Here is a 113,030-nt window from a genome sequence, read left to right on the forward strand (position 1 = left end):
AATCATATGAAAAACTGCTCCAAGTCACAAATAGTAAGCAATATGCAAATCAAAAAAACTTTGAACTTTCACTTCATAACAAGCATATGGACAAAGATAACCCCACTACCACCACAAAAATGGAAATTTTTTTTCAATACTGCAAGAAAAAAAATTCTAGAAACCAAATTAGAATTATGCCCATACTCTAATGTAGAGATTCCACTGCTATGCATATGGCAAGGAGAGATCTAAAGCAGAAAGACTGTGTATTAAATATCATATATTTAATGTTAAATATATTAAATAATCACATGAGCATTTTTTGTTAGGAGCAAAATACTGAAAATAGAAGTGACTTGATTAGACACTGGTTAACCAACCTGTGGTGATTCTGAATTTTAGATTTACTCCATCCTGCTTAGTCTTTAGAATTCTAGCAACCAGGAACGTATATACCCCCCACTTAAGGATTAACTGTGGGAGAGGATGGTCAGTGACCCACATGTGCTAGCAAGTGACAAATCAGAAACACCTGACTGACTTCCTGGGCTGTCCTAAGCCAAGTTTAAGTCACCATTGGTACATGTGAGACACAGGAAGTGATGTAAAGAAGTGCCTTTATATTTTGCATCACTTCCTATGAGGGGAGCTTTTGCAACTTTTGCAGATTTGGGCAGTGGAATTTGACTTGGAGGAGCTCTGAAGCATAGGTGTAGGTAGGACTGCTTTCCTTGGTTGACCATGTGGTGAGTGTTAAGGCTGAATCCTCTTTCCCTGGCTTTCTGAAGGCACCAACCTCCAAGGAAGCCCCTCATCTTGAAGGAGGCCTTGTGGCTGGAAGCCGAGCTAGATTTAATCTTCTGGGAAGGCCCCTTGGCTGAGGTCTCTGAACTCCCCCTGCCTCAGGTCAAACTAGAGTAGATCTTCTACCCTTTTCCCTCTTTCTCCCTCATTATTAATTTCTTTCTTCTATTGTAAATAAACCACCATAAAATCCCATTCTGACTTGAGTATTTCATTGGGATTTAGAATTTAAATCCCTGGCATAATATATTCATTCTCAACCCTAAATTTTACCCTTAACATATGTGAGTAGGAAGAAATATTACTTTACCCAAGATACCACAATATGGAGAATTCAAAAAAACATGGAAAGGCTTATATGAGCTGTTGCACAATGAAGTAAGCAGAGCCAGGAAAACAATAAGCGCAATTACTATTAAATGTAACAACTGCTTGATTACATGGGTAGATAGGGATATGATTGGGCATGTAGACTCTAAATGATCACCCTAGTGCAAATATCAATAATATGGAAATAGGTCTTGATCAATGACACATGTAAAACCCAGTAATTGCATGCCAGCTAGGGGAGGGGGTTAGAGGGAGGGGAGGGAAAGAACATGAATCTTGTAACCATGGAAAAATTTTCTAAAATCAACCAATTAAATAAAAAAAATTTTAAAGGAAAATAAAATAAATAAATGGATGAATGAATGAAAATAAAATAAAATAAAAAACATTTAAATGAAGTTTTTTTCCAAAGAAAATAAATAAAAATTAATATGAAAAAAATGTAATTAGGACAATAAAGCAAAACTGAATTGTGTTATTATGACCAAAGCCTGAAAAGGACTGAAGGAAATGTGCTTCCTCCCTTTTGGTGCAGAATAGGGGATTGGGGGCTTAGGTGGGAGTTGCTATGGAAGTTCTATATTGCATATATTATCAGACATAGTCAATGATCTTGATTGATTTAGGTAAACTTTTTTTTTCTTTTAAAATCTGCATTATGGGATATGGCTTGATTCAGGTGGAGAGGAAGGGTAACTGGCAGAGAATATTTAATTTAAAATGTTCAACTTTTTACATTTATCATTTACTATACCTGAAAGTCAGAAGAATTATTTCATTAATAAAAACATACCAAACCCTTAAATAAAAGCAGTAAATATGCAAGTATTTAGAGGCAGTCTGGTAAAGTAGATAGAAAGTCAGCCTTGGAGTCAGAAAGACTTGAATTCAAGTTTTGCTCCTGACAAATGCAATTTTAACCTCTGGGAGCCTCAGGTCCTAAATCCCTTAAGATGAATACTCCTTAGGAGAAAAAACACTATTCATAAGCAGAGGACAAACTGTGGGAGTAGAAACACCGAGGAAAAGCAACTGCCTGACTACAGCGGTTGAGGGGACATGACAGAGCAGAGGAGAGACTCTAAACGAACACTCTAATGCAAATACTAACAGCATGACAATGGGTTCGAATCAAGAACACATGTGATACCCAGTGGAATCACACAGCTATGGGGGGTGGGGGGGAGGAAAAGAAAATGATCTTTGTCTTTAATGAATAATGCTTGGAAATGATCAAATAAAATATCATTTAAAAAAAACTGTTTGTACATGTAAAAAATCAATATAAAAAACAATTCTGGTTCAACTCCCAAAAAAAAAAAAAGATGAATACTCCAGAACATTAGAAGTCCTGATCTGGTGTAGCTAGTTTCTTCACTGGGAGTTCCCTGTAGCAATGAAATCACAGCCACGAATATTAACATTCTAGCACATTCCATAGAGAAAGCTGATCTGGGAATCAAGAAGACAGATACATATGTAGTAGTCCCTCGGTAACCAAGGATGACGATTGACTTTGTGCGTTTTTGTGCACAAAGACACTTGTGCATGAAGATTTAAGTGGAAAAGTTGATGCACAGAGACAGTCCCACTTGTAAAAAATAGACTCGAATACAGGACTACAATCCCCACAAGCCTTTGCTCCACTTCCCCAAAATGCTTTGTAATCTCACAGGAATTCTGAGGTGGGCCGAGATCGAGGAAGGATTTAAGCTGGTGGCAAAGGTTTGGGGACCTTTTTTGGACTTCTGTTTTGGAGCAGAGGCGTCTCTTCCATCATGTGAGGTTATTTTGTCTAGGCCTCTGGTCTAGGCACATGTTTCTTACTTGTATATTCTTTAATCCTTAATCCTTAATAAACCTCTAAAAAATATGATACTCCTTGCAGAGAGAAACTAATTTCTACCTGCCTCAATCTCCCCATATTCCCAAATTTTAACTGTTATACACTCTCTCGGCGTTGGAAGCCTGGGTCCAGTGGCACAAAAAGTCGTTACACCTGGAGACTTCCTCAGCTGCATTGGATGGCCGTGTTGTCCTTTGTGCTCCAACACGCCCTAAGCACTCCACAGTGCTTTGCTGCGTTGCCATCTCAGCCGTTGAACCTTCTTGTTGGTTTCTTCCGCCTGTTCTGCCGAAACAGATTCATATCCCATCTTGCATACACCCCAGCTGCATGACCTTGAGCTCCCTCTCATTGCTCTTTGAGAATTTGCTTAAATTGGAGTTGGAGAGTCATTGTGGATTTGCTCCAGGGTAAGGAGCTTCCTCACAAGGGGTTCTTTGCACCAATAAAAAGCACTGGTCCAATTTTGAAAAATATATATTAATATTCACATATACAAACACAAAATTCCAACTTCAAATATTACTACCTAATATCTTTGACTTGTCTGGGTTTATGTCCCAACACTAGATTAGAGAGACAATAATCAGGTATGAATACAAATGCCAGTGACAAATTGGGGGGGGTGGCGCAATATTCTGCAGAAGACAGATTGGTCAGTGGTGGCTGAGCTGGGAAAAGAGAGCAGCCCATGTACCAAAGAGTCCTGTTCCAATCTCCATTGTATGGCCAACTTCTGATCCTAGCTCCACAAATCACAGAGGAGGAGGGGTGGACAGGGTTACAACAATGGCTTTAGGGAAAGCTGGGAGAATCTTGGTGATCACTTTCTAAGCATGAAAGCAACAGGAAAGACTGAAGCAAGACGGCAGTGTCCTGGGGCAAAGTCCCAACTATCTTGCTGGTAGGTTCATATTTCAGCCCTCTGTGTTAAAATAATATTTTGACTACTTGACCACTGACCACTACCACCACCCCTTCTACTCAATATAGGAAGTAAGTTTATAAGTAGTCAATCAGGGAAGGCATCTTGGCGCTTGGTCCTATCATATGTAAATCTCAAACAAATTTCTGATCTCCACAATAAAGACCAACAAGATCATCAAATGGTCCTGAAAATTTTGGAGACATGTTTACTTTAGTAAACTTTAAGTAAAATTTGATTTGGTTAGGTTAATGAACTAACCCAAGGTGGCATCGATAAGAGTCAGTCTATTCCTCTAAAATGGTATAAAAATGTGACCTCAAACTCCCATTCTCTATGCTCCCCGCAGAACTCTTCCATCTCCATCAGGTCCACGTTGCCCTGTGCTCCTGACTCTCCCTACCTCAATCCCTCCCCATCTTTTTTTTTTAACTCTTACCTTCCACCTCAGAATCAATACTACGTATTGGTTCCAAGGCAAAAGAGGGATAAGGGCTGGACAATGGGGATGAAGTGACTTGCCCAGGATCACATAGCTAGGAAGTGTCTGAGGCCATATTTGAACCCAGGACCTTCCATCTCTGGGCCTGGCTCTTCATCTACTGAGCCACCCAGCTGTCCCCTCTCCATCCTCTTCTACATGCTGCCTGCCTTCCTCCACCATCCCATCCCTACACAGTCTGCCCTTCAAGGCCTATCACTGCTTGCCTATATTTTCCATGTTTGTTCCCCCATACACCCTCTGCACCTTATTAAAGTGTGATTGCCACCCTGTTTCCCACCATGGCCTCATGATCTTTCCCCTAGAGGACCCCAAATCTGCACCAATTTCGTAGTTTCATAAATGTGCTGTCAATTTGCTTTTCCACCCATTCATATAAACATGATATAACAGCAATGTCCATTTACAAGAATAAATGGCTTTTATTTATCCATTTAAAGATTTCCTCACTGGTTATCCTTCAGACTCCTAGAGGACCAGCATGGAGCCCCAGGACTGCAGTGAAGCAGAGCTCTTCCAGAGTAATCAGCGTCTAAAGACAGGACAAGAGTCAAAGCGACTGGTGAGGATGCGTGATGCCGGATGAACTTTGCCTCTTCGATGTCCGACCAAGCTGGAAGTGCTCCGGGTGCCTGCCTCTGCCACCTTCGTGGCCTTTGGAGCAAACTGTGCCTGTACCTGGGCTAGACACTCCCTCCCTCTGTTCTGGGTGGTTTCTCTCAGCCTCTTTTAGCCCATGTGCCAAGACGGTTTTCCTAGGGTGTGGGCCCCAGCTACGCCAGGGAGAAGGGGTGGCAGAGGGCAGGGAAGGAAGAAAGGAGCAAGGAGAACACCCTGACCATTTAAAGATTATGTTTTACTGCCTGATCACATGGGTTGATGGGGATATGATTGGGGATATAGACTCTAAAAGATCATCCTCGTGCAAATATCAATAATATGGAAATAGGTCTGGATCAATGACACATGTAGTGTGTAATTGCTCCTGGGGGGAGTTGGGGAGGAGAGGGAAAGAACATGAATCTTGTAACCATGGAAAAAAATATTCTAAATTAACTAAATAAATTTAAAAAATTAAGCCTAAAAAAAATTAAAAAGGCAAAAATTTAAAAAAAAATAAAAGATAACAGTTGAGGGTGCCACAGAACTATTGTGTTTACATTTCGTAAATGATTTCCATCCTCTTGAATGACAGCAAGTCCCAATGGTTCCTGCTATCACTTGGTTCCTGTTATAAACCTTCCATCAGAAACAGCAGGGCAGCTGGGTAGCGTAAGAAGTTGAAGGCAGGCTGAATTTGAGTGGATTTCAATGTAAAAGCAGGGTCAATGACAAAAGCAACTTATAATGAAGACTTAAAAGTTATTAAACTTTGACCCAGCAGTATCATGCCTGGGCCCATCTGGCAAAGGGATCTTATTACCTTTTTAGTCACCAAACCCCAGGAGCTCTCTATGGCCGACAGGATCAGATATAAAATCCTCTATTTGACTTTTTTAAAATTATTTTTAGTCTTAAATTTTTATTTAATTAATTTAGTATTTGGCTTTGTAAAACCCTTCATAGGAACACCTAAGTGGCTCAGTGCATACAGAGCCAGGCCTGGGAAAGGAAGGTCCTGGGTTCAAATTTCACCTCAGACATTTCCTGGTTGAATGACCATAGGAAAGTCCCTGGATGCCAGGAACCATCAAATTCACGCTGTCTGACATGGTCACAGGTAGAACCCGAGGACTGCAGGGAGGCCCCCCAGGAAGGATGGAAACACCCACTCAGACTCCCCTGGGTGACTTCTCTCTTACTAACACCACCTAACATTGGAATTGTTATGATTACTATTCTCACTCAGCTCCAGGAAAATCCCACTCTTATATGTAATGATACAAAAATTCTCCTTAGAATATTGCCAAGAGATTCTACTTATAAAATCAGACTTAAGAACTTGGATGTTCCCATTTAGATAAGGGATCATAGATGGAACTCCCAACAAAACTGTACTGTATATTAATTGCCTTTCATTGAAAAAGCTAGTACGTTCCACCCCACTGTATTGTTTTAACTATAGGCTAGGCAATATGTCTTAGATACCTTAGTAAAACATTAGAGAATGAAAGCTTGATATTGGAATAATACTTAATTATGTTGATTGTACCCTTTAACCCCCCCCCCACAAACTAGGCAACAATGTTGTGTATCCTTTGAAGTCTGATTGATTATGTAATTGGTTAGTGTTAATGAATAATTATTCTTAGCTTAATCACATGTCTGGTACCTCACAGTTTAATGAGGATGTGGCCTCTATGTGTGCTACCCATGATAAGAACACATATATCTTCTAAGCTTTGAGTTTGTTGTTAAAATCTATGGAAACAAAAAGTATAGGATAATTATAGAATGTCAAACAATTTAGTAAAAGTTAATGTATGACCTATTCTATTACTTGTAAGGAAGCTTACAAATGAAACTGTATGACAAGTAGATGTGTACTCCTTGATAATAAGGAAAAAGATTTGTACAAGAATATTCATAGCTATACTCTTTGTGGTGGCAAAAAATTGGAAAATAAGGGAATGCCCTCCAATTGGGGAATGGCTGAACAAATTGTGGTATGTGTTGGTGATGGAATACTATTGTGCCCAAAGGAATAATGAACTGGAGGAATTCCATGTGAACTGGAACGACCTCCAGGAATGGATGCAGAGTGAGAGGAACAGAACCAGGAGAACATTATATACAGGGACTGAAACACTATGGTACAATCGAATGTAATGGACTTCTACCTTGGTGGCAATGCAGTAATCCAGAACAACTCAGACAGATTTATGAGAAAGAACTCTATCCACATTCAGAGGAAAAATTGCGGGAGTAGAAACACCGAAGAAAAACAACTGCTCAATTACATGGGTTGATGGGGATGTGATCTGGGATGTAGACTCTAAATGATCATCCTAGTGCAAACATCAACAACATGGAAATAGGTTTTGATCAAGGACACATGTAAAACCCAGTGCAATTGTGCGTCGGTTATGGGAAAGGGGTGGTGGGAGGGGAAGGAAAGAATATGATTCTTGTAACCCAGGAAAAATGTTCTAAATTGACTAATTAAATAAAATTTTCAAAATTAAAAAAAAAAAGATATGTACTCCTTGAGTGTATAAAAATAAAGTCAGCCTGAGCCTGAGCAGAGCAGTTTTTGTGATGCCTGGCTCCAGGTGAAACTTTAACTGTCTCTCATCTCTTCTTCATTGCCTCCACCATCCCACCAAGGTCCCCCAAACCCTGTGAGGGCTGGTCCCCCACAGCACCTAGACCCTAATTACCTAGGTGCTGGGAACCATCAGGCCACGATGCCTTGACAGAGTCATGTGTGGTAGCTAAGGAGACCACAGAGTGGCCCTTGGCAAAATGTGATTGCCCACTCAGTCCCCCTTACATGACCTCTCTCATCATGATCTCAATCAATATCCCTTACCTATGAAATTGACATGATTATTATTCCCCCTAGTCTCAAAAGGAGTAATGCAAGAGCAAAATACCTGTACCCTAATTCTCTAAAACATAACCAAAAGATCAGACCCTCAAACCCAATCCCAAAAGACTACCATGGGTTAACTTTTACTTAGGTACATAATTATCAGTAAAACTGTAGTCCAGAACTTTCCCACTCACAGAAACTTATTCTCATGAAGCCAGCATACAAATCAGTCATAAAGGCCCATACAAAACGTGCAGGTACACTAAGCTTCATCATGTCTCAGTGACTTGACTTCACAAACCAGTAACTTGCCAGTGGGAAACTCCCTAGTAACCCTGAAAAATGACCAGTCTAATATTAAATCTGAATTGTGTTCCCAGTACCCCTCAACCTCAATGATATGATTATTGAATTGTCTTTTAAGAACTTCTGATTAATCATTCCATTTTATTAAAAGTAAAATTTCCTTGATTGTTTAGAAGCTCAAAACTCCTCACAGGGTAGTGAGAAAATTAAGCCACCTGTGACAAAATCATTTATCTTGTATGAAACCTTTATTCTGATTCTGTCAAGGATCTGCAATCACAATACAAGACTATAGAATGTTAATCAAGTGATTGGTTAAAATTTGATGTATCACTTCCAATTATCTCTCTTTGGACATGTGTTTTGGGTAATGTATCTGTGTGCCAAGAAAAAAGGTATAAAAATAAACCAGGCCTGGGGATGGCAGAGCAGCTATCAGCTGCAAAACAGTCCTGTGGCCGTAATGATTAAGCTGTCTCCCGTTAGCTATTTTTTTGACTGATCGTTCACCACCTATCAGGAACCCCTGGAGTCGCAAGTGAGGGTGGACCTCACCCATGGCACTCTTCTTACCACTCTTCTGCATTGGAACCAATACTTAATATTAATTCTAAGATAGAAGGTAAAGGTTTAAAAAATAATATGCTTCTTGCCTGACATCTGTGAAAAAGTTTGACACAGTAATGATTGTATAATTCAGTGTGGTTCATTTTTATTAAAACTAAATGGTAGTGGGCAGCTAGGTGGCTCAATGGATAGAAAGCCAGGCTTTGAGACTGGGTTCAAATCTGACCTCAGATACTTCCTAGCTGAGTGACCCTGGGCAAGTCACTTCATGCCCATTGCCTAGTCATTACTACTCTTCTGCCTTGGAACCAGTACACAGTATTGATTCCAAGATGGAAAGGAAGGGTTTAAAAAAAACCAACTAGATGGTAGATGAACATGATACACAATGCACTTCACCAGCCCAACATTTGAATACTCAACACATTTATTTCTACTGAGAGATATATATTACAATGCATAATGACAGAATTTTGCACCAAAATAATGCTGAGTCAAGAGTCATTCATTATAACTATGCCCGTCCTGGAAGATTTTCACAAATGAAAGAACAAACACTTTTAGTAAAAATTTCTTTAAAAAAATAAGTAATTTTCATCATGGCACCAAATAGCAGCCATAAGTTCATAAAATAACTGTATACACCAGATAACAATTACATTGTAGATAAAGACATATCTTTACAAAAAAAATATATTTTCCCAGAAAAAAATTATCGCACATTTTTGTTGGATTATAAAATACAAGATCTTGAACAGATAGTCCATTGGCCTAGATATGAAGCATCTTCTGCCAACATTTGAACCTATGCTTCCACCCTATTCAGAAGAATATGACAAATTAGAGAATTATTTCTATAACTTTCCATCACGAATCAAGGCTGGAAGAGGTATTTCAGTCAGTCCAATTATGAAAGCATGAGTGATCTAAACAATTGGAAAAAATTAATTGATCCTACCTAAATTAATTTACTTATTCAGTACCATACCTATCAAACTACCAAAAAACTTTTTTATAGAATTAGAAAAAATTGTAACAAAGTTCATCTGGAAGAACAAAAGATCAAGAATATCCAGGGAACTAATGAAAAAAAAATGTGAAGGATGGGGGCCTAGCAGTACCAGATCTTAAATTGTACTATAAAGCAGTGGTCATCAAAACAATATGGTACTGGCAAAGAGACAGAAAGGTGGATCAAGGGAATAGACTTGGGGTAAATGACCTCAACAATCTAGTGTTTGATAAACCTAAAGATAATTGGAAAATAGTATGGGAAAAATAGGTTTAGATCAGTGGTTCTCAACCTTTCTAATGCCGTGACCCCGCAATACAGTTCCTCATGTTGCAGTGACCCCAAACCAAAAAATTATTTTGGTGGCTACTTCAAAACTGTAATTTTGCTACAGTTATGATTTGGAATGTAAATACCTGATATGCATTATCTATTCTCATTGCTACAAATTGAGAGGTTGAGAATCACTGGTTTAGATCAACATCTCACACCCTATACCAAGATAAATCAAAAATGGGTAAATGACCTCAATCTAAAGAGGGAAATTATAAGTAATTTAGGGGAATATAGAATAGTATACCTATCAGATCTATGGGAAAGGAAAGAATTTAAGACAAAGAAAGAGATAGAGAACATTACAAAATATAAAATGAATAATTTTTATTATATTAAATTTAAAAGTTTTTGTACAAACAAAACCAATGGAACCAAAATTAGAAGGAAACAACAAACTGGGGGGGGGGGGTATAACAAAAATCTCTAACAGAGGTCTAATTTCTCAAATGTATAAGCAACTAAGTGAAATGTACAAGAAATCAAGCCATTCCCCAATTGACAAATGGTCAAGGGAAATGGATAGGCAGTTTTCAGATGAAGAAATCAAAACTATCAATAATCACATGAAAAAATGTTCTAAATCCTTCCTTATTAGAGAAATGCAAATCAAAACAATTCTAATGTACCACCTCACACCTAGCAGATTGACCAATATGACAGTAAAAGAAAATAATAAATGTTGGAGGGTTATGGCAAAATTGGGACACTAATATATTCCTGGTGGAGTTGTGAATTGATCCAACCATTCCAGAAGGTAATTTGGAATTATGTCCAAAGGGCTTTAAAAGAATGCCTGCCCTCTGATCCAGTCATACCACTGCTAGTTTTGTATCCCAAAGAGATAATAATAAAAAATGGTCTTACAAAAATATTTAAAGTTGCACTCTTTGTGGTGGCCAAAAATTGGAAAATGAGGGGGTATCCCTTGATTGAGGAATGGTTGAACAAATTATGGCATATGATATTGATGGAATACTATTGTGCCGTAAGGAATGTTGAACTGCTTGATTTCTATATGAACTGGGAAGACCTCAGTGAACTGATGCAGAGTGAAATGAGCAGAACCAGGAGAACATTGTACACAGTAAATGAAACATTGTGAGACAATCAAATGTAGTAGACTTTGCTACTAATAGCAATGCAACAATCCAGGACAATTCCCAGGGACTTATGAGGAAGAATGCTATGCACATCGAAAGAACTGTGGGAGTAGAAACACAGAAGAAAAACCTGATCACTTGTTTACATGGCTTTAGGATTGGGGGTGTTGATTTTAAAAGATTACTCCATTACAAAAATGTATAATGAAAAAAAGGATGCGTGGCATCTTTGCATTACTTCTAAATTCTAAATTCTGTAAATCTCCCCTGAGATGTCCATTGAACATGAGTGTACCTGAGCTTATGAACAGCTCTTACTACTCTACTCTGAGCACCACAGTTCCAGCAACCAGACACTTCAATGGGAAAGTATATCTGATATTGAGTAAGAAACAAAGTAAAATTTAGTATGGAGCCCTTTTTGCAATGACGTCTCTTATATTACATATATAAGGATGGGGTTGGAACTTCTCCATTTTAGCTCTGAAATCTTAAGTAGGTAAGAGTATTTTTTGATTGGATTAGATCATCTGAATAGCACCCATCAGCTTTCTTGAATCAATCAAAGTCATTGTGTGACAGATTGAGTCATGGTCCAAAGCGATTTGTATGAATTTTGGGGGCAACTAGGTGACCCTTGCATAAGAATCCCATTCAGAATGGCTGGACAAAGCTGGTCATGCCCCAGTGTTTATCTGTAAATTATCAAACTGGTGTGGAACCTAAGTCATTCAAGAGATTGTAGTAAGCCTGGCATTCCAGTAAAATCCCTGAGGAAGAACTGAAGTGGAGAACAGGGGCAGGAAAGGAGATGCCCAGGCTTCAGCCTTGGCTAGTTCTCCTCCCCACCCCATCGTTTGGCTGTATGAGGGTCTTTGGAAGCAAGCTGGCTATCCATTTGGGGACTAGCCTAATCCCTGGGTCAGCTGGCAGCAGTGTCTGCATTGGTGGACAAGGACAGAATGAACATAGATCGATGGCCCCAAAAGGACCCTAGTGGAGGAACTACATCATCCCTAAGGAGAACTTCTTGAGTACCCCGCAAACTCGGGAAGAGGACTCCTAGCCAGGAGACCCCTTTGCCACAGGTGTTTTCTAACCTTGAGCCCACTTTCTTTTGGATTCTAAATATACTGATGGTGCAGAATGACACTTTGGGGTAGGATGTTCTATACCAATTATTTCTCTTTACTCCTCCTTCATCAGTATCTTCTCCTAAAAGGTACCTGGGCATCAGTGACACAATGGATGGAGCACTGGACCTGGAGTCAGGAAGACTCATTTTCCCGAGTTCAAATCCAGCCTCAGACATTTTCTAACTATGTGACCCTGGACAAGTGACTTCACCCTGTTTGTCTCAGAGTCCTCATCTGTAAAATAAGGTAGAGAAGGAAATGGCAAACCCCTCCTGCCTTTCTGCCAAAAATAACACAAATGGGGTCACTAAGAGTTGGACACAACTGAAACAACTCGACAATGACAACAAACAAAAAGCTACGTAAAAGTTACTAAAATTATTTTCATCTCATAATTTTGAGGCAGAGTTGGTGGAAAAAAGCATTCTTCTGGGAATCTGGGTTGATGGCATTAAAGACTCACCCCAATTTATTAAGCAGGATCACCCCCCTGAGCAGGAAAGATAGTCTTCCTCTGCATTCTGAGGCTCCTCTGGGAGAGTAAAAGTTGGGATAAAGATCATCAGAGCTGGGGCAGCTAAGTGGTTCAGTGGACAGAGTACCAGCCTAGAGTCAGGAGGTTTGGGGTTCAAATCTGACCTCAGACACTTCCTAGCTGTATTACCCAGAGCAAGTCATTTAACCCCAATTGCCTAGCCCTTACCACTCTTTTGCCCTGAAACCCATACTTAGTGTCAATTCTAAGATACAAGGTAAGGATTTTTTTAAAAAATCATCAGAGATCATATGAGCTATACACACCTCACATGTACACACACACACACACACACACACACACACACACACACATACACACACACACACACACACACACACACACACACATACACACACTGTTTAACCCCCAAGGGACTCTTAGAAGGGAAAGTACTAACTGCTTGGGAGATCAGGAAAGACTTCCTTCAGAGGGTGATGCTGAAGCTATCTTGAAGGACCCCAGGGAGGAGAGGGTTGTTCCAGGCAAGAGGGATAGCCAGTGTAAAGGTGTGGAGTCACAAAGTCAAGTGTCCTTTGGTCATGTAGAGTCATGCACAATGGCACGCTCACATGTATATTCATAAACATATTTCGATTCAGAAGCATCAGCTGACCATAGCTGTTTTCTTGCATTTGTTTGCCAAGCTTTAGGGCATCCCAAGAGGAGAGAGAAGACCCAATGACAGATTTCTCTGATCTTGCTCAGACAGTACAGGAAGGTAGCCCATCACGTTCATGCTATCTCTACAAATATTCTGTAATCGGACCACATCGTTATAAGGTAAGGACCAACGCCAGGCCTGGGAAACGTTTTGGGCATTCCTGGAGTTTGTTTGGAAGGCATGTCCCCCCATGCCCTTGCCCTGTGTGATGTTCTGCACCCAGGTTTGGAGGTGAGGCAGGAAGGGTAACCCTACAAATTCATACAATTTGGAGGTCTGGCTAAGTGGGTCGTGCACCAAGTCCTCATAGCGTATTAGCAGGTAGCGTTCTCTTAGGGAGTCTGGTAGCAACTTGGCTGCCTTATAGATTTCCTTTTGGCTTTGGCAAATAACCTTCATCAAGTGATACGGCCGGTTCTCATTCTTTAGTCTATTCCATTGGCTACCCATGACAACACGGTTGTCGTGTCCCAGCTCTGATCCTGTGCGTTGCCGAGAGCGGAACACAGCCCTGGGGTCCCGTATGAGGTGAATGATGTGCAAGTTGAGGGAAGGGTCCCTCAGCAATGAGTAGAGGGCTTTCAGATTGAAGAAACGCACCTCCTTGATCGCCACATGACTGTAGGACTTACAGGTTTCTTCCATTATGTTGAAGGGCTGCTTGGCACATACAGTCCTGCAGTTATCATGGGAGATGATGGCCTCCCTCTTAAAGAGGGGGCATGAGGGTGGGGAACACAGTGCTCTACTAGTCTCCCATTGGAAGACTTTGGACAGTGTTCTTGGACCCTGATCCATATAGGCATCAAAGACAGTCATGTCACAGAGGAAGACTGAATGAATCAGGTCTCTCACAGCCATCTGCAACTGCTCAGCATTGCCAGAGGAAAGGGTCACCCACACGTGCCAGGCTGGCTCCATCAGGTAAAAGACATCTGGGTGCTGGCTGAAAAGCTGGCCCACAAAGGAAGAACCTGAGCGCCAAGAGGACAAGATCAGCACATGCACAGGACCTGATTTCTCTGCTCTACCAGGGCAGTAACTGGGGCCATACAAATACTGGAAGAAGAGGAGGAGAGCAACAGCTTGGAGCATCAGAAGGACTAACAGTCTCATTTTCTTTACCCAGAACATTGTGCAGGAAGTAAGTAGTGAGCCTGGTGGGGACAAGAAAAACAGATTGTATGAGACCATTGGGTATCCATCCATCTGCCTGCACATCCCCATTCCAGTCAACCTAACCTCCCTCTCTCCAACCCCTACTTTGCCATGGCTCAGCCCCACAATGTCTGAACACAGCTCTACCTTACCACCTTTCCCATCACCTCCTATCTCCTACAAGATGTGAATATGTCCTGGTGCCAGTTCCTTTCACCTCATCACTTAAACTCATACAGCGAAGTGAGCCCTAACCCCATTTTCCACTCGAATTTTTGGTTATTATTATAGCAGTCATTCAACTAGCATTTTTTAAAGTCACTACTACGTGCTAGGCAATCTGCTAAGTGCTAGAGATTGAAAGGCATAAAACAAGAAAGTACCCCTGCTCCCAAGGAGCCCACAGTCTCATGGGGCAGGTAACATGCCAAGGATTATGTACAAGCAATACAGGATACATTGGAGATAATCTCAGAAGACAGGCATTAAGATTAAGCAGGATTACCAGGGGTAACAGTTTCAGAGTTTTAGATATTATCCCTTCAGTAGCTATTTCCTATGGCGTAAAGAAACAAATAGGAACAAGACCCCTTCTTTCACAGCATTCAATACACAGTCTGGTTATTCAGTAAATATTTAAGTACCTACCATGTACCAAGCACTATGCTAAGTGCTGGGGACTGGTAGAAAATCAAGCTTAGCTTTGTCTCAAGTTTAGTGTTCCCTAAGAGAGACACAGAAAGGTACTCAGCATGCCATATATAGGACAGCTATTTACTCTCAGTGTGGAAAAAAATTCTTAAAGTACAAAACACAAGTGAGCATTAACAAAGACAAACATAAAGCCCTGACTTATAACTATTATTATACTCTCCCAGAAATTTGATACCTATAACATCAAAACATGAAAACATTCACCCCAGCCAAGCCTCTCCTATATTGAATACACCTTCTATGTAGAGTTGGTACTGATTACAGGAACCAGGAGCTCTGGAAAGAATAATTTCCTAAAAGTCCATTTCTGGATTGCTGCTCAGACATCTAGGCTCAGGAGAAAAAAAAAACAAGCAGAAGAGGAGACTAGAGGTTTAAGGACCCAACTGAAAGTCCCCCAAAAGAATAGTTGCTCTTCCTTCACTAAAAGTCCCACAGAGGACTCCCCATTGCTGGAAGAAGTCTAGATCTGGTCATTTCTTTTTCTCATAAAATGAATTAAGAATTTAATAATCTAGGCGGTGCAGGGGATAGAGCACCAGACCTAGAGGCAAGAAGAGTAGAGTTCAAATCCAGCCCCAGATACTTACTAACTTCCAACTTCACCTCTGTCTATTTCAGTTTCCTCATCTGCTATAAAATAAAGATAATAGCAGCACCTACCTCCCAGAGTTGTTGTGATGATCAAAGTAGATAATGTTGGAAAAGTACTTAGAACATAGCAAGGGCTATATATAAATGTTTGTTCCTTCCCTCTCTCCTCCCCTAAACAAATAAACGAAATGTGGCATAAAATTCCAAAGAAAACCTTTAAATTCAAATAATTAAAAAAAATAGTAATAATGACATAAGAATATTTACAATATATTTGCTGTGTCCTCTTCCAAATCTTTTTGCATACTGATTCTTTGTTATCACTTAAAATAGTGTTTGAGTATTTACTCTTATTCTATTGACTTCACTTTATAATCACATCATACATCTTTCCATATTTCTTTATATTACTTATATTTGTTTTTCATTTATTTCCTATTTATTCTGTATACAACTTGCTCGGTATATATTTGTATTCATGTTGTCTCCTCCATTAGACTGTGACTTCCTTGAGGACAGAAACTGTCTTTTGCCTCCTTTTGTATCCACTGGGCTCCACATAGTGTGGAGCATATAGTAGGCATATTAATAAATACTTATGGATTGATCAATTTCTGTGATTGAGGGGAGGAATGATGTCCAGTGGGTCTAGTCCTCTTAGGATGTTCAGGGACTCTGCCTGATGCCAGTTCACTGGGGAAGGTAGAAAGGTGTGGTGTTGTGTAATGGAAGAACCCTATCTCTGATTCAGAGCATAGTCTGGTATTCTATAACTGTGTACTTTGGATTTACTATGTGGTGAAGGAAAACCTTTTAACTGGCTGATGAGCTAAGGGTAAAAGTACACATAAAAGGATCCACAGGAAAAACTTAATCTACTCCTTTCCTGGTAGAGATTGAGGGGTGAAACTCCTGTAAGGCTCCTGGTGGAAGTTCCAGATTCGCTCCACCTAGGCAGAGATATGACATTGAACACATGACTCAGCTGTTCCTTCAGTCCATGTTGTGTTTCCTATTTCCCATTCTTCAATCAATGAATGTCAGAGATAGAATGACCAAAAAGAGCAAACTTGTAAGCTTTGAAAATTTGGAAAAGCCATCAGAGGTCCATCAGCTAAGCCTAGGAAGAAGCCAGGCCTAGGGAGCAACATCTATCACCCAACCCAATAGTGAATCAACTGGGAAGCTTAGATACCTTGCCCTGCAAACAAGAGAGTAATTTGTCCTTTGGCTACAGTGTATTTGGAAGTCAGATTTGTGAAAAGAATGTCTAAGACTACTCCTTTAAGTTTGAGCCTACTATCCTCATGGACTGGGGTGTAAAAGACAGAGTACAGGGGACATCTTTGTATTTCAGGTCTTTATCTTGTTTTGCTAAAGCTAATTGGTATTGACTAGTTAATCAATATTAAAAAAAAAGAAAAGAAAATGGAAAGCCAAGATGATAAGAGTTGTTAAATTTTTATTGTGGTTGAGACTGAAATATATTAATTAGATGGTCACCAGGGATTTAATTTCTAAATCCCAAAATGAATTACTAAGTTAAATGGAATTTATGGTAGTTTATTTACAACAGAGGGAAGATATTAAGGAAGAGAGAAAAGGGGAGAGAGAGAGAGAAAGAGATAGATGTCTGGCTTCTTCTGATATCAGTTAGAATTTCTAAGCCCCAGCCAAGGGAAAAAGTCTCAAGACAATGGGCCTGTTCTCAGAGGAAAAGGTAGGGTCACTAAATCAGCTTTTTACTCACCAACAGTGACCCTCTAAAATGGAAAAGCAATCTAAGGTCTCCTACATGAGCTCCAGGGGTCCAGTTCCTCTAGTCCAACTCCAAGTCAGAGAATCTTCCATCCAACTAGAATCTCAGATCAAATATATCTTCTTCTGGCCTCTGGTCCTCTTTTTAAAGATCTTTTTCTATTGTGTCACCTCCCCTAAATTTCACATCTACCAATGACAGTAGACACTCTTCTCCAGGACTGCCCACTCTTTAGTTCACACCTTCTTTGGTTAGATTATATTGTTACTTAACACCTTTTTTGGTTAGTTCACCTTTCATAGTTACTTAAAACCTTTTTGTAGTTAAAATGGGTAGATCTACTTAAAATACTGATTTATCACCTGTTGGGGATTAAAATATAAAAATAGATTGTGGATTACAATTCAATCTTCCCAATAATAAAGGAAGAGCTAAGTACCTTGTTGTTACAATCAGGGGATTACAATTTAATCTTCACAATAAAGGAAGAGCTAAGTATCTTCATTGTTACAATCAGGAGACTGTAGCTAAATTCAATCTTCACAGGGTAAAGAAGTACTACAGACAAGCTCTCCCTCCAAACAATTTTAAAATAATACCTCAAAAAAAGGACCAATTTACGTAAAAATATTTATAGAAGCTCCATTTGTAGTGGCAAAAAAAATGGAAACAGAGGAACTATACATCAATTGGAAAATGACTGAACAAGTTGTGGTATATGAGTGTGATGGAATACTATTGTGCTATAAGAAATGACAAGCAGAATGCTTTCATAAAAACTTAGGATGACTTATTTGAAATGAAGAAAAATAAAGTAAGTAGAACCAAGAGACGATTGTACATTGTAACAGCAATATTATAAGGATGTTCAACTGTGAAAGACTTAGCTGCTCTGATCAAGACAATGACCCAAGGTCCCATGATGAAAAATGCTATCCATCTCCAGTGAGAAAACTGAGTGAAGATTAAAACATACTTCTTTAACTTCATGTTTCATGTTTGGTGGATATGTGTGGTTTTTTTTGCAAATGACTAATATGGAAATATGTTTTATATGACTTCATGTATATAATCAATATATTGCTTGCTTTCTCAAGGGTTGGGGAGAGAGGAAAGAGAGAATTTGGGTCTCAACATTTTTTAATAAATGTTTAAAAATTTTTTGTATATAATTCAGAAATATTTAATGAAATAATTTTAAATGCCTCAAATAAATTTCTATAGCAGCAGAACCAACAAAAGGTTGAGGTGAGACATTTTTCCTACTTAAAACAACTTAGGACATTAGAAGAAGAGTTGGCTGGCTTGCCAAATATACTAAGGTATATTGACCTTTATTGTTATTTGTTGGTATTTGTATTTACCAATGATTGTTAGGGATATGGGAAGGCTCTTGAGTTTATGTAATACTGAGTTTGGCAGTTGGAAAAAGATGGCTATTCTATACAGGTGAAAAAAAAAATCCTGCTCAGACTAGTTATATAAAACCCTATTTATTATAACTTTTAAAATGGTAAGAAAAGGGAAAGGAAAAGGAAACAAGAAGATAATTATAGTAAAATATTACCTAATAGTAATAAAATCTAATCTATATTCCCTCCCAAATCTGTCTCGCAAGAGATGGCTTCTTGATTACCAAAAGGCAATCTTCCTTATTCTACACTGTCTAACTAAATTCCCCAATTAGCTATCTTTCTATCCTAAATCTAAATATAATTTTATAAACAGTAATAGATTAAAACTGGATTTCTTCCTTCAGCTCAGATACAACTTGGGTTGTCATAATTTTCAGATACCACCACTCAACTACTGCTCTCTCTCTCCTTCCACCTAGTGGTGAAACATAGGAACTGCAACACTACTCTTCTTGTCTGCTAGGATGTTTTCAAGAAATAAATTCACCAGATTTTCTCCAACTCACAGAGCAAACTCCTTGAACAACCTTCCTTATTCAGGAAAATCCAAAGAGTGATCATTGGTTCAACTTTCCTTCTCAAGGCTCCTTAGGACAGTTCTCTTCCCATCATCCTTTTAAGATTCCACTTTAACTTAAAGAAATCCAGCTCTCAAACTCAGCTCTCCATCCACCTATACCTAGCCTATCAATAATTTTTTATTGCTTACTTAATTAACAAATATTCATAACAAATGGCAATGGAATAGAGGCTGGCCCAGGGCCCATGTGGCAGCAACACCAGCTGTGGGCCTTGGAGGTGCAAATAGCAAAAGCATTAGCTTTGGAAAATAATCCGGAGATAGTAAATAGATTGGATGCCTGGTCAGAAAAAGATTGCTTGGAACCTCTGTGCTGTCACTGGAAACAGAATTCATTGTTGTTTGGCAACTCCACTGCCTTCTTCCAGTTCTTCCACTACTTCTGGAATGAAGTTCCAAGAAGGATGCTTTTCATCACAAGGGAATAAGGCCCCTGAAGAACAGTATTACTTATACTTACAATGAAGCAGAGAACCTTCCTAGGTAAGGACTGGAGCACAGACCAGAAGAGCAGGGACCACATCTATCCCTGGATCACACCATTGGGAGTGCCAAAAACTTCCAAACTCCCAGAACTATTTCTGAAAACAGCAGTGTGGAAAAAGGCCTACAGCTTGGGGCATTGCCTCCTCCCAATCTAAAAGTAATACTCATCCTCAGAACAGAGCCCAACTTTAATATAAAGTCCAAAGGCAAGATATAAGCTGGGAAAATTAGCAATAACCGCAACAAAAGAATCTGACCATAGGAGGCTACTGTGATGAAAGGAAAGATCAAGAAACAAACTTAGAAGAAGACAGTAATGCCAAAATAGCCACAAGCAAAGCCTCAAAAGAAAAATCCTATGAACTAGGTATAAGCCCAATAAGAATTGCTGGAAGAGCTAAAAAAAATGGTTTTAAAAATCAAATAAGAGTGGTAGAAAAAAATCAGAAAAATAAATTAGAGCAATGTAGGAAAATGGTGAAAAGACAATTTACAGCTTGGTAAAAAAAAAAAGAGAGACACACAAAAAAAACCTGAAGAACATGACACCTTTGAAAATAGGACTGTGTGGGACAGTTAGGTGGCTTAATGGATACAGAGCCAGGCATGAAGTCAGGAGAACCTGAGTTCAAATCTGGCATCAGATACTTTCAAGCTTTGTGACCCTGGGCAAGTCACTTAGCTCCAGTTGCCTAACCCTTATCACTTTCCTGCCTTGGAACCAATACTTAGTATCAATTCAAAGACAAAAGGCAAGAGTTTAAAAAAACAACAACCAGAATTAGTCAAAGAGATATAAAACATCACTGATGAAAATAACTCTTTAAAGAGCAGACAAAAAGTAATATTCTTTTCTATTACCATTCACTTTTCTCCAGATGTCTATTATATCTAACTTTTCTAAAATTCTAGCCATCTCCTTAACTTCTTTCTTATTTATTTTGTAGGTGGATATATCTAGTTCTAAGAAGGGAAAGTTAAGGTCCACCACTAGTATTGGGCAAAAGGAAATTAGGGTCTTGTCCAAAGAATTTCCAGCTCAGACTGACTCCATGCAGAGGGAGGAAGCTTTATTATAAGAGAATCTAATAATAAAATAACTAGTAAAAGAAGAAACAAGTAAGGAAGGTAAGATAAGGTAATCAAAGGGAGGTATGTAGGAGTTTTAAGGAGTTCTTTTTATCTTGATGGGTTACTAAGAAAAGGGTCATTTGTTTGGGTGGTTGTTGCCCTGTCATTTCCAAGGAATTGATGTCACTTTATCCATGGTTCACTTTGACTTTACCCATGATTCACTATTACAAATCACAACTTTCGATCAAATTTTGTTCTTTTATGCACAGGTTTGAAGGAAGTCAGTGATTGTGGAAATTGAGCATTGTTTGAACCCAGTCCTGTGTGACTGGGAATCTGAACTCCTTAATCAAAGACTTGGGTTCCGTGATATAAGGAGTTTTCTTATAATTGTAAATCTAAGCAACCCATATATCTCATCTGAAAGGTGACCTAACCTCATACTCATCGAATAGTTACTATTTCCATGTTCCTTTGATGGATTACAGCTACTTGGCAGGGTTTGTAGGACATTTTGGCCTGTATAAGTATAGTTTTATTTTCTATTTCTTCTTGTAACTCATTTAACTTTTCCTTTAGGAATTTGGTACCTATATGTAGGGATAGTACTTCACTATCTGTAGTGCTTTTTAACAAGACGTGGACATGAGGGGTAGGTGGTACAGTAGATACCATGCTGGGTCTGAAGTCATGAAAACTCATCTTCCTAAGTTTAAATTTGGTCTCAGACACTTGCTAGCTATGTGACCCTGGTCAAGTCACTTCACCCTATTTTCCTCAGTCTCCTTATATATAAAATGAGCTGGAGAAGGAAATGGCAAATCATTCCAATATCTTTGGGAAGAAAATCCTACATGGAGTCACAAAGAGTTAGACATGACTGAGATATATAGAAATGCTGATGACTTATGTGGGTTTATTTTGTATCCTGTTACTTTGCTAAAGTTGTTGATTATTTCCACTAGCTTTTTAGTTGGTTCTCTAGGATTTTTCAAGTAGATATGTCATATCATATCATATCATCATATCATCCGCAAAGAGTGATAGCTTGGTCTCCTCATTGCCAATTTTAATACCCTCAATTTCTTTTTCTTCTCTAATTGCTACTGCTAGTGTTTCTAGTACAATGTCAAATAATAGAGGTGATAATGGGCATCCTCGTTTCACTCCTGATCTTACTGGGAAGGCTTCTAGTTTAACCCCATTGCAGATGATGTTTGCTGATGGTTTTAAGTATGTACTGTTTATTATTTTTAGGAAAGACCCTTCTATTCCTATGCTTTCTAGTGTTTTTAATAGGAATGTGTGTTGTATTTTATCAAGGGCTTTTTTTTTTATCATTTTATCATTTACCATTTTATCTTAGAGAAACTGGTCTCTTAAAAAAAAAAACAACGACCTTAATGTTATTAAAATCAAATTGTTTGCTTTTGTCATGGGGGGAGAGAGGGAAAAGGGGAGGACGAGGGGAAGGATGGGGAGAATTTTGAACTCAAAAACATTTTTAATGATTTAAAAAAGGTACATGTCATTGGGAAATAACTACCAAAGTAAATTAAAATAATTTTTTCCAAAAAAAAAGAAAGTAAAACATAACAACAACAAAAAAAAGAAGTGGGGATATAAACTCATTTCTCTCCCAAGAGTGAGAGTGAAGCAAAAGATGAGAAAGAAAAAATCTCCAATTCTTTTCTTAGCAGAGTGAGTAGTTCCAACTATTCATATCTTCTATATGATTCATCATATATTGCCCTACTCCATATAATGCCTTTATCTCAATTCCTCGGGTTTTGCTTTTGCTAGAAATGGTGGCAATAATGGCAATGGCAGGGGCAGCTCCACCTGGACCACTAGCCTGTTTACACCCATTTAATAGTTTTCCTCTTGTTCCATTCTCTTTTCTCATGCCCTTTCTCCTCTTTCCTCTCCCTTAGGAATGGGAAGTACTAGGTTATCAGTCACAGAGTCCCAAGAGCTTGGATTTGTAGGACTAAGTAGAAGAAAACTGGAGAATTTCCTAACTGACAGCAGGTATCCATTCTGTTATACTTTCTAATTACTCTTCTCCCTCTCTTTTTTTTTTTAAATAAACCCTTACCTTCCATATTGGAGTCAATACTGTGTATTGGCTCCAAGGCAGAAGAGTGGTAAGGGCTAGGCAATGGGGGTCAAGTGACTTGCCCAGGGTCACACAGTTCTCCCTCTCTTAATAGAACTCTCCCTTAAGAAAAAGTTTAGTTATGCAAAAAACAAACATTGGCAGTACCTGAAATATTATGATTTGTTTTCTTATAGTCCACTAGCTCTGCCAAAATGAAGAATGAATGTTTCCCCATCAGTTTTATTAGTACAAAAAACTAATAAATTAATTTAGATAAGGTCAACATTTTTATTATCCCAACCAGGAACAATGAATATTTCTTCAATCATTTGTCCTCTATTTCTGTAAAGGGTATTATGGTTGTATTTGTATTGAGTGTTAACTGTATTATCTTGATAGATAAGACCTATTTTTTGTCACTGGTTCCTAAGAAACATGCTGGTTCTGTATTAATATTACACGATAAGGCTTTTCTTAGCCAAAATCCTGTGACAAAAAAACTAGCTTTACTCCAAATCTTTCAACCATCCATTATCAAGATAAAAGGAAAAGGCTCAGTGGCCCTATCTTAAATGAAGACATACTGCAGCCAGCACATACAAACTAACTGTTAAATTTTCTCTGTAAACATTTACACATTACAAATTGACAAACATTATAAAGCAAAGCTTAATCTACTGTTTTATTAATTACCTAGGCTGAAGAAAGTGATGGAGAAAATTATAATAGTGTAGATTAAACTTAAAAGTAGGTCCTGTAGTTTTGTTTCTTTAATACAGTATTTTTTTTCCCAACTACATGTAAGACAATTTTTAACATTCATTAAAAAAAATGTTGATATCCACAAGCAGAGGACAAACAGTGGGAACAAAAACACCGAAGAAAGGCAACTGCTTGACTACAGGGGCTGAGGGGATATGATTGGGGATGTAGACTCTAAATGAACATCCTAGCACAAATACCAACAACATGGAAATAGGTTTGGATCAAGGACACATGTGATACCCAGTGGAATCATGTGTCGGTTATGGGAGGGGTAGCAGGGGAGGGGGAGGGAGGAAAAGAAAATGATTTTTGTATTCAATGAATAATGTTTGAAATTAACCAAATAAAAATAATGTTTAAAATTTAAAAAAAATGTTGAGTTCCAAATTCTCTTCTTTCTTCTCTCTCCTCTCCCTCATCAAGAAGGCAAGCAATTTGATGTAGCATATAGATACTGATATAGCTATGCATGTGCAGTCATGCAAAAGATATTTCTATATTAGTGATGTTGCAGAAGAAAACAGACTTAAAAAACAAGAAAAAGTCAAAAAGTTTTTAAAAAGATACTTCGATTTGCAATCAGACTCCATCAGTTCATTCTCTGAAGATGGATAACATTTTTCATCATTAATCCTCTGTAACTGTCTTAGATGATTATATGGCTGAGAAGAGCTATGATTCACAGTTGAGTCATTGTACAATACTGCTTTTTACTGTATACAATGTTTTCATGGACAATTACTTCATTTTGCATTTGTTTATGTAAGTCTTTCCAGGTTTTTCTGGAAAGCATCCTACTCATCACTTCTTATATAGCACAATAATGTTCCATCCCAATCATATATCAAAACTTATTCAGCCCTTCCCCAGATGATAGACATCCATTATTTTCCAATTATTTGCCACCACAAAAAGAGCTGCCAGCCACATTTTTGTGTCCAAATGCCATTTTCCTTTTTTTTTTTATCTCTTTGGGATATAAATCTAGTAGTGGTATTGCTGAGTCAAAGAGTTCTATATAAATGGTTCTATAGTCCTTTCAGCATAGTTTCAAGTTTCTCTCCTGAATAGCTGGATAAGTTCACAATTCTACCAACAATGCTTTATTGTTCCAATTTTTCCACATACCCTCCAACATTTTCCTTTTTTTGTAATATTAGATAATCTGATAGATATGAAGTGGTATCTCAGATTTGTTTTAATTAGCATCTCTCTAGAGAATCGATAGTGATTTAGAACATTTTTTTCACATGACTATAGATAGTTTTGATCAGTTTGTCTGAAAGGTACCTGTTCAAATCCTTTGGCCATTTATCAACTGAGAAATGACTTATATTCTTATAAGTTTGACCTCATTCTTTATGTTTTTAAGAAATTAAGAAACTTTAAGAAAAGTTTATCAGAAAAACTTGCTAAAAACAATTTTTAACATTTATGATTACCATGTATTTTCCCCCTGTTTATCCTTTTATCTCTCTTCTTTTACCCTAATCATTCCTTAAAGTGCATTCTTCTGATCACTGCTTCTATCATCTATCAGCTCCCCACTTCTTTTGTCCCCTTCCTCTTCTATTTCCTTGTAGGGTAAGATAGATTTCTACACTCAAACAAATTTGTATGTTATTTCCTCTTTGAGTCAATTCTGATGAAAGTAAGGTTCAACCATTGTCAGCAAACCTTTCCCATCTTCCCCTTCACTGTAAAAAATTTTTCCTGATTCTTTTATTTAAGTAATTTACCCTATTCTACCTCTCTCTTTCCCCTTCTCCTAGTGCATCCTTCTTCTCATTCCTTAATTTTATTTTTTTAGATACAATCCCATCATATTTGACTCAGACCCATGCCCTCTATTTAGGTATATTCCTTCTGACTGGTCTAATAATAATAAACTTCTTAAAAGCTTTAAGTATTATCTTCCTTTATAGGAGTATAAACAGTTTAACCTCATTGAATATTTATGATTTCTCTTTCTTGTTTACTTTTTTAGGTCTCACTTAAGTCTTGTATTTGAAAATCAGATTTTTCAATTCATCTCTGGTTATTTCATCATGAATGCTTGAAAGTCCTCTATTTCATTGAATATAAATTTTTCTCCTCCCTGAAAGATATACTCAGTTATGCTGAATAGGTGATTCTTGATTATAATCCTAGATCCTTTGTTCTCTAGCATATCCAATATCAAACCGTTTAATCATTTAATGTAGACACTACTAAATCTAATTATTCCTTTTTTAAAAAAACCTTACCTTTCATTGTAGAATCAATACTGTGTATTGGTTCTAAGGCAGAAGAGTGGTAAGGGCTAGGCAATGGGGGTCAAGTGACGTGCCCAGGGTCACATAGCTAGGAAGTGTCTGAGGCAAGGTTTGAACCCATTGACCTCCCATCTCTGGGTCTGGCTCTCAATCCACTGAGCCACCCAGCTGCCCTCGAAATCGGATTATTCTGACTGCGGCTCTACTATATTCAAATTGCTTCTTAGGGATAGACTAGGTGATTGAGAGCCAGGTCTAGAGCCAAGAGGTCCTGGGTTCAAATCTGGTCTCAAATACTTCCTAGGTGGGTGACCATTGGCAAGTCACTCAACCCCCATTGCTACTTTTCTGCCTTGAAACCAAAACACAATATTGATTCCAAGACAGAAGGTATGGGTTATTAAAATAAAAAAAAAGAGAGAATTGCTTCTTTCTGGGTAGTTGAAGTATTTGCTTTTTGACCTGATTTGGAATTTGGCTACAATAGTTCTGGGAGTTTTCATTCGGGGATCTCTTTCAGGAAGTAAATCCTTTACATTTCTATTTTACCCTCTGCTTCTAGGAAATAATGGCAGTTTTTTTTTTCTTAATTTCCTAAAATATGATGTCTGGGCTATTTTAAAAATTATTTTAATTTGGTCAATTCTACTTTTTTACAAAGTTCTTCTCTTCAGTGAATTTTTGTACATCTTTTCCACTTGGCCAATTCTGCTTTTAGGAAGTTCTTCTTTTCAATGGATTTTTCTGCCTCTTTTACCATTTGACCTGTTCTATTTTTCTTCAGTATTTTTTTGCGCTTCTTTACCAAGCAGTTGACTCTTTTTTTTTTCATTATTTTCTTCAATTACTCTCATATCTTTTCCTAATTTTTCCTCTACCTCTCTTATTTGATTTTTTAAAATTCTTTTTGATCTCTTCCAGGAATTCTTTTGGGATCCAAGACCAATTTAGATTTTTCTGTGAAACTTTGGATATAGCCATTTTGACTTTGTTATCATCTTCTGAGTTTGTGTTTTGATCTTCTCTGTCACCATAGTAATTTTCTATGGTCAGGTTCCTTTTTTTGTAATTTGTTCATTTTCCCAGCCTTTTCTTGACTTTTAACTTCATGTTAACAGTGGGCTCTGCTCCCAAGATGGAGGGAACACTGTCCTAAGCTTCAGATTTTTCATGCAGTTTTTTTTAGAGCTAGTTCTAAAGGTCTATAGTTTTTTAGTTCTTCCAAGATGATATGATCTAAAAAGAGGTGTGGTCACTGGTTTCCTGGCTTGTACTCTGGTCTATGAGCAACCACAGTCACTCTTTTCTGCCCTGGAACTATGACCAGGGTCCTCACTCCCTTGCAGCCACACATTCTTAGTGTGCTAGTACTCCTTCTTGCCCTGGGACTGTGGCCCAGAATCATATGTGGGCAATGCAACAAGTCATACACCTAATATCAACAAGGGGTCTCCTGTCATCTCTTTCTGACCAATCTTATGACCCCCTAACTGTTCATGGGCAGAGGTGCCACCACCTCTGATTCAGGCATTACCAAAGCCTGCTGCTGATTTTCTAGGATGTTATTGCTCTGGTTCAGCCTATGCTGGACTGAGCTCTCTCTCCCCCAGTGAAAAAGACCTTTTCACTTGACCTTCTAACTTATTTAGGATTAGAAAATTGTTTAATCCATCCTTTTTTTGGTTCTGCTGCTCAAGAATTCATTTTGAGGTGTTATTTTAAAGATGTTTGGAGGGGAATTTGGGAGACCTCATGTGAGTCCCTCACTTTAATCCACCATCTTCAATCCATCCTCTTTGTGTCTTACATTTCTGGAGAGTTGCCTGTTACATTTGTCATCACATCTCTGCCTAAATAGCTAGAGAAGAACACTATGTTAGAAGTCAAGGACTCCAAGTAGCATTTCTCCATGAAAAGATTAGAGAACATAAGAAAAAACAGGGAATATCTTGGCTTGGATATTAGATTGATGTTAAATTACTTTTGATGGATTTGTGCCTAAAACATAGCAGGATATTAATATTTTTTCTTCAACAGTTAAAAATGGTTTAATGTAAGCCCACTGTTCCCAAGACTTTGGTGATAGATCAGAGAGTGTGAAACCTACCATCATCACTAACATCACTAATTCAGGGTGGTGGTAAGGTTAAAAATGCTTTATAATTTCTGTTCTTCCTATAGCTTTGCAGTCAACATTGGGGAAATGCTATCAGATAGGGGCTCAAACAGACAGGGAAAAAAATTTTATAACTAAACTCTCTGACAAAGGTTTAACTTCCCAAATATATAAGGAAATAAGTCAAATTTACAAAAAATTAAGACATTCCCAAATTGACAAATGGTTAAAGGCTATGAATAGGCAGTTTTGAGATTAAGAAATCAAAACTATCAATAAGCACATGAAAAAGTGTTCTAAATCTCATAATCAGAGAGATGCAAATCAAAACAACTCTGAGGTACCACCTCACACCTAGCAGATTGGCCAATATAACAGTAAAGGAAAATATTGGAGGAGATGTGGCAAAATTGGGACATAGATGCATTGCTGGTGGAATTGTGAATTGATCCAACTATTTTGAAAAGCAATTTGGAATTATACCCAAAGGGCGCTAAAAGAATGCCTGCCTTTGATCCAGCCATACCACTGGGGGGGGCGGTGTCTATACCTCAAAGAGATAATAAGAAAGAAGACTTGTACAAGAATATTCATAGCTGCACTCATTGTGGTAGCAAAAAGAAAAAAATGGAAAAGGAGGGGATGTCCATCAACTGGAGAATGGCTGAACAAATTGTGGTATCTGATGGTGATGGAATACTGTTGTGTTCAAAGGAATAATGACCTGGAGGAATTCTATATGAACTGGAAAGACCTCCATGAACTGAGCAGAGTGAAATGAGCAGAAGCAGGAGAACATTGTACATTGAAACTGAAACCTTGTGGAACAATCAAATGTAATAAACTTTGCTACTAGTAGCAATGCAATGATCCAGGACAACACAGAGGAACTTATGAGAAAGATGCTATACATATTGAGAGAAAGAACTGTGCAAGTAGAAACACAGAAGAAAAAATTATGATTGATCACATGGTTTGATGGGGATATGATTGGGGTTTTGGCTTTAAAAGATCACTCTACTGCAAATATAAATAATATGAGGGGAGGGGGCAGTTGGGTGGCTCAGTGGATTGAGAGCCAGTCCTAGAGATGGGAGGTCCTGGGTTCAAATCTGACCTCAGACACTTCCCAGCTGTGTGACCCTGGGCAAGTCACTTAACCCCCATTGCCTAGCACTTACCACTCTTCTGCCTTGGAGCCAATACGTAGTATTGACTCCAAGACAGAAGGTAAGGGTTTTAAAATATATATATATGTATAAGTATACATATATATATAATATGAATATAGGTTTTGAACAATGATACATGTATAACCCAGTGGAATTGCTTCTCAGCTCTAGGAAGGGGGAGGGAAAGAACATGAATCATGTAACCATGGAAAAATAATCTAAATAAACAAATAATTTTTTTAATTAAAAAAATAGGAGCTCAAGCTAAAAACACTGGAGAAAAACCTCCCTACCCCCCTTATTTTGGTGTAATCTCACCAGTGTTAACTGCCAGTGATTAGCATCCCAATTTCATTTAGCCAATTAATATCCATTAAGTGTTTGTTTGTTTGTTTATTTGTTTACACCCTTACTTTCAGTCTTGGAATTAATACTTAGCATTGGTTCCAAGGCAGAAGAGTGGTAAAGGCTAGGCACCTGGGATTCAGTGACTTGCCCAGGGTCACACAGCTAATCACTGTCTGAAGCCACATTTGAACCTAGGACCTCCCATCTCCAGATCTGGCTCCCAATTCATTGAGCCACCTCCTTGTCCCAACATCCATTAGTTTTTACAAAGGGTTATTTATTGTAAAGATACTGGTTAGTGGGTCAGAACCAGTTATAGAACATCTGCACTTGACCATAAAGACAGACTGGGCTTGTCTAGACTCCATCACATAAAATTTGTTTAAGGAAACCTTCTGTAACCTGGACTTATCCCTTCTTCTCGGTCATTATCATAAAAACCTAAGAAACGTTGGGCTGGGGGCAGACACTTTCACAGATGCACTTCTACAAAGAAGCCAAGAGAACAGTCAAGGAAGAAGAATGGGGAAGGAGCTGGGCTTGGCATCATGTTCTTCTGTTACAGCCCCTCCCAAAGTGGAAGGGAGGATGTCTGAGCAAGGTGGAGCTGGGGGTGAGTCTGGAAGGATGTCCAGACCAGATCAAATGACAGGCAGAGAGGAATGAGCCCAGGACCAGTAGACTGGAGAGTGGGAGAGAGGAATACCAGCTCGATTAACTATACCTTTCTTTCCTACATCAGGGAAACTTCTTGTTTATCAATGTGTCGCTTACTGCCTTCATTTCCCCTCCTTGGCTGTCAGACTAAGCATCTAGCAGGAAGAAGCTATTTCCCCAACAATTTCATTTCTATGCTATTTGTGGTTTTATGCCATTTGAGAGTGAGAGAGAAAACCATTCCTTAAAGGGAAGAGATTTTTTTTCTCTAAGGAGAGGCTCTGGGCAGGTGCTGGTACCAATTAGAGAATAAGAGAAAGCCTATGTGATTTATCAGCAATATAGTAAATAATTACTCAGGCTCAAGACTTAGTTTCTCTGAATTTGATGTGAGACTAGGAGAAGACCCAGAGAAGCTCAGTGCCCAGGTGGTCAGGTGCAGTCACTTTTGGCCTGAAGGCACTTAGAGCTCAGGCTCAGTTTCCCCAGCCACTCAACTGTCTATGGAGAAGGGGAAACAATCAGGCATGATAAAATGGCCCTAGAAGCCTTCCAGCCTCACTCACATGCTTTCCTGCAGTCATTAAAAGGATTCTTACAATGGACATAAGAAAGCAATCTTTTCCTGCTTTCATCAATCACCTCTTGGTTACCTTTGCAGTCTTTTATGAAATTCTATATCCTACCTTTCTATATGGACCTGAGTTCAAATCCAGCTTCAGACCCTTCCTAGCTGTGTGACTTAAGCAAATCTCTTAATTTCTATCTGTCTCAGTTTCCTCAATTATAAAATGGGATAATAGCATCTTCCTCCCAAGGTGCTATTATCCCAAGAATCAAATGAGATATTTATAAAGGACTTAGCACAATGCCTAGCAGCACATAGTAGGTGTTTAATAACTACTTATTATCCTCCTACCTATAGCTTCCTGCATCTTGCTCCAATACTCTAACTTTATTTAAAATGTAGATGTGACAGATTAATGGTAAAAGGTTGGAGCAGAATTTGTTATGCATCACCTAAAGTAAAAAAGGAATAGCAATCATGATATCAAACAAAGCTAAAATAAAACTTATCTGATTAAAAGAGATAGGAAGGAAATTACATCTTCCTAAAAGATACTATAAACAATGAAGTAACATCAATATAATGCTAATGTGATAGCAAATGGAATATATGACTAATTAAAAAAAGAGAGAGAAAGGCCTCTTTTATTACAAATATTCAAGGAAGACTCACATTTTTGCTTGAATTTTAGGGACAGTGGTAGTCTCTCAGTGACCGAGAATGACAATTGTCTTTGTGCATTATCATCTATTTATGTACCCTCATGTGGCTTTGAAGTCCAAAGACTGAGGCACAGAGTTTGTGGCACATGGGGCATGGGACACCAGTTGTTACGGGAGGTGCGGTTGTGGCCTGGTGTTGGAGTTCACGCACAGCGGCAAGACATTTAGGGACAAGTAGCCACAGAAAGATAGGAAGGTATTCTGGATTCTGATGCATATCAACCAGAAAAAGGAACTCTTTTCTAGTTTCTTTGCTCCACAATGAACCAAGAATGTGCCTAATCTATGCCTGATAAGATTTAGCTCAATCATCTGTAATATAATACAAGATAAACATCATCTGACTTCTTGATCTGTAATAGAAGAATATAAAGATGAAGAGCATCCTATCATTCACTGATAGAGTTCACAGAATGCTGAACTTGGAGTCTGGAGAGATGAAGGGTTTTCTTTTTTTTTTTATAGATTTTCCCAGATTACATGTTCAATTGTAATAATCATTTTCTGACATTTTGTGATCCATGTTCTCTCCTTCTTCCCCCTGTTTCTGGAGACAGCAGGTAATATATGTCATTCATGTGTTATCATATAGTACCTATTTCCATATTTATCATCTTGGGAAGGAAGGGAAAAAAAGGAAGGAAAGAAGGAAGGAAGGAAGGAAGGAAGGAAGGAAGGAAGGAAGGAAGGAAGGAAGGAAGGAAGGAAGGAAGGAAGGAAGGAAGGAAGGAAGGAAGGAAGCAAGGAAGAAAGGAAGAAAGGAAGGAAGGAAGGAAGCAAGGAAGCAAGCAAGCAAGCAAGCAAGCAAGCAAGCAAGCAAGAAAGCAAGCAAGAAAGGAAGCAAGCAAGGAAGCAAGCAAGCAAGCAAGCAAGGAAGCAAGCAAGCAAGGAAGCAAGCAAGCAAGCAAGGAAGCAAGCAAGCAAGGAAGCAAGCAAGCAAGGAAGGAAGATGGATAGATGGATAGATGGATGGATAGATAAGGACTGGGGTCCTCTATCTCCTCAGAAGGAAAGATATCACTGGCTTCCATTTCATTTCAACTCATTCATATCTTATGAGTAGCCAAGTAGTCCTGGCAAAAAGAGGAAGGGGAAAAGATAGTAAGTAACTCCGGTAGTGGAGTTCTTAATGCCCATGTATCACGAATAGGTTCTGGGATGGCCAGGACAGAGAAAGAGGGCAAGTAAGAAATTAAAGTGATATACTTAAAAGGAAAGGCAAACTGTGCATGATCGATATTCACGGTTTCATATGTAGTTCACTTGTTCTGTTCCATTCTGTATAAGGAAATGTTCATTTTATCTAGTTTTTATTAAGTTCAGAATAAAAAATAAATAAAAATCTATTTTTTAAAAACCTTTTGTCACATCTACATCTTCCAGAGGCACCAAATTAGGATTTTCATGTAGTATATTTATCTATCAGTAACTAAATAAATCTTGAATATAATCCAGTATAGAAAATACTATGAGAGTTCAAGGGTCAAGTTCTAAATGAGCTGGAGCAAATATTCTTTTATAGTTCAAATAGCAGCCTAAGGTGATTAAAGGAACATAATATCTACTCTCAGGATTGCCACCAATTGTATTAAAAGAAAAAAAAACTTATGGTTGCATTTCCTCATCTACTCCTCCTAGTCTCTTTGTAACTTCTAACCCAATTAACCTTACTTTGGGAAAAAAAAGAAAATTTTCTTTTGTTTTCAAACAAATCTTCTCTCTGACTCTTGTCATTTTATCCCTCCTTCAGATGGAAAATGACATGATTTGAAGAGTAATGGGATGATGCATTTTTTAGAGACTAAAAGGCAAGTCTTATTGAAAGTATGTTGGATTTGGAATCAGAAGACATGAGTTTAAAACCTGACTTTGCTATTTACTAATATTTGTGTGACCTTGGACAATTAATTTCTGCAGGCTTCAGTTTCATCATCTATAATATGAAGGGAATACGGGATATATTTAAAAGGAAAGGCTATGTATCAGGCACAATACTTGAGTGCTTTAAAGATCTCACTTCATTTAATCCTTACAACAACTTTGGCAGGTATGGGCTATTATTACCCCCATTTTATCATTAAAGGAACTGTGGCAGATAGATATTAAATGATTTTTCCAGGGTCATACAGTTAGTTAAGTATATATGGACACATTTGAACTCAGGTCCCCCATGACTCCATATCCAGCACCCTATCCTGAGCACTGCTGTCCCTTCTAGCTCTAAATTTACACTTCTTTTAAATGACTGGATTCCAAAGCTCAAGGAATGGAGGAAGCAGAGTTCCTATGAGAATGTGCAGAAGAAAACCAAAGCCACCAAGGAACAAGAGTTTATCCTCCTCTAACATCTCCTCGATGGAGTTAGACTATATGTTTAATTCTAACTAGCCCAAATGACAAATATGTGTCCTTGGTCCCTGAGGGTCCAGGGCAAGAGAGTTAATGACTCATTCAACTGGCCATCCCTTCTAAAAAAATCATCAATGGACCAGTGGGGTCATCCCTGCATGCAAAAGACAGTCCACTATGAAACTTGCTTTTGAACACTTGGGTTTTAGCTAATCCATCTTAGATGAAACAACCAAAGGAATTCACATGAAGGATGAGAAGAAAAACAATCCCATGTGACCCAGTAACCTGCTCACTCAATAACCTTCCCTTCCTAACATGTGCTCACCCAAAGAAATCTGTACCATTCCTTAGTGGTATTTATAGTAAAAAGTGATATCATCCTCCTCTGAATTCCCAAGAGAAAGATCATAATTGACTTTGTTTTGTTGTAAGGATTATGGTTGCCTCACAACCTTATAAGGTAAGTGCTACACATAATATTTTTTCTACTTTGCAGATGAGGAAACTGAGGCTAACAATAATAATAGCTAGCAAATATATAGTGCTTTAAAGTGGGCAAAGCACTTGCCAAGTTTTATCTCATTCGATTCTGATAGCAACCCAGTGAGATAGGTGCTGTTATTAGACCCATTTTACAGATGAGAAAATGGAGGATGAGGAGGTAAAACAGAATTAGAACTCGGGTCTTCCTGATTCAAGTCCTGCATTTTTTAGCTAACTTGGTGAGAAGGGTCAAATGAGTAACTTGGCCAGTATCACACAATTTAAAAGTGTCTGAGGTGGGATTTGAGTCCAGATCCATTTGACTCCAAGTTATTTGGCTTACAGCTCTAGTATAGACTTCTTTTTTTCCAATTTGAATAGCTCTTTGTAAAGTAGAGAAAGAGCTGGCATAATTCATAATCAGCTTAAGAACTTTAGCTCTTGGCAGAACCAGGAGAACATTGTACAAATAACAGCAATATTGTACAATGATCAACTGTGAATGACTTAACTATTCTCAGCAATACAATGACCTAAGACAGTTCCAAAGAGCTCCTGATGAAAAATGCTGTCCACTTCCAGAGAAAGAACTGGTGGAATCTGAATGTAGATTGAACCATACTAATTTCACTTTATTTTTTCCTTGGGGTGGGGTGGGGTCTAGGTTTTCTTTCAAAACATGATGAATACGGAAAGGAGTTTTGCATGATGGCACAGGTATAATCTATAGAGAGGAAGGGAATCTGGAACTCAAAATTTGAAGGAACAAAATGTTAAGAATTATGTGGACCTGTAATCAGGGAAAATAGTGGGTTGTTTTTTGTTTGTTTGTTTGTTTGTTTTTAAAGAACCCTGGCTCTTGGACCCACAGGAATATTACAGCCAATTATTGGCAGACCCGCCCTTGGGATTACCATCAAAACCAGAAATTCCATGTCTTTTGCTAGGAACGATGGCAAAGGGTGGTACGTTATGTAACGCTACCAGAATGATTGCGGGAAGGAGGCAGAGATACTTATCATCATGGATGGACAAAGTGTCACTGCGCCATTCATGGTAGGAGACAAACAATTAGGAAACCCCGATAGCAATGCCTGACATTGATATGGCATTTCTCACACGTTGCCTGTTCATACAAATGACGCTCCCAAGTAGATAGGGCAGAGATTGTTCCGTTTAGGGTACAGCGCGTGTGATTTCACTGGACTAGGAAACTCTTGTTGAGGTAACTCCATCTAGCATCGCAATTTGACACCTGTACCATTCACGGCCAGAGTTATCGGAGAGCAAAAAGAGTTTAAAGGACTGGCATGGAGTCACGAAGCCTTTAACGGAGGGGCTCTCCCCCAACGCCAAGGCCAGCTCTCTAGCCACTTTTCTATTCTGACTTTCATTTTAGAAATTTAAAAATTATTCTCAATTTGCAAAAGAGAAACAGAGAAATTAAAACACTTGGAATTATAGAACTTTAGAAACTCAGAGGGCTCTTATCTCTCTAATCTGGCCCCACTTTCTTATTTACAGATGGAAATCGAGGTCCAAAGTGCCTCCACAGTAGACCCTGACAAGGTCTCCTGCTGTGGCCATGGGAGCCTCTTCACTTGTGCGTCTCAGTTTCCTCATCTGTAAAGGATCCCAGCCAGCTCTGAAAAGCTATTATTCCGGGATTCCAAGAGCTCTCCTTGCTGTGTTTGGAAATAGCTTGCTAAAAACTCAAACAACACTCCTTTCTCTCCCCTCACCTCCATCCCACTCCTCCACGCCCTGCCCCCGGGCACAAGGGAAGCTCTAACTGCCCCGGGGGACTGCCTTGCAGGCGATGGACACAGAGGAGTTGTGTTCTTACCCTCTTCCCCCGGGCTGCTGCTGGCTAGTGCTGGCAGCGGTCTTCCTCTGACTCAGGACCTCCTCTCCTTCACCTTCCAGCCTCCTGCTACATTTTGCATAGCTGTTCCTCAGCGAGCCTCTTTTCTAGGCGCACTTTTTGTACCTTCTGGCAGCCCAGCAATGGCCCCGCCTCCTCAGGCTGCTGCGGGACAGACGGCAGAGCCTGTCAGTGAGCGGTGCTGGGGACCGCTCTGAGAGCCACATGCCAAGCGGGGTGAGCAGTGCGGCCACAAGGCTAGCTAAAGCCGGGGGGAAGTTTCCAGCGCGGAAGCTTCCCTGCTACTGGGCAGGGAGGAGCAAAGGGGGAGGAGGAAGCATTTACTCTCCTGGGCAGAAGGGTGACTAGACTCCTCCTGGGGCAGGAGCTTTCCCTGCTTCGGGAATGGGTGAGAACAGAAGGAACGTGGGCAGACTGGGGGAATGAGGCCAGCGAGAGGGAAAGCCACAGACCCACCCAGGACCATTAGGATGCCCCAAGCTCCATCCTACACTGATCATAGAGAGCTCTTCTCTCCCTGAGATCTTCCCAGAGAAACAGAAAAGGGGAGAGCAGGTCTACGATCACTGAAGTCTGAGGTGTATGTATGGGGGCGGCGGCACCATGGGAAGAAGAGTTTCTGCCTTCTTCCTAGTAGAAAGGGCACTAACTTCCTGGGATAGAGACATAATGGGGGTATTTTTGAGGTTGAAGTGAAAGAAACACTTTAGCTTTTCTCATTCTTTTTTCTGCTGCTATTAGCTGATGTCATCAGACCTCATAATGAATTCAAACAATCAATAAACATTGATTAAGTGCCACTCTGTCCCAGGCACTGTGCTAAGGGTTAGGAATACCAAAAGAGGCAAAAGACAGTCTCTGCCCTCAAGGAGTTTACAATCTGTATTTAATATCTCGTTCCTTTATCAGGCTTCTGGATTTTCTGGGTCTTGAAGGAGCTAGACTGAGCAGGAAAGTGGACTAAGTCTAGGGTACCCTTTTTGCAAGTTTCTATCAGTGAAGAGCTCACCCAATCAAACAGCATGGTCACTTACACCTAAAAGACGATGTGGTTATTACTCCCTCAGATCACAATCAGCCTATTTGTCTAAATTGTGTTAATTTTGTGTCTCCCTCTCTAATTTCCCAATTGCTGAATTCTCTCTAGGTCTCTTCTCTCCTTCAAATTCCCTAAACTGTACATTTAACTCAACAAATATTTTATTAAATGCTTACAAAGTATAAATTACTCTAATCTGCCATAGTGAGATATAAGATGACATCCAACAAGTAGCTAGAAGGAGCAGTGGATCTGATAGGATTCAATGTTCCCCTAATTTACTTATAACTTCCCTCTTTATATTGAGGTAATTTACCCATTTTGAATTTATCTTGGTATAGGGTGTGAGATGTTGATCTAAACCTAATTTTCCCCATACTGTTCTACAATTTTCCGAACAGTTTTTTTTGACAAATGAGTTCTTATCCAAAAGCTGGGATCTTTGGGTTTATCAAACACTAGATTGCTGAGTTCATTTACCCCAAGCCTATTCCATTGATCCACCCTTTTATCACTCAGCCATATTGTTTTCTAATTCCATTAAAAAAAAATTTGTTAGGTTGATAGATATGGCACTGAATAAGCAAATTAATTTGGGAAGGATTGTCATTTTTATGATGTTAGCTCATTCTACCCACAAACAATTAATGTTTTTCCAATTGTTTAGAACTAGTTTTATTTGTGTGAAAAGTTTTTTGTAGTTGTGTTCATATAATTCCTGAATTTGTCTTGGCAAATAGATTCCCAAATATTTTATATTGTCTAGAGTGATTTTAAATGGAGTTTCTCTTTTTAACTCTTGCTGCTGAGTTTTGTTGGAAATATATAGAAATACTGATTACTTATGTGGGTTTATTTTGTACCCTACAGCTTTGCTAAAGTTATTAATTATTTCCAATAGCTTTTTAGTTTATTTTTCTCAGATTCTCTAAGTATATCATCATATCATTTGCAAAGAGTGATAGTTTAGTTTGCTCATTGCCTACTTTAATCCCTTCAATTTCTTTTTCTTCTCTAATTGCTACTGCTAGCATTTCTAGTACAATATTAAATAGTAGGAGTGATAAGGGTCATCCTTGTTTCACTCCTGATCTTCTTGGGAAAGTTTCTTAATTGTCCCCATTGCAGATGATGCCTGTTGATTGTTTTAAATAAATACTCATTATTTTTAGGAAAGGCCCTTTTATTCCCTATACTTTCTGGTGTTTTCAATAGGAATATGTGTTGTTTTTGTCAAAGGCTTTTTCTGCATCTATTGAGATAATCATGTGATTTCTATTAGTTTTGTAACATTCCAAGCATATTCACATCTATGAAATATAAATGATTGTATGATTACTGTGTCTTCAGACACAAGGTAATACTCTGATATTTGTGAATGAAATCTTGACCTGGCCATGCCGGCCAGTTGCCTAAGGCAAACTCATTAACCCTTGGTGCAGAGTCCCATACTGTGGGAAAAGCACGGGTTGAAATCTACCCGACCAAAAGGTGTCACCTTCACCTTGCCACCCAATCTTAATTGTCTATGCTTTGTAACGTGATTGCTATGTGCTTGAGAGTACCTTCCTAATCACACGGGAATAAAAACAGAGGGCCCCATGATTCTTCTCTTGGATCTTCGCTCTACTCTAGGAACCTCTCTCTCTCCCTCTATCTCTAGTAAACCTTCTCCTCTCCCGGGCTCTAGCCTAGCCCCTCTCAGCTTTGCATTCTCTAACTTAATCTCCTCCTCTACCTCATGCTCCATTGGCTCTCATATTTTCCTTCCAAGGAGAATATCATAGGGGTTTGCCTGACCTATTTAAACACTGATTTGTCTGTGTCTGTCATTCTTCACCCTGGTTCTCAGATTCCCTGCCTCTCCTCTGGTCCCTACCACAAAGGAGAACCCCTTCTCTTGTGGGCCCTGCAGGTCAGGGACTCCACAAGTTTGGTTGCTAATATGGTCAATTATGTGAATGGTTTTCCTAATACTGAACTAGCTTTACATTCCTGGTATAAATGTCACCTGGTCATTGTGATAATTTGTTGTAATCTTTTTACTAGTATTTTATTTAAGATTTTTGCATCTATGTTCATTAATGAGATTGGTCTATAGTTTTTTTCTTCTTCTTCTTCTTTTTTTTTTTTTTTTGGTCTTCCTGACTTGGGAATCAGGACCATGTTTGTATCACAAAAATAATTTAGTTAAGACTCCTTCTTTGCTTATTTTGTCAAAGAGTTTGTAGAGTGGGATTAGTTGTTCTTTAAATGTTTGATAGAATTCACTTGTGAATCCATCTGGCCCTGGGGATTTTTTCTTAGGGAGTTCCTTGATGGCTTGTTCAATTTCTTTTTTCTAAAATGGGATTATTTACATATTCTATTTCCTCTTTTGTTAATCTAGGCAATTTATATTTTTGTAAATATCCATCCATTTCACCTAGATTGTCATATTTATTGTCATATAACTGGGCAAAATAGCTCTTAATAATTGCCTAATAATTTCCTCCTCATTAGAGATGAATATCCCTTTTCATTCATGATTGTTAATTTGATTCTCTTCTTTCTTTTTTAAGTTAGATTAACCAAAACTTTATCTATTTTATTTGTTTTTTCAAAATGCCAGCTCCTAGTCTTATTTATTTGTTCAATGATTCTTCTACTTTCAATTTTATTAATTTTTCCTCTGATTTTTAGGATTTCCAATTTGGTCTTTATCTGAAGATTTTTAATTTGTTCTTTTTTTAGTTTTTTTAGTTGCATGACCAATTTGTTTATCTCCTCTTTCCCTTTTTTGTTGTTATAGGCACTCAGGGATATAAATTTTCCCCTGAGTACTGTTTTGGCTATATCCCATAAATTATCATATGTTGTCTCCTCATTGTCATTCACTTCAATGAAATCAGTAATTGTTTCTATGATTTGTTCTTTAACCTACAAGTTTTGAAGAATTAGATTATTTAATTTCCAATTAATTTTTAATTTCCCTCTCCATAAACATTTACTAATTATAATTTTATCACATTATGATATGAAATAGTTGCATTTGTTATTTCTACTTTTATGTATTTGTTTGCAATGTTTTTATGCCCTAGTACATGGTCAATCTATGTATTTATACCATGTGCTACTGAAAAGAAGGTATATTCCTTTTTATCCCTATTCACTTTTCTCCAGATCTCTATTAACTTGAATATTTCTAAAATCATTCATTTCTCTTACTTCTTTCTTAATTATTTTTTGTTTGATTTATCTAGATCTGATGGGAAAAGGTTGAGTTCCCCCATTAGTATAATTTTACTGTCAATTTTCTTCTTAAGCTCCAATAGTTTCTCCTTTAAAAGCCTGGATGCTATATCATTTGATGCATATATGTTGAGCATATATTTCTTCATTGTCTACACTGCCTTTTATCAGGGTGTAATTACCTTCCTTATCGATTTTAAAATCAGATCTATTTTTTTGCTTTAGCTTTGTTAAAGATCATCATTTCTACACCTGTCTTCTTTTTCTCAGTTGATGTCCTATAAATTCTGCTCTAACCTCTTACCTTTACCCTGTGTGTGTCTACCTGCCTCATGTGTATTTCTTGTAAACAACATAAGGTGGGATTTTGGTTTTTAATCTATTCTGCTATCTGCTTCCATTGTATGGGTGAATTCATCCCATTCACATTCACAGTTATGATTAGCATCTGTGTTTTCCTCATCATTTTGGTTTCCTCTTTTAATCCTTCCCTTTATCCTTTTACTCTTTCCTTTCACAATAGTGTTTTGCTTTTAACCACTCCCTTTCCCCTTCCCTCAATTTACTCTCCTTCCCACCACCTTCCTTCTTATTCCCTTCCTACTTCTCTTTTAATCATCCCCCAAATTTCCCCTCTTTTATATTACTCCCATCCCCACACATCCCCTTCCTTATTTCCCTTCTACTTCTCTATAGGGTAAGATAGGATTCTATACCCCCAATAAATCAGGCTCTTTTTCCCTTTCTGAACCAATTCCAATGAGAGAAAGGTTTAACATACTCGCCTTCTTGTAATAGTATCCTCTCCCACCTCAAACACTTCTTTGCGTGGTATAATTTACCCCCATTTTACCTCTTCCTTTGTATTTCTCTTAATACAATCTTCTTTTTTCCCTAATTTTTTTTACATATAATCCTAAACTGCTTAATACCACACCCTCTGCCTATGTATATTTCTTCTATCTACCATGATAATGATAACAATTTTTAAGAATTACAGATATCATTTTTCCATATAGGAATATAATCAATTTGACCTTGTCAAAGCTCTTAATTTTTTTTCTTTCTTCTTTATTTTTTTTATGGCTCTCTTGAATTTTGTATTTGGACATCAAATTTTCTGTTTAGTTCTGATCTTTTCTTCAGGAATGCTTGGAAATCTTCTATTTTATTAAATGTTCATACTTTCCCCTGAAAGTATGTAGTCAGTTCTGATGGATAGGTAATTCTTGGTAGTAGACCCAGTTCTCTTGCCTTCCAGTGTGGTCCTTCAGTGTGAAAACTGCCAGATCCTGTGTAATCCTGATTTGAGCTCCATGATATCTGAATTCTTTCTTTCTGGCCACTTGCAGTATTTTCTCCTTATCCTGAGAGCATTTGAACTTGGCTATAGCATTCCTGGGAGTTGTCATTTGGGGATTTATTGCAGGAGGTGATCTGTGGATTCTTTTAACATTTATGTTTCCCTCTTATTCAAGAATATCAGGATAGTTTTCTTGGATAATTTCTTGTATATGATGTCTAGGCTTTCTTTCTTTATCCTGACTTTCAGGTAGTACAATAATTCTCAAATTGTCTCTCCTGGATCCATTTTCTAAGTCAATAAGAAATTTTACTTTTTTTTCCTATTTTTTCATTCTTTTTATTTTATTATTTCTTGATGTCTCATGAAATCATTAGCTTCTACTTGCCCAATTCTAGTCTTTAAAGACTAGTTTTCATTCATGATCTTTTGATTCTCCTTTTCCATCTGGTTAATTCTACTTTTCATGGCACTCTTTTCATCATTGAACTTTTTGCCTATTCTAGCAGGTCAATTCTGGATCTGCTTGTTACTTCATTTGATTCTTAAGTCTCTCTTTCCATTTGACCAATTTTGCCTTTTAAGATTTTACTTTCTTTTTACATTACTTTCATTTCTTTTTCCCACTTTTCTTCCCATTTTTATTCTATCCATCTTACTTGGTTCTTGAACTCCTTTTTTAATTCATCCAGAGCCTGTGAGCAGTTTCCATTTTTTTGGAGAGCTTGCATTTGTTTTCTTCTTTCTTACTCTCTCCTGTTGTTTCTGGTTTTTGCTCTTTTTCTCCATAGAAATTTTCCAGTGTCAAAAGCTTTTTTTTGTTTCTGTTTACTCATTTTCCTACTCAAGGACTAGTTGTCTTGCAAGTTGATGGTAATTTTAATCTTAGCTTCTGGCTCACAGGGTTTTGCCTTGGGGCTATCTTCACTTCCCAGTCAGAGGAGGGCCTGGAGCCTCCAGGAATAGGTCTGAGGTGCTTTTTTGTTAGTGTAGCCTACCTCCTAGAATCCTGAGGTTGCCTAGGTCCTGGCTCTCATCTGGCACAGTGGGGGGGTGGGGGTAGGAGGAGGTCAGCCTGCTCTTTTTCTTGTGCAGTTTTGCCCCCTTAAATCATGGAAATCCACTCTCTCTTATCTATGTTTCATGTTCTGTTTAGTTAGATAGTCCCTTCACTCATCCTGCTTTGACATCTGTCCTTTGGAAACATTTTTTAAGGATCATTTTGGAAGGATATTCAGAGCAATTTCAGAATTTCCCTGCTACTATGCCTCCATCTTGCCTCTGCCCCCACCCCTATAAAATACATTTATGACAATACCACTCCCTATTCAACAAATGACAATGCCTCTTTATGACTCCTAGGAGTAAATATAAACTCCCCTGTGCGATATTTAGAGCACTTTGCCTCCTGTCTCTGACCTACCATTCTGGCTTCATAAATATTACTTCTATTTATTCCTCAGATCTAATAAAACTTGCCTTCTTCCTGTTTTTCAACCATGTGCAGAATGCATTCCCTTATCTTCTACTTCAAATTTCCAGGTTCTTTCAAGATACAATTACAGAACCACTTTCTACATAAAGGCTTTCCTGACACTCTTAGCTGCTAGTACTTCCCCCTCAAATTGTTTCATATCTGTTTTATACAGGCCCATATAGAATATGTCTCCTCCTAGACAAACTATAAGTTTCCAGAGGGAAAGATCTTTATATCCCTAGGACTTGGCACAGTGCCTGTTCAGCATAGTAGGAACTATTTAATGATTATTGATTGATTGAATGATTTGCCTCTGCAGAATCTTCAATAACACTTCCATTCCATATTAAGGTATCAAAGCAGGAAATTATAATAGATTACATTCCATATAAATATATATACATATATATATTACCAATTGGAAGACTGATATTGAACATATTCTCATCTCCCCATGTACTAGAATTAAGCTGGTTTTTTGACATCTCTCAAATTAACCTGAACCAAAATATTCCTTTCTTCACCCAACAAACCTCTTCTAAGCACCTACTATGAGCAAGATATGTAATATAGGTCAATTTAGGCAATTTATAGAAGTATTTAATAGATTTAAGGTACTACTCTAGACAAAGGGGATACAAAACTGAACAATAATAAGGCTAGCTAGAGCTTATTGTACCCCCACATAATCTTATATAGAGTACCTTTCAGTATGTTCTTAGAATGTAGAATTCCTAATTTTGTATAATTGGTCTTTTTTTCTTTTGTCTATAAAATTATAAAAAACATCCTGTGTTCTCAGAGAATACAACTGGACTTGAGATACAAAGACAGTCAGAAATAAGGCTAGAAAGGTAGGTTGGAACTACACTGGTCAGCTCTTTACCAAGTTGAAGAAAATGAGAAGGCACTGAAGGTTTTTGAGAAAAGGGATTAAAAGCTTGTCAGGCTGCTTCAAGGATGAACTGAAGAGGCCTAGAAAAGTCAGCTGGTAAGTTCCTGTAGTGTTCCAGGTTTACAGGATGAAGGGGATAGTTACTGGAAATGTTGGGCACCTGACCATCAACACCAACTCACTTCTACTCTTAAGGTTTCCCCAAAGAATCTGCCATAATTTCCCTTGACAATGGTTCCAGTGTTTCTGCACAGAATACAATTAAATACCTTGCTTCTTTCAGGGATGTGCATTTGCCCTCCAGCATCATAATTCATATCATTCAACTAATAACTGAAACATACAACCTTTCCAGGAAAGTAGTTAGTGTTGGTATTAGTATTATTAATCAACAAATATTTGTTGAACCCCTATTATGTGTATAGTGCAGTTTTACTGCTTTTGGTGCTTATGGGGATGAGTCCTTCCCAAACCCTCACTGTGCCCCATTTTTTCTGCTGGAGAGGTTCTTCCTCAGGTCTGAGTGGTGCTTCTCCTTCTCCTTGCTACATTCTCCTCTTTATATATTGGAAAGGAGCCCGACTAAGATGGCCAGCAGCTTTCCTTTGGCCTGATCAAAGGTCCAGCTGGTACAGGGAGAGGAAAAAGGATATAGTAGATTAATGAAGCATAGCCAGAAACACAGTAGGGTGAAAATAAGAGGCTAGGAATAAAAACAAAGAGGAGAGGGTGTGTTTCTTTCTCGCAGGGAATATTCTCTAAACTTATTTTCCATTGTCAAAAGACAGTCATGCTACAGAAATAACAGATTTTGAAGACCAAACATGTATGAGCAAAGCTTTCATTAGCATCAAAGGGTCCCTTTCCTACCCTGTCCTCAGTTTTTTCACCTATAAAATGAGGGATTTCAACCAGGTGGCCTCTAAGATCCTTTCCACTTCTAAAGCTATGAATTTTTATGGTCTGTTCAAGTTTTTCAAAGCTGAGAGGTAAACCTATTGATCTAGTGAGGATCCCTCCAAAATAAGAGTAGAGCTGAAATAGCTTCCCCATTCCAGAATCCAGGGTCTCACCCCTGGATAGGCCTGTGAAACAGAAATAACTTGAGTCTAGGATCACCTAGCCAGGGGGCAACAATTTTTTAGGAAGGACAGAGAAAAGTTGGGGAACAAACAAAGAAGGTCAACCAGAATGGAAAAGGACTTTGAATCTATGCCATCTGATGACTGCTTGAATGAATTACAAATGTTTAGAGAAGAGAGGGCTCAAGGGGAACATCATAATTATTTTCAAGTATCCAAAGTGAGCTGTCATTTGGCAGGATTAGACTTGCTCTGTTTGGCTGAAGAGGGCAGATTGCACCTACCATGTACTAAGCATTTAGGACACAAAGACAAAAAAAGAAACAGTTCTTGACCTCAAGGAGTTTACATTCTACTGGGGAACAACTCACACATATATGAATAAATATAAGATAGAGAAATAAAGAGCAAGATGAAGTAATTTCAGCAAGAAAATGGGAATAGAATGTTGGGGAAGTACTCCAGAAAAGGCATCCCAGATAAGTTTTGAAGGGAAATAAGGATTCTTGAAGGCAAAGATAAACAGAGGAAGCATTGGAAGAGAAATGTACTAAATTAGAAACAAGGGGGTTTGCCTAGATCATACAGTGTAGGCCTCAAACATGTCAGTGAGTTGGGGGTTGTCTACCCCAAGCATGAGAAGACTTCTTCTGGTGGAATGGGCCAATGAGAACAATTTGTTCCAATGGCTATGAAGGTAGTTGAAGAAGACCCTTTGGAGCACTTAGAACTTGGTTAGCCAAGTGGGCAGCTGGGTAGTTCAGTGGATTGAGAGCCAGGCCTAGAGATGGGAGGTCCTGGGTTCAAATATGACCTCAGACACTTACCAGCTGTGTGACCCTGGGCAAGTCACTTGACCCCATTGCCTCACCCTTACCAATCTAATACCCTGGAATCAATCCAAGACAAAAGGTAAGGGTTTAAAAAAAAAAAAAAGAACTTGGTTAGCCAAGAAAGAAGCCAAGGTCCTCTACTACATCTCAGGCCAGCACCAGTCATTTTGATTTGTGTTCTACCAAATAAACTCATTTGCCATGCCAGCTTTGCCATTTATAACTTTGGACATATCACTTAATCTCTCTGTCTTAGTTTTCCCATATATAAGATGATAAAATTAGATTAGATGAACTCCAAGATCTCTTCTAACTCTAAATCTGTGGACCTGTTGCAAGATGCTCAGAATGGCTTGATTTAAAGGTTGTGAATTTCAAAACTACTCCACCCTGTTCAGACCATTCTTTGGAGGATGGGATTTAGCTATTTCCTGATCAATGATAATTGGGGTGTATGGGGTGTTCAGGGAGGGGTAGTATCTCTGGTATGGAGGGCTTGTTGTGCCCTCCTAGGGCAGCTCTCCAGCCTCTGACCCCCACCTGACCCCCAGCTCTCACTTGTGGCTCCCAGTAGCTGCTAGCATGTGGCAGCGGCCACACCCCAGGCAACGGCTTCGACAGGCCGGCTAAACCTTGTGAGGGTAGCCATCGGGCCGTCGACCCCTGGTGAACCAGGGCTTTGCTCAATGTGAAGACTGCTTCGGCAGAACAGGCGGAAGAAACCAAGAAGAAGGTTCAACAGCTAAGATGGCGACGCAGCAAAGCACTGTGGAGTGCCTAGGGCGTGTTGGAGCACAAAAGACAACACGGCCATCCCATGCAGCTGAGGAAGTCTCCAGGTGTAATGGCTTTTCGTGCCACTGGACCCAGGCTTCCAACGCCAAGAGAGGGGGACTGTCTCTGTGCACTGACTTTTCCACTTAAATCTTCATGCACAAGTGTCTTTGTACACAAAAATGCACAAAGACAATAGTCATCCTCAGTTACCGAGAGACAACTACTAGACTACTAGATCAATGACAATGAAGATACTTGGAGTAACAGAGTCAGGTCTTGGAAACTGCAGTCTCCACCCTACTCAGGTAGAGATTAGGAAGGGCTGCAGCAAAACTCAAGATTTAGGGGGCAGCTGGGTAGCTCAGTGGATTGAGTGTCAGGCCTAGAGACGGGAGGTCCTAGGTTCAAGTCTGGCCTCAGATACTTCCCAGCTGTGTGACCCTGGGCAAGTCACTTGACCCCCATTGCCTAGCCCTTACCACTCTTTCTGCCTTGGAGCCAATACACAGTATTGACTCCAAGACAGAAGGTAAGGGTTTTTAAAAAATAAAAATTAAAAAAAAAATTAAAAAAAAAACTCAAGATTTAATTATTTGAGAATATGGCCCTCAACAGACATGTGCAAAAAATGGGCAGACCTCTGGGCGGTCCTAGGTCAAGCTAGAGCCACCATTGGAACTTGTGAGGCACGGGAAGTGAGGTAGGGAACAGCCTCTAGAATTTGCTGACTTCCTGTGGAGGGAGCGAGAGGGAGTTCGTACTAGGAGCTTGAGCAAGGCAGAGGCCCCCAGACAGCTTCCCTTCAGATCGGTCAGGTGAGTCAAGGACTGATTCCTTCTCTACCTTGGCCCTTTGGGCCTAAACTCCCTCTGGCTCTCTGCCAGAGATTGAATAACCCCTTTCCCTTTTTCTCCTCTCTCCTTCTCTCCCTCTCCCTTTTCTTACTCCCATTGTGATTAAACCACCATAAATTCCATTCTGACTTGAGTGTTTCATTTTAGGAATTTCATAAGTAAGTTCCTTGGCGGCCATAGTTTTAATATTATCACAACCTGTAAAGGTGATTTTCACCTTTACAAGGTTACTCAGAAAGCTTCCTCCACCCTTTACATATATCCCAACTGCTGCTAGAAATTTTACTGTTCAAAATGTGAGCCAACAAACATTCTCTTCTAAAATGCAAACAGCATGGGACTTACTACACCACAATGTGTGGTGCAAATGGCTCAGTTCACTGTGAATTCATTTAATTGAACAACCTTCCTAAGTGCTAACAGAAATCTGCTACATGGGGAGAGGCAGGAGATGAACGTAGGATAATACCCAAAGAACTAAACTGGATGGAGCAGTTGGAGCACCAGTTAGTGAGGAAGCAAGGAAGAAGGGATCCTATGAGGTAAGAGATAGAAAGAAAGGTAGAAGGCTGCTGAGAAGATTTAATAACTGGCCAATTAATTTATTGGTTATTGATAGCCTGGCTAATAAATTTATTTTCTTACCTGAAACTCAGTCTCTTAGAATTTTCAATCATTACACTGCCAAATAAAAACTTATCTTCCTTTAAAATGTGGTATGTGAAAAAATAAAATAAAATAAAATAAAATAAAATAAAATGTGGTATGTGATGTTAAACTCAGTGTAATTGCACGTCTGATGGGAAGGGGATGGAGGGAGGGGAGGGAAAGAACATGCATCTTGTAACCATGGAAAAATAGTCTAAATCATCTAGTTAAATAAAATGTAAAAATAAAATAAAATGTAGTATGTGGATATGACAATAAAGGAAAATTATAAATGTTGGAGAGAATGTGGCAAAATTGGGACACTAATGCATTGCTAGTGGAGTTGTGAATTGATTCAACCATTCTGGAATGCAATTTGGAATTATGCACAAAGGGCTATAAAAGAATGCATACTTTTTGATCCAGCAATGTCACTACTAGGTCTCCTATCCCAAAGAGATAAAAAGAAAATGGGAAAAGACCTGTTTGTACAAAAATATTTATAGTAGCATGAATTTTTGTGACAATAAAGAATTAGAAACTAAAGGGATGTCCCTCAATGGGGAATGGTTGAACAAATTGTGGTATATGATTGTGATGGAATACTATTGTGCTATAAGGAATGTGTGGTGTAAAGAACTGTAAAGACCTACATGAACTGATGCAGAATGAAATAAGCAGAACCAGGAGAACATTATATACAGTAACTGAAAGATTGTGGGATGATCAAATGTAATAGACTTTGCTACTCACAGGGATACAATGATCCAGGACAATTCCAAGGGATTTATGAATGCTATCCACCTCTAGAGAAAGAACTGTTGGAGTAGAAATGCAGATGGAAACATATTATTTATCACTTGCTTATTTGGGTATATGATTTGGGGTTTTGGTTTTATAAGATTATTCACTTACAAAAATGAATGATTTGGAAATGTGTTTTGTGTGATAATACATGTACAACCCAGATTGAATTGCTTGTCAACTCCAGGAGAGGGGAAGGAAGAAAGGAGGGAGAAAACATGAATCATATAACATGTGGAAATTAAATTAAAAAAAATAAAGATAAGATATTTTTAATTTTTTATCATTATCATGATAGTTAGAAGAAGTATACATAGGCAAAGGGTATGGTAGTAAGCTATTTAGGCTGATATGCAAAAAAAAATAATAAATGGATGAAAAAACAGTATTCCACTGAAAGAAATGAAAAGAGAGCAGTAAAATAGGACAAATTATATCACATAAAGAAGGGGAGGGGCTGTTACATTGTAAGAGAAGATGAGGGTGGTAACAGGAAATATTTAGACTTTACTCTCATTGGAATTGGCTCAGAGAGGGAATAATTGCCAGATTCTTTGGGGAACAGAATCCTATATTGCCCTATAGAGAAGTAGAAAGGGATTAAGAAAAGTGGTGGTGGGGAGGAGAGTAACATAACAGAGAGGGAATGAGGAAAGTGATTGAAAGCAAAACACGTGTGTGAAGGAATAGTGTAAAAAGAGAGAGTAAAGAATTTAAAGGGGAAAACTAGAAAGGAATACATAGATGATATTATAATTGTGAATGTAAATAAGATGAACTCACCCATAAAATGAAGCAAATAGCAGAGTGGATTAAAAACTAGAATCCTACCATATGATACTTACAAGAAACACATTTGAGGCAAGTAGACATGCAGAGAGTTAAAGTAAGAGGATGGAGCATAATCTATTGGGCTTCAATTGAGATTGTTTAAAAATCAGGAGTAGAAATTATGATCTCAGACAAAGCTAAAGTGAAAAAAGATCCGATTAAAAGAAATAAGGAAGGTAATTACATATTAATAAAAGATAGTATAGACAATTAAGTAATAGAAGTACTTAATATATATACACCAAATTTTAACGGAGAAACTAAAGGAGCTTAAGGAGGAAATAGATAGTAAAACTATACTAGTGGGGGACCTCAACCTTCCCCTATCAGATCTAGATAAATCAAACCAAAAAATAAACAAGAAAAAAGTAAAGGAAGTTGATTAAATTTTGGAAAAGTTAAATTTAATAGCTATCTGGAGAAAATTAAATGGGGATAAAAAGGAATCAATGAATTGGGCATACAATTAAAAAAACTAGGAAAATAACAAATTAAAAATCCCTAATTAAAGACTACATTGGAAATCTTAAAAATCAAAGGAGAAATTAATAAAATTGAAAGTAAAAGGACTATTAAACTAATAAATAAAACTATGAGTTGATTCTATTTTAAAAAGACAAATAAAATAGATAATTGGTTAATTTAATTTTAAAAAAGAAAGAAGAGAATCAAATTATCAATGTTATAGGATTTTAATAATAATCAAAAGAGAAGGAAAAGAAAAAGAGTTCTTTCAGAGAAGTAAGCAGAGCAAAGTGAGCCAGAGACTCATACCTGCAGCACTTTACCAAAAGCACAAGCTTCAAAAAAAGAGCCCTGTAGTGTGGGTCTCAGCCAAATTTATCTCCCAAGCATCCTTACATAAAATGAGAACGGAACTTAAAAGGATGCTGGGAATGTAGCTCAGGTGTGGCAAATTTTCCATCTGCACAGTATCAAAAATGAAAATGGTGAATTCACCTTCAATGAAAAGAAAATTAAAGCAATCATTGGGAGCTATTTTGCCCAATGACAACAAATTTGATTATCTAGATAAAAATGGATGAGTATTTACAAAAACAAAAACTGCCCAGATTAGTAAAAGACAAAATAGAAAACTTTAATAATCCCATGTCAGAAAAAGAAATTGAACAAGTCATCAATGAACTCCCTAAGGAAAAAATCCCCAGGATCAGATGGATTCTGTAACAAGGGAATCACTTTAAAAGACTGATATATATTAATTTAAGGTCGCCAAGGAATCAGCTATGTAATTCCTAAATGAAAAACTCAAGTCAGCCGTCAGCCTTTTTTGGAGTTTAATTACAATAGGAGTAAGAAAGGAATTAGAGATATAGAGAGAGAGAGAAAGGGGAGAGAAGGGAATAGGGCTTAAATACCCCTTCTGTTTAGGCTGGGCCAAAAGGCCCAAGCCCTTAGATAGCTGGGGCAAAGAAAAAAGATCAGTCCCTATTACTCACGTGTCCAAAATGGAGAAACAGTCTCAGAGGCCCCCACCTTCAGCTTCCTTCAGAGCAAGCTTCCTCAGAGCCCAGGAACCACACCGACCAAAAAACTCAACCCCCCCCCCTCGAGTCTCCAGACCCTCCTATCTTTAAGGAAACCCTCCAAGTTGCCTCCCCTCAGTCCTCACATCTACCAATCACTCTTCATCAATTTCCCTGTCAATGGAGGCTCTCGCTTAACCCAGGACCGCCCAGAGGTTTCTGGCTTTTGCACATGTCTGTTGAAGGTCATATTTTTCAAATGATTAAATCTTTACTCCTTTGTTACAGCCCTTTCTAAATCCTGTTAACTTGAGTATGGTAGAGATTGGAATAATTAAATTTTGATCTAGGCTGCAGCCCTTACTCAATCCTATTAGGACTGAATAGGGTGGAGATTTATTCCAAGTATCTCCATTCTATCAATTCTAAAATCAATCAAGACTCAAAGAAATTCCTGTTCTATGCTTAAGCATAAGTCAAAGTCCTTTCCATTGTTCAGCAAAGGGTTTCTGTCCTAAAGTAATCTTAAGAAGGGAAGAGAAGGAACCTCCCATGCCAATGGGGTTCCCATTCCAATAGACTATCAGTAAGAAATTTTCCAAGTATGAAATATCCCAATGGTGAAATTACCAACATTTATAAGTCTAAGGAAATTTGAGGTTTACAATCCCCCCTGATGATCATTGGGAGACTAGTCTCCCCATTGATCATTTAACCTAATAATTTTGTAGTTCTAAATTCACTTCTATCTAAAGATATACACAATATTCAATTTTCTAGGAGAAATTAGAATAGTGAGAGAGGAAATAGAAAAGAAAAGAAAGCAAAACCAATGTTTGCTAGGCGCATTGACAGAAAGCCAAATTAGGGGCAGTCCCTTTTGGCATAAATGTTACAATAAATGTTCAATCAAAAGTTCAGTCCAATCAATCACATCCAAAGTTCATTCTTGATCTTCTTGATGAAGTGTAGGTTTTTGGCATCTTTCTGCAACAGTTCATTCTCTGGATATAAAAGTTTCAAGCTTCTTTCTTGAAGATCTTTTCTCGAACAAAATCAAAATCTTTGAAAATTTTATAAAAGTAAAATCTTAAACAAAAGTCTTGGATTTTTATAAAAATACAATCTCAAGCAAAAAAAATTCAAAAATTCTTAGATTTTAAATTAAAATACAATCCCCCCTGAAGTAAGTATTAAAAAAAATATATCAAGTTAAGCTCAGAATGCAATGTTCAGGTATGGGGTTGTATGTGTCAATTATCAAAAGAATAGAAAAATAATCAAAAACATAAGAAAAATTCAAAATAGACCTTGTATAGGTCCAGTTTAAAGTAATTTCTATCCCACAAGTATGTAGGACAGAATGCAGTAATATTTCACTTAGCCATTTGTAGCCAAGACTACAGGAAGTTGCCATAATATAAGAAGGAAAGAATTAGAATTCTATTTTGATGGGGAAATGTCATTCCCTTGTCTGATTTTTTCCTCAGGGATATAGGGAGCCAGCATGATAGTCAAGCTTTGTACTTGTTTGAGTACTTCGAAAAGAGTGTAGATACAAGGAAGTCCTACGACTTAAACATAAGTTAAGCGTCGCAACCTCGAGTCTCACTTTAATATTTCTAGTGTGCTCTATTGGCACTATTCAGGTTTAGTCTGTGCTCCTTGTTTTTATCCCTTTTCCTGGAATCAGACACAAACATTAATCACAGTCCTATAATATTTTATCAATAAATGGCAGGTTCCCATAGTTTAAAGCTTTTAGGCATATATTGATATTATAGCAAGAGTATATATATTAACTTGTATTACTGCAGGGAAAAATAATATTAATATTAATTATGTGTACCTTCAGTACAAAAATGAGAAAAAAAATCAAATATTCTGGTAAAAAAATAAAAGAAAAGAAATAAGAAAAAATAAGAAAAAAATCAGTAATTCAATATATTCTTGAAAGAAAAACAGCATCCATTTGTCTATGGATTATTATCTCCAATTCTTATGATAAGATAGAGTCACAATTTATATGATAGGATAGAGTCAATCAGTCTCAGCAGAAGATGCTTTCTTCACATGTGAGCAGTGAATCCAAGAGTCTCTTTCTCCAATCTTTATAGATGTTGGAGTAGTTAATAATATTTGGAATGGTCCTTCCCAGGAAGGTTCAGTTGCTCCAGTTCGCTTGAAATTCTTGATATAAACTTTATCTCCTGGGTTCAGGTCATGCAGAGAAAAGTCTAATGGTCCAGCTTGTACTGCAGCTCCGGATTCATGAAGTTCACGTAGTTTGTGCTGTAACTCCTGTATATAGGAAGCAATAGTAATATCTCCCCCTAATAGCGATGTATAAGCCGGGGAGAAAGGCTTAGCCTGTATAGGCGGATGTCCAAAAAGCATCTCAAATGGTGAAATATGTAAGTCTCCTCTAGGCCTGCTTCTAAGATAAAATAGGGCCAGAGGGAGAATTTCAGGCCATTTTAAATGGGTCTCAGTGCATAATTTGCCAATCATAGTCTTAAGTTCTTTATTCATCCTCTCCACTTGGCCTGAGCTCTGGGGGTGATATGGAACATGGAATTTTGGAGTTATCCCCAAGCAAGAATATATTTGATTTAAGACAGAATCGGTAAAATGACTCCCTCTATCGGAGTCAATGCGTGCTGGTAGGCCAAAACGAGGAATAATTTCTTTTAAAAGTATCTTTGCAACAAAATCTGCTGTGGCTCGGGTCGTAGGAAATGCTTCCGGCCATCTGGTTAGTTGATCTACAATTACTAGACAAAATTTATAACGTCCAGCCTTTGGCATTGTTATGAAATCTATCTGTAGGTGTTCAAAAGGTGTGTAAGCCAGAGGACGTCCCCCAAAGGCTTTTCCACGATATGCATGTTGGTTATATGCCTGGCAAATAGGGCAGGCTGAACATACTTTAGAGGCTACAGTAGTTATACCAGGGGCTATCCATACTCTCTTGACAGAGTCCACGATGCCCTGGGTGCCAAAATGACCATTTTTATGAATAGATTGGCAAATTTGGTTATAGAAACTTCTAGGGAGCAGGGGTTTTCCTTCAGGTGACACCCATACTCCATTAATTTGTTTTGCTTTAAATTTTTGTTTCCATTTTTCCACTTCCTTTTCATTATAGGAGAGTGATAAATTTAAATTATCAGTGGTTGTTAATGTTAAAATTAATCCAGGTCCTTCTATGGCTGCTAGTTTTGCAGCGGCATCTGCTCGGTCATTTCCTCTAGAGACAGGGTCAGAGCCACCTGTATGGGCAGAGCAATGAACTACAGCTAGGGCTTTAGGCAGTTTGAGAGCAGAAAGAACTTCATTAATAATTTCTGCATTAGCTATGGATTTTCCAGCTGAGGTTAAAAATCCTCTTTGGAGTCATAGCATCCCGACTGAGTGACAAATGCCAAAAGCATATCTAGAATCCGTATAAATTGTTGCCTTTTTATCCTTGGCAATTATACAAGCTTGTTTTAGAGCTATGAGTTCTGCTCCTTGAGCGCTAATGTTAGAAGGTAGTGAAGCTGACCATTCAGTGGCAAATTCTGAGACTACGGCAGCTCCAGTGTAACGTATGCCATCCCTCATAAAAGAGGAACCATCGGTAAATAAAATCAGATCTGCATTGTCTAAGGGAGTGTCCAAGAGATTATCCATGGACACTAATGTTCCTTTTTCAGATCTGTTAGAGCTGACAAGTGTTCAGGCTCTAATTTGAGGGGTTCAGGAACCGAATCCTTTGTTAATGCTATAAGGGGTTTAGTGATTTCCCCATAGCAAGGAATCCATTGTCTACAAAACCCTGTTGCTCCTAAAATTGCTCTCAGCTGTTTCTTAGTGGTAGGAGCACTCAATTTTTGAATGTTCTCAATTCGTTTTGGAGAAATATAACGAGCACCCGCAGTCAAGATGAATCCCAAATATTCTACTTTTTGGAGACACCATTGAACTTTATCCTTAGAGATTTTATGTCCTCTTTTGTGCAATTCCAAAAGAAGGTGTTTGCTATCTTCTTGACATGTTTTTGCATCTGTTGAAGCCAAGAGTAGATCATCTACATATTTGATTAATTTGCTATTTTTAAATGTTATATTGTCTGTGTCTTGGCTCAAAATTTGCTCAAATAAGCTCGGACTTTCGACATAACCCTGTGGCAGCCGACACCAGGTATATTGTGAGCCCTTCCAGGTGAAAGCAAAAATATGCCTGGAGTTTTCATGTATTGGTATGGAAAAGAAAGCTGAACACAAGTCTACTACTGTAAAGTATGTAGCTGTGCTAGGAATAGATGAAATAATAGTATGTATGTTAGAAACTACGGAGTGTCTCTTTATAACGTGATTATTCACTGCCCTTAGATCCTGTACGAATCTATAGATGTGCTTGCCATCGGGCCCTTTTTTTGGTTTTTTAATTGGCAGGATGGGCGTGTTGTATTCAGATTTGCAAGGGATTATTATTCCCTGTTCTATTAATGAGTTAATAACTGGTGTAATACCCTCAATTGCCTCCTTTGAGAGGGGATACTGAGGGATAGAAGGAGGTGGGCTAGATTTAGTTTTTATCTGCACAGGAACAGCAGATTTAAGTAAGCCTACATCAGAAGAAGATGTGGCCCAAAGAGACTCCGGTATATCTTTAGGTATTTCAAAAATGGAAGGTTCTTTTGCCTCCTGGTTTTCCGAGAGAAGTACAGGGAGTAAATTTAAAGATTCCTCTGGTACTTCTAATGATAATGAGCCATCTGGGGAGCAGGTTATTGTGGCTCTGAGTTTGCATAGAAGGTCCCTCCCCAGCAAATTTAAAGGGGAGTCAGGCATCAAAAGGAAGGAGTGTTGTACCTCTAGGGGTCCTACAGACACCATTCTAGGAGGAAGTCTTTTAACTCTTTGGGTTATTCCTGATACTCCCATTACATTCTCTGAGCCAATAGAATAACATTGTAAATCAGGTGTTCTCTTTAATACAGACCAGGAAGCTCCGGTGTCTAATAGACAATCATAATAGGTGTTACCCACCTTTAAGGTAACATGGGGTTCATTAGTATGGGGAGGGCAGTGGATAGGGACAACGGGTAGTAGGACATCAGGGTCTGGGAAATCAAAGGTTGTATCCTCTGATTCCTGTGCCCCAGCCCCACCCCGGGCACCATCATTGTGTTTGGGATATTCCTTGGGCACCCCCCTGAAGGGCACCTCTCTGAGGGTCATTAGTACCTCGAGTAATTTTTGGACGAGCGCCATTTCTCATATATTGTTGAGTATTATCATTAACATTTTCTTCAATTTGAGCATTGTCATTAAATTCCCAATTCCTATTTCTATAATTCTGGTTTCTAAAGTTCTTATTTCTATATTCATTATAGTTATTTCCATAGTCATTATTATAATTTCTAGAATTCTGATTTCTATAACCATTATCATCATTTCTATAGTTATTATTTCTAAAACTATTATTAAACTGTGTATTCCTTCCAAACATCTTAAGAAAGGTTCTACATTCCATCATTTTGTGGCCCTTCTTCTCACAGAAGTGGCAAGTAATGGATTGATAATTGGATTTCTGGAGAGGGGCAATTGTCGTTGGTTCATTATCATGCCCACTTTCTAATTTAGTTATCCTATCTATTACACATCTCATTTTTTTCTTCATTTCCTCCATGTCATCATTATTTTCTTTCTCCTTTTCTTCGTTTCCCTTAAAAACATATATAGCTGTTTTTCGCAATTCTTCAAGGTCCATATCTGACCATCTTGGGCATTGTGTTTTAAAATAATTTTTAATTACTTTGCAAGAATTGTTTACAAAGATTCTTCTAACTTGTCTTAAACTATTCTCTTTATTTAAGTCCCAATCTAAGTATCTGTCCCCAAACTCGATAATTCTGTCCATAAATCTGGAGGGTGTTTCGTTTTCCTTTTGCTTAATTTTTTCCAGTTCCATCCACTTATCTGTACTGTCCGCACATTCCTTCATGGCCGTGAGGATGGCCTCTCTACAACGGTATAGTTGTAGATAGTCCTCAGGATTATTATAGTCCCATTCGGGATCCTGAGATGGCCAATGTGCTGCATTACGCCCCCGGGTTTTGTTGACATGAGCAATTATTTTATTTTTTTCACGTTCACTTAAAAAAGCCTGTAGTAAGCTCTCAACGTCCTTGTAAGATGGATTATACTGAAAAAATATGTCTCCCATCTTTTTTGTTACTAGAAAAGGATCTTGTTCATATGTGGGGATATTTCGTGTAAATTCATTTATTTCTTGGGGAGTAAACGGTATCCTATGTCTTAAAGTCACCACATCCCCATTTCGTCCTATTTCAGGTACTTCTCTTAGAGGAAACAGGCCTCTAGTTGAATTTTGCACCTGTGGGTCAGTTTGACAAGGACAGGTTTCTCTAGGAGGACAAGATCTCCCTTGCATTGGAATTTGGTTTTCTGTAGGAGAAGGAACATGAGAAGCTGGGATTGCAGGGGAAGGGTTTTGGGGATTAAATTCAGACAAGATTTGCACTACACGAGAGAAGCAGTCTGTTAACTGGGCTATAGGGAAGGTGTTTTCCATCTCTATTTCAGGGAAGGAAATTTCCTCATTCAAAGGTTCAGAAACAGGTCTGTTTCTGGTAGAGTGGGTGTTTGCCCATTGATCCTGTAAGAAACATTTTAGATCTTCTAATTGGGCTTGCATTTTATCCTCAATTTTTCCTATTTTATTCTCAATATTTCCTATTTTATCCTCAAGTTTTTCTATTTTATTCTCAATATTTCCTATTTTATCCTCAAGTTTTTCTATTGTATCCTCAATTTTTTCTATTTTATCCTCAATTTTTTCTATTTTATCCTCAATATTTTCTATTTTATCCTCAATATTTTCTATTTTATCCTCATTTTTTTCTATTTTATCCTCAACATTTTCTATTTTATCCTCAATATTTTCTATTTTATCCTCATTTTGTTTTATTTTATCCTCAATATTTTTTTTTCATCTCTAAATATAGTATTGAGGAGTACAAAAATGACAGTACCTATTAATATAAAAATTTGGAGGTATCCTTCATTCCTCAATGCCCCTACTTCTTCAGCTGCCATATAATTGTCAAAGAATGTAGTACTCATTTTTATATGTATATTTTGTAATTTCACAAAACACGTGGGGAGCAGGGCAAAGCAACAAACTTTCCACAGGGTTTTTTTTTTTTTAATCCAGGAAGTTGTTCCTTAAGGGAAAGGATATTTAGAAACAGTTCTTCCAGCCAGGACTTTAGAGTCCTGTTGCTGAGATTTAAAACAGCTGTTTTCTGTCTATCAGAGTCACACAGCTGGGAAGTATCTGAGGTCCGATTTGAACCCAGGACCTTCTGTCTCTAGGCCTGGCTCTCAATCCGCTGAGCTACCCAGCTGTCCCTTAAGATTAAAGGGAAGAAAAAGAAAAAACTGCTGATTCCAATTTAACTTAAGGAGAAAAGAGAAAAAGTTTTTTATACTCACGTGTTCTAGCAGCTGTGTCTTTAAGCTGAGTTTTTTGTTAAAAAAAAAAAGGACTAAGTGGTGAAACAGTATAGTAAAAAGGCAAGGAAAAAGTTTTATTGAGAGGATTCTTTAGACTCCCGTGTGGTCAGCCACAATGTAACAAGGGAATCACTTTAAAAGACTGATATATATTAATTTAAGGTCGCCAAGGAATCAGCTATGTAATTCCTAAATGAAAAACTCAAGTCAGCCGTCAGCCTTTTTTGGAGTTTAATTACAATAGGAGTAAGAAAGGAATTAGAGATATAGAGAGAGAGAGAAAGGGGAGAGAAGGGAATAGGGCTTAAATACCCCTTCTGTTTAGGCTGGGCCAAAAGGCCCAAGCCCTTAGATAGCTGGGGCAAAGAAAAAAGATCAGTCCCTATTACTCACGTGTCCAAAATGGAGAAACAGTCTCAGAGGCCCCCACCTTCAGCTTCCTTCAGAGCAAGCTTCCTCAGAGCCCAGGAACCACACCGACCAAAAAACTCAACCCCCCCCTTGAGTCTCCAGACCCTCCTATCTTTAAGGAAACCCTCCAAGTTGCCTCCCCTCAGTCCTCACATCTACCAATCACTCTTCATCAATTTCCCTGTCAATGGAGGCTCTCGCTTAACCCAGGACCGCCCAGAGGTTTCTGGCTTTTGCACATGTCTGTTGAAGGTCATATTTTTCAAATGATTAAATCTTTACTCCTTTGTTACAGCCCTTTCTAAATCCTGTTAACTTGAGTATGGTAGAGATTGGAATAATTAAATTTTGATCTAGGCTGCAGCCCTTACTCAATCCTATTAGGACTGAATAGGGTGGAGATTTATTCCAAGTATCTCCATTCTATCAATTCTAAAATCAATCAAGACTCAAAGAAATTCCTGTTCTATGCTTAAGCATAGGTCAAAGTCCTTTCCATTGTTCAGCAAAGGGTTTCTGTCCTAAAGTAATCTTAAGAAGGGAAGAGAAGGAACCTCCCATGCCAATGGGGTTCCCATTCCAATAGACTATCAGTAAGAAATTTTCCAAGTATGAAATATCCCAATGGTGAAATTACCAACATTTATAAGTCTAAGGAAATTTGAGGTTTACAATTCACAAGTAAATTCTATTAAACCTTTAAAGAACAATTAATTCCAATACTATATAAACTATTTGGCAACATAAGCGAAGAAGGAATCCTACCACTTTCTTTTTATGACACAAATATGATACTACTTAATCCAAGAAAGCCAAAAACAGAGAAAGAGAATTACAGACAAATTTTCTTAATGAATATTGATTCAAAAATCTTAAATAAAATTCTAGCAAAGAGACTACAGTAACATATCACAAGTATTATTCACTATGACCAGGTGGGATTTATGCCAAGAATGCAAGACTGGTTTAATATTAGAAAGCGACAAACATAATTGACCCATATCAAATAACCAAACTAACAGAATTTACAAAATTATTTCAATAAATGCAGAAAATGCCTTCAACAAAATACAATGCTCATTCCTATTTTTTAAAAAACACTATAAAGCATAGGAATAAAAAGATCTTTCCTTAAAATAAGTAGTTACCTATCTAAAAACATCAGCAAGTTTCATCTGCAATGGGGATGTTAGAAGCCTTCCCAATAAGATCAGGAGTGAAACAAGGATGCCCATTATCACCACTATTATTTAATACTGTAGTAGAAATGTTAACTTTAGCAATTAATAAGAGAAGAAAAAGAAATTGAATGAATTAAAGTCAGCAATGAGGAAACTAAACTATCACTCTCTGTGGATGAGATAATGGTATACTTAGAAAATAAGTTTAAAAACTAGTGGAAATAAGTAATAACTTTAGTAAAGTTGCAGGATACAAAATAAACCCACATAAATCATCAGCATTTCTATATATTTCCAACAAAGTCCAGCAGCAAGAGTTAGAAAAAGAAATTCCATTTAAAATCACTTGGCAATATAAAATACTTGGGAATCTACTTGCCAAGACAAATACAGGAATTACAAAACACTTTTCACAAAAATAAAGTTGGATTTAAACAACTGGAAAACATTAATTGCTCATGGGTAGGCTGAGCTAATATAATAAAAATTACAGTCCTACCTAAATTAATTTACTTATTCAGAGCCATACCAAACAAACTACCCAAAAAACTATTCTATAGAAACAGGAAAAATAACAACAAAATTCATCTGAAAGAGCAAAAAAGGTCAAGAATATTAAGGGAACTAATGAAAAAAAAATGTGAAGGATTGTGATCTAGTGGTACTGGATCTTAAACAGTACTATAAAGCAAAACAATCTGATACTGGCTAAGAGACAGAAACGTGGATCAATGAACTAGAGTAGGAATAAATGACTTCCCCAATCTAGTGTTTGATAAACCCAAAGATCCCAGCTTTTGGATAAGAACTCATTATTTGATGAAAACGGTATGGGAAAAATTAGGTTTAGATCATCGCATACCTTATCCTGAGATATGGTCAAAATGAATATATGATTTAGACATAAATGATGGCATTATAAGTAAATTAGAGGAACATAGACTAGTTTACCTGTCAGATCTATGGAGAAGGGAAGAATTTATGACTAAGAATTTATGAGAATTTTCTAAGATAGAGAACACTATAAGATATAAAATGAAAAATGTTTATTACATTAAATTAAAAAGTTTTAGCACGAACATAACTAATGAAACCAAGATTAGAAGGGAAACAACAAACCAGAAAAAAAAATTTATAACAAATTCTCTGATAAATGTCTCATTTCTCAACTATATAAAGAAATTTCCCCAAATCTAGGGTGTTTGAAGGGAGGTGGTATGAGCCCTCTGATATGAATTGTAAATGTTATCTTGAATGAAGGGTAATCCAACTCGTTCCCTGTCCATCCCTCTGCTTCAAAGACTTGTTGCTTGAGTTCCCTCCAGAAATTTCCCCTCCGCCATGAGTGTCCTGATGAGAGTCTCATGGGATTAGATGTTTTAGGGCAATGGATTCCAAACCTTGACTTTACAGATGAGGAAACAGGCTACTAGAGATTAAGTGATTTGCCATGGGTCACACATCTAGTGTCTGAGGCTGTATTCAAAATCAAATCTTCCAGACTCCAAGGATTCCAGGAATGGAGTCAATTCAAATCAATTAAACAAAGGGTAGGGAGGTGCCATTGCTCTCCTTAATTCTTGACTACTCACCTACTCAATAAATTATGCAAAAAGCCCCAGTAGGCTCTTTAAAATTGACTCTGGGTCTTGTGTATGAAAAGGTGCAAAGTATAGTTTCCTGAGGTCATTCTGTGCAGGTCTTGGCAATACATGCAAATTATTAACCCTTTATTTCACAGAAGAGTGCTGAGCTAAAAAGAGGATGCCACCATGAAAGTCAATAATAGTTAACATGCTATAGTATAACACAGGGTCCCAATGAAGAATCTAATCTAATCATTAAACCCCAATTTTCTTTCTTAGAAAAAGGACCCACAAATATGCTTTCCTCAGGGAAAGAGAAGAAAATAGAGCATCCTTTACAGCTCTAATATTCCAGAATTCTACACTATACCTAACAGTCTGGTGTTATGGAAAGAACAAATCTGGAATCAGAGAACCTGGTTTTGAATCCTGGTTCTTCTACTTCCTATGAGACCTTGGACAAGTCCCTTAAGTTCTGGACCTCAGTTTCCTCATCTGTAAAAAGACAGAGTTGAATAAGAAGTACCTCAAGTCCTTTTCAGTTCTAAATCTATGATCCCTTATGTTCCTTTAAGTCATGCTTCTGTTTTAGTTAATGATTATTATTGTGGAGGCCTTCTCATGGACTATTCCTAGAGTTGTCCTTCCAATGAGAAAGAAGTGGAGGGAGAGAGAAATTTGGAACTTGGAAAAAAAACTTTAATTTAAAAAAATTTAATGTGGAAATAAGTTTTATATAACTTTATATGAATGACCAATATCAAATTTTTGGCCTTCTCAATTTGTGGAAGAAGAGCTGGAAAAAGGAAAAGAATCTGTAACTGAAAATAAAAATAGATTTTAAAAATAGAGTAGCCCTTCCTGGTGCTAGTTGAACCCACTGCTTCCCACTATTTGGTGACTTTCTCAGTGCCTAAAAGACTTGACTTTTTTCATGACATGGTAAAACCTGAGTTGTCCATTGGTCTTCCCCACATCCATAACAGAATTAGAGAGGCAAGATGCTGGGTCAACTAAAAGAAGAAATCGTTTTTAGCTCTTCTCTTTAATCTATAACCTAACAGGTTGCGTCCTATAACTCTGAGACTTCCAATAAGAGCTAGGGAGTCAGTCTCCCAACTGACTGTAATAGTAGTTGATCGTTGATAATGTTTCTAGTTATAAATTTGTTTGTGTCCAACGCACATCTTCTATATAGCAATGCTGTCAAACTGAAGTAGCATCTGGGTGCTAAAGCCATACAGAAGGATCCCTATGAGTTGCATATTGACTTAGAAAATCATAAAGGAACAATATCTTTGTTTTATTGTATTTTTATTTTGTTAAATACTTTCCAATTAATTTTCATCTGATACTAACCTCACTCACATATTTTACACTTCTGGCATATAGCACTTCTTTTGTGTATTGAAATAAATTACTTGCCCCAAATTTAACTCATATTGTATGTTGAGAAGCTTTCCACTACTCCTTCTTTGGGAAACTCTAGATTTGAGCTGAAACTGGAAATTATTGGCCCTGTGGTGTTGAGATGAGGGGGAGGAGAAGGGTTAATGAGCCCAACTAGTGAGTACAAGTTGTCTAGCCTTCTGTTTGAGACCTGGACCGAACCCACTTCAAATCACATACCTTAATACAGAACAGGAAATGAACATAATACGCCTTCCCCTGGGGTCCAGGCCCCAATTCCTCAAGGTAAGATTTGCATATCCAATTACCAAGATTAGCCAAATTTCTCTAAGAATTACTGAAGGGCTTTTTTCTAGGCTGAAATACATATCAAAGTCTCCTGCCAATTTTTCTATTTCCTATTTTTTTAATGTCTGAAAAAGTGGAGAATTAATTTTCCCCCTTCAAATATTATTCCTATCGAAGTTATAGAGTAGATTCTAGGTGTGCTATAGAGTTTCTCTTAATTTTTAAAATTATGCTCTTTTTTTCTTTATTTTCTTGCGATAGATAAATAATGCTAAGCAATTGGAATCAGAATACTTTAACAAGTAATTTTTTCCCCTAGCTATCAATAACCGATGAAACTCTGGAGTCTGTTGACAATTATGTAAAATTGACAGAAAAATATAGCTCCTTACCCACACATATGCATCAATGTAGGAAACCATTAAGCCACATGATCCAGACACAGCATGGCCACCTAGAGCCTGACTTCTGGAATGGGCTGGCAGGTGACTTGCCTGAGGTCAGAATTCATGACCCAGACTGTCCAATCAGAGGACCCCAATAGGAATGACATCATTAGCTTTATAAGGCGGGGGAGGGAGAGGCGGCCCTTGTCCAGAGAATTGGGCAATGTGTTTTTTTTTTTTTGTTCGTTTGTTTGTTCGTTTGTTTGTTCCTTTATTTTTAAACCCTTAACTTCCTTCTTGGAGTCAATGCTGTGTATTGGCTCCAAGGCAGAAGAGTGGTAAGGGCTAGGCAATGGGGGTCAAGTGACTTGCCCTGGGTCACACAGCTAGGAAGTGGCTGAGGCCACATTTGAACCTAGGACCTGGGCAACGTGTTTTTGGAGACTTTAAGTAGTTAGACTGAGTGGACGTTATTTCTTTCTCCCATTCTGTCTCTCTGTCTTGCTTTTCTTCCGGGACCGAGCTTCTCTCCTGGCTTATTTCATCTGGCTTAATGATCTTTTCCCAACGGAAGCCAAAGAAGCCAAGCGCAGCTCGACTGGGTTCTGGCTTTGGCCCATCTTGCGGAAGGATCTCTAAGAAGCGGCGGCCTGGCCAGCTGGGACCCAATAGCTGGGACCCGGCCACTGGAAGCTGAAGGCAGAGAGGCCCGGCACAGTTTAAAGACTTTTAATTTGACTGCTTTTGCTTTCTCTCTCACTTTCAATATCAATTCAATTCAATTCAATAGAGAGTCTCCAAGATTGATTTTAATCATTATACAATGTAGCTAAGTGAGTCAGATATGATGTTACTCCCTGAGGGCATCTTATGAATTTAATCAACCTGTATTGTGTTCCTTGTCTTTCTGGTTCTGAGAAATTTTCTTGAATATTACCTGGAAAATAATGACTACGATTTTTTTTCTTTTTTTAATCCTATTTTATGTCTTATATACTCATACAAGTGTCAGTTCCAGGGCAGAAGAGCAGTAAAAGCTAGGCGATTGGGGTTAAATGACTTGCTCAGGGTCACATAGCAGGGCAGGGTCTGAGGCCACATTTGAACCTAGAACCTCCTCTCCAGGCCTGATTCTCTATCCACTGAGACATCTAGCTGCTCCTTGATTGAGATTTTCTTCCAAAAATATTTCCTTGATCACATAGTTCGGTGGGCATATGATGAGGGATGTAGACTCTAAATGATCACTCTATTGCAAATATTAATAATATGGAAATAGGTCTTGATCAGTGATACGTGTAAAAACTCTTTGTAAAAACCCAGTAGAGTTCGTTGGCTATGGGAGGAGGGAGGGAAAGAAGGTGAATCATGTAACCATGGAAAAATATTCTAAATGAATTAAATAAATAAATTTAATTTTTTTTCTTTCTTAAGGTAACCAATTATTGTTCATAAAGTTTCTAATCTCTTTTGCAGTTATTATCCCTGAACTTTATTTTACCACCTTTTCTCTCTTTTAACTGATTGACCTTCTGGCCTTTCCTATTGATTTCCTGCTCAGATGCAAGTCTTCTTTTCCTCCTATTAAACAAAAATTTGCTAAGAGATTACTACACACCAAGAACTGATAAGGTCCAGAGACATGGGACTAGAATAAAGAAATAAATAGATCATGTAGCAAAATTTAAGAATGACAGATGGACAGCTAAGACACTTGTTGATACCAATGCAATATAAAAAGAGAAGGAAAGAAGAAAGGGAGGAAGGAAGGAAAGAAAGAAAACTCATTTGACCCTCACAACCCTCCAGGGGGGGTGAATGTTATTTTTTTCCCCACTTTACAGTTGAGAAAACTGAGGCAGACAAGTTAAATTAATTGCCTAGGGTAACACAACTAGAAAGCATTTGAGGCTGGACTGACTCCAAGTCCAATGCTTTAACCACTGTACCACTAATACAATGGGCCCTATGGGAGATTTATGGGAAAATGTGGTTGAAGGTCCCTACAGCTGTGTTGGTGAATGTATGGCACCTGTGCTAGAGGGGGCTGCTCCCTTCCCCCTCCCCACACATCCCTGTGGCTATTTCTCACATCACCCATCCCTCTGTACAGCAGCCCAATGAGAGAGCTTCCTCCTCCCCTGTCTGGGGTAAGGGGATGGGGGGATTCCCATGCAGCATGAGGGTTGCAGTTTGGACACTCAGTCTCTAAAAGTTTCACCATCCCTGTCCTACAGGATGAAAAAGTATTAATGAGCTGCTATTTGTACCAATGGACGGAGTATTCACATTGATGATGAGATTATATATCCATTGAAGTATTGATGTATACAAGTATGGATCAATTTTTAAAAACCAATAAATATAAATAGTCACACAGTTTTCTCCATGTTTGTTAGTAATATGTATTGCTGCATTTTTCCTGGTGATTTATTTCTCATCACAGAAGCCTGTTTTTTTTTTTAATCATAATCTTTAGGGATATCAGATCCTACTTCATGTTTTTTACAATGATTATTATCCAGTTTAATGTGTTTCATATTTATGGTCCAACTTTATTTCTTATACCATTGTTGAGTTAACTTTTTTTCTTCCTAGTGTCTTCTCTTCCATTTCTTTTCAATTCTGAACATTTGTTTGTGGCATTTCTCCCCACATTCTTTTTTTTTTATTTTTTACAAAATGCTTTACAAATATTATTTCCTTTTATCCTCACAACAATGGGATGGGGGTGGGGGCTATTATTATCCCATTTGACATATGAAGAAACTGAGGAATGCAGCAGCTAAATGACTTGCCCTGTGTCACACATATTAAGATGGAAATTCTCTAGAGATTATTTCTTAAATTATTTATTAAATTGATTAAAAGAGAAGATAAGAGAAAGAAAAGGCAACAGTCACATATGGGCAACTGTTCCCCTCACAAACCTCCTTCTCTAGCCAATGCTTGCCAGAGTTTGCCCACTCCTGGCCATCTTCCCCACACTTACTATATGGTGCCACTATGGGCAAGCCAAGGCTCACTAGCCCCCTCTCCCAATGTGAATCCATGGCAAAAGAAGCTATTTCCTTTCTGGCTTTGTGAAGATTGAATTTAGCTATTTCCTGTTTGTAACAATGAAGATACTTAGTTTAACAAAATCAAGAATGTCTTGGGAACTCTAAATTACTCCACCCTACTTAGTCATACCTTAGGGGAAGATAAAGTTGTAATCTCCTGATTGAACAATGAAGGTACTTAGTTCTCACCTTATAGTGAAGCTAGAACTTTAAGCTAAGTCTATTTTTAGATCTTAATGCAAAAAGGTGTGTTAAGTAACTATAAATGTTAAATTAATCACAAAAAGGTCAAGTAACTCACAACAGATTAATTTAACAAAGAAGTGTTAAGTAACTCTACAGATATAATCCAATCAAAGAAGATGAGAACTAAAAGTATGGGCAGTCCTGGAGAAAAGCCTTTGATATTATTGGTAGACATGAAAATTTAGAGGAGGAGATACAAGGGTGAAAGGTCTATATATTTGGGATTTTTGCTCTCTCTGACACCTTATTGGCAATGGAGAGTTAGCTGAGAGCAGCGTGTTGAACCTTCCAGCATCTTAGCATTGCTACAAGCTATTTGTGCAGTTTGGTGGTGAGTTTCTGGCTGTTTCCCCCTTTACTTTTCCAACTTTATCCCCTTAGAAGCCTCTAATCTTCTTCAGAGACCTAGAGGCAGGAATTTTAAACTCCTCCTGGCACAGGCCAGGCAGGAGGAATCCTATATCCTCTTCCCTCTTTCTCCTTAAATTCCTTCCCTCTATATTAATTAAATTACCATAAATTTCCAGACTGACTTGGGTATTTTATTTGGGATTTTCCCCGGCAACCAATTAAATCTAGATTTTAAGTCACAACCCTAAAATTACCTTGACAGCTTCCATCTTCTATCTTTCAGTGATGTCACTTTTTCAAATCCCTCTGATTTGATGGACTTGACCTCAGTCCAGATCAGAGGATGGTACTTCAGATGCCAGGAGCCACATAGTACAAGAAGTCTTTCCATGACTCCCTGGCATCCTCCCAGAGTGCACATGTGTCCCCTTTATTCAGATAAGCCTCGGACTTTGTTCTGAATTAGATCAAAGGGTGGGGTGGAATTGTAACCTCAGAGAATGGGCTTTTTTCAAACTCATTATGAAATTTTACTCTTTAAAACCCAAGATTGATATTAGGGTATCAAAAAAAAAAGAAGAGAGGTGCAGACTAGTGTTAAATTTTCACACACAGCAAACAAGTTCAAGGCTAGATTTGAACTCAGGTCTTCCTAAACCTAAATCTAGCACTCTATTCTCTACACCACCTACTGATTCTCTTTTAAGATTATTTAATTGTTCCCATTCTTTTCTCTCTTATTTGAGAGCCTTTTTTTTAAACCCTTACATTACATCTTGGAGTCAATACTGTGTATTGGCTCCAAGGCAGAAGAGTGGTAAGGGCTAGGCAGTGGGGGTTAAGTGACTTGCCCAGGGTCACACTGCTGGAAAGTATCTGAGTCTAGATTTGAACCTAGAACCTCCCATCTCTAGGCCTGGTTCTCAATCCACTGAGCCACCCAGCTGCCTCCTTGAGAGGCTTTTTGAAGAATATATTAATGATGGTAGAAGAGTGAGGAGAGATAATTTTGGAGACCTCTTACTCCATCATCTTGCCAGAACTTTGGTCAGCATTTTTTGAAGGAAGACCTCCCTCTAAACCTATTTTAGTCACCAGATTAGGGGAACAAACCCATCCTATTATTTACTCATCCTATCACTTGAACACAAATTACTTCACCAGCTTCCAATGACCTATAATCAGTACAATTTGTGCCTTCTTGTAACTATAGAAGACTCTCATTCTATCATTTTAGAGAATATGATTTATTCTCCACCCTCATATCCAAAAAATCTGAGTTCTAATCCTGGCCTTACTATTTACCCATATTACCATGGGCAACTAAATTAACCTTTCTAGATCCCAGTTTCCTATTCTATAAAATGAAGAGTTAGATTAGATTATTTTTCAAGATTATTCCAGCTCTAAATTTCTGACGCATATTATCAGACTTTGGCATAGCTATCTACATACTGTTAAGGACATACCAATTCCTTCCCATGCATATATGTCTTAGTACTATCTTGACTCCAAATCCTTCTTCTGGTTTTTACTTCTCTACTTACCTCAAAAAAGAGCTTTCCCTATTTGAATCCAAACTCTGTGAGAGACCAGTGCCAAATCAAAGAAAAATGAAAAGGATCTATGGTACAAAAATACTTATAGCAATTCTTTTCATGATAACATACAATTGGGAATCAACAAGGGGTATACATCACTTGGGAAATGACTAAATAAGTTGAGACATATGATTGTGATGGAATACTATTGTGCTATAAGAAAAGAAAGGGTAATGTGTTTAGAACAATCTGAGAAGACTTACATGAACTGATACGATGTGAAGCGAGCAAACCAAGCAAACAATGGATATAGTAAAATTAATGCTATAAAGATAATCAACTATAAAAGACTTAGCTACTCTGATCTATACAAAGATTCACAATGAACCCAAAGGACCCATGATGAACAATACTATCCTTTGTCAAAGAAAGAACCGATGAATTCTGAGCACAAATTAAAATATATTTTTTCATTTAATTTTTCTTGCCTCTTTTTTGCAACATGATTAATATGGAAATATGTCTTGCATGACTTCACTTGTATAATGGGTATCGTGTTTCTTGCCCTTTCAGTGAATTGGGGAGGGATTGGAGAGAATTTTGAACTCAAAAAAGAAATGTTAAAAAGAGAAAGATTAGTTCCAGTTTGTTTAACTAACACCTTTCAAAAAGCCCAGATTTTCAAAATTTTTCAAGTGTGAATGCTTTCCTGACAGCTATCCATTTCCAAATAACTTCCTCCTTTAATTGGAGAACCTCTGTTGCCAAGACAGGATCAGTTTTCAGGTGAATGCCAAAGTGAGGGAACATTCCACAGATCTCCTGCTACTTAGGAATAATTATACAGACACTGACCTTAGATATAAAAAAATTTTTCTTTAAAAAAATTATAATTAAACTATCTTATGTACAATGATCGCTGCAAATTTTAAAACATGGAATAAATTGAGAATATAAAAACTACTTTAGAATCTCTCTTTGTAAAAAAAAAAATCATTACTTTTAGCATTCTATTAAAAAACTTTTGAGTGCCAAATTCTCTCTCCTTCTAATCCCTTCCCCACCCATTGAGAAAGCAAGTAATATGATCTCAAATATACATAGCATCTCCTCACTTGAGACTGCCTTCCAGGTTTAGATATTATTGTTTATAGAAAAATTATCTTGGAGATAGAATGTTTGGACCTCTTCATTTTTTAGACCAGAAAACTGAGGCTCAGAATGGCACTCAAGCCTAGGTCCTCTAATGTCAACTCAAAATTCAGTATTCTTTCTATTCAATCATCCTTTCTCCCATTTAAGACTATCCTTTAGAATCATTTATCTTGCTGTTAAAAAATTTGGCATTGGGAAATTTTTGTTGGTATTATATAAAGAATATTGAATTCAAGCCTTGCATGTTTGTTGAATAGAACTGAATTAGAATTAAAATAAGGAGAATTGGGTTCAAATTCGATTTTTATAATTATTGACTGCTTAACCATAGGCGATGTACCTACCCTTGATTAATCTCAAATTTTTAATCCATAAAATGAGTATAATTATGTTTCTACCTGGCAATTCTTTATAAGTGCAGGAATAAAGACTCAAAGACCACAAGTTAAAACACCTGGGGAGATGTGAGCTCCGTAATTACCTCTCTAGAAAGAGAAAGCAAGTGGGAAATTATGAGGACCAAGAGAACCTGCATGGAACTGAGAACTCTGGGACATCCCCCATGGGCCACACGGCCAAGAGATTAATGGGAGATGTGCGGGGCAGCTGAACTGCATAAGTCTGTCAGACTAGAGGAACATAATAGGTCACAGCAAGATCAAGATTGTAAGAGGCAAGAGGGAGAGCAAACCCTGTGGGAGTAAGAGGTGTAAGAGAAGAGAAGGGAAGAGAGGAGATTGGCACATGTTCCCCAGCCTTTATTGGGGACCTTAGGGATGTCAAGTGGGAGGTGATTAATGAATATGTGACATGATATATAGGTTTCTTCATTGGTAGCCTTGACAATGACTGAATCACAGAGGAGGAGATTAATCCAACCAGCGCTTTGCAAATGAATGTACTCCCAGCCAAGACACTGGCTGTCAATACCCAGCCCAGGAATTTGCTAGTCCTTTGCTAGTCCTTTGGACTGTCCCTTTCCATACAATGAGCATCAAGTGATCTGACCATGTGTTTGGTAAATGAATATACAGGATACAATATCAATACATCAATCATACTTCCAAGATGCTAAGATGCCTGGTATGCTACAAGTCATGAGCAAAAAAAAAAATGACTGAGGTCAGATCTGAACCCAGGTCCTCCCAAATCCAGGCCTGGCACCCTATTCCCTGTGCTACCTGTCTGCCCTGCTGATGGTTTCTTAAATTCCTGTCTAAATATCCTGTTATTATTGCTGTCAATACTATTAAAACCATTATCTGTCATAACGTGTTATCTGTCATACAATGAACTGTAGGAAAGGCAGAGACTTTGGCTTTAGACTCCATCACTACCTATATCACTTTGGGCAAGTCATTTAACTTCTATATATCTCAGTTCCCTCAAGGGTAAACTGAAAAATGACTAGTTAATCTCTCTTTTTTTTTTAATTTCAAACATTGTTCTTTGGTTACAAACATCATTTTCTTTTCCTCCCTCCCTTCCCCCCACCCCTCCCATAGCTGGGTATCACATGTGTTCTGTAAATCTTGAAATCTCTCAGACTTGTGAATGTTAAAAATTTCCCCATCAGGGAATTCTTAATTAGAACAAATTCCCTACTGAGAAACATTCCCCATTTTGATGTGAGAACTCGCCAGGATCAGAAATGGGAGGACCTCTACTCCACCCATACTTAAGACTGCTTTAGGGGAGAAAACTCATTGCTAAACAATGAAAGTACTTGGATCCATGCTTATGGTGGGGCAAGGAGTTCTTTGAGCCAGGCCTGTTTATAGAATTGATACAATGAGATGCTAGGTACCTAAAAGGGTCAGGCAAGTTTTGTCTTAATGAGATTAGTTGACTCAGCTGTGTTTTCACAGGTTCAGACTTACTGATGAGATTTGTCAACTTAGCAGGAATTCAGATGGGCAGTCCTTTGGAAAGTGTCTACAGTGATTGGTAGATGTAGGGACTTAGGGGAGGTGACATGGGAGAAAGACCCCTATATAAGAAAAAGCAGAATCTCTTGAGAGAGATAGATATCCTTTTGGAGAAATCCTTTTGGAGGATCTCGGATGAGGACCGCTTGGGAAGAATCTCTTGAGAGAGGCCTTTTGGAACAGTCTCTGGCTGGAAGGCTCTTTAGTGAAGTCAGCTGAGATGGAGCTGGCCTGATGTCACTAGAATCCTTGTTTAGTCAGACCTTGTGGTGAGTGTTAAAAAACTGACTGATTTCTCTCTTAAGACTCAGGTCTAGGCCATATTGGCTTGAGGCCCTTCATACTTATTCCTTTCTTACTCTCTCTCTCTTTCTTTGATTACTCATTGTATTGTTAATTAAAATCTCTATAAAACCCAATTGACTTGGGTATTTGAATAATTGGGAATATTTCCCTGGCGACCACCTTATATTTGATTTAAAAACCAAGACACTGTAGTGAAACATATTTCTGCGGTCAAATTTACTCACCCTCTCTTATGTCTATCACAATTTATATCTTCCACCATTTTAACTCACTACAGTTTAAGACCTCAACCATTTTAAATCTCACAGCTCTTGATCAGAACCCCTTTCCATGTTGTTGGTGTTTGCACTTGGATGTTCATTTAGAGTCTATTTCCCCATTCGTATCCCCTGGACCCATGTCATTAAGGAATTGTTTTTATTTAGTGTTTTTACTCCCACAGTTTTTCCTCTGGTTGTGGATAGTGTTCTTTCTCCTGTAACCTTCTGAGTTGTTCAGAATCACTGCATTACCACCAATGGGAGAGTCCATTATGTTTGACTGTTCCACAGTATGTCAGTCTCTGTGTACAACGTTCTCCTGCTCTCCTTTCGCTCTGCATCACTTCCTGGAGGTTGTTCCAGACTCCATGGAATTCCTCCACTTTATTATTCCTTTGAGCACAATAGTATTCCATCACCAACAGATACCACAATTTGTTCAGCCATTCCCCAATTGAAGGGCATCCCCTCATTTTCCAATTTTTGGCCACCACAAAGAGTGCAGCTATGAATATTCTTGTACAAGTCTTTTTCCTTATTATCTCTTTGGGATACAGACCCAGCAATGCTATGACTGGATCAAAGGGCAGACAGTTTTTTATCACCCTCCAAATGGTTGGATCAATTCACAACTCCACCAGCAATGAATTAATGTCCCTACTTTGCCACATCCCCTCCAGCATTCATGACTTTCCTTTGCTGTCATGTTAGCCAATCTGCTAGGTGTGAGGTGATACCTCAGCATTGCTTTGATTTGCATTTCTCTGATTATAAGAGATTTAGAACACTTTTTCATTTGCTTATTAATGGTTTTGATTTCTTTGACTGAAAATTGCCTGTTCATGTCCCTTGTCCATTTATCAATTGGAGAATGGCTTGATTTTTTTGTACAATTGATTTAGCTCTTTGTAAATTTGAGTAATTAGACCTTTGTCAGAAGTTTTTGTTATGAAGATTGTTTCCCAGTTTGTTATTTCCCTTCTGATTTTAGTTACATTGGTTTTGTTTGTACAAAACCTTTTTAATTTGATGTAGTCAAAATTATTTATTTTACATTTTGTGACTCTTTCTAAGTCTTCCTTGGTTTTAAAATCTTTCCCTTCCCAAAGGTCAGACATGTATACTATTCTGTGTTCACCTAATTTACTTATAGTTTCCGTCTTTATGTTCAAGTCATTCACCCATTCTGAGTTTATCTTGGTGTAGGGTGTGAGGTGTTGGTCCAAGCCTAATCTCTCCCACACTGTCTTTCAATTTTCCCAGCAGTTTTTATCAAATAGTGGATTTTTGTCCCCAAAGCTAGGGTCTTTAGATTTGTCATAGACTGTTTTCCTGAGGTCCCTTACCCCAAGTCTATTCCACTGATCCTCCTTTCTGTCTCTTACCCAGTTCCAAATTGTTTTGATGACCACTGCTTTATAGTATAGTTTAAGATCTGGAACTGCAAGGCCACCTTCCTTTGCTTTTTTTTTTCATTATTTCCCTGGATATCCTTGATCTTTTGTTCTTCCAAATGAACTTTGTTATGGTTTTTTCTAATTCAGCAAAAAAACTTTTTTGGAAGTTCGATGGGTATGGCACTAAATAAATAATTTTGGGTAAGGTGGTCATTTTTATTATGTTAGCTCGTCCTACCCATGAGCAGTTAATGTTTTTCTAATTTCTAATCTCTAATTTTCTAATTTCTAATCTAATTGCTCAGATCTAGTTTTAGTTGTGTGGAAAGTGTTGGTTTTTTTAAACCCTTACCTTCCGTCTTGGAGTCAATACTGTGTATTGGCTCCAAGGTGGAAAGTGTTTTATAGTTGTGTTCATATAATTCCTGTGTTTGTCTTAGCAGATAGATTCCCAAGTATTTTATATAGTCTAAGGTGATTTTGAATGGGATTTCGCTTTCTAATTCCTGCTGCTGCAATGTATTGGCGATATATAGAAATGCTGATGACCTGTGTGGGTTTATTTTGTATCCTACAACTTTGCTAAAATTTTTGATTATTTCGATTAGCTTTTTAATTGATTCGCTAGGATTCTTTAAGTAGACCATCATATCATCCGCAAAGAGTGATAGCTTGGTCTCCTCATTGCCACTTTTAATACCCTCAATTTCTTTTTCTTCTCTAATTGCTACTGCTAGTGTTTCTAGTACAATGTTAAATAATAGAGGTGATAATGGGCATCCTTGTTTCACTCCTGATCTTATTGGGAATGCTTCTAGTTTATCCTCATTGCAGATGATGTTTGCTGATGGTTTTAGATATATGCTGTTTATTATTTTTAGGAAAGGCCCTTCTATTCCTATGGTTTCTAGTGTTTTCAAAAGGAATGAGTGTTGTATTTTGTCAAAAGCTTTTTCTGAATCTATTGAGATAATCATGTGATTTTTGTCAGCTTGCTTGTTAATATGGTCAATTATGTGGATGGGTTTCCTAATATTGAACCATCCTTGCATTCATTCCTGGTATAAATCCTACCTGGTCATAATGAATAACCCTTGTGATCACTTGCTGGAGTATTTTTGCTAGTATCCTATTTAAAATTTTTCCATCTATGTTCATTAAGGAGATTGGTCTGTAGTTTTCTTTCTCTGTTTTTGACCTGCCTGGTTTTGGAATCACTACCATATTTGGGTCATAAAAGGAGTTTGGTAGAACTCCCTCTTTGCTTATTATGTCAAATAGTTTGTATAGTATTGGGATTAGCTGTTCTTTGAATGTTTGATAGAATTCACTGGTGAATCCATCAGGCCCTGGGGATTTTTTCTTAGGGAGTTCTTTGATGGCCTGTTCAATTTCTTTTTCTGATATGGGATTATTTAAAAATTCTATTTCTTCTTCTGTTAGTCTAAGAAATTTATATTTTTGTAAATATTCATCCATATTGCCTAGATTGGCATATTTATTGCCATAAAATTGGGCAAAATAGCTTTTAAAGATTGTCTTAATTTCCTCTTCATTGGAGGTGAGGTGCCCCTTTTCATCTACAATACTATTAATTTGCTTTTCTTCTTTCCTTTTTTTAATTAGATTGACCAGTACTTTGTCTGTTTTGTTTATTTTTTCAAAATACCAGCTTCTAGGCTTATTTATTAGTTCAATTGTTCTATCACTTTTGATTTTATTAACTTCTCCCTTAATTTTTAGGATCTCTAATTTGGTTTTCTTCTGGGGGGGGGGTTAATTTGTTCGCTTTCAAGTTTTTTGATTTGCATGTCCAATTCATTGATCTCTGCCCTCCCTAATTTGTTAATATATGCACTGAAAGATATGAATTTTCCTTTGAGTACTGTTTTGGCTGCATCCCATAAGGTCTGAAAGGATGTCTCACCATTGTCATTTTCTTCAATGAAATTGTTAATTGTTTCTATGATTTGTTCTCTAACCAACCAATTTTGGAGAATCATAGTATTTAATTTCGATTGATTTTTGATTTGGCTCTCCATGTACCCTTACTGATATTTTTATTGCCTTATGATCTGAAAAGGTTGCATTTATTATTTCTACTTTTCTGCATTTGTATGCCATGTTTTTATGACATAGTATATGGTCAATCTTTGTGAATATGCCATGTGCTGCTGAAAAGAAGGTGTATTCCTTTTTGTCCCTATTTATTTTTCTATATATATCTATTAACGCTAATTTTTCTAAGATTTCATTCACCTCTTTTACCTCTTTCTTATTTATTTTGTGATTTGATTTATCTAAATTTGATAGTGGTTGGTTCAGGCCTCCCACTAGTATAGTTTTACTATCTATTTCCTCCTTCAATTCTCCTATTTTCTACATTAGAAATTTCGGTGCTATACCATTTGGTGCATACATGTTGATTAGTGATATTTCCTCGTTGTCTATACTCCCTTTTATCAGGATGTATTTACCTACCTTCCCTATCCCTTTTAATCAGGTCTATTTTTGCTTTGGCTTTGTCAGATATCATGATTGCAACTCCTGCCTTCTTTCTGTCAGTTGAGTCCCAATAGGTCTTACTCCAACCTTTAATTCTGGCCTTGCGAGTATCTACCCGCCTCAGATTTGTTTCTTATAGACAACATATGGTAGGATTCTGGATTCTAATCCACTCTCCTATTCGTCTATGTTTTAAAGGTGAGTTCATCCCATTCATGTTCAGAGTTATGATTATCACTTGTGAATTCCCTAGCATTTTGCTATCCTCCCCTAGTTCTGACCTTTCTTCTTTTGCTATATCCTTTTAAACCAGTGGTTTACTTTTAATCAGTCCCCTGAATTCCCTCCCTTAATATGCTTCCCTTTCTGGCCCCTCCCTTCTTGTTCCCTTGTTGTTTTTTGGGGGTGTCTGTTAATTTCCCTCCCCCCTCTCCTGCCCTCCCTTTTTATATTCCCTCCCCCCTGCCCTCCTTAGTTTTAGCTTCTCCCTTTCCCTGTTGGATAAGATAGAATTCAAGATCCCAGTGGATCTGGATGCTCTTCCCTCTTGGAGTTGATTTCACTGAGAGTAATGTTTAAGTATTACTATTAGCACTCTCTTCCTCTCATTCTTGTAAGAGTATTCTTCCCCTCCCCTTCCCATTATGTATCTTTGTGTGAAAAAGATTATTCTATTTAATTTATTTCTATTTCTTCAAGTATCTCTTGGTACCATCATCGATTCCCCCCCCACCCTTTTTCTTTTTTCCCGTATCATCTTAATGCCCCAATCTTTCCCTATGTGTTATTTGTCTAATTAATACAATTAATTAAGAGTTACAAATAACATTTTCCCCATATATTCATATATATTATTTGATCTACTTGTATCCCTTATAGAAGAGAGTTTGAATAAAAATATTTTTTCTCATTTTCCCTTTCTTTCGTCTTTACCTTTTCATGTTTCTCTTGTTCTTTGTGTTTGGATATCAAATTTTCCCACTGAGTTCTGGTCTTTTCTTTACAAATACTTGGAAATCTTCTTTTTTGTTGAATGCCCATAATTTCCCCTGGAAGGATATAGTCAGTTTTGATGGATAGGTGACTCTTGGTTGAAGACCCAGTTCTCTTCCCTTTCTGAATAGTTTGTTCCAGGCCTTTCGGTCCTTTAGTGTGGAAGCTGCCAGGTCTTGTGTGATCCTGATTGGTGCTCCTTGATATCTAAATTATCTCTTTTTGGCTTCTTGTAAAACTTTATCCTTAGCTTGGAAGCTCTCGAATTTGGCAATTACATTCCGGGGAGTTGTCTTTTGGGGATTTAGTATAGAGGGTGTTCTATGAACTCTTTCAATGTTTATTTTTCCCCATTGTTCAAGAACTTCAGGGCAATTTTCTTGGGTGATTTCTTATAGTATGATGTTAAGATTTCTGTTTATTTCTGGTTTTTCAGATAGACCAATGATTCTCAAATTGTCTCTCCTTCCTCTGTTTTCCTGATCTGTCACCTTGTCAGTGAGATATTTTATGTTTTCTTCTATTTTGTCAGTCTTTTGACTTTGCTTTATTAATTCTTGCTGCTTTGCAAGATCATTCTCCTCCAGTTGCGTAATTCTGGTCTTTAAAGACTAGTTTTCCTTTTCAGTTTGTTCTCTCCTGTTTATTGTGGCTTCCAGCTGTTTATCCAGTTGAGAGTTCTTGTCTCTCAGACTTTTGATCTCTCTTTGAATTAATTCCCATTTTTCTTGCCAGAAGGTTTCCATCTTTTGGATAAGCTCCAATTTAAATTTTTCCAGAGCTTGTGGACAATTTCCATTTTTTTTGTGAAGGTTTTGATTTTGTTTGAATTTCATCCTCTTTTTCCTCTGTAGCCTGGGTTTTCCTTCCATAAAAAATTTTCAAGAGTCACTGTCTTCTTTCTGTTTTTCTTGGAGGGTTAGTCTTGGGCACAATGAACCATCCCTTTGGTGGTTTTCCCTTTCCTTTTTAGTCAGAATTCTGAGTGAGATGGGCAGTTTCTCTGTGGAGTTAAGGAGAAAGGCTTTTGCCTGAGGCAAGCTCTCTAATCTCCACAGCCTCTCCTGTTCACTATGTGAACTTTAAAATCTCCATCTTGGTCTAGCACCCAAAAATTGTGCATACCCACACTACACGGGCATGTGCTAGTCAATGACAAATCAGAAATAACTAACTGCCCACCTGGGCTGTCCTAAGCCAAGCTTGAGCCACCATTGGCACATGTGAGACACAGGAAGTGACGGAGAGAGCAGCCTCTGGAATTCGCTCACTTCCTGTAGACAGGGCTAGATGCCAGTTCATGTTAGAAGCTTGAACAGAGAGGAGGCCTGCAGACAGCTTCCCTTCAGATTGGTCATGTGAGTCAAGGACTGATTCCTTCTACCTTTGCCCTTTGGGCCTAAACTCCCTCTGCCTTGGTCAGAGGTTGAGTAACCCCTTTCCCTTTCTTCCTCTATCCTTCTCTCCCTCTCCTTTTCCCTACTCCCATTGTGATTAAACCTCCATAAACTCCATTCTGACTTGAGTACTTCATTTTAGGAATTTCATAAGTAAATTCCTTGGTGGCCATTGTTCAATATTATAACAATCTTAAAAGGCGAAATTTTCACCACAACAACTAGAAGCCTGCCGTCTGTGCTCACTCCAGTGCGCAGAGGTTTCCTGTGTCACTCTCTCAAGGGTACGTCCCCAGAAGTCCTAGTCTTCTCCAAAGGACCTAGGGGTGCCCCTTGCTCACTCTAGAGGTGTCTTTCGCTCACTCGCTGTTTCTGGTGCACACTAGTTCTGACTAGGTGAGGTGGGGGAGGGTAGATTGGCTCACTTTGGGTATGAGCTTTTTCTCCTTCTTATAGTGTGAAAATGCTCAAACTCCAGGTAATTTCAATGTGGCACCCTACTGTAGAGTCCGTCTGTTCTTCTGAAAATGGCTTTTATGCTCTTTTGAGGTAGTCTATTTCGTTGGGTGCTGGGGAGAGGAAGCGACTCACATCTAGATTGCTGCCATGTTTACCCGGAAGTCTGACTAGTTAATCTCTAAGGTCCCTTCTGAACCCTAAACCTAATGTTTCTATAATTTTTATAGAAATTTTTATACTAACAGGCAGATTGTAAAAATAAAAATGAGATATGAAAGCCTTTAAGAAGATAAAAATGTTACAAATACTAGGAATTATTCTCTTAGGACTTGTTGCTACTTTAACTAATGAAGCTGTGAAGATAGGACTAACTCTCCCTTTGCCTATTTTTTGCTAATCAAATAAAGAACTTAAAGTACCCCTACTTGACACTAAGTAAGAAAGTTCACAAGTCACTTGCTAGAGTGGGTGACAGCCTCAGAGGCCACTGCCCTGCCCCTGGGCTGTGCTAGGCAAATTGAAAGACTATAATTGGTTGCCATAAAGTAGGGAAGGGACAGGAAGTGATGTGGAAAATGGACTATAAAAAGTCCAGAACTTCCTGTCCAAGGGACTTCTTCTTTGAACTTCTCCTTTGGAATTCATCTTTGGACACTGTGTTGGTGAGCTAGACTGAAGGAGGAGACTCTTTCTGTGTATTCTGCATTGGCTTGCTGGGTGAGTATCTGGTCTTCCTTGCCTGGCTTCTGGAGAGATTGGTTCTAGAGAGGCCTTCATTTCCTGGAAGAGGCTGGGTTGATGGAACCCTTGCTGAAGACACCACCGTGACTCCTGGCTTAAGAGACTATCACAACTCCACACAGAGATTGGATCTTGAGAGAACCCTTACCAGGTGGTAAATTGAACTTCTTTGGACAGAAATTAGAGGGTATCTAGATAGGCAATACTTTCTACTTCCTACATTTTTCTCTTTTACTATATCGCTATTAAACTAAATTGTTAAGAGCAGCTAACAGACTCGTGACTTAAGAGTTAATTTTTTAAACCAGTGACCACAACATTACTTTAGAACTTTCATGTTAACATAAAAACCTAAATTTTAAATTCTTACAATGCCACATAATATGATTTATCTAATGTTTGAATGCTGTTTTATTTTTTCTTTTTGAAAAGATTTTGTTATTCTTCCTTTGCAAAATGGCAAATAAAATGGGCATTTTCATATACATAGTAGAAAAGAAATATGTATTATACTTCAAATGGCAGGTCTTTAGTATGTACATTTTATATACATAAATATTAATCACTTTTTAAATATTATGCCTTTCTTTTTAAGTAGATAAATTCAATTGGTAGGTTTCAGTACTATTCTAATTTGTGCTTCTTTCTGAATTTCCTTCCTGTTCCCTGTGTTTTCAGAATAAGAGGCCTCAGTGTCCCTCTTTTTTATCTATATTGTCTCTAACCCCACCCCACCCAAGACCCCCTTCCTTCCTCATTGGAATAAAGAAAAAAGAAAAACAAACCCTCTTAATAAAAATGCAAAGCCAGGGCCAGCTGGATGGCTCAGTGTTTTGAGAGCCAAGCCTAGAGACGGGAGGTCCTAGGTTCAAATCTGACCTCAGATACTTCCTAACTGTGTGGCCCTGGGCAAGTCACTTAACCCCACCTCCCCACCCCACCTCTGCCATTGCCTAGCCCTTACCACTCTGCCTTGGAACCAATACAAGATGGAAGGTAAGGGTTTTAAGAAAAAGAAAGAAAGAACAAAAATGCATAGCCAAGCAAAACAAATTTCCATGCTAATGGAGTCTAAAAATGCATGTCTTATTATTCATGTTGAGTTCATCCCATCTCTGTCAAGAGATAGGCAGTATGCTTCAACATTAGCTCTTTAAAACTGTCAGGCTGATATTAAAGCATGCTATAAACTTCCTGCATTGATTAGAGTCTCAAGTCTTTCAAACTTGTTTTTCTTAATAATGTTATTATTGTACATGTTCTGGTTCTTCTCACTTTACTCACCAATAATTCACACGTCTTTCCAAGTTTCTCAGAAACCATACATTTTGTAATTTTCATGTCACAATAATATTTCATTACTTTCACAGGCCATAATTTGTTTAGCCATTCCCTCTCAAAATTGTTCTGGATCATTGCATTGCTACTAATAGAGAAGCCCATTACATTCGATTATACCACAGTGTATCTGTCTCTGTGTACAATGTTCTCCTGGTTCTGCTCCTTTCACTCTGCATCAGTTCCTGGAGGTCGTTCCAATTCACATGGAATTCCTCCAGTTCATGATTCCTTTGAGCACAATAGTATTACATCACCAACAGAGGCCATGATTTGTTCAGCCATTCCCCAATTGAAGGGCATCCCCTCATTTTCCAATTTTTTGCCATCACAAAGAGCGCAGCTATGAATATTTTTGTACAAGTCTTTTCGTTATGATCTCTTTGGGGTACAAGCCCAGCAGTGCTATGCCTGGATCAAAGGGCAGACAGTCTTTTAGCGCCCTTTGGTCATAGTTGGATATGAAACCTTTAGCAAAGATATAGTACAATGATTTTCCCCCTGTTTTCCTTCCAATTTTAACCACTCGTTTTGTTTTTGCAAAATCTTGATTTTGCATAATCAAAATTGTCCATTTTCTATTCTATAATCCTTACTACCCATTGTTTATTCATAAACTTTTTCCTTTATTTTATTTGTGAAAGATATGCTCTTCCTTGTTCCTCTAGTTTGTTTATGACATGACCTTTTAAGTCTAAGTCTTATACCCACTTGAAGCTTTTCTTGGCATATGGTATCAGATATTAGTTTCTATTTAATTCTGCCAGACTACTTTTCAATGTTCCCGGTGGTTTTTGTCAAATAATGAGTCCTTACTGTAGTAACTAGGGTCTTTATATTTATCAAACACTATATGCTGTGTTTATTTGTTCCTATGTGCTACCTACCTAATCTGTTACTAATCAATCCTAATCCTAACCTTATTTTTCAGTCAGTACCAAATAGTTTTGATGATTGCTACTTTGTTGTATCATTTGAGACCTAATACTAACTGAATGATTGCTTTCTCCAACCATCTTAATACCTTTGAGAAATCAGAGAAGAAGATACTGGTCTACTTAACTTTTCCTCTATTCATAGTTGTCAAAGGTATTTTCTTCCTTGTTCCTCTAATTTGTTCATGCCATGTGAGTCTGTAACATACCAGGCATGGAAGTATGGTTGATGTATTAAATACTTGATCAAATCAGTTAATGATCAATGTATAGACAGTTCTAAGGGCAGGAGAATTCCTGAGCCTAAGCCACAAAGGCTTAGCCCTCACCTTGTCAAACCTCATTCCTCTGAAAAGTGCATGTCAGGTGAATCCCCATCTCCTCTGATCTTGTCATTGTCTATTCAACCAATGTTAAGACCTACATGCTATGTTACGTATTCATTGATCACCTCTCAATCCACAATAAATGCTGGGGCAGGGCGGGCTACTCACTCTCTTGATTACTGCAACCTTGGAGTTCTTCCTTCTATCTCTATCTTTCCTAGCACCACTCTTGGCCACGTGCTGTCTATCTTGGAATTCTTACTTCCACGTGTTCTCTTATTTCTCATATTTTCCTTTAATTAGTTTTCATAGGAAAATATTATCAGGGGCAAGCGCCACTCCCCATAGCAATTAACTTGTCTCTGAGTCTTCATTTATCATCTTCCTCAGGTTCCTTCCTCCTTCTCAAGTTATATCCCACAAAGAAAAATTATATAGCAACCACTGGATGGACTGCTATAGAGTCATATCTATTTGAATCTTTTCTTGGCATAGATGTGGTCTATACCTAATTTCTGCCAGACTACTTTCCAGTGTTCCCAACAGTTTTTTGTCAAATCCCGATCCCAGTTGCTGGGAGTCTTTGGGTTTATCAAACACTATATATTGCATCTGCTTATTTCTTGGTGTCATATAACTAATTTTTTCTATTGATCATCCCTAATCTTATTTTGTTAAATTCATACCTTCTATCTTAGAATTAATACTAAATATAGATTCCAAGGCAGAAGAATAGTAAGGGCTAGGCAATTGGGAGAAAGTGATTTGCACAAGATCATACAGGTAGGCAATGTCTGAGGTCAATTTGAATGGAGAACCTTGAACCGAGAATCTCCTATATCTATTGAACCACCACCTACCCCCCCCATCTTATTTTTTAACCAGAACTAAATAGATTTTCCCCCCACATTAGCCTATGTTGACAATCTCAAAATTCCATAATAGATTTTTGTTCAGGTTATTTCCATTAAAAAATTAATGATTTTTAAAACTAATAACTTAAAATTATCACACAAAAAAAACTCCTCCTAAAGTTTTTGTGATGTATTATAATAATTTACCAGTCTTTTACTATTAAACTTAGATAGCCAACTGAGAAAATAGTTCTAGAACCATTCTTCCACCACTGATTTAAGACTGGGGCAGGAAGTGCCTTATAGAATACTAATTTAGCCTTCTGGGTAGATTTTGTCATGTTACCAAGTCTATCCGCCTTTTTGTGAACTACTCTGATGATAACAACTAAAACCAATTACAACTAACATCACTAATAGCAAAATTATCCATGAGAGAATAATCAGAGAAGCTCTCCACACACATAGTCTTGCCTAGAACCATGTCAACAATGACAATATCCACCAGATTCAGAAATTTAAGGCCTTTTTATCAGGATAATTAATTTTCTCCTTCAGTTCTGCATACTTGTAGACAATGTGATCATTGGGACAATCCTGAAGAGGTGGATGGTCAGAACTGATTTGCCCAGAATGGTTCAGAATAATGATCTGTGTGATGAAGCCAGCTGCTTCCATTGGTCTAGAAAAGGGGGTCCTGGATTCAAATGTGGCCTCAGACACCTGGGCAGATCATTTAACTCTCATTGTCTAGCCCTTACCACTTTTCTGCATTGGAACCAATATACAGTATTGATTCTAAGATAGAAGATAAGAGTTAAAAAAGGAAAAAAAAAGAAATTAACATTATCCCCAGAAAAACCTTACTTAAAGCTTCAAGGTGTGTTTCAACAGACTTTAATTCAGTTATAACATTGACTATGGCAAAGGTGACCCCATGACTGGTTTTAGAATACCAGTCTCGATGTGGCCAATAGGTATAGTACCAATACCACCAATCTTGTAGACATCTCGGTGAGGTAAGTGCAGGGTATGGAAGAGAAATGAAGAAAGTAAGGATTTGCAGGACAAGCCTGCATGCAGACCAAGGTGATTATCTGTCTGTCAATCAAGGAGAAGATTCCAAACGGAATGTCCCCAGGAGGAGGAGGCAATTGAGCTGGCCAGGAGAAACTGAGAAACCTCTGCTCTCTCTGGGGGTGGATTGACCAGGAGATTTTGGCTCTCTGGATTTTTTCTGAGAAAGGAGGCAAGCCTGGCTGAAGGGAGAAGAAGCTGAGAACTAATATTAGCTTTTGTCCCAGGCTGAAGGACCCTTGAGGGGGGCTTCTGAAATTAGGCTGAGAGACCTTGGTGACTTTGTGGAGAAGAGAAGAAGAATAACAGTTGTTCTCCATCTCTGACTGTCCCTCTGTCACTGTTGTGACTGGACTGATTTCCCAAACCCTCAAATTCTTATAGTTTAGGGAAACCCTCATCCCTCTTTCCTCAGTTCTCTATCCTGTTGTTTCCCAATAAACCCCTTACCTGAGAAAGAAAACAAGAGTATCTTCATAGTCCACTCAGGGGAGAGGGGCAAAGCCACAAGCTTCAAGAAGAAACTGGGAGGGAGAAGCTGGAAGAAGGGAGGGGAGGGGACGGAGTGTGTGGGATCTGGGAGTGAAAGGAGGTGGAGGTTAGGAAACAGATTGACCTATCAGCCATCAATAGAGATTGTAGGCAAACCCCAGAGCATTCCCCTGTAGAGGTATCTATCTGTTGCAGCATCTCTCTACCCCTAGCAGCATTTCTCATCTATCTCCATTGTAATTAGGTACCCTCCGGTGTGTCCTCATAGTAGCAGCTATCTAGCCTGCCAGAGTACATCAGTTATTACAATAAGAAATAGTCACACAGATTATCTATTCTTTTACAAGGGACTTGTCAGTTGGGCAAGTTGGTGGTAGGATATAATTCAAAGCTTGAAGTGGCATGGTTCCATTAACATCTCCATCCTTATAAGTAAATTTTCATACCTTGAACAAAGGCATAATGAAGTTTGGCACCATGTCACCATTTCAACCTGAAATTGGCACAAAGGCTACCATTACAGGATTGTAGCCAATGTCCTTAATATAAGATATTGACTTCCTTGACAAGTTCCTCATAATGCTTCTGGCTATAGTGGGATTCTGTGGAATCCATTTTGTTAACACCAAGAATTTATTGTTTCATACTTAGTTGTAGGCAAGCAGAGCATGCTCATAGTCTGCCATTCTCTGATGTACCAACATCAAATTTACCAACACCAGCAACAACAATCTTCTGATTATATATATATATGTATATATATATATATATGTATGTATATGTATATATATATCATCCTGATATATACATATATACATAAATTGTGTTCTTTATTAAATCTCCATGTCTTAGAGCACTAATAATGTTCATTTAGTAATACATATACATCCCAGATCATATTGCTTATCATCTCTAAGTGGAGAGAGAGAAGGAAAAGAGGGAGACAGTTTGCATCTTATAATTTTTAAAAATGTATGTTGAAAATTATTATTACATGTAATTGGGAAAATAAAATATCTTTGAATTTAAAAACAAAATTATAATGATCATCTAGGGGCAACTAGAGGGCTTAGTGGATAGAGAACAGGCTTGGAGACAAGAGGTCCTACATTCAAATATGGCATTTCCTAGTACTGTGACCCTGGACAAGCCACTTAAACCTAAATGCCTACTCCTTACTGCTCTTCTGCCTTAGAATCAATACTGTATTGACTCTAAGACAGAAGGTAAATGTTGTTGTTGTTGTTTTTGATAATAATAATAATAATGGTCACATACTACTTGCTGGTCTCAAATTTCAACAGTTAGATAACAATAGCAAAACTGCACTTACATTCAGCCTTAAGATTAATTGAGACCCAGGAATATTTGAAATTTTTTCACATCTCAGCAACCTCCTTCTCCAGGTTCTCAATGGTTCTCTTATCAATTCCATGACATTTGTAGATGAAGTGGCCAGTTGTGGTGGAGTTGCTAAAGTCTTTGTGTCCAGTAACAAAAATGTTAATGTGAGTCTTTTTCTTGACAATTAAAAACATTTTTTTTATTTTCCTAGTTACATTTAATAATTTTTGACATACATTTTCTGAAGTTATAAGACTCAAATTATCTCCCTCCCTTCCTTCTCTCCCCCCTTCCAGCAATGGTAAGCAATTTGTTCCAGGTTATACATGTATCATGAGGCAAAACTTACTTCCATATTGGTCACTGTGGTAGGAAAATACTCATATAAAACCAAAACCCTCAAAATAAAAATATAAAGATGATAAATGAAAAATAACATTTTTTGATATGCATTGCAACTCCAAAAGTTCTTTCTCTGGAGGTGGAGAGCTGTCTTTCTCATAAATCCTGCAGAATTATCCTGGACCATTGTTTTGCTGAAAATTGCTAAGTCTTTCACAGTTGATCATTGTATAATATTGCTGCTACTAAGTACAATATTCTCCTGGTTCTTCTTATTTCACTCTCAATCAGATCATGAGGATCTTTCCAGTGTTTTCTGAAATCATCCCATTCATCATTTCTTATAGCACAGTCTTTGACAATTTTTATAGACGTTTAGCTGTAATGTTCACAACACAACATTCTGGCAGCAAAATCTGTTGTAAAAAAACCTACCAAATAATTTTAACGATTATTGTTTTGTTGTATCCTTTGAAAGCTGGTACTTCCTGGGTCCAATTTCTCTCAAATCTGTAAAGATTAAAATTTAGGGGAGACGGGGAGATTGAGGCAGGTAGAAATTAGTTTCTCTCTGCAAGGAGTATTATATTTTTTAGAAGTTTATTGAAGATTAAGGATTAAAGAAAATACAGGATAAGAAACACGTGTCCAGTGGTACAATCGAAGGTGATGGACTTCTCCATTAGTATCAATGCAATTTCCCTGAACAATCTGCAGGGATCTAAAAAAAATACTACCCACAAGCAAAGGATAAACTGTGGGAGTAAAAACACCGCTGAAAAGCAACTGCTTGACTACAGGGTTGGAGGAGATAAGACTGAGGAGAGACTCTAAATGAACACTCTAATGCAAATTCCAACAACAGGGAAATGGGTTCGAGTCAAGAACACATGTGATAACCAGTGGAATCGTGAGTCGGCTATGGGAGAGGGAAAGGAGGGGCGGGGGGGGGGGGGAGGAAAAGAAAACGATCTTTGTTTCCAGTGAATAATGTATGAAAACGACCAAATAAAATAATGTTTAAATAAAAAAAAAAAGAAACACGTGTCCAGGTCATAGAATGGCCTAGACACAACCTCACCTACATTATGAAAAAAGCCAGGCCTGCCCCAAAAAGGAAGTCCAAGAGTCAGAGAGCCCTCAAAAGCCTTTGAATCAGCTTAAATACCTTCTCGATCTTGGCCCAGGTGAGATTACAAGGCATTTTGGGGAAGTGGAGCAAGGAATTGTGGGGATTGTAGTCCTGTATTCGAGTCTATTTTTTACATTTCCCCGTGTGATCATTTTGGAAAAATTAATTTTTCCCCAAAATGATCATAAAAACATAATCAACTTAAAAGATTACAATAATGTGAGGATAAGAGAGAGAAAAAAAGAATAAAACCAATAATTGCTGAATGCATTGACAAAAAGCTATTAGGGGGCAGTCCCCTTTGGCATGAAAGTATACATACAAATAAATGTTCAATCAACCACACCCAAAGTTCAATTTGATCTTGTGCAGCTTGTGGTCTGGATGCTTCTTCATGGTGGCTTCTCCAACAGTTCAGTTTCTGGATTCAGAGATATAGCATCTTCTTTACCTAAAATTCTTCTCAAAAGGAATTTAAACTTTGCAATTTACAATAATATTTTTTTTTTTACATTTCCCTGTGTTGTGAGTGATTGAAAAAAAACAGAATCACTTAGGGATGCATGGCTGAGGTATGAGGTATATGAATCAATTGGCAAGAGATATTAAAAAGACATCAGAAAAATCAAAAAGATAAAATACAAGGCTTTCTCACCAAAAATGAGATCCATTTCCTCTTAATATCTGGCCATGCTCCACTGTGAGTAGAAGGCAAATGAATTGAACAAGGTTAACAAATTTTTTTCATTTTTTAAAAATACAGTAGTACAAATATGTAGTTACCAAAATCCCCAAAATTCTCAATAGCCCAATCAATTACAATAGCAAACAAACACACTTTCACATTTCACATAAGTTGCTGTATGACATTTTAAAAACCTATGAATTGATGGACATTTGTCACAATTTTTACAAACATAGCAATCCTTCAACCTTGGTATTTAAACATATTTTTTAAACAAAGTAAAACTCATCTTGGGTTTAGAACATAATCAAGAAATCTATATATCATTCTGGTGCAAGTAAAGTAGTGAGCTGAAGAGTATAAATAAAGGGGTGCTCCTTTTTCTTGGAGGCTTTTTAGAGGTACAAATGCCCTGAGATTAACTGCCCAACTTCCATTCACATGTGGGAAGGTTGGGGGTTATAAAATGTATTTCACTTCAGCTACTAGAATGGCCTTACCTCGTGGTAGGGGCAGGCAAAATAACCAGAGATTGTTAAAAAAAATTACAAAAATCATATTTAAAAAACCCTTAAAATCATTTGAGATATTTAGCACATTAATTTTTCCAAAGGCTGTTATACAATTATAACCAGTTCTGAAGTCCATCTATCCTCAGCAAAATAGAAAAAAGCTGTTTTTTGGGGTTTTTTATATATGGGCTTAATTCACAATAATATTTGTTCAGCACAGTTATAGGGGAAAAACAACAGAATTTCAAAACTCAGTACATTCAAAATAAATTCAATCAACCTTCAGTTCAAGCAGAATAATAATGAATCCAGTAATATATGAACTTAAAATCACAAAGTTAAACCATAACAAAAAATGCAATAGAATACAGAGATTTTTTTATAAACCATTGGAGTTTGAAATGCCTCAAAATATAGCCTTTAGTCTCTTCAAAGTTCCTTGGGTTCTTATCCATTTAAATGTCTATTGTCCGAAGGCAGAGTAGTAAGAGCTAGGCAATGGGTTTCAAGGGACCCATCCAGGGCCCCACAGCTGGGAAGTATCTGAGGCCAGATTTTAACTAGAGACCTCCCATCTCTGGGCCTGGCTCCCAGTTCGCTGGGCCACCCATTTTCCCCTTCAAAGTTAGTTGAATCTTCTCCCTGACACGCAGGTGAAGTTAATGCTATTACCAGAACAGTCAAAAGGTATCCTTTTAAACCCATTGCTTTTTAGGTTTCTGTTTGAAAAGATCTGTTTCTTCTCTCTAGTCTCTCTTTTCTCTCTCCCTTGCTCTGATCCCCCTGTGGCCAATACCCCCATCCACGTGGAGGCTTAGCCTAAGGGAAAATTGCCTGTTCTCCTTTCCCTCTCATCTCTCTTTTCCGCCCACGTGGCCAATACTGTTACCAGCTGGTCACAATGAGTCCTGAGCGATGAGTGAATCTGCTCCAAGGATCTGGGTGATGAGCCGGCTGGTGCCGAGCTTGTGGGTCTGGGGCGCAGAAACAGGTAGGCAGGGCCAGAGAGCCAGGAGATCGGGAACCAGGTGATTGCAATCTTGGTTGAATCAGGTCTGGATCAGGGCTGAAAGCCTGCAGGCAAAAGCGGCTGAGCTGGGTGGGGTGGGGTGGGGGGCAAATGCAAAAAGTCTGGATCAAGCAGCAGCTTTGCAAGGGTAAAAAACCTTGACCAGAGAGATATGGCTCAAAAAAAAATTTTTTTTTCTAGGTACTAGATATTAAAGATTAAATCAGAAGATTGGGAGTTTTTTTCTCCCAAAGTGGTTACGCCAACTGTAAAGATAAAATTTAGGGGAGATGGGGAGACTGAGGCAGGTAGAAATTAGTTTCTCTCTGCAAGGAGTATTATATTTTTTTAGAGGTTTATTGAAGATTAAAGATTAAAGAAAATACAGGATAAGAAACACGTGTCCAGGTCATAGAATGGCCTAGACACAACCTCACCTACATTATGAAAAAAGCCAGGCCTGCCCCAAAAAGGAAGTCCAAGAGTCAGAGAGCCCTCAAAAGCCTTTGAATCAGCTTAAATACCTTCTCGATCTCGGCCCAGGTGAGATTACAAGGCATTTTGGGGAAGTGGAGCAAGGAATTGTGGGGATTGTAGTCCTCTATTCGAGTCTATTTTTTACAAATCTCGATACCAAAATCAAAACTTTCAATAAGCACATGAAAAAGTGTTCTAAATCTTTCCTGATTAGAGAAATGCAAATTTAAAAACTCTCAGGTATCACCTCACACCTAGCAGATTGTGGCAAAATTGGGACACTAATAGAGTTGTAGTAGTTGCTGGTGGAGTTGTGAATTGGTCCAACCATTCTGGAGGGCAATTTGGAACTATGCACAAATGGCTTTAAATGAATGTCTGCTCTTTGATCCAGCCATACCTTTGCTGGGTTTGTACCCAAAGAGATAATAAGGAAAAAGACTGGTACAAAAATATTCATAGCTGCCAGGAGCCATCAAAGCCATACTGTTTGACATGGTCACACATGGAAACTGGGGGCTGCACAGTGGCCCCCAGGAAGGATGGAAAATCCACTCAGAACCTCTCTGAGTGACTTCTCTCACTAACATCCCTTATTATTGGAATTGTTCCCCAGGAGAAAAAAGATGAGAGCAAAATGCTTGCAAGGTTAAAATCAATGTCCCACTCGACCCCCTTAGAATATTGCCAAAAGATCATACTCACAGAATTAAACCTAAAAATTCTTATGTACGCACTTTAATGAGACTCCTTTCTCAAGCATAAAAACTCCTAACAAAACTGCATTTGGATTCCCCCACCCCCATGTACAGGCAAGGGATGACAGGTATACTAATTACTCTTCTGGCAGAGACTAGTACATTATACTTCACTCATTTGTTGTGCTAGTTAAAACCTAGGCAATCTGTCTTGGAAACTTTAGTGAAATGTTAAAAAAATGAAAGTCTGGTATTTTGAAAAAACTGAAACTGGGTTATGTTTCTGTTACCCTTTGACCCCTCGACTTGGCAAAAGTGTTTTTGTTGATTATCTCCTAAGAAGTTCTGATTGATTATGCATTTGATTAAAAGTAACAAATGGTTTTTCTTAGCTTATCCACAAGTCTAAGCACCTCACAGGTTAATGAGAACTGACCTCTAGCTATCCTGCCTGTGACAAGAAAACATTTATCTTTAGTAAAGCTTTGCATCTGTTGTGTAATCTATAGCAGCATAGTATGTAGGATAATCATAGAATGTAAATTAAATGATTTGTTAAAAGTTAATGTATGACTTATCCAATTATCTGTAAGGAAACATGTATGTTGAAAAATGAAACCTTATGCCAAGGAGATATGTAACCATGAGGATATAAAAAATAAAAATCAAGCCAGCAAAGGAGGAGCAGTTTCTCTGTGAAGTCTGAGCTGCGGGTTGAAAATGAAAATTTTTTCCCATTCATTATCTTCCAATGCCATAACACCTCGCCAAAAGACCCCCAACGCTGCAGAGAGGGCAGGTCCCACCTGTGGCACATTGCCGCACTCTTTGTGATAGCAAAAAACTGGAAAGTGAGGGGATGCCCTTCTTTTGGGGAATGGTTGAACAAATTGTGGTGTCTGTTGGTGATGGAATACTATTGTGCTATAAGGAATAAAGAAATGGAGGAATTCCATGTAAACTGGAACGACCTCCAGGAATTGATGCGGAGTGAAAGGAACAGAACCAGGAAAACATTGTACACAGAGATTGATACACTGTGGCACAATCAAATGTAATGGCCTTCTGTACTAGCAGCAATGCAATGACCCAGGGAAATCCAAAGGAATTTAGGAGAAAGAATGCTATCCACATCCAGAGAAATAACTGTGGAACCAGAAATTCATTTGAAAAATTTATGATCAACCATGTAGTGTGATAAGGATATGATTTGGTTTTTGTTGTTAAAGAATTGCTCTACTGCAAATATGAATAGCATGGAAATAGGTTTTGAACAATGATACATGTATAAACCAGTGGTGATGGGGATGTGATTGGGGATGTAGACTCTAAATAATCACTCTAGTACAAATATTAATAATATGGAAATAGGTCTTGATCAGTGACACATGTAAAACCCAGTGGAATTGCGCATTGGCTATGGGAAGGGGATGGGAGAAGGGTAGAGGAAGAACATGAATTATGTAACCATGGAAAAATATTCTAAATTAATTAATTAAATAAAATATTTCAAATTAAAAATACTATAAAAAAGGGGAAAAGAAGAAATGTTAAAAAAAAAATAAAGCAATCATGTATAATCCAGTGGAGCTGCTTGTCAGCTTTGGGAGCGGGGAGGAGAATATTGGGGGTGGGGGATCATGAATTGCATAATTATGGAAAAATATTCTAAATAAAAATTTAAAAATTTAGAAAAAAAATTTTTTTTAAATCTCACAATACCTTTGGGAAGATAGAGGTCTGATAAATTAGTAAATTGTTGCTAAATGATTTGTTCTAGGTTGGAAAGTAGGTCTGTGAATGAGCCAGGAATCTCCTTTATTCTAAAATTTATTCTAAAATTCATACATTAGGTCAAATATCCCACACACTGCAGTACTTTTATGAAGGATCTGATTCCCACAATGAGAATGTGGATTTGCACTCTGAGATCTTTGCTTTCAATGGAATATTCAACTTTAGTCACTGGACTTCAATGACTTTGGAAAAGAGATGAGACTGATGACTTTATGCAGCTCTGTATAATTTAACTCCACAAGCCAAGACATCACTCTATAATGTATTCAAAAATGAAAGATGCACAACAATTTGAGTCAAGAAGAACAACTAGAATGGAGATTAGAGAACTGCCTGGAATCCCAAGATTGCAGAAGAGGGGGACAAGCATTCCCTTTTGGCCTCTTAGAACAATTCAGAAATATCACAATCTTTGAATGGGCCTGAAGACTGGAGTTGTCACCCTTAGGAATTCTAGACAGACTGAGAAGAAGGAGAGAAGAGATGCATCCCTAGCCCAGCCTAGAACTTAGTGAGCTGAGCTAGAAAGAATAAGCAGCACTGGGACAACAAGGGAAAAGAGAAACTGAGAAGATAAATGATTAAAAGGAGAAAGAGAAAGATATGCTGAGCTGAGGCAGTCAAGGGAGAGATTAAGATGGGGCAAGAATTCTCCCTACCAAGATCTAGGGAGAGTGGTTGTTCATATTGAAACTATTGATTGCTATTCATAACCTCAAGAATTAAGAGATGTGGGGGCAGCTGGGTAGCTCAGTGGATTGAGAGCCAGACCTAGAGACAGGAGGTCCTAGGTTCAAATCTGGCCTCAGACACTTCCCAGCTATATGACCCTGGGCAAGTCACTTAACTCCCATTGCCTAGCCCTTACCACTCTTCTGCCTTGGAACCAATACACAGTATTGTGTGTATATATATATTTATATATATATACATATATATATATATATATACAATATAATATATTGATATAATAACTCTGAGTTATTATGATTGTACTGGTAACTTTTCATTCATAAACTTCACACCAGGAGAGGTTGGGAGTATGGGGGAGGGAAGATTACTTAAATTCCCCTTGGACTAATAGCAAAGTTGTTTTTGAAGCAAGATCTCACTCACACCAGCTAGATGGTTCAATAGATAATAGTGCTGGACCTGAGGTCAGAAAGACTTATCTTTGGGAGTTCAAATCTGGTTTCAGACACTTCCTAGTTGAGTGAGCCTGGGCAAGTCAATTAATCCTATTTATCTCAGTTCCCTCATCTGGAAAACAATATGGAAAAGGAAATGGCAAACCCACTCTAGTATCTTTGCCAAGAAAACTCTAAATGGGATCATGAAGAGTCAGACTCAATGGAACAACAATGATAACTCACTCAATATGAGAAAGGAAATTGGACAGGGTAGAAATAGGTGAGAGCCTATATGAAATTCAGCTCCTCTGCTTCCAGAAGGGAAAAGAGAGCAGAAAGGAGGACTCTCTTTTACTACTGTGACACATAGGGAAAATTGAAACTTTTCTCTCAGTGGCAGAAAATGTGTGATTTCTACAGTTTTTATATATTGAAACTACCCTACCAAAAAAAAAACCCAACCCATAAAATCTCAGCTCTTTTTCAACTTTTTCATAAATCTATCTCCTCTATTTTAAGAGATGAATTGAAGGGCTAACCTAGGCAATTAAATTAGCTGATGTAAAATAATAGGAGCCAGAAGAGGTAAGCAGCTGCCTCAGCCAGCATGCTTGACTTGCCAAGGGGAGAGAAGCCAAGGGCAACAAACCTTTAGAATGCACACCTATTGGTAAGACCTAAGGCAGGAAGATTATAAGGTGGTGGAAGATGATAAGCAGGGCCACTTTACAAAATAATCAAAAGTAGTGGAAGGGAAGACAAACCTACAGAAAACTAGGCAGGAAACCTAAATGTGCTTCTTCTTCCCAATTTTGGTCATAGTGAATGAATGGATAAAACTAACAAGACAACAAATTGGAGCACAATAGTTGCAGGATAGGAAACAGATTCATCAAAATGTCTATAGCAATCTGTTTTGATCAACACTGACAGGGAAATCATCACATTTGAACCCAAACACTTCAGAATTAGGGTTGTCCTGAGGTTATACTCTAGAAGACAGAGAGAGTGTAGCCAACCTGCAGCTACAAAATAATCTCTCCTGGGTTTGAGCACCTGAAAGGAAAACCAGGAACTGGGGGAATGTGGATGGAAGGGTTAAATATTAAGGTAGGAATGACATAAAGAGAGAAAATAGACACAGAGACACAGGAGTCATCAGCTTCACGTTTAGCATGTCAGCTCCTCCTCCTCCAATGGTCAGGGAGAGAGTGTCTGATCCCAAATAAGGGAGCTGATCTCTTTATTAAGTATAGTTGCACAAAGTAGGGATGGGATAGGTGTCCATCACCCATTCGGTACATCAAAAGTTTTAACAGGTTATTGATAAAGTGAAAAGGATGGATCATAACACAGTAGGTCACCTTGGATCTGGGCCAGGACTCTTCTCCTTCCCAGGAAAGCTGGCACCAGTTTTATCTTAGGAATGTAGGTATGAATCTTTGACATTCCAAAAGACCCTAAAACGTGTCTGTTAGCTTACACACAAGGGATAACAACAGAGGTTTGGCTTTTAAGATCAACAAAATTTAACCCCATCCAAATTTAAAGACTCAGAAATCAATCATGTGAAATATTAGAAATATATTCATAAGTCTGGTCCCTGAGCACTTTGCTCATTAGAGTCAGCTTTTGAATGCATCTTAAATACCTTCATGATTCCTTATAACTGAAACCCTAAAGAGAGTCAACATGGATGGAAAGAGGACTGGGTCTATAGTCGGGCAATCTAGATTATCATGGGCCTATCTAATAAGATACTACCTATACTTTGCTCACTTCTTTTATCTAAGCATTTCCTGTGGCCTGGTTCTGACTATGTATGTAGCTTTGGGGAAGTCACTTAATTTTTTATCTGTATGATGAGGAAATTAGACTCAATGACCACTAAGGCACTTTTCCAACTCTGTGATTCTACAGGCAACTAGGTGAGCAAGTGGATAGAGTGTTGGGCCTGGAGTCAAGAGGTCAAACCCCACCTCAGACACATATTGGCTGGGTCACTCTGGGAAAGTCATTTAACCTTATTTGCCTCAGTTTCCTTACTTGTGAAATGATCTAGAAAAGGAAATGATAAACTACTCAAGCATCTTTGCCAAGAAAACCTCAAATAGGGTCAAAAGTTGGACATGACTAAACAAACAAAAAAAACAACAAAAAAAAGAGTTGAGATCTATCAACAGACTGTATAATGTTCATCTCAGGGAAAACTTAGCTAATTTGAGACTATGACTCAGTCTTGAAGAATTATCTAGAGAATTGTGAAGTTAAAGTGTGTCAAAGAAAAATATATTGAATACTATATTCTGAGTTTTTGGTACACCTGCCAAAATTCTTATTAATTTATCATTATTCAAAACCCAAGCATTTCCAGGTTAGGGAGAAGAATGTCTAAATTAACATTACTCTACATCCCAGCCACCAAACAAATCCTGGGACTTTTCTCTATATAAGAAAAATTTAAGTAACATTTATAGTGATGGGAACAAGTAAAAATATAATAAAATGTAGTTAACATTCTATTCCATCTATAGAATAATAGTCATTTAATCTTAGCCTAATATTTCTCAATTCTTCCTTTGACCACTCCCCTCAAGGATTCTCCTAGAATAGTCAAAAGCATCACCTCCTTGTAAGAAATACCTCAATCCCTTCTGAATGGGGAAGGGGATATTGCACTTACATGAGTCATAATTCTCATCTCTTTCATGGGAAGGGGAAGACAATGAATGATCTTAAGTAGACAAGAGATTTTTTTGTTCTTGTTCTTATCATTTTTCTTATTGTTGTTATAAGCTTAGTTATCCACACTATTCCATTTCCCCTATTTACACAATAATAACACTATAAAGAAAAACAACTCTGAAAAATTTGCAAAACAGAAGTGGCTGCCAAAGGAAACAATATGTTAGGATATAAATTAATTTGTTAAGCTCCAACTCTAATCCATTCTCCTAATATATACAATAACAAAAATGTTATAAAGACAAACAAGTTTTTAAAGACTTGCCAAACAGAGAGAAATGGTTGCCAGGGTGAGCTATTAAAGTTAATGTTAGAGTATAAATTAATTTGTAAAGCTTCTAGAGCAGTGGTTCTCAACCTTTCTAATGCTGTGACCCTGCAATACAGTTCCTCATGTTGTGGTGACCCCAAACCAAAAAATTATTTTGGTGGCTACTTCAAAACTGTAATTTTGCTACAGTTATGATTCAGAATGTAAATACCTGATATGCATTATGTATTCTCATTGCTACAAATTGAGAAGTTGAGAACCGCTGTACTAGAGGATGATGGATGATTGTGAGTGGTACCATCTCTGAAAGAAGAGAAGAACAATAAATAGAGGGCAAAACTGGCCTAAAGAAAGTCTGGCAAGGTATAGGACAAAGCAAAGTCATTCCAACATTATTCAAGGATTAAAATGGAAAAAAGGCTAGAAATAAGACAAAATGAAAAAATTTGCAAAAATTATCACAAAAAAAACTATTTTCAGAGGATGAAGTCAAGATTGACAGAGTAAGAGGCAGCATTTTTGCCTTAGCTCCTCTATAGCAACATTTTTTGCCTTAGCTCCTCTATAGCAACATAGAAAGCACATCAGGCTGTATTTGGTTTGAGAAAACCAAGAAAAAGTTACAGTGAATTAGTTTTCCAGCCCAAAGCAGCTAAGGAAAAGAGACAAAGAAGTATGTTAACTCTGGGGTTGGGGCTGTCCAGGAGTGTAGCCCAGTGGCAGTAGCAATAGTGGCAGGGCAGCAGAGCCAGCATACCATTAGCAAATGGTGACAATAGCTTAGGATCATTCTAGTGCTCAGGGAAAGTAACAAGATTGAATACCAGCTCAGGAAACATCTGGAAAGAAAGAGATTCAAAAGAACCCTATAGTAACACTGGGTGTAGCAATAGGTCCCTAGCAACTCTGTTGACCATTACCCAGTCCTGGATCACATTTCCAGGGCAGAGAAAGGTAGTAGCAAGGGGTCTGGGGCCCTACTGCTGTGAAGAACAAGGAACTTTGAGACCTCACAACCCTGCCTAAGCCAAGAGCAGAACACCCCATATCCATCCCTTGACGTCCCAAGCCCTGGCACCAGACCACAGGGAGACCCCAAAGTCCATAACATTTGGCCCTTTCAAGTCTGTGATGAAGCCTTTAGCCTCAGGACAAAATAATTCACAGTGCTCTAGTTCTGGAAGCCAACAGAAGAGGAGATTGAGTTAGCAACTTTCAGAACTCCCAGTCCACAGGCAAAAAAGGCTAGGAAAATGAACAAATAGCAAAAGAAACACTTAACCATTGAAAATTTCTATGGCGAGCACAAGGCACAAATTCAGTAGGGGACAGTGAAATCAAATCAGCCACATACAAAACTTCAAAGAAAAATGAGAAAATCAAATTGAGAGGTAAAATAAAAATGATGGAAAGAAATGGAAGTAATGCAAAAAGAAAATAATGGCTTAAAAAGCAAAAATGGTCAAATGGAAAAAGAGGCACAAAAATGCAATGAAGAAAAGAGCTCCATGAAAAATAAAATGGACCAAATGGAAAAGACAACCAAGAGGTCAAGGAAGAAAATCAGTCTTTAAAAATTAGAACTGGGAAGATTCTTTTATACTATATAGCCAAGGTCAAGTGCCTTCATGCCAAGAAGAAAATACTTCAAATAGACAGAAAGAAACAAATCAAATATCATGGAAGCTCAGTCAGGATTACACAGGATCTGGCATCTTCTACATTAAAGGATAAGAAGGTTTAGAATATGATATTCTGGAAGGCAAGGGAACTGGGTTTATAACCAAGAATCATCTACCCATCAAAACTGACTAAATTCTTTCAGGGGAAAAAAATGGTTATTTAATAAAATAGATTTCCAAGCAGTTTTAAAGAAAAGACCAGAACTAAACAGAAAATTTGATGTCCAAATACAAAATTCAAGAGAAGCATAAAAAAGGTAAATAAGAAAGAGAAAAAAATTAAGGAATTCGATAAGATCAAATTGTCTATATTCCTACGTAGAAAGATGATATTTGTAACTCTTAACATATTTTATCATTACCATAATAGTTAGAAGTATGCATAGACAGGGGGTAGTAGTAAGCTATTTAGGATGACAAGCAGAAAATAAAATAAAATCAAGGGGTAAAAAAGAGAACCTCATTGAGAGAAAAGTGAAGAGAGGTAAAATGGGGTAAATTATAACACATAGAGAGGCATGGGGCGGGGGTTGGAAACCACTACAGAGGAGGAGAGGATGAAGGTAGTGATGGGCCATACTTAAACCATATTCTCATCAGAATCAGCTCAGAGAGAGAATAACAGTCAAACTCATTGTGGTATGAAATCATCTCTTGCCCTATAGAGAAGTAGAAGAGGATTTTAAAAAGGTGGTGGTAGGAAGAGAAGTAATATAAGAGAGGAGGAATTGGTAGGGAGTGGTGATTAAGTCCCTATTGATATAACTATTTTTACACTTATGTAACTATTTGGGATAACTTGTAGGTTCAGGGGTGTGAGATTTAAAATGGTTGAGGTCTTAAACTGTAGTGAGTTAAAATGGTGGAAGATATAAATTGTGATAGATATAAGGGAGGGTGAGTAAATTTGACCACAGAAAATATGTTTCACTACAGTGTCTTGGTTTTTAAATCAAATATAAGGTGGTCGCCAGGGAAATATTCCCAATTATTCAAATACCTGTAAACCTTGAATTTCTTAGACTTGTGAATGTTGGAAATTTCACCATTGGAAAGTTTCATACTTGGAAAAAATTTCCTACTGATAGTAAGAACTCTATTGGAATGTGAACCCCCTTGGCATGGGAGGATCCTTCTCCTCCCTACTTGGGACTGCTTTAGGACAGAAACCTTTTGCTGAACAATGGAAAGGGCTTTGACCTATGCTTAAGCATAGAACAGGAAGTTCTTTGAGTCATGATTGATTTTAGAATTGATACAATAGAGATACTTGGAATGATAGAACCAGGTCTTGAAACTACAATCTCCACCCTACTCAGAGTAAAAGGATTTAGGAAGGGCTGCAGCAAGGATCAAGATTTAATTATTTGAGAATATGACCTTTAACAGACATGTGCAAAGGAAACAGACCTCTGGGCGGTCCTGGGTCCTAGCCCTATTCCCTTCTCTCCCCTTTCTCTCTCTCTCTCTCTCTCTCTCTCTCTCTCTCTCTCTCTCTCTCTCTCTCTCTCTCTCTCTCTCTCTCTCTCTCTGTCTCTCTTTCTCTAATACTTTTCTTCCTCCTGTTTGTAATTAAAAACTCCATAAAAGTTTGACTGCTGACTTGAGTTTTCATTTAGGAATTACATAGCTGAATTCCTTGGCGACCTTAAATTAATATATATCAGTCTTTTAAAGTGATTTCCTTGTCACATACCCAAGTCAACTGGGTTTTATAGAGATTTTTAATTAATAATATAATGAGGAATTAGAGAAAGAGGGAAAGAGTAGGAAAGGAATAATTATGAAGGGCCTCAAGCCAATATGGTCTAGACCTGAGTCTTAAGAGAGAGAATCAGTCAGTCAGTCTTTTAACATTCACCACAAGGTCTGCCTAAGCAAGGATTCTAGTGACACCAGGCCAGCTCCATCTCAGCTGACTTCACCAGAGAGCCTTCCAGCCAGAGACTGTTCCAAAGGGCCTCTCTCCAGAGCCTCCAGAGGGCCAGAGGAGCTCCAGCAAGACCTCCTTAGAGATTGTCCTCCAAGAGCCTCTCTCAAGAGATTCTTCCTAAGCGATCCTCATCAGAGATCCTTCAAAAGGATTTCTCCAAAAGGATATCCCCTCAAGAGATTCTGCTTTTTCTTATATAGGGGTTTTTCTCCCATGTCACCTCCCCTAAGTCCCTACATCTACCAAATCACTGTAGATGTTTTCCAAAAGACAGCCCATTTTGAATTCACAGCTGAGTAGATTAATCTCTTTAGTAAGTCAGAAAAAAAAAATGCTGCTGTGTTGACTAATTTCATTAAGAGAAAACCTCTGAGGAAGTTTTCACCTTTTAGGTCTAAGTAGTTTACAAGTTGCCCCACCTTTATAGGCACTTAGCATCCCATTGTATCAATTCATGGCTCAAAGAACTCCTTTCCTTTATAAGTATGGTTTTCAAGTACTTTCATTGTTTAGCAAGGAGTTTTCTGCCCTAAAGCATTCTTAAGTAGGGGTGGAATAGAGGTCCTCCCATAGCAAGGAGTTTTGTCCCCTAAAGCAGTCCCAAGTAGGGATGGGGTAGAGATCCTCCTATAGCAAGGAGTTTTCACATTCAAGTAGAGTTCTCACTATCTGGTAGGGAATTATTTCAAGTAGGAAATTAGAGGATTCCTCAATGTGGAGTAAAATTTTTAACATTCATAAGTCTGTGAAATTTTAAGGTTTACAGGGGATGGTATTTAGGGCCAGTTATCTGGTTTGGAAAGGGTAGACAAGCCCAGGGCAAGCAGAGACAGACCCTGAGCTAATAGTATTGATTTAGAATCTTGAACCCTAGAGACTACATTTCCCACAATCCCCTTTTCCCTTTCCTGTTTGTGTGTCTCCTTATGTGGATAGAGTTTTGAGTTTCCATTTCTGCCCACATGTTCTCTCTGGCTAGTATGAGTGGTAAGGAGGGAACATTTTGGGTGCTTGCTAGAGTTTCTTTTTAATTCCTCTTTAAGTCGATTTTAATAAATAGTATTAAACTAATACTTGGAGTATTGAATATTGTAAACCTTAAAATTTCTTAGACTTATGAATGTTGGAAATTTCCCCATTGGGAAATTTCATACTTGAAAAATTTCCTACTGATAGTAAGAACTCTATTGGAATATGAAACTCCTTGGCATGGGAGGATCCTTCTCCTCCCTACTTAAGACTACTTTAGGACAGAAACCTTTTGCTAAACAATGGAAAGGGCTTTGACCTATGCTTAAGCATAGAACAGGAAGTTCTTTGAGTCATGATTGATTTTAGAATTGATACAATAGAGATACTTGGAATGACAGAACCAGGTCTTGGAACTTACAATCTCCACCCTACTCAGAGTAACAGGATTTAGGAAGGGCTGCAGCAAAGATCAAGATTTAATTATTTGAGAATATGACCTTTAACAGACATGTGCAAAGGAAACAGACCTCTGGGTGGTCCTGAGTCAAGCTAGAGCCACCATTGGCACAGGGGAGACATGGACAGTGATTGGTAGATGTGAGAACTGAGGGGAGGGAACTTAGATGGTTTGATTAAAGATAGCGGGGTCTGAGGACAGGAGGAGGTTTTGCTCTGGAAGGTTTTTCTCTGAGAGGTTTTGCTCTGAAGGAGTCTGAGAAGAGAGAGGTTCTGGAGAGGTCTGAGAGGAGGGCTTGCTCTGAAGGAGGCTGGAGGTGGAGGCCCCTGAGACTGTTTCTCCATTTTGGTCACGTGAGTGATAGGGACTGATCTCTTTTCTTTGTCTCAGCTATCTAAGGGCTTGGGCCTTCGGCCCAGCCTAAGCAGAGGGGGTATTTAAGCCCTATTCCCTTCTCTCCCCTTTCCTCTCTCTCTCTCTCTCTCTCTCTCTCTCTCTCTCTCTCTCTCTCTCTCTCTCTCTCTCTCTCTCTAATACCTTTCTTCCTCCTGTTTGTAATTAAAAACTCCATAAAAGTTTGACTGCTGACTTGAGTTTTCATTTAGGAATTACATAGCTGAATTCCTTGGCGACCTTAAATTAATATATATCAGTCTTTTAAAGTGATTTCCATATCACAATATTAATTTTAATCTTTACATAATAAACAGACAAAATATAATCATAGGACAGTTTGGGTTTAGTAAATAAGGGAAAGGTGAAAAGGGATTTGGGATATCTAAACTAAAGAATATAAATAACCCTCAGACCAGATCTAGCTGGTAGCTTTAGAGAGATGGTATCTGCACTGTCAGTTACCTCTCTACCTAAAAGTCCCAGTTCCGATAATAAAATACACTCCACTAACCCAAATTCCCCCTTTGATGGTGATGGAAGATAGGCAGGAACAGGGCTCAAAGGAAAGGTCTCACTGACAGATGGCTTTAGGTGTCTCAAGCAGCTCTGTAGGAATATCTCTCAGTTGACATCAACAGGATACGCAGAAACAGGTAATTGGTAAGATGGATCACAAGGAAAGCCACAGGAAAGAGAATAGCTAGTTTACCAAGTCCACCCTAGGACAACCTCAAACTCCAACTTAACTGTCTGTTAGAAGAAGACATCCTGTCACTTCTGCAGAATTCCAGAACCTTCCTGCTTCTGCCTTTTCAGCAGCTCCTGCACCTGCTCATTTTCTTATAACACTATAGAGAAGTAGGAGGGGAATAAGAAGAGTGGTGTGAAGGGGGGTAATATAAGGGAGGAAAGAGGGTAGGGTGATTAAAAGTGAAATACTTGTGTGGAAGGACAGAGTAAAAAGGAAAAGGGCAATATTCAAAAGAGAAAACAAGATGGAGGGGAATACATAGATGATAGTCATGACTATGAATGTGAATGTGATGAACTCACCCATAAAATGGAAATGAATAGTAGAGTGGATTAAAAACCAGAATCCTATGATATGTTGTTTACAAGAAACACATTAAAGACAAGTAGATATGCACAGAGTAAAGGTGAGTTGATGAAGTAGAATCTACTGGGCTTCAAATGAGATAAAAGAAAAAATCAGGATCAGCAATCATGATCTCAGACAAAGCTAAAGTAAAAATAGATCTGATTAAAAGAGATAAGGAAGATAATTGTATCTTAATAGAAGGTAGTATAGCAATGAAGTAATATCAGCACTTAATATATATGCATCAAATGGTATAGCCTCCAAATTTTAAAAGGAGAGAAACTAAAGGAGCTTAAGGAGGAAATAGATAGGAATAAAACTATACTAGTGGGGGATCTCAACCTTCCCCTATCAGAACTAGATAAATCTAACCAAAAAATAAGCAAGAAAGAAGTAAAGGAAGTGAATACAATTTTAGAAAAGTTAGATTTAATAAATCTCTAGAGAAAATTGAATGGGAATAAATAGGAATATACCTTCTTTTCAGCAGTACAAGGTACACACACAAAAACTGATCATATACTAGGGCATAAAAACTTTACAACCAATGCAGAAAATCAGAAATAATGAATGCAACTTTTTCAAATCATAAAGCAATAAAAATTATAAACAATAAGGGTTCATGGAAAGGCAAATTCGAGATTAATTTGTAACTAAATAATCTAATTCTTTATAAGGGTGTGTCAAAGAACATAGACCTTGAGTTATAGCACAAAAGGTAGTGCGTCAGTCTCATAAACCAAAGGTCCGGAGTTCAATCCTCTAAAGGGGGATGTGATATAATGGGAGAATCTTCTAAAGCAAAAAGAAGCATCTGAAGGGATTAAGTCGTTCCCACTCAGAACTAACTCTAGGTCTATTGTTAGCCTGAGACCAGAAAAGTAGAACTTTCCCTCAGGGAGGAACTCCCATATGACAAAGGTCAAAACTGGGGTTTCTATTTCCAAACTAAATAAACTGGGGATCACCAAATCCCCCTAAGCTGTTTGTGGACTTCTAGATTCCATGTTGACAAAAGAAACACAAAGCTTTTGATTCTGTGACTAAATTTCTGACTGAAATGTAAATTCTTTTCTGTGGATCCTGAAATTTAGTTGAAATTATTTTTATAAAAGTCCAGATGTTGTAATGAGTCTGGCCAAAATTCTTTAGAATCTGTTTTAAATAAATTATTTTTTAAAAAAACAAGGAAATTGATTATCAGGTTATCTTATCACGCTTTAATTTATTGTTTTACAATTGGGAAATGGAGGTAATTTTGCTGCTAAGAAAAAAAGTCTATAAGGAAAAGAAAAAAAGAGATATTAAAGTTCACCTTCTTTCTTAGGAAAGAGAAAAAGTTGCATAATTTTAAAACTTCATTTCCCTTGGGCAACTAGGTAGCCCAATAGAGGCTAGAGGAGATGGTTGGTCCTGGTGTTGTTGAGGGCTGGAGATGAAACCTTGGTCTGGGGAGGGTACCCTTTCAAGAATGATAGGCTCTGGTGGGAACCCTTTAAAGATAGAGATTTATTTAGGTTGATGGTTGGGAGACAGTGTGCAGGACCAAATGCCTCCCTGAACAGTGTCACCATGGAATCTAGAAACCTTAATCTTGTAACCTAGTAAGATCTGAAGAACCCCAAGTTTTGGAACTGGCTTCTAAGTTGAAGACCCCAAAGTTTTTACTTGTTCCCTGGTGGGAATCCACCCTGGAGGGAATCTCAGGCTAGAGATTTCTGAGGAAATAGTGGGCCCTCCTAGCCTCTAGCTATGATTCCTTTCCCAAACTTGATTGTATTGTCAGTATAGTTTGAACACTCCCATTTTCTTTGTAACTATAGTGATGTTAATCATCTTTCCCTGCTCCTGGATTTCCCCCAAATGGTATAAAGGGTCCCCAAATTCTTTTGTTCCTTGGAGTCATCATCTAGCCTGGTGGTACTCCCAGGGCTCAGTGTCCAGAGCGGCCGGAGTTCAATTCTCTGTGCAGTCTTGTGGTGTGTTGAGGCCTACTATTGCACTGAACCCCTTTTGCCCCTGATTAAAGAGTGTTTTTTCCCAATCAACAAGAGAATAGTTCAGGATTTTTATATCCTAAAGGGATGGGGTCTAAGTGACTTGGAAGGGAAGGATGGGGAGGGGGATGAGCAATGAGAACAAACAAGTAGGACAAACAGGGGAGAATAGCTAACGGAATAGGTACCTTTGAGTCTAGGGGGACATCATTTATGACATCTTGATCATAGAGATGGGTCTGGGGACATAGTATTGTAAGAACCTAATGTGTTTGAGATGTAAACCCTAGGTATTCCCCTCAGGCTCAGACCCTTACCTTAAGGCTAGCGTAAATACATAGAGGATCCAGTGTTTGTTCAGCTATCAGTCCTGCAAGGTGAATTCTTCATGTAATCTTTGACCTGTGGTATCTCTAGGAATTGGGGGTACATGGGGGGACCCTGGTGCCTACCACACTGGGTCCAATTTTAACCTCAAAACATTTCCTAGCTGTGTGATCCTGGGTAAGACAACTAAACCCCAATTGCCCAGTCCTTACCATTCTTCTGCCATGAAACAGATATTTAGTATTGATTCTAAGGTAAGGATTTAAAAACTCTTTCTGCTCTTTGTACCATATTGCCCAACTTCTTAGTCAACTATGGGTGAAGTTAAATAATCATCCCTTAGTCAGAACCACCTTTCAACCTCTATTGTTTCTAACATTGTGTAAATTAAGAGTCATTGTGGGAAGTATTGACCTGGAAAAAAAAACAGAACCACTTAAGTAGTCAGTTAAACCCAGTCCTTAATCAGGAAAAAGACAGTGTTCAATATTTGGTCACCACACAGAGTCAAGCACCTAAAAACCACACAAAGCCAAGGGTTCCGGGACTCTGGGAACAGTATCTTTGAGAGGATCTTCTTAGGAGATGATTCTCCAAAGAATAATAAAACATGGGGATCTTATTTCTCTTTTGGGGAACTCATCCTGATTGATTGATTGATTGTCTTTACAATGGCTAAAAGGAAATGAGAAGTCCTAGAGAGGATTATCTGGAAGAGGCTGATGCTTTACAATGACTACAAAAGGGAAGGGTCCAGCCAAAAGGTGGGCTACCTGGGCAGGACTCTGATACAAAAAGAGAAATTTCTAAGACAAAAAGCATACTTAACATTTGATTATATTTACTAGTCCCACCTAAGCTGAGATCATTAAGTACATTTAGGTCTCAAACCTGGTTAGTCTGGGACTCCCCTCAGGGTGAGTTCCCAGGGGATGGGGCAAACTTGGGGTTCCCAAATAACCTAGTTGACAAAAGTAAAAATCTCTCTCTCCCTCCCTCCCTCTCTGTCTTTCCGTCTCTGTCCCTGTCTCTATCTCTCCCTCCTACCCCACCCCACCTTGCTTGGGACTATTTCGAAAGTGCTGAGGAAAAGGTGATCCTGAGCATTAGAGACCCACAATAAGGAAAGATCCCTGAGAAAAATATTTCCCTTGGATTCTCCCCTAGATTTTGTGATGAACACAGATATACACCTCCCAGTTCTACTCTGATAAACATTAGGTTATATCTAAGATGTCTAGTCATCCCTGAACCATTCACCTCTGTCAACATGTCTTCATTACTCCATCCCTGGTCAGGTAGAAAACAACCCCCCACTTCGGCTTACATAGAAACATCATCACATCTCCTCATCTCTGGTCATACATGTAACCCCTGTCATGTAAAGGTATAAGAAGCCCAGAACCCATCTCCTCAAGGAGGCAGTGTCTACCCTTTTATATATATATATTCATGTTTACATGATACATTTTCTTTTCCTCCCCTCTTCCTTCCCTGCTGCCAACAAGCAATTCCACTGGGTTTTACAAATGTTATCACTTGATACTGTTAAATGTTAAATTATGTGTATCAACTGGGTTTTTTGGGAATTTTGCCCCTGTCACCTGAGAACTCACCCTGAGGGAAGTCCCAACCTCACCCATTTCAGAATGAACAATAGACTTCAAGGTACTTAATGGTCCCAGTTTGGGACTAGTAGATCTAATCAAATTAAGTACTCTTATGTCCTAATACTTTCTCCCATGGTATAAGAGTCCTCTCCCAGGTAGCCCAGCCCTTGGTTGAACCTTTCCCTTTTGTACCCATTGTAAAGCATCATTCTCTCCCAGTCTTGGACTTCTCATTTCCTGGTAGCCATAATAATGTCAATCAGTCATACTTCTCTGTCCTTAGTTCCCCAAATATAAGTTTCCCAAGTTCTATTGTTCTTTGGAGAATCATCTTGTGTGGTACATTCTCCCTGGTGTCCCCAGAGTTGCAGGGTGTTGAATGTGTAATTTTTGGCAATTGGCTCCATGATAGCCACCAATTAATTACTGAACCTATCTCTTTCCTGATGAAAGACAAGGTTTTTCTGACTACTTTAGTAGTTCTGTGGTTTTCCAAGTTAACAATACCTATTTCCATATTATTCATTTTTATAATAGAGCAATCTTTTAAAATCAAAACCCTAACTCATATGCCCATAAAAACAAGTGATAAGTCATGTGCTTTTCTTCTGCATTTCTACTCCCACAGTTCTTTCTCTTGATGTGGATATTGTACTAGTTGCCTGTCTCGTCTCTCCTCACTCTAATCCATCCTCCATTCACCCACAAAGTGATTTTCCTAAACTGCAGGTCTGACCATGCATTTAAACTCCAGTGGCTCTCTATCACTTCCAGGATCAAATATAAAATCCTGTTTGGTGCTCAACTCCTTCATAATCTAGCCCCTCCTTCCCAATGTTTACACCTTATATTCCTCACCCATCTCCCCGTATTCTTCTATCCAGTGACTGTGGCTTCCTTGCTATATTCTACAACCCAGAATGTTTTGTTTTGTCTCAGGACATTTTCTCTGGCTATCCTCCATTCCTGGAATGCTCTTCTTCCTCATCTCTGTAGCTAAGTGGCACAGTACACTGGGCTGGCAATCAGAAAGAGTTCAAATTCAGTCTCAGATACTGTGTGACCTTGGGCAAATCATTTTACCTCTGTTTCTGTTGCCTCAAAGCAAAATAGAGATAATAATAGCACCTAATTCATAGAGTGGGGTGTATGGGGTGCTCAGGGAGGGGTAGTATCTCTGGTATGGAGGGCTTGTCGTGTCCTCCTAGGGCAGCTCTCCAGCCTCTGACCCCCACCTGACACCCAGCTCTCACTTGTGGCTCCTAGTAGCTGCTAGCATGCAGCAGCGGCCACACCCCGGGCAAGGGCTTCGACAGGCCGGCTAAACCTTGTGAGGGTAGCCATAGGGTCATCGTAGACCCCTGGTGAACTAGGGCTTTGCTCACCCAGCATGTGAAGACTGCTTCGGCTGAACAGATGGAAGAAACCAATAAGAAGGTTCAACGGCTGAGAGGGCAACGCAGCAAGGCACTGTGGAGTGCTTAGGGCGTGTTGGAGCACAAAAGACAACATGGCCATCCAATGCAGCTAAGGTGTAACGATTTTTCATGCCACTGGACCCAGGTTTCCAACGCCAAGAGAGTGGGACTGTCTCTGTGCACTGACTTTTCCACTTAAATCTTCACGCACAAGTGTCTTTGTGCACAAAAATGCACAATGACAATCATCATCCTCAGTTACCTACTAATTCATAGAGTGGTTGTGAGAATCAAATGAAATATTTATGAAGCATTTAGCATAGTGACTAGTATATACTAGGTGATATAAAAATGCTTCCCTTCCTGGATCACTGTTTTGTTGTGGCAGAGGGGCTTTTGTAGCTCTCTGTGAAAGTGTGAGCTATGATTTATGACCAAAAAAGATGTTAACTTGGAAAAAACACAGAACTATTAAATAGTCAGAAAAACCAAGTCTTTAATCAGGAGAGAGATAGTGTTCAATATTTAGGTCTCCACACAGAGACAAGAGCCCAAACCCACATAGAGTCAATGGTCCAAGCACTCTGGCAATAGCATCCCTGGGAGAAATCACTATGCTAGGTAGCTCTGAATCTTGCAGTATGATTGATTAGCTTTATAATGGCTACAAATCCAAAGACAAGATTATCAGGGAGAGGCTGATAATTTACAATGGATACAAAAGGGAAAGATCCAGCCAAGGGATGGGTACCTGGGAAAGGACTTTGATAAATGAGAAAAACTACCTGGATAAAAGGGTACTTCACATTTGATCAGTTGGTTAGCCCCACCTAACAGGAACCACCAAGTACTTTAAGGTCTATTGTTAATCTGAAACTTGTGAGTTTGAGATCTCCCTCAGGAGAATTCTCATGGGACAAAAAGGCAAAAAGGTTTCTAGATTCCAAGTTGACAAAGAGATAGAGAATATTAGGAGATGTAAAATGAATAATTTTGATTAGATTAAATTTTAAAAGTTTTGTACAAACCAAAACCAATGCAACCAAGATTAGAAAGGAAACAACAAACTGGGGGAAATTTTTATAATAAATTTCTCCGATAAAGGTCTCATTTCTCAAATATATAAATCAAATTTATAAGAATATGGGTCATTCCCCAACTGAATGGTCAAAGGATATGAATAAGTAGCTTTTAGATGAAGAAATCAAAACTACCAATAATGTCATAAAAATGTTCTAAATTCCTTTTCATTAGAGAAATACAAATTAAAATGACTAAGAGTCACCTACCTCACCCCTATCAGATTGGTCAATATGACAATAAAGTGATAAATGTTGGAGGGGATGTAGCAAAATTAGGACACTAATGCATTGCTGGTGGAGATATGAACTGATCCAACCATTTTGAAGGGTAATTTGGAATTATGCCCAAAGGGCTATAAAACAATGCATACCCTTTGATCCAGTAAAATCACTACTAGGTATGTATCCCAAAGATTAAAAAAATTGGGAAAAGGACCAACTTGTACAACAATATACATATAGCTGTTCTTTTTGTGGTGGCAAAATTGGAAACTAAAGCAATGTCCATCAGTTGGGGATGGTGATAAAATACTATTGTGCTGTAAAGAATGATGAACAGGATGATTTCAGAAAGAGCTAGAAAGACCTACATGAACAGATGCAGAGGGAAATAAGCAGGACCAGAAGAACATTGTACATAGTAACAGCAATTTTGTGGTAGGATCAACTATGAAAGACAGCTGCTCTCAGCAACACAATGATTCAACACAATTCTAAAGGACTTATGTCAAAGAATTCTCTTTAGAGAAAGAATTATTCCACATATTTTTTCCAAAGTTATATGATCCAAATTGTCTTTCCCCTCCTCCCTCCTGCCTCCCAGAACTGTATTATCATGCAAAACATAATCTTGTAAAACCAAAACCCCACAACATGAATCCAAATAAACAAGTGAAAAATCATCTGCTTTCATCTTCATTCTGACTCCAACAGTTCTTTCTTTGGAGATGGAGAGCATTCTTTGTCCTAAGTCCTTCAGAATTGTCCTGGATCATTATATTGCTGAGTAGCTAAGCCTATCACATTTGATCACTCTACAATATTGTTACTATGTACAATGTTCTCCTGTTCACTCTGCCTCAAAAGTCTCTCCAGCTCTTTCTAAAATCATACTGTTCATCATTTCTTACAGCACAATAGTATTCCATTGCCATCAGATACCACATTTTTTTCAGCCTTTCCCCAGTTGATGGGGACCACAAAAAAAGCACTATAGATATTTTTGTACAAGTAGGTCCTTTTCACATTTTTTTCAACCCATACCTTCCATTTTAGAATCAATACTAGGTATTGGTTCCAAGACAGAAGGGTGGTAAGGGCTAGGCAATTGGGGTTAGGTGACTTGCCCAGGGTCACACAGCTAGGAAGTGTCTGAGGCCATATTTTAACCCAGGACCTCCCATCTCTGGGCCTGGCTTTCAATCCATTGAGCTACCTAGCTGCCCCCCCCCCCCACTCCACCCCTTTTCCCATTTAAAAAATCTCTTTGAGATACAGATCTAGTAGTGGTATTACTAGATTTTGATCTAGTATCAAAACTATGCATGCATTGTTTTATAGACCCTTAGACATAATTCCACTATTTGGAATTTTCTTTGCAAAGAAATGCTGGAATGATTTGCCATTTTCTTCTCCATTTGGCAGATGAGGAAACGGAGGCAAATAAGATAAAGTGACTTGCCCAGGGACACACAGCTAATTAGCCTGTGGCCAGATCTGAACTCAGGAAGAGAAGTTTTTCTTATTCTAGACACAGTTGGATTTTATTTGGTTGGA

The 113,030-nt window shown here is 38.1% G+C and overlaps 1 protein-coding gene and 1 pseudogene across 2 annotated transcripts; both read right to left on the reverse strand.

The window, feature by feature from the left end:
* Nucleotides 1-8,613: 8,613 nt before the first annotated feature.
* LOC100029060 (carbohydrate sulfotransferase 4-like) lies at nucleotides 8,614-64,868 on the reverse strand. 2 transcript variants are annotated; one of them, XM_016427953.2, is made up of 3 exons: nucleotides 64,783-64,868; nucleotides 16,056-16,157; nucleotides 8,614-14,677 (listed from the first exon to the last, which is right to left on the reverse strand). In XM_016427953.2, the coding sequence occupies exon 3, from the start codon at nucleotides 14,652-14,654 to the stop codon at nucleotides 13,506-13,508; it is 1,149 nt and encodes a 382-aa protein (XP_016283439.2). In that variant the 5' UTR covers nucleotides 14,655-14,677; nucleotides 16,056-16,157; nucleotides 64,783-64,868; the 3' UTR covers nucleotides 8,614-13,505. The 2 variants fall into 2 exon arrangements, with proteins under 2 accessions (XP_016283439.2, XP_056680429.1); XM_056824451.1 differs by lacking the exon at nucleotides 64,783-64,868 and adding an exon at nucleotides 36,686-49,938.
* A 20,212-nt stretch (nucleotides 64,869-85,080) lies between these two features.
* Nucleotides 85,081-86,784, reverse strand: LOC100029085 (elongation factor 1-alpha 1-like; annotated as a pseudogene).
* Nucleotides 86,785-113,030: the final 26,246 nt, after the last annotated feature.

This window comes from Monodelphis domestica, chromosome 1, assembly GCF_027887165.1.
Source record: "Monodelphis domestica isolate mMonDom1 chromosome 1, mMonDom1.pri, whole genome shotgun sequence".
NCBI classification, from domain to species: domain Eukaryota; kingdom Metazoa; phylum Chordata; class Mammalia; order Didelphimorphia; family Didelphidae; genus Monodelphis; species Monodelphis domestica.

Bases quoted from the DNA above. Each gene is read 5' to 3' on its own strand.
- LOC100029060 (XM_016427953.2), bottom strand. From the start codon at position 14,654: ATGTTCTGGGTAAAGAAAATGAGACTGTTAGTCCTTCTGATGCTCCAA.